The 121,896-nt window shown below is 40.4% G+C and overlaps 1 protein-coding gene across 1 annotated transcript; it reads left to right on the forward strand.

The window, feature by feature from the left end:
- The first annotated feature begins 56,933 nt into the window (after positions 1–56,933).
- LOC124711755 (28S ribosomal protein S15, mitochondrial) lies at positions 56,934–104,551 on the forward strand. The gene is made up of 4 exons (XM_047241968.1): positions 56,934–57,398; positions 66,627–66,760; positions 100,834–101,029; positions 104,148–104,551. The coding sequence occupies exons 1-4, from the start codon at positions 57,109–57,111 to the stop codon at positions 104,443–104,445; spliced, it is 918 nt and encodes a 305-aa protein (XP_047097924.1). The 5' UTR covers positions 56,934–57,108; the 3' UTR covers positions 104,446–104,551.
- Positions 104,552–121,896: the final 17,345 nt, after the last annotated feature.

Here is a 121,896-nt window from a genome sequence, read left to right on the forward strand (position 1 = left end):
CACAGAACTGCTGAAGCATCTTAACAAATCTCTGTTTGCAATGCGGATTGTGTCAGACATAGGGGATATAAAAATGAAAAAGCTGGCGTACTATGCTTAGTTTCATTCCATAACGTCATATGGGATTATTTTTTTGGGGCAATTCATCAAGCCAAGCTGAAGTTTCCCGTGCACAAAAACGTGCAGTAAGAGTTATAAGTGTGTGTGTGTGTGTGTGTGTGTGTGTGTGTAAGTACAATCTAACTTCTGCACCAATTCAGGGCAGTAATGTGTTCATTGTAAATAAGTATTTAGTAGTTGTATTACACGTTTATCACCTTATAAATAAATAAAAAACTTTTTTATTTTAAATTCAGTGCATTAGTATTTGTAAAATGATTCTTTTATATAGCGTTCATTAAAAAATGACGACCATGCCACTTGGGACCTGTGTAATGCTACATTAGCTTATTTGTTTGAGTTGTAAATATTTGTCATGTATTGTTGTTTTTCTGACATGTTCTACATTCTGGAGGACCTCCTGACTACGAATCAATTGGAATGAAATTAAATCTAATCTAATCTAATCACACGGCTGTCGGACTACAGATGTAGATTTGAAAGTTCCTTGTCCATATTTTTCATTACTAGCATTTCATTCAGTCAAAGACTCTGTTTACTCGTGCAACATATGGATACTGTTCGTGGACGGAAAAGAGAAAACGGGGTAACACTCGAAGTAGAGCTGTTACCAGCCAAACCGGAAGGACGTACGGTCTTTGCAAAGTTTCGACTCTCTTTCGCTTCGTCCGCTTCGGAAATTCCTTGTGCGTGTTATGATCAATTTGCCTCGTTTATATGAAGAAGTACCATCAAATCTTTATAATGTGATCATCTTACGTTTTTATCTGTTAGTTTCAGTCACTTTCTGTTTACCGTTTGTGGTCTATAGAAAAATATCGATAGCTCTGAAAATATTGCTTCGTGTGAAAACTGGTACACAACTTTTCAGTTCCTTCCAGCATCACGTGGTCGCCATTTGATGTTCTGCACACATTACAAGATACGCCTTATTGTTGTCTCAGGCACCATGCTCAAGAGTTAATAATCGAGCCTAATTTTTGAGCAGGAAATTTATAGATAAAGTTAATACAATATTCTGTGCTACAAGAAGATGCTACAGAGACACCATGATTCAATATCGAACAGTTGTGATTCATGTATTTCAGTGTTAACTGACACAAATGGTTCAAATGGCTCTGAACACTATGGGACTTAACATCTGAGGTCATCAGTCCCCTAGACTTAGAACTACTTAAACCTAACTAACCTAAGGACATAACACACATCCATGCCCGAGGCAGGATTCGAACCTGCGACCGTAGCAGCAGCGCGGTTCCGGACTGAAGCGCCTAGAACCGCTCGGTCACAAAGGCCGGCGTGACACATTTTCTTTCCGCATTCATCTAACATAAAGGCATATCTCTTTTCCAAAGACACTGAAGTCACTCAGTGACAGACTAGACCCTCTATAATACGTTAAAAACATGCATAATTCCTAAAAGTTACAGTTCCTCAACATGAACCATCAGACCCAGAAGAAGGCCGCTGAAATCGTGTCCGAAACGTTGGTTTTTCTCCAGCAGCAGTAGTTTTTACATTATGACGCGGTACCATACCCAGAAAACTTTTATGTCGGTGAACATTAATATGTAATATTAGCAAAATAAAATGGACTCAGTGTCGATGCCGAAAATTCACCGAAACACGCATGGGCATTGATGAAAAAAAAAACGTGTTTGCTCAATACAGAACCCTATTTCCAGATTTGCATTCCCGTAGTATTGCTTAAGGGACATTCGCCGGTGGGACAAGTAGAGTTTTCCACAGCAATTGTTGCGACGATTCAACTACTCCCTGAGGACTTGCTGGTACCCTCAGATCATCACTGTATAGGTTTATGATACCATCGCTATCGAAGATCACTGCACTGTTGAAGAGTACTGTGGATAAAAATTCCATAATGAAGGTGGTCTGTTGCAATATCCAGCATAAAAATATCTCTTTTGGTAAACATGTAATACTAAGTATTTACGGCTGGACGAATTGTTAGGCATAGCGATAGTTAAGTTAGATGCACAAATCTTCCTCGTGAACCAGTACATCTGCTACTAAAAACCGTACTGAAACCCCTACAGTAGTTCCCGAGATTAGCCTTCACACATAAACAAAAAGACGTGGCAGGAAACTTTAAATTAGGAACACATTTAGTACAGATGCGCTGTCAAAAATCCCTGCGCATATTCCAAGTGATAGAGATAGCTTTGTTATTCGTGCAGGATACAGAAACCAGTATGGTGTAGAAGCCATAATCTCAGAGCTGCTTACGGAAATTCCGCGACCACACGAGTTAATCAGCTCTCTGATAGGATCAAAGCTCACATAAACGCCGATAAATGGAAGGTGAAGGTTTCGTTTATTGCGTGGTACTGGCTATCATAGTAAGTGGTCTGTAATATCCATTCGCCCGGCTCGTCGTGTTTGACCCTTATACAGAAAACCTTGCGGAATTGTCCTGGTATAAATGATGGACCATAATGCTTAGAATTAGTTGGAATCACACAAACCCTGCACCCCTGAAAAAAAATTTTTTCTCAACGCTACGTTAGCCATATACTCAGTAATATACACTATATATAAAAATGTAAACGTTTGTTTGTACAAAATCATCAAAATCATAAATCTCCGAAAGTTTTTCATCGTTTGTTTTTTGAAATTTTTCAACACCGTCGATTTCTAATAAGCGCGTATTTTAGTGTTCTTATTTTTTAAAGTTAGGTGTACTATATAAATATGTATTATATAAAGGGGAATCGTTATTATAAAAAATCTCGAGAAGTTCTTGGCGGATTTACTTTAAATTTTTACATAATACTCTAAAGAACATTTGGACAGACGTAGAAATTCGCACACTTGGGCTTTGCAGCAAGACTCCTCACACGCTAGCGATAAAAAAATGTCTGTCACAAAATTTCGTCCGGCGTGTACATCCGGTAGAAAAAGGACGTTAAAGAGTGGCAATCTGGAAACACTGTAACTACATGTATCGTGACTACCTCTATCAGCACAACATCGTCGTGCTGCATAGTTGGTGCAGTGAATATTTTTGGGTTAGCATGCAGAAGGTCGTGTGTTCGATCCGCGGTTGGGTCGCATATTTGTATATGCTTATATCATTCTAACATTTACTGTAATATACATCGTTTCGTAAGCTAAATGTACACTAAATTTACAACAATTTGTAATGCTGAACGTAACAAATACGTGGTTAGACAAATGAGAAATAGACAGTTGAAACAAATGACCTGTCATAGGATAGAATAACTACAAAAACACTATCAGTTTCGAGATGCTAAAGATGATAGCACAGTACAATAACACAACATCTACTTGTCATTTACACTACATGTAATATGAGTGCTCAGATGTCGGACATTAGCAACCAGTGACAACAATAATGTCCATTTTAATGACTGCATGACCCTCACAACAAGATACGGTGTCCTCAGAACAAAAGACGTTCAAAGCGACCTCCCAGCACGTCCAAACATTGCGCAATCCGCAGGATCATACAGCTCTGTACCCTTCGCAGCAAAGCTGAGTCCACAGCAACAGGAGGAGCATGAACACGTGCTACCAGTCCTTCCGCATTCATCGACGGAGTAGAGTACACGTGCTTCTTCGAGTGTCCCCACAGGAAGAAATCCAGGGGATTTAGGTCAGGTGAACGCGGTGGCCATACGACTGGACCTTCACGTCCGAGTCATTTCCCTGGAAATGTTATGTCCAGATACTGTCGCACATTAATTCTAGAGTGTGGAGGTGCACCAAAATGTTGGAACCATTTCCTCCGCCGAACACGTAGTGAACATCTTCCAGAGCATCAGGCAAATAGTTTGAGAGGAATGCATGATACCTTCGTGCAGTCAACTGGTCAGGCAACATGTAGGGGCCCAAAGACCTGTCGCCCAATATTCTGGCCCAGCCGTTGATACCAAACCGAACGATATCGACGGTCGCGGGTGACGTACCGGTTAACCTCACACCAATGGTGCGCATTGTTCATATACAAGACACCTTCACGAGTGAATACTGCTTCATCCGATCATATTACGGTGTTCACGAAGTCATGGTTGGCTTCCTATTGTTGTTGGAACCATTCACAGAATTGCATCCGCTGGTGACGATCTTCAGGATGCAGCTGTTGCGTGAAAGCATAATGATAGGGTTGCCGCCCATGCTCGTGCAGCACGTTGACTACCGTGCGTTGCGAGACACGCTGCTGCCTTGCTACGCTACGTGTACTACGCTGAGGTTCTTGATGTATGACCTCCAGAATAGCATCCTCAGTAGCTGGAGTTCGGCCAGTCCGTGGACGACCTGTCACGCGATGGTGGAAGGAGAGAACTTGACTCCCGAAGACGACGAAACACATTTTTATCTGGATGGCGTCAACGAGGATATCTAGCAGCATACTCACGAGCGGCAACACCAGCCCGGTTATCAGAGGCACCAAGGACCAGAAGCATATCCACACATTCGTCGTTTGTGTATACCGTACGTCTGCCACACTGGTTTAGAGGTTTACAATGAGAAAATTCGATACGTGTACGCGTGGACATTGGATACTGTCACAGGCGATTTACTCCGCTCGCAACTAGTCCCTGTCTGATAGACAGCGCATACAGTATAAACACGCCGTCAGTCCTCCGCTCATTTCCACCTAACGCGCATTACCCGTCTGACAGATATTGTTCTGCATAATTCACCCCGACACCGCTAATTGTGAAATGTTCGGTTTCGAATTACACTCTTTCCCTAACGGTAATAGACGCGATGTTTCCACAACCCCACCGATAGACAAATAATAATAATGCTTTGAGATACGTTCTAAACAGCAATTTGAAAGGCATAATTAGTGGGACCATGATGTTAACACATACAAATAATAACCGAGTTTGGAAATTATTCGCAAGGTACGTTGCTAGTCCTACTGGTAACGTAAGTCCCTAACAAAATGTAATGGACCTGAACGAGGCAAGAATAATAGTTGGTACTAATCTATGGGACCTTTGGAGGAGGGTACAAAGAAAACAGGTTTCGCATCTAGTAGGTGAAGTGGTGCAAATAAATTCACGCTCAAGACGTGGAAATGGCTTCTTTCAAAACTGACCAATCTTCCATTTCTGCGATTGTAGTATGTAAGTGCAAATTTCTTCTAGAGGACCCGCTGCAATCGCTGTTGACGATTAAGATGCCTGATACAGTACCACCTGGACTGCATTTACCAAATAAAAAAAAAGTTTCAACACAGGATCGAACCATCGACCTCCTGAATGTTAACCCAAAACTCTATCGACTGCACCTACTGTACAGCAGAACTCCGATGTGCTGACAGATGTACTTACCATACATGTGGTTATAGTGTTGTCAGATTGCCACTCTTTAACGTCCTTTTTCTGATGGATGTACTCGCCGGACGAAGTTTTGTGAGAGATTTTTTTTATCACTCACATGTGAGGAGTATATATATATATATATATATATATATATATATATATATATATATATATATATATATATATTTTGTGGCTTATCGGGTTATGGTTAGAGTACTACTACAGAGACTGAATATGCAATAATAATAAACAAGGTTCAAGATCAAAGAGAGTGAGACAGAGGAGGAGACAGAAAGCAGAAAGGACGAAATGGACAGAGAGAGGGATCATATGAAGAGAGAGGGTGAGGAGAAGAGGGATATAAAAAGGGGGGATGACGCACAAAGAGTGAGGGAAGAAGATGGAGAGGCACAAAGAGAGGGGGGACAGGTGATGGACAGAAATGGGGAAGAAGGAGGAGGAGAGGAAGAAAGAAAGAAAGACAAAGACGGGGGAGGGGAAGAAGGTGATGAGAACATTATCCATTTTCCATATAGTTGTTTTCACGGTTAACAAGTCTGGAGATTTAATTCAAGTCGAGTATGTTGGATTGCGTTTGAATTAAGTTTTCTTTATACACACATCAAAATAAGTTTTGCATCACCTCGGTTCCGAGAGTCCCTTAAGGTGTACAGAAAATTGGAAGAGAGATCAACATAAACATCATTTCCACCCCTTTTATTGCTCATGAAAGCCACACACTGCATGTTGTACCACCATAGAGCGGGACCTTCAGAGGTCGTAGTCCAAATTGCTGTATACACCGGTACCTCTAATACCCAGTAGAACAACCTCTTGCATTGATGTATGCCCGTATTCGACGTAGCATACTATCCATAAGTTAATCAAGGCACTGTTGGTCCAGATTTTCCCACTCCTCAACGGCGATTCGGCTTAGATCCCTCAGAATGGTTGATGGGTCACGTCGTCCATGAACAGCCCTTTTCAATCCATCCCAGGAATGTTCGATAGTGTTCATGTTGGAGAACATGCTGGCCATTCTAGCGAGCGATGTTGTTTCCTAAAGGAAGTCATTCACAAGAAGTGCACGACAGGGGGCGCGAATTATCGTCCATGAAGACGAATGCCTGGCTAATTTACTGCCGATATGGTTGCACTATCGGTCGGAAGATGGCATTTACATATCACACAGCCGTTACGGCGTCTTCCATGATCACCCTCGGCTTACGTCGGCCCCACATAATGCCACCCCAAAACAGCAGGGAACCTCCACCTTGCTGCACTCGCTGTACAGCGTGTCTAAGGCGTTGAGCCTGACCGGGTTGCCTCCAAACACGTCTCCGACGATTGTCTGATTGAAGGCATATGCGACACTCATCGGTGAAGAGAACGTGATGCCTGTCCTGAGCGGTCCATTCGGCATGTTGTTGGGCCCATCTGTACCGCGCTGCATGGTGTCGTGGTTGCAAAGATGGACCTCGCCATGGACGTCAGGAGTGAAGTTGTTTCCTTTCTTTTCATTTAACGAGGTAGCCCCAGCAATGTGCAGATAATTAAATAATAAATACATACCATATACTGTGTAATGCAAAGTACTAGCACTAATTACATTATTGGAAATTCATCCACCATTTCTCTATTTATTTTCATTTATTTATTTAAATAAATCTGTATAAGAACTTTGTTGTCCCTTTTCCTGCCAGGGGCGATCTCCTGAAATTTGTCCCCTTATTTAATACACACCCTGTAACATGCATCTGAGCTGAGCCTGACTGTTGACAGTGTATTACTAGGCATGGTCCTCTTGGAGATGGTGTGCCGTTGCGTTAGCTCTAACTTTGAACGTATTTACTCAGCTAGTTGAGCTCGGACTCTGAAACACGACGCAACTCGGCATTTTTCACATTAACAATGATTGCTAGATATGAAGCAAGTGGCACATTATACGTCAAACATACGTTAAAAGATTAGGACTTAATGGGTATCGAACTCCATTCCTCTGGAGTCTAAAATATAGCCACCGAGTCATCGAATCACTCTACATAGTAAATAAATTTCACAACAAAATCACTGAACTTTTTAATGAAACATTCACTGAGGTGACAAAATTCGTGGGATAGTGATGTGCAGATATAGAGATGGCGATGGTATCGTGAACACAGGGTGTAAAAGGACAGTGCATTGGCGGAGCCGTCATTTGTACTCAGGTAACTCACGCGATTATGGCCGCATGACGGGAATTAACAGCCTTTGAACTCAGGTTGGTACTTGGAGATAGACGCATGGGACATTCCATTTCACAGATCATTAGGGAATTCAATTTTCCGAGATCCACCGTGTCAATTTCAGGAATCACCTCCCACCACGGGCAACGCGGTTGCCAGCGGCCTTCATTTAACGACCGAGAGCAATGGCGTTGTCAGTGCTAACATGTACGCACCACTGTGTGAATTAACCGCAGAAATCAACGAGGGACTGTAAGCTTTCTATAAAAAAAATTGTCTGCATGTGCGAGACTACTGAATACATTGATTTAGAAAACTTTCTCCTCGTGGTACGTGTACTTCTGTACCGTACTCTGTTGCTGAGCAAAACTGATTGTTGGTTGTAGAATGAGGAATATGAATTTAATTAAATGCCAAAAGACTCTAACAGTGTGCTTAGCGAAAACTCAGCACTGGCGTACATTATGGAAGTTGCAGGATATGGAGTGCAATGTTTGTCTTGGAATACCCACAAAAATAAATTATTCTTTACTGCTAAAAAATAGGGAACTGTTTGAAATTATCAACACTGCTCACTAAGAATTAATCTGCTTGCTACCACAACCCCTGGCAATCCCAATGACACACTATTTGCTCAAAAATGTAAGCTGAGACCAGCCTGTAATAAAAGTGACTTACCTCTTGCTCAGCATGCTGGTGTTTTTTTTTATGCCCAGAGTACTGACGTTCTTGAAAGAAAATACAAATCAACAGATTCTGCAGCTAAAGAAAATAATTTACACTAAATTTGTTTATTATAAACAACCTGTGACTTCGTGTGGCATAAGGTGTAATGCACACAAGACAAAACTTCACAACTTTACTATGAATCATAGAAATGGGTTTTACTCCAAGGAAAATCGTTTTTGAGGAATATAACTATGATTATTGGAAAAAGACAGCACAACATATGATGACACTAACAATTACAAAATTCTCTTATTATAAAAATTACAAACACACCTTTAAAATTCCTCCAAAATCTCCATCGATATAGAGAACAAGGCGGTATTATAAATGAGTTTTCATCTCAATAATAAAGTATTCCATATAGCTTCTCCTAGATTCCTAAATAATGGATCTCTTTCTGTGAAAAACTCAACTGCTAGTCACGAAGCCCCATATACGATTGCCCCAATGCTGTGCAACAGACTGACTAGCACGCCAACTACAGACAAACGTAAACACATGATCAAGCATCTTATTTACTACTAATGTAGAACGCTCATTCATCTTTGTCCCAATGTAATAAAGATAAATTATTTACAATAGCAGAAAACATATGAGAAGCTTACATTATCCCTAGCCCCCATGAGAAAATATCGTATGAGTTGTCTTAGGTGTGGTAAGGCAAGAAGAATGAAGTGATGTTTGAAACTTTCCCGGCGTGCTGATTGTTCCATAAAAACACGGGAGAACTGCCGTAAGTCAGTAACATCTTGCCACGATATTTCGGCACAAAGTCTTTTGGCCATCTTCAGGTGAGTACAGTTGTAGAAGTACTTCTACAGCTGTAGAAGTACTTCTACAGCTGTACTCACCTGAAGATGGCCAAAAGACTTTGTGCCGAAATATTGTTGTAAGATGTTACAGACATACGGCATTTCTCCCATGCTTTTATGGAGCAAGAAGAATGAAATTTTTAAAAATTATAGAGAAGTTAGTACAATAAGTTACAATTATAATAAAATTACAAGTGCTAGGACTAAGGGTTACAAAATGTACAAAAGAATGTTCTGATAAGTGTTTTACATATTAATAATGCCTTTGCACAGGGAGGAAGCACACACACTATTTGCCAAGTTCTGTAGATTGTAGGCGAATATTGCATCACTTATTACCATCAAAGATTTGCTTTAATGTCTTATATCATTAAGTTAGATATAGTGGGAATTACTGAAGTTCGGTGGCAGGAGGAACAAGATTTTTTGTCAGGTGAATACAGGGTTATAAACACAAAATCAAATAGGGGTAATGCAGGAGTAGGTTTAATAATGAATAGGAAAATAGGAATGCGGGTAAGCTACTACAAACAGCATAGTGAACGCATTATTGTGGCCAAGATAGATACGAAGCCCACACCTACCACAGTAGTACAAGTTTACATGCCAACAAGTTCTGCAGATGATGAAGAAATTGAAGAAATGTATGATGAAATAAAATAAATTATTCAGATAGTGAAGGGGGACGAAAATTTAATAGGTGACTGGAATTCGTCAGTAGGAAATGGGAGAGAAGGAAACATAGTAGGTGAATATGGATTGGGGGTAAGAAATGAAAGAGAAAGCCGTCTGGTAGAATTTTGCACAGAGCATATATAATGGTAAGACAGAGATTTAGAAACCAGGTTTTAAATTGTAAGACATTTCCAGGGGCAGATGTGGACTCTGACCACAATCTATTGGTTATGAACTGTAGATTAAAACTGAAGGAACTACAAAAGGTGGTAATTTAAGGAGATGGGACCTGGATAAACTGAAAGAACCAGAGGTTGTACAGAGTTTAAGGGAGAGCATAAGGGAACAACTGACAAGAATAGGAGAAAGAAATACAGTAGAAGAAGAATGGGTAGCTCTGAGGGATAAAGTAGTGAAGGCAGCAGAGGATCAAGTAGGCAAAAAGACGAGGGCCAGTAGAAATCCTTGGGTAACAGAAGAAATATTGAATTTAATTGATGAAAGGAGAAAATATAAAAATGCAGTAAATGAAGCAGGCAAGAAGGAATACAAACGTCTCAAAAATGAGATCGACAGGAAGTGCAAAATGGCTAAGCAGGGATGGCTAGAGGACAAATGTAAGGAAGTAGAGGCTTATCTCACTAGGGGTAATATAGATAGTGCCTACAGGAAAATTAAAGAGCTCAGATGGGAACACAGTTCTAAGCAAAGAGGGGAAAGCAGAAAGGTGGAAGGAGTATATAGAGGGTCTATACAAGGGCGATGTACTTGAGGACAATATTATGGTAATGGAAGAGGATGTAGATGAAGATGTAATGGGAGATATGATACTGCGTGAAGAGTTTGACAGAGTATTGAAAGACCTGAGTCGAAACAAGGCCCCGGGAGTAGACAACATTCCGTTAGAACTACTGACAGCCTTGGGAGAGCCAGTCATGACAAAACTCTACCATCTGGTGAGCAAGATGTATGAGACAGGCGAAATACCCTCAGACTTCAAAAAGAATATAATAGCTCCAATCCCAAAGAAAGCAGGTCTTAACAGACGTGAAAATGACCGAACAATCAGTTTCATAAGCCACGGCTGCAAAATACTAACACAAATTCTTTACAGACGTATGAAAAAACTGGTAGAAACCGACGTCGGGGAAGATCAGTTTGGATTCCGTAGAAATGTTGGAACACGTGAGGAAATACTGACCCTACGACTTATCTTAGAAAATAGATTAAGGAAAGATTAGCCTACGTTTCTAGCATTTGTGGACTTAGAGAAAGCTTTTGACAATGTTGACTGGAATACTCTCTTTCAAATTCTGAAGGTGGCAGAGGTAAAATGCAGGGACCGAAAGGCTATTTACAATTTGTACAGAAACCAGATGGCAGTTATAAGAGTGGAGGGGCATGAAAGGGAAGCAGTGGTTGGGAAGGGAGTGAGACAGGGTTGTAGCCTCTCCCCGATGTTATTCAATCTGTATATTGAGCAAGCAGTAAAGGAAACAAAAGAAAAATTCGGACTAGGAATTAAAATCCATGGAGAAGAAATAAAAACTTTTAGGTTCGCCAACGACATTGTAATTCTGTCAGAGACAGCAAACGACCTGGAAGAGCAGCTGAACGGAATGGACAGTGTCTTGATCGGAGGATATAAGATGAACATCAACGAAAGCAAAACAACGATAATGAAATGTAGCCGAATTAAATCAGATGATATTGTGGGAATTAGATTAGGAAATGAGACACTTAAAGTAGTAAAGGAGATTTGCTATTTGGGGAGCAAAATAACTGATGATGGTCGAAGTAGAGAGGATATAAAATGTAGACTGGCAATGGCAGGGAAAGCGTTTCTGAAGAAGAGAAATTTGTTAACATCGAGTATAGACTTAAGTGTCAGGAAGTCATTTCTGAAAGTCTTTGTATGGAGTGTAGCCATGTATGGAAGTGAAACATGGACAATTAGTAGTTTGGACAAGAAGAGAATAGAAGCTTTCGAAATGTGGTGCTACAGAAGACTACTGAAGATTAGATGGGTAGATCATATAACTAATGAGGAGGTGTTGAATAGGAATGGGGAGAAGAGAAGTTTGTGGCACAACTTGACTAGAAGAAGGGATCGGTTGGTAGGACATGTTCTGAGGCATCAAGGGATCACCAATTTAGTACTGGAGGGCAGCGTGGAGGGTAAAAATCGTAGAGAGAGACCAAGAGATTAATACACTAAACAAATACAGAAGGATGTAGGTTGCAGTAGGTACTGGGAGGTGAAGAAGCTTGCACAGGATAGAATAGCATGGAGAGCTGCATCAAACCAGTCTCAGGACTGAAGACCACAACAACAACATTAAGCTGGGAGCCAGTATGAGAATGCAACTGAAGGTAAAATGTTGCATCACTTAGCACCAACGAAGATACCATTGATATCTGTTGTCACGAATCTTGTGGTTAACAAAATGAATGCATCTAGCACAGTATTGACACATTTCTTCAGGTATAGCCATCGATGAAGACCTTGACCCTATAGTACTGAACCCACAGGTGAGCAAAGGCGACGAGTACGAAGAATGTTTCAAGTGTACAGGCAGCCAGTAAGGCAATTCAATGTGCATCACTGACAACACTCTGAAGATTCCTAGTAAATGTAGAGTCAAATATGAGCAGACCCAGGAAAGTAGTTATCAACTAACAACTCATATGTGTATTTGAAGTCTCCTAAATATGAGCAGACTCAGGGAAGTAGTTTCCCAAAGACTACTCATATGACCAATTGAAGTTTTGTAAATAAACGCATTACTACTATGTCCTTTAAGTGTGTACAAAACTTAGTTAAATCCTTGACAACATCATTGAATTTGTGATTTTTATATTACAAATATGTGAACTGCACATGCAGTATTGTCTCTCTAAGAAATGACCTTAATCCTGGCAAATATATGAAACAGAACAAGAGTGTTGCATAAAACTGTAGGATGAACATGTACAAATCATGAATATTTGTTGATTACAATAATGAGTGTGATCAGAGCACATCTATATATAGAAATAATTATGCAATTTTCTCTACCAGATATAAAGTAAGGTTAACAAGAGGAGCAACCGAAAAAACATCAATATGTTTTAATGGTGACAAATGGCCATGAAACTGCACAAGAAAATGTATTATGCACACAACAAAAGACCTTGTGTTACAGAAAATGTTCAGTTATTGACAGCTAACATTTGAAACATAGGAATAGTGATAGTAAAAATACATTCATGAAAAACACATACACAACGTAAGATAAGAAAGCATATAGACCAGGAATGAACAATTAATGAAGAAATGTATCATGGTTCATGGGAAGGAAAAGGAAAGGGATTTAAGTGCACTTCATTCTGAAGTCTCAGTCAGGCTGTGTGATATTTTATCCTTGTCTCACACACTACTCTAGTGTACTCACATAAGCTTTCTAACTTCTGTACTATATGCATACTACAATTTCTCCGAAATCTCATACTTTGAGCTCCCTTTACTTGTGAAAAACATCATGATCACATTATAATATCTTTCATGTCAATTAACCTGCCAAAAGCATCATGTTAATTTACATACCAAAAACATCATGCTGCATGGGGTAGCCAAGCAATCACAGTTCGCGTGGCTCCCCCCATCGGAGGTTCAAGTCCTCCCTCAGGCATGGCTGTGTGTGTTGTTCTTAGTGTAAGTTAGGCTGAGTTAGATTAATTAGTGTGTAAGCCTAGGGACCGATGAACTCAGCGGTTTGGTCCCTTAGTCCTTACCACAAATTTCCAACTTCCAAAATCATCATATTCAAATTTCCTTCAAATATTTCGTTACATCATCATGACCATGTGTTATAATCATTATTCAACTGCCCTATACTCATTTGTATTTCCTTATAACAATCAAGACCATCTTTCTTCAACTATGGCATATGTGCAGTTTTATTTGACCTGGCTACCCACACATTTTACTACCTCTATTTTTCATCATATCTTTCTTATTCCTTTGTGCACCTGCTGTATTCTTAAATTGTTTTCTTCCTGTACTCAAATTCGGTTGTGTCATGTCATTTACCTCGTTTATAGCCTCTAACAGTAAATGCTTAGCCTAAGTGAGCTCTTATATAACTATGGACACTGTGGTATACATACTTTCACAAAAATAGTTCGTCACAAAAGCAGTGCAGCCAAATTCATTATCATACAATATAAACATGTCAAATATTTCAACAGGATGCCAATGCCACAAAATGTCTTATCCTATACATATGCAGCAACAGTGTTTATGGTAAATCAGTAAAGAAAATGAAGAACACAGTCTTAGGCTAATATAAATCATACACAAAAGTTCTATCATAAAACCAGTGCAGTAACTAAAGCCAAATATGTCATCACAAAAATGCAAGATACCAGTGTCACCACAAAATGCCAATAAGGCATGTCGGTGCAGCAATAATTGTGCATTGGATGAGTCCACAAGAGGAAAGCTATGCTAAGCAATAGTCAGATTATGCAACAAAATTATATACATTTCACAACACTGTCCTAAGCCTTGGCAAGAAAATTAATTAATAAGTGCTAAAATACAAATAGGAAAAGAAAAGCATTATGGATTAGTAGTATATTGTTCAGTGAAATGTTCATTTGACCACAATATATATCTGCATGTTTATTAATAATCTGCTCATTCCCTCCATCTGTGCCTGGTGTTATCATAAAAATTAGTCATTCAACAGTGTGTCTTATGTGAAACTATTTCTCATAATATGGAGTATATGTATAATAACCAAGTTCATTTCAGTGTATATCTATATGATCGTGTCTGTCATAATCTGACCTAAAGAGAAAGAGATGTGTGGTTAGTTACAAAAGAAAATGGTATATACTTCAGAAGAATAACACTCTCATATGCCATATGCAGTAAATCAAAAACAATTATCACAAAACATCATAAAGAAAGTAAATATGTCAGAAATGTATGCCACACAAGTTGCACATGATGACAAAAAAAATTCACACAAAAAAGTGATATTTTTGTCTTTTATCATGTTGAAGTTACTGAGTTACTTACCATTTCATACTTCTGTTGTGCTACTAAATGTATAACCGTTCATCACATTCCCTTTACTTAATACAAACCAATAAAGTTTATTCATGCAAAGAAAAATGAATGTCAACAAAAAAAGCGTTCCTGACATATGTCCTAACCATTGCATCTCCTATCATATTATCATCATTATCCTCTTAATCATGATCATCAATAACCACTTATAGTTTCAGCATTTTTATTGTAATATATAACCATCATAATAACCTCAAATTTCATAATGTCCTCACGGTAAATCCTCTAGTAAATAATCAATAGCAAATATTCACTGTTCTGTCTCATTAACCAGTCCTTACATGAGAAATACTCCACAGTCACAGCTCATAGAAACACTACTGATCAAGCAAACCTTCTTTACTGTGCAACTAATCATGAAAAGTAAACCTCCACAAAAATACGTATTGCCACAGACACTGATAATTTCTGTCAGACATTCAATATCCTGTAATTATTCACTGAGCTCGTAGAAAATCCTTCACATACTTGTAATTCATCGGTACCATTACCATTTGCATAACTAACTTTCCATTATAACACAAACATAATCTCAATAATCTGTGTATCTCATCAGAATTGATACGAAATCTTCCATTTTATAAGTTAAGACTGATACTGCTGTATGTAAAAATTATGGTGTTCAAAGATATATACTTGTTTCGTGAAACTGAGTTCCACTTCCAAAATTTTCTTATTAGAAAATGTGTACTGAGAGTAAAATCCGCATTTCTATTTTTTCTCTTTTTTCTGGGGTGGGGTGGGGGTGAGTAGTTTAACGTCATGCGAGGGGCGACCAGCAATATGTCCCATACATTTCTTTAAGTGAACAGAGTTTAGTGTTGTAGCAGTGGTATATTCTGCATGATGCGTTTCATTGTTTACTGCCAGAATTGCTAATCACAGTTTCACAGTGTATTCCTGTCGCATATTGTTACATATGTGGTGTAGTCGAACTTCAGTGAAATTGCTCTTATTTTTCTTTACATCTTTTTCTAACGGTTCCAGGTATTCATGAAATGTGAGAATTTTTTCACTTTAACATTTTTTTCATGGGTTCATATTTTGTTACTGTCACAAAATGCAGGCAATCAAAGTTTTAAGTTAGTCAGTATCAGAATGTACATTGTAGAATATGTGACATATCCTAAATCATAGCTCACATTTCTCTAATATTACTTTCGGCATATTTGCACCAGGATAGCAGAAGAAAATTTCTTGTACTTATAGGCAAAAATAGATAGTAGAAGAAGGCGAGTGTACCAAGAAACAGAAAAATAGTCAACACCCAGCTTGATGACCTACTACTATGTGCAGTGGGCTCTAGTATGAACTAGCTGCCAGTTCAATGACGCCATGATGTAGCATATAGTGAATTTCAGCTTTCACTTGCTCTCTATGCAATGCAGCAGTAAGATATGGACTAACACAAAATTTATTCTCATCTTTGTCTTGAAATCTGTACTTTACCGAAAACCTTTTATATTTCATATATAGTGAGTAAAAAGGACTGAGTGGGAATGCAAAACGTCGAAAAGGTTCCTCCTATTTGTACTAGTGCAATAACTTATTTTGTCTATTTCTCTTGGATCAAATTTAGTATATCAGTTTTCAGATCAATGTCAGCACAAGATAATTCAGATGGAAAACGTGTTTCATGATATGACTGAAAGCATAGGAAATTCATTTCCACATTGTCTTGAGATCCAGTATTCAAATTTCAGTGTAACTCACTTACCTGTACCTTCTACGACACTCTCACAATCATTAAAGTTTAAAATTGCTTTGTGTTCATTTACAAAGTTGTAAGCTTGTTCAGTACAAATACATCTCTCCACTGTATATTTCTGTGTGAAATTTAGCGCAAATTTACCTCCCATTCTATAAACATTCGATGTATTACCAAACTATGTACCTACAAACTGTTCTCCAATTTGTACTTGTATGCTAACCTTTGACTAAACAGAATCTAATATGAACTGAACTGTAATTGTTCTGCATACAACTTGTCTTTATATTAAATGTGAAACTGGAGCATAACAATTATCCAGCCATAGTCAAAATTCTCACTGACCTTGTGTCTTGACAACATTGCTGCATATTTCTCGGCAGCACGACAGCAAATAGCAAGCTGGCAGCGGCTAAGCTAGATTTATATTTTTAGATATAATTTCCAAAAAATACTAAACTGTTGCATACCATATGGTGCAATGTCCTAATGCATAATGAAAAACCTTCTTAAACAGTGGAATGGGGAGAGTAACTATTCCTATGAAATGATATTCCAAGAAAACGATTTTAGAATGAAGTATGTATTCAAAAGGAGAGAATAAAACTTCGCATGATCTTCAAACATAAAACTGGCCTAAACATACTATGCTCAATAAACTGAACAATGATGTGAAAAGGGTGCAGTGTTAACAGAGAATTTCTATAAAAACCTAACAACTTAATGGATTGATATCTTAATGCATGACTCAGGGAATGGGGGGGTGGTCTTTCTCACTGTTCTGAGCAAGTTAATTTGCTGACAATAATGTTCCCGACAAACTAGCTGCACAGTGCTGCAGTCTTACCTAAGACTTCTTCTCGTCAAAAATAACAGCATTATTCAAAATTGATATTCTTTTCACCTTCCAGTATGTATATCATTTTTATTCTTGGTGTCCTTTACAATAAATCTTTCCCTATCTAACAGATACAATCACAAATCAACATAGCTCTACTGAATATGTCCATCACCTCTACACTTCATCTAAGAATGTATCAGACTGCATAGAGGCAAAGACTGTGCTGTGTAGGGAAATCAGTAAAGAGAAAGAAAGTGTTGTTGTTAGGTAGTTCCCATGGAAGAGGTGTTGGCCAACTCTTGCAGGATGAACTAGGATCAGAATACCAGGTCACCAATTTTGTTAAACCTAGTGCTGGTCTGGAGCAGGTGACAGAGGATTTAGGATCACTTTGCAAAGATTTCACTAAGGAAGACACCGTGGTTATAGTGGGTGGGGCAGGTAACAGTATTGACAGAGATCCTGGGTTCAGCATAGAGTGTGACCTGGCGAAGATTGCATCAGCATCGAGGCATACCAGTGTTGAGTTTGTATCTGTTCTTGGGCGCCATGACCGACCTCATTTGAACTCTTCTGTCAAGAGAGTTAATTTGGAGCTGGAACGGCTGCTCATGTCGGGTGCGGGGTCACACATTGGTGTGGTTCATGTTGATTCTGTCAGTAGGTGGGATTATACTAGGCATGGCCTTCACCTCAACAGGAAGGGGAAGGGTAAATTGGCTGGGGAAATAGCAGGAAAGTTAAAGGGGGGAGGCACTGTCATGAGTGGTAAAATACCAGTGGTTATAGGATTCAGAAAAGACCCTTTTTTAGGGTAGGGAGGACAGAAAGAAAACAAATTTTAAGAGAGGTTAGAACTGAGACAAACCTTCAGTTTGAGAAAGAAATCAAAAAACATAATTCCAGCTTATTACATCAACATAAACAGCCATTGGTTAAGAATTTTCAACTGTCAGCAGATATTTTAACTCCATCCAATTTTAAGTCAGTCAATGTGAAATGTCAGCTATCTTTATTGCATCAAAATATTCGAGGACTGAGAAATAAAATTAATGAATTAACTATCTGCATAGATGAATTAGAGTCTTCAAACCCAGCTGACATAATCTGCCTCTCTGAACATCATGTGACCACTGGTATAGAACTTTTAAGTGTTACAGGGTTTAGGTTAGCATCTCACTATTGTAGATCAGAAATGGAGAAAGGAGGAGTTGCCACATTCATCAGGAACTGTCATAAATTTAAGAACATAGACATTCATAAATTTTGCCTAGAACAGCATATGGAAGCATGTGCAACAGAATTAGATTTTCACAAAAAATCTTTCATAATATTAAGTGTATATCGAGCACCTGCAGGTAACTTTAATCTGTTTGTAAACCACCTTGAAGCTGTACTGGCCCATTTAACAACCAAAAACAAAGAAATAGTGGTTGCTGGTGATTTCAATGTAGATTTCCTTAAAGACTCTCCCAATAAGAACCTATTTGAGTTAGTAACACTATCATTCAACTTAATTCCCACAGTAAAGTTCCCCACTAGGATAACCACTTGCTCACAAACAGCCATTGATAATATCTTTATAGAAAAGTCAAATGAACAAAATTATATTACAAAACCAATAGTCAATGGCCTCTCAGACCATGACATGCAGTTCCTTCTGTTAAATGTTAATACTGAACAGGATATAAAATCTGTTAAATCTGAGCTCAAGAGGGTAATCAGTAAGCCAAAAATTGATTATTTTAGGACACTCCTCAGAGACATTCACTGGACTGATGTTTACAGTGCTCATGGCATGAATGAAAAATATAACATTTTTGCTAATAAAGTGCTTACCTTATTTGAACACTGCTTTCCCCCAAAACTTACCAAGGTTAGAGCAAAGTCTACAAAGAAGCCATGGATTACTCGAGGAATAGGGGTATCTTGTAAAACAAAAAGAAAACTGTATCTGTCAATCCGAAACATTTCCAATGTTGATGCTATAGCACATTATAAGAAATACTGCAAAATATTAAAGACTGTAATACGGATGTCAAAGCAAATATATTACAAGGAAAAGATAGTCATATCAGATAACAAAATAAAGACAATATGGGATATAGTGAAGGAGGAGACCGGTAGAACCAGACATGAAGAGGAACAAATAGCATTAAGAGTAAATGATGCATTGGTGACAGATGTGTATAGTGTTGCAGAACTTTTTAACAAACATTTTATAACTGTTACTGAAAAGATGGGGTTGTCAGGTTCGGTAGATGCTGCTATGGATTACCTTAGACCAGACATTTCAAGTAACTTCCATAATATGAATTTGACCCTCACTACCCCAACAGAAATAATGTCCATCATAAAATCTTTAAAATCAAAAACATCTAGTGGGTATGATGAAATATCAACAAAGTTAATTAAAGAATGTGATTCTGAGCTAAGTAACATATTAAGCTATCTGTGTAACCAGTCGTTTATCAGTGGAATATTTCCCGAATGGCTGAAATATGCTGAAGTTAAGCCACTGTTTAAGAAGGGAGATAAAGAAATAGCATCAAATTTCCGTCCAATTTCACTGTTGCCAGCATTCTCAAAAATTTTCGAAAAAGTAATATACAGTCGTCTTTATAACCATCTTATCTCAAATAACATACTGTCAAAGTCACAGTTTGGATTTCTAAAAGGTTCTGATATTGAGAAGGCTATCTACACTTACAGTGAAAATGTACTTAATTCATTAGACAAAAAATTGCAGGCAACTGGTATATTTTGTGATCTGTCAAAGGCATTTGACTGTGTAAATCACAATATCCTTTTAAGTAAACTAGAATATTATAGTGTAACAGGAAATGCTGCAAAATGGTTCAAATCTTATATCTCTGGCAGGAAACAAAGGGTGTTATTAGGAAAGAGACATGTATCAAGCTATCAGGCATCATCCAACTGGGAACTAATTACATGTGGGGTCCCACAAGGTTCCATTTTGGGGCCCTTACTTTTTCTTGTGTATATCAATGACCTTTCATCAGTAACATTACCAGATGCCAAGTTTGTTTTGTTTGCTGATGATACAAACATTGCAATAAATAGCAAATCAAGTGTAGTCTTAGAAAGATCAGCCAATAAAATATTTGTAGACATTAATCACTGGTTCCTAGCCAATTCTTTGTCACTAAACTTTGAAAAAACACACTACATGCAGTTCAGAACTTGTAAGGGGTGTCCCAAGAGTATATGTCTAACATATGATGACAAGAAGATAGAAGAAGTGGACGGTGTTAAATTCTTGGGATTACAGCTTGATAATAAATTCAACTGGGAGGAGCACACCACAGAACTGCTGAAGCGTCTTAACAAATCTCTGTTTGCAATGCGAATTTTGTCAGACATAGGGGATATAAAAATGAAAAAGCTGGCATACTATGCTTACTTTCATTCCATAATGTCATATGGGATTATTTTCTGGGGTAATTCATCAAGCCAAGCTAAAGTTTTCCGGGCACAAAAACGTGCAGTAAGAATTATATGTGGTGTGAACTCAAGAACATCCTGCAGAAGCCTGTTTAGGGAACTAGGGATACTAACTACAGCTTCCCAATATATTTATTCCTTAATGAAATTTGTCATTAAAAATATATCACTTTTTCAAACCAACAGCTCAATTCATGGAATCAATACTAGAAATAAGAATAATCTTCACAAGGATTTAAAGTCACTTAGTCTTGTACAAAAAGGTGTGCATTATTCAGGAACACACATTTTCAATAACTTGCCAGCAGCCATAAAAAGCTTAACAACCAATGAAATTCAGTTTAAGAGAAGCCTAAAGGATTTATTGGTGGCCAACTCCTTCTACTCCATTGATGAATTTCTGAGGAAAACCAACTGATTTGTATATAAGTACAACATAACTTCTGCACAATTTCAGTGCAGTAATGTGTTCACTGAAAATTTGTGTGTGTGTGTGTGTGTGTGTGTGTGTGTGTGTGTGTGTGTGTGTGTGTGTAAGTATAATCTAACTTCTGCACCATTTCAGTGCAGTAATGTGTTCATTGTAAATAAGTATTACAGTAGTTGTATTACATGTTTCTTACCTTATAAATAAATATAAAACTTTTTTATTTTAAATTCAGTGCAATAGTATTTGTAAAATGACTCTTAGTGTTCATTAAAAAATGACGATCATTCCACTTGGGACCTGTGGAATGGTACATTAGCTTATTTGTTTTAGTTTAAATATTTGTCATGTATTGTTGTTTTTCTGACATGTTCCACATCCTGGAGGACCTCCTCACTACGGATCAATTGGAATGAAAGTAAATCTAATCTAATCTAATCTACAAGAAGACCAAAAATTGTTTAACAGTAACATAACTCTCTCTCTCTCTCTCTCTCTCTCTCTCTCTCTCTCTCTTTCTCTCTCTCTCTCACTCACTCACTTTCTCACATGCACATCGATAACTTACGAAAGAAAAAAAGACATACCCACCTTACAAAGCCTACTCCCAGTATCATTTATGTCAACAAAGAAACTTGATTACAAATTTATGACCTTGACATGTGAAATACAAACAAGTTTGACGTTGTAGATCAACATTTTTGCCTGAAATAGCGCTTCGACATTTGATTTTGTGTAAAAGTAATATAGACCATGTGTGTGACTTATCCTACTTTACCTACATGGGTATATGTTTCATTTTTTTCTGTCTATTTTTGTCCATTCATTCGCCTAAGTAGTTTACGGCAAAGATTAAAACGCAGTATGGTCGCAACAATCAAGCCTTTGGAGATAGCAAGGATAGATGAAAAACATTAATTTTCTTACGTCTGTAAAAACTCCTATTGGATGTCTCATCGATGTTGTACTGTCTGTCTTTTCCCGTCCATGATAGAAGACGTGGATTTATGTTTAATTCAGTGATAATGTGAAATATATTAATTCCTATGGTACGAAGTCCACTTCTCTTAATAGTTACTTATTTCACTTGTTCTATCCATCTCCGCTACCGGTACCTGTAATACTTCGGAGAAGCAAGAAACTGAAGCAGAGCAAGATGGACGCCGTAACATTAAAAAAAGAAGTGAAGGTAAATAACTCCCGGGCTCGAACAACTATCAGCTTATAACATCTATATATATATAAATGAAAGTCGTGTTAGTTACACTATTTATAACTCAAGAGCGGCTGGACCGATTTGGTTGAAAATTGGTGGAGAGGTAGCTTAGAACCAGGAGACGGACATAGGATACTTTTTATCAAGTTCGACCGCTATAAAACGTGGTATAATAAAAACGCATCTGGCATGGAATAACAAAACGCAAATGTCAGCAAAACGTCACTATAAAACGTGGTATAACAAAAACGCATCTAACATGGAATAACAAAACGCAAATGACAGCTAAACGTCTATGGTTAAGTATCAGTATATATAATTAATTAAAAATTTAAAGAAATAATTTGTTTTTTCTTTGAATCATCATTAACAATGCCGCGACCAAGACGATCGAATATTTCTCGACAAAGCCGTAATGCAAGAAGGATACAAAACATTACGAAAGAAAGGACTGAAGAAGAACAACAAATTGCCCTTTAAGAGTGCCGCATTAGTATGGCTCGACTTTGTGCTTCTCAATCACAAGAGCAAAGTGAGGCAGCCCGTGAAACGGATCGGTTGGCAATGCGAAATATTCGAGCGAACAACAGAGATCAACATGTAGATAATTTTCGAAGCACAAGAAGAGATTTATTACGTGATGATTTGAATCGAGCAGCGTTTAGATACGATTGCAGCACTGATTACTGCTTGCATCCTTGCGTTTGCATTGGGCCGATGGACATGGTTTGCAAGTATTGTGGCGCATTGAAGTTTTCCAGAGGAACGCACAGATTGTGCTGCCGCCTTAGTGGGAAAGTGAAACCGCCATTATTGACTGTGCCACCTGAGCCATTGCATTCATTGCTTTGTGGCGAAACACCCGATCACGTCATTTTCTTGCAAACACCCAAAAATACAATAGTTGTTTCCAAATGATCTCGTTTGGGGCAGACAGTATCGAAGAACTGGTTTGGAATAATGAACCACTAGCTTTAATTCTGCAATTTTCGGCTAAAGGTACGTTGTCCAAGACGTGACGCACACTAGCGACTGCGACGGGTCGCTACGTGACGTCAGAAGTTGTCCGCTGGCGCATGCGCAGTTCGAGTTTGGGATGCGACGCGCGACTGTTGCGGCAGCTGTCGCAGCACTGCACCAGTGAGCAGTGTTGCGACGGAAGTCGCACGACACAAAGACGTACGGCTGCGAGAAAGATGTCGAGCCAGTCGAGGAAAACTGAAATGAGCCACTCACAGGATGTGATGCTCTGTGAGCTGGCCTCGCAACAGCCTTGCCTTTACGATTTGAAGAACCCTAAATATAGAGACACTATGTTCAGAGACAGAATTTGGGAAGAAATTGGTGCACAGTTGAAACTGGCAGGTGAGTGAAATATATAATATTTTCCCATTAATGCAAATTTTTCAGGCCTGTTATGAAAATCAGTATAATCCATGCAGATGTAGAATTAGAATGATGAAAATGAACTTGAAGGTCAATTTTCGCGTTACTCTTTTTTGTGACGATAAAAATTGAAAACGGCAAATACATTATAAAATGAACAATCTAAAGTACAACGAAAAGTTACATTTTACAATACCTTCACTTTGAAAGTAAACGGTAGATTGGTGTCTTGATGATACCTTCTAGTTGTGAAAAACCACCACCAGATTGTTGTACAGTTTTCTGTAATCAATAGATGTTCGTTTTTGAGGAAGGCGTTTCTCAACAGATTGCGCAAACAGTATGCTGCAATAAGTTATTTGTCACATTCACTTCAATTCATTGGTAGAAGATGGTGCTCAAAAAACTTGTGCCAAAAGTGCACTACTGTTTTCCAAGGCCCTTCTGGTCTGACACAGTTCACAATTGAAATTCGTCTTTTGTAAATCCTGGAGTCATCTTTTGAGTGCAGCTTGGCAAGATTAAATGTTGATGTCATCCATAACGATGTATGCTGTCAGAATACAAGAATATGGAAGTTCATTTCGATGGGAATAAAGATTCAGTCGGCTATGAAAGTTGCCTTAGCTTGTTCCAAAAGTTTCTGCATGGGAGAAACTGACAAGTATAATTTGGGGAAATTTTGTGAACAAGCATGGACATTATTTCTTCCACATTTCTGCCAGTGTATACTGTAGACGTTCAGAATCAAAATTCTAGAGATGATTAAGGTGTAACCCTATCTTGTTGTCAAGAACTTGAAACAATGCAATGAAGCTAGCGTGCGCTTATTGTTAATAAACTTATCTTTCATTGGAATTTTAGGTGAAATGTGCAAAAACAGATGGAGGAATATTCGGGACTCGTATCAGAGAAATAAACGAGAAAGAAAGCTTGGAACAGGTTCAGATGCCTCAGCAAAACCAAGAAAATGGGTTCTGCTTGATCACTTGGCTTTAAGAAACCTACGTTTCGTGGCATTTTAAATGAAATTGTCAAGAGCATATGGAGAAATATTAGTAACTCATACCGGAGGAATATGACATAAAATGGTTTCATTAGGTCCAAATGTGTCAGCGAAACAAAACAAATGCATTCTCTATCGTGTGATGACCACACGATTCTCGTCGCGCGTCGACAGAACTGGCGGCTAGTCGCGACGCTCCTGGAGATATATGAGCCCAAATCTCGGAAACGGAGATCGATATCAATCTGATCTCAACTTAAAAAATAATTTCGATATGTTAGCTTCTTTTCATCGGCAACGATGTATGACCTAACGTGAACCATACGTAAAGTAGCAAGCGACCACATTTTTCACTGTACACAATTCAAATTTTATGTAGTAGGTTACTTGTAAATTAAGTATCGGGATAACTGTGGCGAATATCGGAAAAATATACACCTCATTATCAAGCTGTGATGTGAAACTGTAAGATACGCAAACATCAATTTTTTGTGCCTTTTACTTTCTTCACAATTGATTGAGAAGTAATATACAGCGAAAAAAACACGCAAAACCGGAAGAGATACTTTTCAATTTTTTAAAGTAAAAGGAGAATCTGTATCGAAAAACTAACTCTGGGAGCCGATGTAACTTTGTTGCATTAACATACAGTATTTTTTACAGCAAGAAAATCGGAATTCTTATTTTTCTTATGTATTTCAATCCGCCGCCGCCGACCGGAGCTTGGGAAACGGCGACGACTCCAGTCGTATTGCGGTCGTGTCGCCGTCTGCCAGGGTGGGGAAAGAGGAGGGGGCAGCGTCGCAGTCGCAGCCAACTGTCGCATCTTGCACAACGTAACTTAAAAAAAATGGTTCAAATGGCTCTGAGCACTATGGGACAACTTCTCAGGTCATCAGTCCCCTAGAACTTAGAACTACTTAAACCTAACTAACCTAAGGACATCACACACATTCATGCAGGAGGCTGGATTCGAACCTGCTACCGAAACGGTCGCGCGGTTCCAGACTGTAGCGCCTAGAGCCGCTCGGCCACCTCGGCCGGCGCAATTTTTGGCTAAATGACGACTTTGCTGTTTAACAGTAGAATCGGCCTGGAACTGTTAGGTAGCAGGTAATAGACCTATTAGTCATTGAAGGCTATAAAGTGGACCACTCTTCCTAAAATGTACGTTGTTTCATCGATAGATCACTAGCGCGGTTGCGGTATCGTGATCCATATGCAATTTAAAAAAAAAAAAACTTTGCACGGTTTGAGCCAAAAGACAGAAAAACAACTCCTGAATATCTACAAGGCGGACGGTTTTAACATACAAAAAACAGTAATAATAATGATGTATTAGTAAAAGTTAGCCAAACCGCCTGCCACCTAAACAATATACTCTATCGGAACAATGTTTACGTGGCCACTGTATTGACCTACAGTCAATAAAAAGGCTATGCACGATCTTCGTCTAACGCCTATTTTTTACAGTATGAATATATTATGTTCAAATTATAGATTAACAACAATACAATTTCGGAAATTACCACAAAATTTAATACTTTTTAAATGTAATGCCAGGATTACAAGTTACTCATATGTAGGTGTATACTAAGCTTATGCACCAAAGTACCGCAAATAAAATTCTGGGACTGCAAGTCATATCCATATTAAGCTCACGTGCCTAAGTCTTGCGAAATTGCACTACTTAAAGCGATCATTGATAATTATGCTAAAAATTTACATACGAAATAATAAATCTACTGTTTTAATTTCAGGTGAATAAAGTACAAAGAAAGTTAGCTTGATTAATTATTACCCATATCGTTTGATGATTCGTCAAAATGCTGACAACTATTTTCTGCGGTTTCGTAGATTGTTTCAGCAGTATTGTGTCGACATGTACGTCAAAATAGAAATGGAGCGTTTAACTTTCATTAGGTTAAACCAAGCCAACCTGCGTTCTGAGGAATATATCCATTTACGTGATGCAATTGGTACTGAAGGAAATACAGCTAATATTGGTTGGTTAACTATTCTGCCAGCGACGTACATAGGTAGTCCATGTCATATGCATGAATATGCGCAAGATGCAATGACATATTTTCGTCATTACCGTCAGCCAGATCTCTTTATTACTTTCACCTGTAATCCAAAATGGATAGAAATTGTTCAATTGCTCCTGTTTTCTTCTTCTCTAAATGCCTCTTTAAAAGACACTTTAATACTCATCAAGTGAGGCCCCGACCACGTCACGCGCTCCGCTCATCCTATTACACAGTTGTTAGTTAGATTTAAAATACACTTTTTAGTACAGAGTCCAAATCTCTTTATTTGTTTAATTCACAGGTCATCTATGTCAGGAGCTTTGTTATTCTTCATACAGATTACAGGTCCTCTAGTTCTATTAAAGTGAAAGGGAAGCACATATCCAATGATCACAAAGCTTCTATGGGAAAGACTTTCTTCGATCATCAGCTCAGTGAACAGGATGTGACAATCAACCAGAACCTGAGGGTCTACCAGCACTGCCAAACACAGGACCATTAACAAGATTTAGATCCCAAGTGCAGCCGTCGGTTGCATAATTAGTGCCATAGGGAAGTTAAAGTATGAAAACCTGAAATGATGGTTGACAAAAGACACTTTGTTGCTAATAATACTGCACAAGCTAAAAGCACATATTAGCAATTCAATAGCCAAAGTCAGGCTTTCAGAAAGCAAAGAATATATGTGTTAACCCATTTCAGGTGGATGTCAGAGAGGTGACTTTGTCAGACAACGTACATTTGTCATGACGTCTGACAGTTTCACAGTCTGTAGTCCCCACAGAGCCATACCGCCCCCCACCCCACTTGTAGTATGGCGTACAGTTGAGGGTGCAGCGCATTGCCTTCATTCAGTCCAGAATGTAATCCTGTAAGTGTTGCAGTGGACAGCAAGGGCGACCAAAATAGGTGCACTGTTTATCATTCAGACGCATGAGTGTGGGTGTAGCTGGAAGTAATGTTTGTTCTTCGCTGCAGCATTTTCTCCACAGCATCTAGCATGTGTTTTAGCGGATCGTCGTTGAGGATCCAAGCTGGTTTCATACTATGAATAGAGACCATTGTAGGCTTCCTGTGCAGTAAAATGATAAAAGTGTTGTCTCCCATTTGGAGAACTTTATTTGGCCCTAATACAGGGGCTGCAGTGACACTCATATGGTATCATCTCTTTATAACACATACTCACTACGTATAAGAGCCTATTGAACGAAAATTTGTGGTACACTATGTGGTTGTGTTGAAATGCACGGATCTCTGTGACGGGTTTTCATGGCCTGCTGACTAGTTCCGGTACTCTGATATGTTTGGTAGTTCAAAAGACTCAAAAATTGTGACAGTAAAGATTCACTGTATAAGACTTTTGCTAATGATGCCTGCAAGTCCTCTTTGAAGGAAGGGTGTCTCACTATTGTCCCCCATTGCACAATGAAGCTGCCTTAAGAGTGTGCTGCCACTGCTTTACCACCCTATTACTTTGGGGGGGGGGAGAGGAACAGGTAGTGATGTGAAAGTGCCTGATGTTGCAAAGCATGCATAGTTGTGTGAACAGGAATGACTCAGATTGACAGCCATGGTCGATGGTAATCACACTCAGGCAAGCAAATCTAGAAATTCACAACTGTATGAATTCTTTAGTTGTTGATTTTGTGGTAACGTCTGCCAATGGTGCTGCCGCCACCCAGCATGTCATATGATCAATCACTGAGACACTATTCATAACCATTTGACTCCATAAGGGCCCGACCAATCTAAGTCAACGTATTATAGTCTGCCTGTAGGGATTTCGAAATGGCCTAGGGTCGGGGTGGCATGCCGTCCTGTTATGCTCTTTTGACAAGCTAGATATGCTTGTGTCCACTGTTTACAATTTTTTTCTACTTATGGCCACACAAAATGGTCTGCTACCAATTTCCCAGAGGGTCATGCCCCAGGTGAGGTTATCTGTGCAAGCAGTCAAAGACATGTTTCTGCATAGTTGAAAGAACCAATAGGCATGCGCTACCGTGTGCTTCTCCAAGCTGGGTAGCGAATGCCGTTGCAGCTTTAGGCTGGTGTTTACGTTGTGCAAAAGTTCTTGAGCTTGTGTGTCTCACTCCTGTACTGCTGCAAGCTTCTCGTAATCAGTGCTCAAGGACAATGCATTAATTCGCAACAGATAGTCAGTCACCACGTTTTCGGCTCCCCAGATGTGTTGCATGTCAGTTACAAACTGACTGATGCAGTCAAGATGTCGACATCGCCTGGACTTCTTACTGCTTTTGCTAGCAGATGGAAGTCTGTAAAGATAGTAAACTGTCTGTCTTCCACTTCAGCCTTAAAGTAGTGTACCACTTCATACACTGCTAACAACTCACAATGGAAAACTGACCATTTTTGTTGTGAAGACATAAGCTTCTGTGAAGACAATAATATTTTGGATGTTTCTCACTGTCTACGAATTGCTGCAGCATTGTGTTGATGGCAATACTACTTGTATCAGTTGTGTCAGAGACATGAGCATCAGGTATGGGGTGTGTTAATATGACTGGTTGTTGTAAGCATCTCTTGATGTCGTTCAACACACGTTGCATTGCTTGGGTCCACTCCCGCAGTTGTTTCCCCTGATTGTTGTTTCCTGTGAGGAAGTTAGTAGTAAATGGCTCCTGTAAAAGTTCACTGCCCCTAGGAATGTCCTCAGTTCCTGGTAATTGTAAGGTCCAGGTAGTGCATGGGGTGAACATCTGAATGGTCTGCTATATGGCCTAAGAAAATGGCTTCAGGCTGTCAAAGTTAGAACTTGTCTTCATTTATTACAACATTGTGCTGTCCTAAGGTATTATGAACCCTGTGGCGGTGTTCATCGTGTTCTTCTGGGCAAGCTGGTAAGACTAGAAAATCATCTAGGTAAGAAAATCAAAATGGAAATTATAGTAATAATTTGTCAGTTAAGTGCTGCCACATTTGTACAGCATTTCTTAACCTGTGCAGCACAAACAAAACCTCATGGAGTCCAGACTGGGTGATTACAGCTGTTTTTGGCACATCTTCACTTGCCATAGGAATATGCGAATATGCTTTCATGCAGTCTCTTATGCTAAAAATGGTGGCAGCTGCCAACACATAGAAAAGGTTTTTAACATTCAGCATTGTGTTCATATTTTGTGTATTTGTTCTGCATAAAAAATTGCCATAGGTAATAATTGATCATACATACAAACAGCATACAACTCAAACACATTGTCTGTTATACACTGATGATAGGACTCTAATGGCTTAACATATTGATGACATTGTGTTTGCAAGCATCTTTCTGTGTTCACAGCATTGTAACTCGTTTGTTACACAGTCTGTAGAAGTTCTATCTACATTTTGTTTAACAATGAGATTTTCTCTCTTCAAACTGAAATTTATGGCATTTCTTTTCCTTATGATCAGTGTCACTTTATTGCATTTTGACTTCCTTGAGGTTTTCAGTTATTTTCTCTGGAAGTAGTTCTCTTGTTTTTTCTGTTACTATAGATTTCACATTTTGATAGTAAATAACTAAACAATAAGAAACTAAACCTAAACCATCCCATCCCAATAAAATTCTAATCAAATTAGGACTAATAATTAAAAAACCTATAGAAAGAATAAATATTAAAACAATAATAATAAAACGATTTATATTTTTTTCTCCCGATATATAATCCTCTCTATAATAAATAACCAAAGAAGAAATATACATAACAAAAGACATAAGAATAAGAGACATTCAATCCAAAATTAAAGTCATAACAACCATAGAACCATTTAAATTAAAAAGTTCTCATTCAACAAAAACTCTATAATCAATTATTAAATAATAAATACCCAAAATAAAAATTATAGTTCTAGAAAAAAATAAAGAAAAAAAAACTCAAAGAACAAATAGAAAACAAATTCACGGCCTAAGATGAAAAATTCATATCATTGATTCCACAAAACAACATTTTTAATTAAAATACTTAAGCAAACTAAACAAAAAAATACTCTCCCTTTAAACAAAGAATATTTAAAGGCAATCAATGTAAAAGATGATATTCACGAAAATAAAGAAGAGAACAAGTATAAACACCAGAATAATAATTACCATGCTGAGAATAAGAATACATATATAAAGTATAAACAGCTCTAAAAAAAGACAAAAAAATTAAAGCAAAAAATCTAAAAGAAGATCAAGACATAATTCTATTTAATAATCTAAGTTCACCAACCAAATTCAAAGAAGGAGGAGCAACTATATTAGATGATCTCAAAAGGAATCATCATAAAGCCATTCTTGGTATCATATTAATTATACCCTTGTTAATCAATAATCTTCATCTACCTAAACGCTCATAAATAATATTAGATAAACAAAATAAACCAGAAGAACACAAACCATGACCAACCATTAAAGAAAGAGAACCTATACAACCTCATCAATTCATAGTTATCAATCCTCCAATAACCATTCTTATATGAGCAACAGAAGAATATGCAATTAAAGACTTTAAATCAACCTGACGAAAACAAATAAATCTAACAATAACCCCACCAGATAAACCTAAAGACAATCAAAAATAATTAAACTTTGAACCCAAATAAGAAATAACCTTCATAACACGGAAAATACCGTAACCACCTAACTTTAATAAAACACCAGCAAGAATCATTCTACCTGAAATAGGGGCCTCAACATGAGCCTTAGGAAGCCATAAATGAACCAAAAATATCGGCATCTTAACTAAAAAAGCAAGAATTATAAACACATAAAATATAAAATAATAAGAACCAAAATCAACCTATAAAGGAAAATATAAAGTATTAGAAAAATCATAAACCCTAAATAACACTAACAATAAAGGCAATCTAGCAACCAGAGTATAAAAAATTAAATAAACACCAGCCTGTAAACGTTCAGGTTGATAGCCTCAACCCAAAATTAAAAGTAAAGTAGGAACCAATCTAGCCTCAAAAAAAATATAGAAAGAAAGAAGACTCAATCTAGCAAACGAACAATAAAGCATAATCATTAAAATTAAGACTATAAAGACAAAAAAATTAGAATGATAAGAATTTAAATAAACTGAACCTCTAGCAGTAATTATTAAAGAACAAATTCAAAAACTAAGCAAAATCAAACTAAAAGAAAAATAATCAATACCAAAATAATATCTAATCATATTCAAATCTGCATATGAATAAACACAAATCATAAAAACAAAACTAGACAGAAACATTAAAGAATGAACCAACCATCAACAATTATTAACCATACAAAGAGGGATCAAAAAAATAGTTATAAATAAATACTTTAACATAAAGATAAACCAAAAGAATTAAAAAAATCATTCCCATGAGAACGAATTATTGAAACTAAAATAGAAAGGCCTAAAGCACCTTTACAAACAGAAAAAACCAAAAAAATAACAGGATAAAAGTAATCATAATCAAACTCAATAAGAAAAACAATAACCAATATAAAAAAGAAAGAACAATATATTCTAATCTCAAAAGAACCATTAATAAATGCTTACGTTTAGAAGAAAAAACATAAACACCAGCAAAATAAATCAATAAAGAAGTAAAGACAGAGAATATAAACATTAGTTTTAATAGTTTAAAAAAAACGCCGGTCTTGTAAACCGGAAATAAGTCCAGGCCCCACTTTTAAAACTTCAGATGTGAAAAAGCTTTCCATCATCGGTCCCCAAAACCGATATTTTAAATAAACTAACCCCTGAAATGATCAAAATAATAATTATATCACTATCTAACGTAATAAATATTAATTTTATTAAATTAAGACACCCAATATCAATAATGCTTTTCATTATCCTTCAAACTTTTCTAGTTGGACTAATAACAGGAACAATAATGGAAAGATATTGATTATCATATACTTTATTTTTAATGTTTCTTGGTGGTATATTAATTCTATTTTTTATATTACGAGAATTGCATGAAACGAAATATTTCAACCTAAATCAATTACGATAATTATTACCTTAACAATATGAATATTTATCATATCAACACTAATTATTTTAGATATAACAATATTTATAGACTTATTCAAAAATACTGAAACTATAAATATTGATAATTCAATCAATTATCAAGAAATAACAATATCTTTAGAAAAACTATATAATAGACCAACATTCATTATCACAATAATAATAATAATTTATTTATTTTTAGCACTATTAGCAGTTGTTAAAATCACCAATATTAACCAGGGACCTATTCGTAAAATAAGATAATTTACTAATGAATAAACCCTTACGATTGAGACATCCTTTAATTAAAATCATTAATAACTCTTTAGTTGATTTACCTGCACCAACAAATATTTCATTTTGATGGAATTTTGGGTCCCTACTAGGGTTATGTTTGGTAATTCAAATTGTAACTGGACTACTTTTAGCTATACATTATACATCAAATATTGAAATAGCATTTAGTAGTGTAGTACACATCTGCCAAGACGTAAATAATTGCTGAATTATTCGAACCTTACATGCAAATGGAGCTTCTATATTTTTTATTTGTATTTATTTACATGTCGGTCGAGGAATTTACTACGGATCTTACATACACATACACACCTGAATAATTGGTACAGTAATCCTATTCTTAGTTATAGCAACTGCATTTATAGGATATGTTTTACCTTGAGGTCAAATATCATTCTGAGGTGCGACAGTAATTACTAATTTATTATCAGCAATTCCATATTTAGGAACAGATTTAGTTCAATGAGTATGAGGAGGGTTTGCTGTTGATAATGCAACATTAAATCGATTCTTTACATTCCATTTTGTACTACCATTTATTATTGCTGCAATGGCAGCAATTCATTTATTCTTCCTCCACCAAACAGGGTCTAATAACCCCTTAGGCCTAAATGGAGATATTGAAAAAATCCCATTTCACCCATACTTTACTTTCAAGGACTCTATTACATTTGTATTAATAACATCATTATTAATTATACTGTGCTTGATTAATCCTTACCTCCTAGGAGATCCAGATAATTTTGTACCTGCTAACCCGTTAGTAACCCCCGTCCATATTCAACCAGAATGATATTTCTTATTTGCATACGCAATTTTACAATCAATTCCTAATAAGCTAGGAGGTGTTATTGCATTATTCTTATCAATTAGAATCTTAATAATTTTACCATTTTATAATAAAACACCATTCCGAGGTATTCAATTCTATCCTATTAATCAGATTTTATTCTGAATTATAGTAGTTGTTGTATGCTTATTAACATGAATTGGTAAACGATCTGTTGAAGAACCTTACATTATAACAGGACAAATCTTAACAATCATCTACTTTACATACTTCTTAATTAATGTTCATGTTGCAAACGCATGAGATAAGCTAATTAAGGAATAATAAGTTAATTAGCTTAGGAAAAGCATATGTTTTGAAAACATAAAACTAGAAGTTTAACTCTTCTATTAACTTTTCTTAAAAAATTTCACTAAATAAATGAAATAAATAAAATCTTTAAACCAACAAAGAAAATAAAAAAATTTAAAGATAAAGGCAAAAAACTTTTTTAAGCTAAGTACATTAACTTATCATAACGAAAACGTGGTAATGTCCCCCGAACTCAAATAAAACCAAAGGACATAACAGCAAGCTTAATAAAAAATATAAAAGAATAAAAGTCACCACCTAAAAAAAAATAAAGCTAATAACATTCTTATAAAAACAATTCTAGTATACTCAGCTAAAAAAATTAAAGTAAACCCACCTGCACCATATTCAATATTAAACCCCAAAACTAACTCAGATTCACCTTCGGCAAAGTCAAAAGGAGTACGATTAGTTTCACCTAAACAAGAAGCAAAACAAGCTAAAGCTAAAGGAAAAGAAATAATAATAAATCAACAATAAAGCTGATAATTTATAAAATCAAATATGTTAAAACTACCAATTAAAATAATTAAAGATAATAAAATTAAAGCCAAACTAACTTCGTATGAAATTGTTTGAGCAACAGAACGAAGAGAACCTAGTAAAGAATAATTTGAATTAGAAGACCAGCCAGTAATTATAACAGTATAAACACCTAATCTAGTACAACATAAAAAAACAAAAATCCATAAGAAAAAGAACACATATAAGTTAAGTAAGGGAAAATCACTCAAACAGCCAAGGAAATTATTAAATTAAAAACAGGAGAAAAATAATAAAGTAAATAATTAGATATGATAGGAATTGGCTGCTCCTTACAAATTAACTTGATAGCATCACTAAAGGGCTGAGGAATTCCTACAAAACCTACTTTATTTGGACCCTTTCGAATTTGGATGTAACCTAAAACCTTACGCTCTAATAAAGTTAAAAAAGCAACACTAATTAAAACACAAATAACTAATAAAAGAAAGTTCAAAATAAACATAAATAAATCATTAAGTACCAATACTATTTGTAGAAAAAATCTACATAAATGAATTCTAAATTCAACACATTAATCTGTCAAAATAGTAATTTAATTAGTATTAATCAATAAAATAAAAAATATTTCAACCATATGGTCCTTTCGTACTAATATGAATTAATAATCTTAGGATAGAAACCGACCTGGCTCACGCCGGTCTGAACTCAGATCATGTAAGAATTTAAAGGTCGAACAGACCTAATTACTGGGCTACTGCATCCAAAATTTTTCTTAATCCAACATCGAGGTCGCAATCTGCTTTGTCGATATGAGCTCTCAAAAACAATTACGCTGTTATCCCTAAGGTAACTTAATCTTATGATCATAAATTATGGATCAAAAAACAAACATAAATAAATGATATAATAATGAAGAGTTTATTTATTCTTCATGTCACCCCAACAAAACATCATCATTAAATATACACTCCTGGAAATTGAAATAAGAACACCGTGAATTCATTGTCCCAGGAAGGGGAAACTTTATTGACACATTCCTGGGGTCAGATACATCACATGATCACACTGACAGAACCACAGGCACATAGACACAGGCAACAGAGCATGCACAATGTCGGCACTAGTACAGTGTATATCCACCTTTCGCAGCAATGCAGGCTGCTATTCTCCCATGGAGACGATCGTAGAGATGCTGGATGTAGTCCTGTGGAACGGCTTGCCATGCCATTTCCACCTGGCGCCTCAGTTGGACCAGCGTTCGTGCTGGAAGTGCAGACCGCGTGAGACGACGCTTCATCCAGTCCCAAACATGCTCAATGGGGGACAGGTCCGGAGATCTTGCTGGCCAGGGTAGTTGACATACACCTTCTAGAGCACATTGGGTGGCACGGGATACATGCGGACGTGCATTGTCCTGTTGGAACAGCAAGTTCCCTTACCGGTCTAGGAATGGTAGAACGATGGGTTCGATGACGGTTTGGATGTACCGTGCACTATTCAGTGTCCCCTCGACGATCACCAGTGGTGTACGGCCAGTGTAGGAGATCACTCCCCGCACCATGATGCCGGGTGTTGGCCCTGTGTGCCTCGGTCGTATGCAGTCCTGATTGTGGCGCTCACCTGCACGGCGCCAAACACGCATACGACCATCATTGGCACCAAGGCAGAAGCGACTCTCATCGCTGAAGACGACACGTCTCCATTCGTCCCTCCATTCACGCCTGTCGCGACACCACTGGAGGCGGGCTGCACGATGTTGGGGCGTGAGCGGAAGACGGCCTAACGGTGTGCGGGACCGTAGCCCAGCTTCATGGAGACGGTTGCGAATGGTCCTCGCCGATACCCCAGGAGCAACAGTGTCCCTAATTTGCTGGGAAGTGGCGGTGCGGTCCCCTACGGCACTGCGTAGGATACTACGGTCTTGGCGTGCATCCGTGCGTCGCTGCGGTCCGGTCCCAGGTCGACGGGCACGTGCACCTTCCGCCGACCACTGGCGACAACATCGATGTACTGTGGAGACCTCACGCCCCACGTGTTGAGCAATTCGGCGGTACGTCCACCCGGCCTCCCGCATGCCCACTATACGCCCTCGCTCAAAGTCCGTCAACTGCACATACGGTTCACGTCCACGCTGTCACGGCATGCTACCAGTGTTAAAGACTGCGATGGAGCTCCGTATGCCACGGCAAACTGGCTGACACTGACGGCGGCGGTGCACAAATGCTGCGCAGCTAGCGCCATTCGACGGCCAACACCGCGGTTCCTGGTGTGTCCACTGTGCCGTGCATGTGATCATTGCTTGTACAGCCCTCTCGCAGTGTCCGGAGCAAGTATGGTGGGTCTGACACACCGGTGTCAATGTGTTCTTTTTTCCATTTCCAGGAGTGTAGAAAGACAAACAAAAAACTATATAAAAATAAAATGTTAAGCTCTATAGGGTCTTCTCGTCCTAGTAAAGTCAGCAAAGAGAATTTTTTCCCCATGACGAACACTACTGGGAAAGTCACTGATCAGGAAAAATATTTGCCCTTATATGCTACCTTGAGGGACCCTGATATTAAGTGAAGGTGTAGAGCCAAATGCATTCTTGTCCTTAAACATACATATCTCCAAAATGTTACAGCTAAAATAGTAAAACTTGAGACTTATGTATAACATAATGCTTGATATTCTGTGCAATTTTTGTTGAAAATGCGCGTCAACATACATTTTATAAGGATCTGAATTCTTAATTGCCATTGTTTCTATAATGTATCTTTTCTCATAAACTAATCAAGCAATAAAAATGGAATTTCAGAGTTTATATCTGCGCAAGAGACTAATAAAACGTGCGAAACAGATTTTTGTGTAAGGTCATGGTTGCTTTGAAATTAATTTTTCAGTTTTGTGTTACCCCAGATTGCTCTATTTCCTCAAAAGGAGAACTTTTCTATGAGAAAAGACAACGCAAATATGCTGCATAGGATTATTAAGCAAAAGGTTCTTACGAACTATGCCAGATTTCGGGATTTTAGCTTTTATAGTTTCTGAGAAAAGATACATTATAGCTCAAAAAATTAGTTTATGGCAATTCGCATTTAAAGTTTTTATTTCAATTTTCGACAGTATTGCTATACCTCTAGTGACTAATACTGTCTATATCCATAATATTCATTCTCTTTCTCGTCTTCCTGGAGTAATCTCATCCCCTGCCTCCTTTGCCTAGCCAGCTTCTGCATTTTACTTTGGGCAGGCGCACTTCACCAAAGTTTCTGAGGATTGTCGATGTGAATGCACCTGGATGACAGACTGGTCTCTGCAGGAACTTGATCCTACCTAGATTTCCACTACTGAACACTAGGCAGGCATCACATGCAACTATCTTCACAACAATTGAGATCACAAATAATGTTTTTGGACAACACATCCATATAAGGTGATTACAACTCTTAGTTGTATTCTGTGTTTTCCCATGTACACATTTTGGAGCACTTCAGGATTGGCTAGGTACCTGAAAGTTGGTTTTATAAAAGCTAAAACAGCAAGTGGCAACCCATGTTTGTGAGAGTATGCCTTTCTATTGGCTTCTGCCTGAGGACATTTGCACCACAATACGTCACAAATGGAATGTTGAGGATTATCATCTGTGGGAAGTCTGTGAAAGAATATAGCCCCCACAGCTCGCTGTATTATTTTCACACTATGTAAGTTATCTGATAGGTTTTCCATAATGCACATGTAAAGTGTGAATGTTTCCTTGTCTGTCAGTCTGTTAACACCTCCCAGATACTTTCCATCTTCTAATTTCTTGCCTTTCATTTCTTTCTTCAGTGTGAGAAATCTACCTCCCATTCGCATTTAACATGCTCCACACATTCCAGTTTTTCAGTTTCAGTTTGTGAGCTATAAGGATTACGCTCTAAAATAGTCTTAAAAGCACTGGAATATCCATCACCTAGATAGTTTACATACCTAACGCCATATTGTTGAACTGACATTTGGAATTTAGTTTCATCCCTGCTGCTTCCATCCCACCACTTGACCCCTGGCAATTCTTGCTGCTCTCTTTCTTATGTTCCTGGTGCCATATTTCTTCTTCAGTGCCATCATTTTTCTTTCTTATATCACACTGAGACCAACGTTTGCTTGTTACTTGGAAGTCTATAAGATTTTCCCTGTATCCACACTAATGACAGACGATACACTATGAAATGATGTATGGCCCCTCTTCATCCAGGTTCCATCACAAGAGACACACAGAGCTCTCTTCACTAAACAGTGTTGTTCTTCCCTTTCATTGTTAATATCTGCAGCTTCCTCAACAGCTGCTTTCATGTTCTCCTTGCACTCAACTTCAAGACCACTGAGAAGTGTTCTGTTGTAACCACTGACTCTAGTCACTGGTGCAGGTATGTTCATCAAGTGACAAAACACATTTGTGCCTCTTCTGTCTACACTTAAGCATCTCATGGCGTGACACAATCTTCTGTTTGTCTCATACATTTCCCCTTGGAGAGTAGGAGTCTTTAATTGAACATCATATTTACGAACTTTAGACAAGATATATATATTACTTACAATACCAATTCTGTCACTATCGTCATACAGTTTAAGGTCCTTTGATACACAGTTATCACATGCACATGACACACTAATCATATGGGCAAGCATTTCTAAGTCAGTTAGCCGAAATCCATTGGAAAATTGTACACAGCATCATCAATTCCCTCACTAGTTGATGATATCAGTGACTTTGTCGAAAATTGTTCTTCATACTTAGAGCAGCATCTCTAACTCTGTTATTTAAATTCCCTGTACCTCTTATAGATGAAATTCGACATTTCCTCACTTTTTTGAATATGCGTCCACTGTTATGAACCATTTTGAGCAAAACAGGTTGATATATGCAAAACTAAAAACTGAAATGAGTTTGTAGCATGTACTATTAAAAGAAACACGTTGTAACAAAGGAACAAGCGAAGATAATCTTTCTCACAGATCTCTAGACTCATCTGCAGTTCGCTTCGATTGTGCGAACGAAAATTTAAATCACAAAAAGGTGTGAATCACAGCATAGAAGGAGGGGACATCGCAGGTGCAGAGGCCCAAACGAATTTTCTTACAACATATTTCTAGCTATAATCTGATTATGAAGCTTTGCAATATTATTCTTAAGGAATAAATCTAATAAATTGCGCAATAAAGACAAACTCCAATTTTTCCGAAATTTTGCCCTGCATGTTCCCTTAAAGTATTTTGGTTCTGATATATTTTACTGCAATTTTAGATTTACTTGAGGTATGCATTATCTTTACTCTTTTTACCCCATTGGCTAAGTGTGATTTGCATAAATCATTAGCTATGCCACTTATTCCTTCTGGCTTATTTAGTAGAATATTATGTCAACAGTATCAAAAACCCTAAAAAATCTAGAAATATATCTGTGACCCACTCATCTTCGTCAATAAGATCAAATGCTGCTTTTGTGAATTCTACTATAACTGATTCCGTACATCTACTACCTTGGAAACCAAACTGTGATTCACTTAAAAGGTTGCATTATTCAAGTAATTTGTTAATTGATGTTCCATAAGTGATTTTACTTTTTTGGGAATGGTGACAGCAGAGAAATGGACCAGTAGTTTTTATTTCTTCTGCAATAACTCTTGCCTGTTTTAAGTACTCTGAAAATTTTCCTGGAGTAAATGAGTGATTTATTATGTTTGTTAAGAGAGCTTGTGTACTCCATATGCAATGTTTCAGCACACACGCTGGTACTTCTTTTAAGCCCATAGACATTATACTATTTATGTTTTGTACAGTTTTACTGACTTAAATGCTCTATGGCTAACAGTAACATCACTGTACGTAGTGCATAATTATTTACTGGTGTTATATTGGGTTTTCGGAATTTTTGTTGTAATTTCTCTACGATAATTGAAAAATGCCCACTGTGTCATTTGCTAGATATTTGTCAGTATCCTGTTATGCTTGTGGCAACCATAGAACACTAAAGCACTATCATTCATCTATTATGTTATTATCTTTAGCTCTGATGTCTTTATCTTTGTCTCCCCACAATTGTGAGTTGTTCAATTGTATTGAGCTTCTACGTTTCACTAAATTTATTGATAACAAACTGCTTGTTGGTGATTTTCATCCTCTACCATATGCTTTTACACTGAGGTGATAGAAGCCATGGCATTCTGATATATAAAATAATCAAATGTTGGCAGTGTCTCTTTTTAATGACATCTCACACTGTTTTGCGTTTATTCTCTGTGGCGTACATTGTTTTGTGTTTAAATTACTTATTTGCAGCAGTCAGTGCCTTTCTATAAATATTTTTGTGCTTATGATGGAAATTTAAGAACTCTGGGTTATTATGACTCCTTTTCTTGGAATTGAGGTATATAAGGATTTGGGAGAATTTTTTAATACCTGTTATAACCCTTTTTTGTAAGATATTGATAATTATATGTGGACTGTTGAAAATGACTTTTGAAAGCTCAATTTAAATAATGTTGAGAATTCAGAGAATTTTACATTTAAATTGGTTTCTCTGCCTACTTCATCCCAACTTTAGTTTACTAGTTATCTTGAAAAATCTTGTATTTTGATATCTGATAAATGTCTTTTGCAGGCTGCAGCTTAGTTACATCACATTTTCCCTTGTCCATATCAGCAGCCACATCATCATCTACGTCTACATCCACATGGATACTCTGCAAATCACATTTAAGTACCTGGCAGAGGGATCATCGAACCACCTTCATAATTCTCTATTATTCCAGTCTTGTATAGCATGCGGGAAGAATGAACACCTATGTCTTTCGGTACAAGCTCTGATTTCCCTTATTTTATCTTGGTGATCATTCCTCCCTATGTAAGTCGGTGTCAACAAAATATTTTCGCATCCGGAGGAGAAAGTTGGTAATTGGAATTTTGTGAGAAGATTCCGATGCAACGAAAAACACCTTTCTTTTAATGATGCCCATCAAAAAATCCTGTTTCATTTCTCTGGCACTCTCTCCAATATTTCGCGATAGTACAAAACGTGTTGCCTTTCTTTGAACTTTTTCGATGTGCTCTGTCAGTCCAATCTGGTAATGATCTCACACTGAGCAACACTATTCTAAAAGTGGACGGAAAAGCGTAGTGTAGGCAGTCTCCTTAGAAGGTCTGTTACATTTTCTAAGTGTCCTGCCAGTAAAACGCAGTCTTTGGTTAGCCTTCCCCACAACATTTTCTGTGTGTTCCTTCCAATTTAAATGGTTCGTAATTGTAATACCAAGGTATTTAGTTGAATTTACGGCTTTTAGATTAGACTCATTTATCGTGTAACCGAAATTTAACGCGTTCCTTTTAGCACTTCTGTGGATGACCTCACACTTTTCGTTATTTAAGGTCGACTGCCACTTTTCGCACTATTCAGTTATTTCTTCTAAATCGTTTTGCAGTTTGTTTTGATCTTCTGATGACTTTATTAGTCGATAAACGACAGCATTATCTGCAAACAACCCAAGATGGCTGCTCAGATTGTCTCCCAAATCGTTTATATAGATAAGGAGCAGCAAAGGGCCTATAACACCACCTTGGGGAACGCCAGAAATCACTTCTGTTTTACTCGATGACTTTCCATCAATTACAACGAACTGTGACCTCTCTGACAGGAAATCACAGATCCAGTCACGTAACTGAACGATATTCCATAAGCACGTAATTTCACTATGAGCCACTTGTTTGGTACAGTGTCAAAAGCCTTCTGGAAATCCAGAAATACGGAATCAATCTGAGATCCCTCGTCAATAGCACTCAGCTCTTCATGTGAATAAAGAGCAAGTTGTGTTTCACAGGAACGGTGTTTTCTAAACCCATTTTGACTGTGAGTCGATAGACCGTTTTCTTCAAGGTAATTCATTATGTTCGTACACAATACATGTTCTAAAATCCTGCTGCATATCGACGTTAACGAAATGGGCCTGTAATTTAGTGGATTACTCCTACTACCTTTCTTGAATATTGGTATGACCTGTGCAACTTTCCAGGCTTTAGGTACGGATCTTTCGTCCAGCGAACGGTTGTATATGATTGTTAAGTATGGAGCTAATGCATCAGCAAACTCTGAAAGGAACCTAGTTGGTATACAGTCTGGACCGGAAGACTTGCTTTTATTAAGTGATTTGAGTTGCTTTACTACTCCGAGGATATTTACGAGGGCCGTTCAGAAAGTAACCTCCGGTTGATTTAAAAAAATACACCAAGTTAAATAAAAATATTTTAATATATACATCTTACAACTACATCTTTGCACTATTTTTCTACATAGTCTCCATAGCGATTGAGGCACTTATCGTATCTCTTCACAAGCTTTGAATTTCCTTCTGCATAAAAATCACCCGCTTGTGCCTGGAGCCAGCCTGTGACCGCATCTTTGAGCTCTTCGTCGTCATCAAACCGCTGTGACCCGAGCCATTTCTTCCAATGCATGAAGAGGTGATAATCACTTGGCGCCAGGTCTGGGCTGTAAGGTGGATGGTTGATAACGTCCCACTTGAAGGACTCAAGAAGGGCCGTTGTTCTGCGAGCAGAGTGAGGATGGGCGTTATCGTGCAAAAAAACGATACCGGAAGTCAGCATACCACAGCGTTTGTTCTGTATAGCCCGTCGTAACTTTTTTATTGTTTCACAGTACACGTCTTGATTAATGGTCGTACCACGTTCCATGAATTCAACCAACAACACCCCTTTGGCATCCCAAAACACCGTTGCCATCAGTTTTCTAGCAGAAAAATCTTGCGAGGCTTTTCTTGGTTTGGTAGGCGAATTTGAATGTGCCCACATCTTTGATTGTTCTTTTGTCTCAGGGTTCACGTACTTAATCCAGGTTTCGTCACCGGTCACGATTTTGTTTAACAATGGTTCTCCTTCGTCCTCATAACGTGACAGAAAGTCTAATGCAGAGGCCATTCTTTGAGTTTTGTGGTGGTCAGTAAGAATTTTGGGCACCCATCGTGCACAGAACTTACGGTAACCCAATCTTGCTGTCACTATCTCGTACAAGAGAGTCTTAGAAATCTGTGGAAAACCAGTAGACAACTCTGACATTGAGAAACGTCGATTTTCACGAACTTTTGCATCAACTGTCTGAACGAGTTCGTCAGTCACCAATGATGGTCTACCACTCCTCTCTTCATCATGAACGTTTTCTCGTCCACTTTTAAATAAACGTACCCATTCACGGACAACTCCTTCACTCATAACTCTTGGTCCGTACACGGCACAAAGCTCACGATGAATAGCTGCTGCAGAATATCCTTTGGCTGTAAAAAACCTTATGACAGCACGCACTTCACATTTGGCGGGGTTTTCTATTGCAGCACACATTTCAAACTGCCACAAAAACTAAACTAGCGCAGGTACGACGTTCACTCGACCACGGCTTGATGCCGACTGACCTGTTGAGTGCGTGAACGCACAGATGGCGTCGCTACTCCCCCCCACAACCCGCACTGTGACCAATCGGAGGTTACTTTCTGAACCGCCCTCGTACTTCTATGTTACCCATGTTGGCAGCTGTTCTCGATTCGAATTCTGGAATATTTCCTTCGTCTTTTTTTGTGATGGCATTTCGGAACCCTGCGTTTAGTAACTCTGCTTTGGCAGCACTGTCTTCGATGGTATCTCCATAGCTATCATGCAGAGATGGCACTGATTGTTTCTCGTCGCTAACATACTTGACATACAACCAGAATCGCTTTGGATTTTCTGCCACGTTTCGAGACAAAGTTTCGTTGTGGAAACTTTTATCAGCATCTCGTAATGAAGTCGGCGCTAGATTTCGAGCTTCTTTAAAAGATCGCCAATCTTCGGGATTTTGCGTCTGTTTAAATTTGGCATGTTTGTTTCGTTGTTTCTGCAACAGTCTTCTAACCCGTTTCGTGTACCAAGGAGGATCAGCTCCGTCGTTTGTTAATTTATTTGGTATAAATCTCTCAATTGCTGCCGATACTATTTCTTTGAATTCAAGCCACATCTGGTCTACACTTATATTATTAATTTGGAATGAGTGGAGATTATCTCTTAGGAAGGCATCAAGTGAATTTTTATCTGCTTTTTTGAATAGGTATATTTTTCGCTTGTTTTTCGAGGATTTGGAGATTACAATATCCAATCTTGCTACGACAGCCCTATGTTCACTAATCTCTGAATTGGTTTTGATGCTCGTTATTAACTCAGGATTATTGGTGCTAAGAGGTCAAGAGTGTTTCCACTACCATTTACTCTTTGCATGGGCTCATGAACTAATTCCTCGAGATAATTTTCAGAGAATGGGTTTAGCACAATTTCGGATGATATTATATGTGTACCTCCAGAATTAAACATGTATTTTCCTCAACATATCGAGGGTAAATTAAAGTCACCACCAACTATTATCATATGAGTCGGGTACGTGTTTGAAATCAAACTCAAGTTTTCTTTGAGCCTTTCAGCAACTGTATCATCTGAATTGGGAGGTAGGTAAAAGGATCCAATTATTATTTTATTCCAGTTGCCAACAATGACCTCTGGCCATACTACCTCACAGTAAGTATCTACTTCAATTTCGTAACAAGTTAAACTACTTCTAACAGCAACAATCACGACTCGGGCAACTGTGCAATAGCCTATCCTTTCGGAACACCAATAGGTTCTTCGCCAAAATTTCCCCTGAGCTTATATCCGGCTTTAACCAGCTTTCAGTGCCTATAACGAATTGAGCATCAGTGCTTTCTATTAGCGCTTGGAGCTCTGGTACCTTCCCAACACAGCTACGGCAATTTACAACTGTTATACCAATGGTTCCTGTATCTACGTTTTCCCTGTGTTCAGCCTGCACCCTTTGTGACTGGAGCCCTTCTTGTGTTTTCCCGAGAACCTCTAAACTAAAAAAACCGCCCAGTCCATGCTACACAGCCCCTGCTAGCCATGTAGCCGCCTCCTGCATATAGTGGACACCTGACCTATTCAGCGGAACCCGAAACCCAACCACCCTTTGGCGCAAATCGAGGAATCTGCAGCCTACACGGTCGCAGAACTGTCTGAGCCTCTGATTCAGACCCTCCACTCGGCTCTGTACTAGAGGTTCGCAAACGGTCCTGTCGACTATGCTGCAAATGGTCAGCTCTGGTTTCATCTTGCAAGCAAGACTGGCAGCCTTTACCACTTCTGTTAGCCGCTCGAAACCAGAGTGAATCTCTTCTGATCCAAAGCGACACACATCATTGGTACTGACGTGAGCCACCACCTGCAGTTGGCTGCACCCTGTGCACCTCATGGCATCTGGGAGGACCCTTTCCACATCTGGAATGACGCCACCCGGTATGCACACGGAGTGCACATTGGTTTTCTTGCCATCCTTCTCAGCCAAGTCCCTAAGGGGCCCCATAACGCGCCTGACATTGTAGCTCCCAACTACCAATAATCCCACCCTCTGCGATTGCCCAGCTCTTGCAGGCTGAGTGGTTTCCTCTCATTCAGGACAGGCGACAGTATCTGATTCAGCGAGAGTGTCAGCCACAGACAGCACCTGGAACCTGTTTGTGAGACAAACCGGGGAGGCCTTATGTGCGGCCACCTGGGAAGTCTTTTGCCATGTGCTTTGTCCTGGGGTGACCTCCCACTCGACCACAGGTGAGGGTTCAGCCTCAGTGCGAGCAGTAACTGGGTTGGCCACTGGTGAGGACCGATCGGAGGACTCTTACTGGACGTCCATTGGATCCCCACGGCCAGCCCACAACAGTGGTGCCCATCCACTGCAGCCTCAAGCTGTGTAACCGAAACCATCACAGCCTGAAGCTGAGAGCGAAGTGTCACCAGTTTGGCTCGCATCCGCACACAACAATCGCAGTCCCTATCAATATTAAAGACTGTGGAAAACTAAACTATGCAGATAAATGGACTACCAGCATGTGCTGCGCAATTCTACTGTATAACCTGCTGAAGACGCACAAACTGTGTCTAGTAATACGCAGATATTCAAAAACCTAACTACCAAAGCACTCAGGTGAAACTAAATAATTTGACCCTGATTTGGAACTTGTATTATGTCACAAAATCGATTTACTTTCTGCTGCAAATGAAAACGCGAGAACTGTAGCTATTAGATGTTAAATTTACACGCAGAAACTCAAGAAACTAAGCTATTAAAGCACACAGATGATATAATAAAATTCGCTCCTAGTTAGGAACTCGTAAATGACAAATGCAGTTACTTATTGCTGCGTCTGTCACCGTCGGCTACTGCTACCTGACTGGTGCAATCAATTGTAGTAACCTTTGTTCCATGACTGAACAACAGGAACATGTCAAAATTTTGAAAGGATATTTATAAAGGTGTTACTAGTTTCATTTATGATATTTGTGTTTATGTTTACACCTCCACACAAAATTATATAGACTTTTGTACTTGAGACTTTATCTAGCACTGCTGTTAATTTATTGAAAAGAGTCCACATTTCCACTGGGTGAGCAACACACACAAAAATGATTGTCTGCTTGGTAACATCAAGCCCTGCTAATTCAGTACCTCTTATTTTAAAATGTTTGTCTCCATTTCCCATACTAAGGTTATATCATGATTTAAACTGTCTTCATTTTCTGACAGAAAAGCATGATTTTCCACCCTCTGAAGCAGTCCTGGAGTAAGAGCCTGTCATTTCATACATCGGTAATTTTACATGTTGGATTTCTGAGTCTCTACACCAGTGCTCAGTGACACAAACTACTGTGCAGCTCAAAGACTGGAACCCAACTTGTGTATTTTATTTCTTTCTTTTGATGAAGAATTATTAGGTCTGCGAAATGCCTCATGTTTCTTTGTCCAGTGATATAGTTTCCTTCGTGACTTGCACACTTGATGTGTTATAATCTACCTTTTGAGTGATTATTTCAGAAATTTTTAGACTGCTGGAGATACTCTTTAGGCAGGGGAATCTGTTATCTGAATTTGTACTAAAAAGACTTATTTCTTCTATCCATAACATCAGGTGTTTGACTATTTGTGGCCCAAGACTCACCAACTATTCTTTCATGAATCAGTTGCACCAGACTTTCCTTTACAGTTCTGTTTAGGTGTGTTCCATGCCTAACGAATACCCATCTAGTGGTAGTCCTGACTGGTACCCTTGACTGCATCCAGGATGGACTCCAAGAGGTAGGACAGGGGGGGCGGAATTTTCCAAGGACGTGAAGCTGTTGTGTATTGGGAAGATCGGTGTTTAATGTCCCACCAACAATGAGGTCGTTAGAGACGGAGTACAAGCTCAGATTATGGAAGGATGAGAAAGGAAAGCAGCCATGCCCTTTCACAAGAGCCATCCCAGCATTTACCTGAAGCGATGTATGGAAATCATGGCAAACCTAAATCAGAATGGCCAGATGAGGGTTTGAACCATCATCCTCCCAAATGTGAGTCTAGTGTGCTAACCACTTAGCTACCTCGCTCAGTGCTACTTCATTAAAATACATATGGTGCTTTTCATTGCCAATGACCGGATTTATAACATTTAGTGCTGATGTAAAAATGGAAAAAATACACCATTCTTAATCTGAGGGCATGTAGAATTGATAACTTTCTCGCAGAAGTGTCAAAGATTATGGAAACAGGGCAAAGAAGAAAACAGTCTCCCTCTGTAATGATATATACAACAAAGCTGACTTTCTTGCAGTAATAATGATACTAATTGACAAAGAGAGAGATATCAAAAAATGTGAAGATCGTACGACCATCAGCCTAATTTCTAATGCAGCTGAAGTACTGCTGAGAGTGCTAAGTAGAAGGCTATATGTCAAGTTGTATAGATGGATTGGGGAGGTACAGTTCAGATTTAGAAGAAGCAAAGGATCAAGAGATGCCCTTGGTCTGTTAAGAATCATAGTGGAATTATATATTCAGAAAAATAAATTTATGCTGTTTTTATTGATTTGGGAATAGCTTTAGAGAAAGTATAATGGAACAAGCTGGTATTTTGAAGAGGAAAGGAATAGACTGGTAGGAGAGACAGCTGGTACAGAATCGATATTTACAATAGAAAGAAAGAATAAGGATTAGAAATGAAATGTTGGAAGTAAGCGGCATTGGAAAGGGCATTAGACAAGATTGTTGTCTGTCACGTTTATTGTTTAATTTATTTCTGGAAGAGATTATTGCAAAAGGCTTAGATGGAAAAAGAAGAGTGAGTATGGGCAGAAAAACAATAAAATGTATTAAATTTGCTGTTGACATGGTATTATGACACAAACTGTTAATAAAATGCAAAAATATCTGAATGAGATTGAGTGGAATATGGGATGGGAATCAGTACAGCAAAAACGAAGAGTACGGTGATCAGCAGAGGAAGGAGACAGAAAAATATTAATATAGGATAAGTAATTTTTAGCCAAATAAGAGCATTTAGATATCAGGGAAGCACAATCACTGAAGATTTGAGATGCCATCGGGAGGTGGAAACGAGCCAAGGACTTATTCAATAGGCAGAGGAGATTATTATGTGGCTAAGTACATAAAGGTCTGAGGCAAAGACTTCGTGGATGTTTTGTCTGTAGTGTGGCAACTCTGTGGAGCAGAATCATGCACACTCACACAAAAGGGTGAAAAAAAAGCTAGAAGCATTTGAGATATGGATGAGGAGGAAAATGGAGAAGATACGCTGGAGAGAGAGTGAGTTATGAAAGAATGTTGGAAAGGGTTGGTGAGAGGAGAAGATTCCTGCAGTACATAAGACAAAGGAAAAAAACTGGATGGGAAAATTGTTGAGATAGGAGTGCTTGTATCAGATGCTTTGGAAGGTATAGTCTGTGGAAGGAGACTGAGAGGAAGGAAGTACACAAGATGACAAATGACATCAAGGGAAGTGGAAATTATGTGGACCTAAAGACGTTGGCAGAAGATAGCAGAGCATGGAGAGTTACTATGTGAAAATTTACCTATGGGCAGAACACTGATGATCATGATGAGTTTGAGTTATAAAGACCTGAGTTTTGTCAGCACTGGTCTCTTTGCTCCTGGAGGGTGGGGGGAAAGGGCCCTCTGAATCTGCCTAGGCCAATGTCAAAGCAACATGCACGAAGCCAGCCACTATTTGTGTCATCTCCAACCCCACAGCAATTCACCTCACTGCTCTATGAAAGTGTGGTCAATCATGACACCAGAGCAGCTCAACAAAGTTGGGAAGCTATCTTATGCAAATCACCATAAATGTCATATCCACCATCCTGTCCTCTTTCGAACAATCATTACATAAAGATATTAAGTCCTCTATCACTTAGGTCAGCCCTGCATTTGTTTTGAAAATGCTAGTGGCCTGGTATGCTGCTCCTAAGTTTGCCTGCAACTGAGGACTTCACCTATGACTATAGTCTAGCAACAGCACCTTTTCTTCTTAACATTTTGCACGTTTGTAGGCTTTCTAATGTCTCAGATGTTCTCTTGGTTGATATCTGCTTTATGTTCCCTATTCCTAATCCCATCCAAGACTCTTCTCCACTTAACTCTTGCAGTACTAGATATCTGTTTTTAGTGCTGATAATAAAACTATCACATTGCATTCTCCCATTTCCTACCTTCACACTGATTGCCAGTTCCCAACCACTCACTCCCCTCTATTTCTCTTGATCCTGATCAATTCCTTCCTTACTTTCGTCGAATGTGTGCTTCCTGCAACTCAGTTAAAATGTTTGTGCCGCATACTCTTTAGTTCCAGGAGAGAACCTCTTCTGTTTTCCCAATGATCTCCCCACTGTATCCACTCAGTGATAATGTTTCACGCAAAGTTGGTTATAAATCCCCCCAGTCATTACCTCATAATAGTTCCCACATTTCTCACTCATGGTCAGTTTCGAAAGAAGAATTAAATTTAAATTTAAAGAAGTTTTACTGTACGTAAACAAAAACAATACTTCAGTGTTTTGTGCTTTTCCCACTATTTTTGTACTGGTTCACAGATATCACAGCAAAAGAATAAATCATCATGGTTGTGGCTCTGCTTTTAGAGAATTTGTGTTACCAAGATTGTTTTGTTAGTTTTTTAAACGTTTATAACTCAGAAAATTTAGACTTAGATCACATCTATCCAGTTAATAAATAATACTAAACGGATATAGAAATAGAACTTTAAAAAGTTTAATTGCACTTTTATGCTGACTATAGACACTACTGAAACTAATAGCTGTCCTGTTTTGAATAAATTCACTATTACGAAAATTTAAATAAAATTTTCGATGTTTACATCATGCAAAATGTCAGCCTCTGTAACAGCTATCAGAATTTCAGATAATAAGTTGTTTTTAAGAAAAGTACGATGGTAAATCTAAATGTTAACTCGTATAACAATACTAGATATTGAAAAATATGCAAAACAAAGAAAAATCAGTTAAATACTTAAACTCCTAATAAGTACTGTTTGTGCTTGAAATATACTAGTGTATCTCACTTGGTGAACATCTTGCTGTCTTGATCATTTCTGAAACGTTCTCAAAATTTCTTATATTTGTAATGTTTGTATATTCTGGAATACTCTCTGTCTGTATAAATAGCAGTACTCTCCATCCAGAAGTTCATTTCTTTTCTGACCTTATGTCGGTTTTTGTAATAAATGTGCCTTCAGTTCTAAATGTTGGGCTTAACTGACAACCCTGCATTTGGATTTGGGCCTGAGTGTGATTATGATCTGAAACTCACAGTCATTACATTTACATGCAACATGACATATAAAAGATGAAAATGGGATTTTGGAAACCATTTTGTGCTGTAGTATTTACATGTTACTGTGTGAATCACTCCTGCTGTCGGAAATCGGTTTTCAGATCGTCACTTGTTTTAGACATATGGAGTGCAGCAATGAGCTGCTCTTTTTTTCCTGTATGGGGGGGGGGGGGGAGGCTGCAGCGTACAGGCAACCCTCTCTTCAGCCAATGGACAATAAATAAATAAACAGATAGCAGAGATATATACACTGAACTTAAACTTTTTGAAGGTGAAAAGTAAAATGGAAATTTTGAGGTATACAATGGGTGATTTTTTGCACTAGCAGTTAAAAACAGTGATAATAAAAGGTAAAATTAAATACAATAAGCGCACATTTAAAACACATTAATGAAACACTGATATGTAAAAGAAGCGCATCCCTGTCACGGGATAAAGAGTCAGTTGTTGAAGGGGAAAAGGTTGGCCATTGAAAATTGTAGGAATGCGGTATTATAAGAGGAGGCCTGGTGCACTGCAGCAGTGGGGTAGGAGTGACTATTGGGACAGAAGAGGGAGTGGAGTAGAGAGGAGAACTGGTGGCACTAACAGTTGTTAGGGACAGAGGGTGGGGAAAGAAAAGCAGAAGGGAGAAAAAGGTATAATGATATAAGGGTTGGGAGGGGAGGGGATGCCATGATAAGGTGGATTGGTTGGGGTTGACCTGTAGGTGGTAGGATGGGTAAATGTTGAGCAGATTTCATGATCTGGGACAGGAAGGTGGTTGAAGATTATTTGGGAGAGCATGTAGAAGATGTGTAAGTGGAAGCTTGATATAACATGTTCGGAAAGGTGCGACAGCATATGAGGAGTGAAAAGCAGAGGCTCGCTGCATACAGTGCAGTCAGCTGTTGCAGCTCCCACCTTCAGGTAGCACAATGGCAGTTTCAGCTTTGGTGTTTGCATGGGCTTCCAAAATCGGATTTTGTAAACCGATCTCCAAATACCAACTCTGATTGGTCATGTAAACACTCTAAAATCGTTCCGGAACTCCAGTTATAGTTGCTGGTTTTCCACTTAGACAATCAACTTTCGTTCCTATGTAAATGCATAACTGTTTTTGAAAGGTGATTGAGTTATCAGGTCCTATTTTGTTTTTAAAAATGTTCATCTAATATGGAAAAGTCTTACTTTTGTACAGTGAATGAGTAGAAGAAATATTATACATAGCATGCAGCTGTCTACCTCTAACATTTAACTGCAAGGAAATAGCTATTGTGCTGACTAAATCACAAACTGGAAAAGCTGTTTTAGAGATGCTTCGTTTTACTGGGCTAGTAAATTTGTTTCAGCCTTAACATGTATAAATGACAACAAAAAACAGTTTCGGAAATTTGATTTTCATCTTCTAGAAGATGTGCCACTTGTAAATATAATCACTTATTATTTTTACAGTTGTTTAAAAGTTAAATTATTTCTTCAATTTAATAGTTACATCTTTTATTATTCTATTTTGTTTTCTTTCCATGAAGTTCAGTTCTGTGGTTTGCCACACATTAACAACTGCATAAAAATTAAATATGTAAATGACTTTGTAATGACTAATAAATTGAAGTTGTATTCATGGTTAGCTTGGTTCAGACTCTAGTATGAACAGTCTAGTATGAACAGTCTAATTTATGCTTCCTAAGTTATACCACAATAGCTCTTTAATGGCACTGCCCTGATGGCTAAGTTGATAACAGTCACATTAATAAATCCTGAGGTTTGTGGTGCAATCTTCATTCATTATAAGATTTTGTACTGTTGTGTAAGGACAGAGGAAGTCAATGGCAATCACATCCACTAGGACCGTTCTTAGTGATACACTCTGATGTTCAAATGAACCCTCAGGGTTATATTGCCCATTATGCCTTGTCAACACTGTCTTAATATACCTAAAAATCAAATTTATCCCAATCAGGTATCAGATTTGGAGACAGTGTGTGAAATCTCTTTCTCTACATAACATCCCTAAAATCCAGATGTTCACCTTAAAAACATTGTGTGATATGGAAAATTCAGAGTTAAAGTGCACCAAGCCAATTTTTCGCTATTTTAACTAGAACCTACCACTGTATTGTAAAAACATGTCACTTTAGTAGTATTTAACCAAATATATAGTTAAATTTCATTTGCCATATGCCATAAAGCCTCTTTGCCTCAGAAATACAATCAGTTGTTACCAGAGGTACAGTGAACCAAGCCCACAATAGTATTGTTTTAGAACATTTCCATATTTATAGTGTATCTTTTTGGTTCAAGTATTTTGTGGAAACTCTTTTGTGTCTTAATAGTTCGATAAAGTCGGAAAAGACCAAAAAATTACAACAGCCTCTTGAATTGGCAAACATTTACAGAGGATGCACAAAACATCAATCATGTTGGACTCATTTCAGACTTGTACCCTGGACAAAATCGAAACGTCAATTGGATTGTAGCTGTATTAAACTGAATTCAAAAAGGTCCTTGCCCAAAAATATAAACTATAGAGTTGTCATTCATTCGTGCTTAAAGATGCTGATTTCAGTATATCGAAAGAATAAGTAAAAAGAAACAGTATATTTATATGCCAGAGGATTGGATCAAAATAGTGAATTCAAAAAAGAAGAATAAACCTAAAATCACCGATGTTTTAATGTTCATAAATAAATTTATAAGCACCAAACTTAGGGAATTTCCATAAATAGCAGAAAAGTGTGCTCACAAAATCATTCTGTCAATTAGATGAATATAACACAGCTGAAATTTGAAAAAGATTCATATAGGAAATAGCATGAGGATTTACTTTATTGCTCCAAAGACCAACGATGTGGATGAGAAAGATGATATGAAATCACTTCTGCCATCAACCTTCCAATACATCGTGTGTATTTTGAACCATTGCAGAAAATTTGAAGTAAGCTCCAGTAATGTAATTGTGCAGAATGAGGATGGACATTGTTTATGTCCAGAATGTTATAAAATTTTTCAAATATCCAATTATGACAAATGTAACAGAATTATGCACTTCTATGAAAACCTGATGTTGAAAAGGTCTGTATATTAATATAATAAGAAACATTTTTTTCCTATTTTGTGGCCTGCAACCAATTTCAAAATACATCTTAAGTCAAATACTTTTCTAAAATTTTCAGAGGGAAAGTGAGCGAAATGTATCTTTCTAAGCAGAAACTGTAATTAGTCAGTAAATTTAATGTCAAATAATAGTCCATTTAAACGCTTATTAAACATATCTGAGTCTTAAGAACGATCTAACCCTCATCGTTACTTAATTCAACTGCTTTAACTTATTAGTTTTTTCTCTGAAAATTAACTGTTAGACTTCGGTCACTTTAACTTTAAACCCCCCATGTATTGGCCAGCTGAGCTGCCCGTCACGTCGTGTTACGTCTCATCACATCAAAACATTCCACAGTCCATTTCAAATGGCAGGATTCACACAGTCCACCAAAGGACCATCCTGCCATGTAAAGATCTCAGGAATAAGCTAACCTATTTTCGCCATGCTCACTCATGTTATAGTAGTAGATTTCCATGCTTTTGTATCTTCTTATTTTATTACTGTGCTTTGTTTTCGTGGTAAACTGCAAGTGTTCCATAGCGAGTTGGATATTTTTCTCCACTCAGTGTTCTTCCAAGATCGGGGGTCACATACTAGATGTTACACTAACAGAATGGAGCTGATGCCCAGACTGTATAATACATAAGAAAATATGTTGGTGAAGCCTTTATCATTAAAAAAAATTTTAAGTGGAAAAGTCAGCTCCAATGAACAAGATAAATACACTTGTTTGCAAAGTTATTAGTTATGTTAGAAAAAACACGTATATGGTAAACAGAATCTACTTATTCCATTACAGATACTGTTAGACGTGTTTGTATGTATATGTTTTCGCAAGTAAATAAATGTAGATGTTTAGAAATATTTTACATCTTAAATCATTTTGTTACATAAAACTGTTGAAGAACGTAGTTATGTAGTTTACTTTAACCGTTAATAAACTTGATCGTTGTCAGTTCCTCAATTCCAGCAGTATGCTCCGAGTTTTTTTTTACCGCGAATTGCAGCTCATAGCCTCACTTTCCCCATTTGGCAAGGGCTAAAGCCGGGTTCACACAAGCAACAAAAGTGTCGCCACACCTAGTGGGACACTGCAGTTGCATGTGTGAACTCCTGGTTTTTAGTGGCGCAACTTCAGAGAGGCAACTTTTGTCATGCCGCAAAAAGTTCAACTTGGTTGTTCTTTGTTGCGCCACTTTCCTTCCAACACTGCTCCCTGGTGGCAGTATTTCGATATAAGAGTATTCTGTCGCTGTTATGGTGTAGTAATTGCTGCTGTACGCCATTTGATTTCAGTGTGTTTTCATTTTATTACTGAAAAAAGTGAAAACAGAGGTCGGCAGACACACTTCTGCAGCTTCTGGAACTTCTAGAACAGCACCTACGTTTGATTTTCTACAGCAGTGTGTGTGTGTGTGTGTGTGTGTGTGGAGGGGGGGGGGGATATTTGCAAACCAATGACATATACTAGAATCTTAAAAGATTTTTAGACGAATACATAAGTAAACTTCATATATGTAACCAAAACAGCGAGTCGTATAAATTTTGTGAGTTGTGAGACAAAGCATTGTATAAATTGTGGAAAATATGCAGAAAATAGCTTCCAAATGTGTTGTGCCAACTGTTACACCAACAATTAGTTATTCGAAATGCCTATATCAACGAATACGGTAACATTCTAAATCCTTGGAAGATTGGCTTGTCTGCAGATGATATTTACATGCCAGCCATTGGTTAGTTTGCCACTGCAGACAGCATTTTCGTCTTCGACTGTTTTTTCTTTTAAAAATTGTGTTTATCTCTGTGCGAAATTTATTTTCGGATACAGCGTTTGAGTTTCGGCTTCCTTTTATTTAACTATTGTCACAGCTCTAATGCTATAAACTGCACTAAACGTTCACACATTATTTCATTGGCCGCTGTATCAAAACTGTACAATTACGTAGAATTTGTGGTGTCCTGTGTGAACGGTAGCTCACGATGCGACTACAGAAAACCACATGTTGTAGCACCAACTGTGTCAACTCGGCTTAAGCGAATTGAGCTGATGTGACGCAGAGTGGGAATACATCCTGACGTGACGGTGCCGTGACGTAACGTGACGTCCAGGGTAGATAGGCCTTATGTCTTTGATGTAGTGCAATGATCACGGATTAAGCGTCGTGAAGGGAAATTTTGAGATATCTGCAACATTTCATGTTCCGCTTGTGGCAACATTGAGAGAATGAAAACAAATATGGAAGATACATAACAGATTTGCGTACAGCGCAAAATTATTTTGACATTGTTACGTGCATTATTGTGTGAACGTCAGAAGCATGTCAGTGATACTTAACAGCAGGCATCTGCCTGTAGTGAAACTCGTTCCCTGCATACAGAGAACTTTTTCGCATGCTGCTTCGTCCAGTAGTTTGTTTACTGAAACATTTTTTCCAAGTGTCCAGTGTTTGCAAGCAAGAACATTTAAGTCCAACCTCAAAATAAAATGGGTTCGCCCGCCGAAGATTCCCTGCATAGATCCAGTAAAGAGCGGCGACCTGGAGCCCGCTGCTGAAGTGGACACGAACCGGCTGCCTCCCGAATTTGAAAAAGTTGAAGCAAGTAAAGAGTAAGTCCTAACGTGAACATCTTATATCTGAGATATGTCTCTAACTATTAACTGAGCGTATGCTATTCCAACCGTAAACATTTGATTATAGTGGCGAGTCGTTTTTGATATTGTTGTGAGCGTTTCTGTAGGATACCAGTAATGTTATGTGAGAAACTCCTATCATTTTCCACGCAGCCCGTACTTTACAATCAACAGCTCTGTAGGACCTCACAATTCATACAGTGACAACAAAAGAACTTTACTTTTTCACCCAGTCTATATCTTACAGTCAACAGCTCTATCTATCCTCACAATTCATACAGTGACGGAAAAAGAACTTTACTATAGCGCAGTCGTTTCCAGAGGAGAAAAACATTTTACTGTTAGGGAAAACTGTAGATCTTTGCAGGAATGCTATTCGAATTACAATAAATTTAAATAGGTTTCAGGTAATCTGTAATTATTTAAAGAAGCAAAACACAGGAAAGATTGCAACACTCCAACAAGAAGACATTAAATTTATTCAGAATGGGGCTTCGTATTTCATTTTGAATAAATATCTGTGTTCAGGGGGCAGATGCATAAAAAGACTTTGTTGGTATTTTTCACTTATGAGCCACATTCTGAGGAAAAAAATTGGAATGCCTCAAAGGTATTGGTATTGGGTCAGGGTGTCATCATAGGTTTCTGTAAATTTAGTTTATTTATTCATCCAAGGATAATCTCGCAATGATATAGAATTTGTCACTTGGTAATACAACACAAATCAGTTGCCCAAAATATACAACACGCTACGTACAGAACATGCTTTATGAAGGTAGGACTGGTAGCCTATGGGAGGGAGATTCCGTAGTGACTCATGTTACATTTTGAAATCAGTGTTTTATTGTGTTGACTTGTTATTAGCCTATAAACCCATATTTTCTTTTGTAGATCATCATTGTAAACTGTGTTATTTAAGCAAAAGCTCTTGAAGTGTTGTTTAAGGAGGAGAGAGCATTAAAATTAAAGGACAAGAATGTAATTTATGTTGTGACTCATGTTACAAATTTGGGACATCCTATTCCTGATATGCATTTTAGGTCAAAAGTGTCCTCAAACTATTAGGAGTGTGGATCTGGTTTTTAATCAAAGAAAATGCATATTAGGTTGGCATTCAATTGACAGAGTTGCAAATTCCTAAAAATATTTGTGCCATGTGAAATATTGTAATATATTGAAAAAGGTGCATGACTCAATGTTACGTGACTCATGTTACTTGCCACTTCGTGTTGAGCAAACTTTTTTCCTGCAAGCAGAGAAATGAAAATACGACATTAATTGCCAAATAAGATATGCTTAACATTAACATTTCACTTTTCAATCACTATAAAAAAATTATAAGAGCATGACATCTCGGAAAATGAACTGTAAATTCAATTAAAAGTCAGAGAACTGAAAATATTGTCTTGCATTGAGAGCATCAAGTGGATTAATTTTCTATATAATTTCATCACATTTTACAGGCCATTTCCAATAGTGACCAACTCACACCAGTGCACTGATTAAGTAAGAATTTCCAAAAACTGTGTGTACTTCTCCAGCATTGAATTTACTGTCATATTGTACTTTGTACCAGTCTCCAACTTTCACACTTTGTATATAATTAACATTTTTATGCAGCGACAGCAACTGATATTGTTTATATAAGAATATACAGCCTACAGTTGCAGGTAAACTTTGTCGTTTACCTAGGTTTCAATGTTTGTAATAACGTCTTCTTCAGAACATAAAATATTATTTAAATGTTTGCCTAAAACAAGCCATGTCCTTTATAAAACTTGATGCATAACCATAAGATTTTGTCACTTCTATTAAACAGGTTGTAGCAAATTCTCTTTAAGCCTCGTCGAGGTGCATACAATGGACTTAAAGAGAATTTGCTACGACCTGTTTAATAGAAGTGACAAACCTTATGGTTATGCATCAAGTTTTATAAAGTTGATTTAGGACATGGCTTGTTTTAGGCAAACATTTAAATAATATTTTATGTTCTGAAGAAGACGTTATTACTAACGTTGAAACCTAGGTAAACGATAAAGTTAACCTACAACTGTAGGCTGTATATTCTTATATACACTTTCTATAGTTTCTTGAGTACAATGATCTGCAGCACCAAAATTCTTTGGAGACAGCAGATATGTTTGTATTGCTCCTTTCTTGTAGTGAAAGTAGTGAATGCTTTTTATGTATGATGCTGAAGAAAATATTTGAAAAAGATTAAGTTTCACATTGATTCCTTGAATTTCATCAGTAGACACATGAAAAACCTGTGTAGTTGTGGTACTTGCAGCTGCCTGAGCCAAAGTTGATGCATCAGCTACTAAGAATTTTCACTTCTTTTTCTGCATTCCCCACTAGCCGTTCCACAACTGCACCAATTTGAACGATTACACCCTATTCGGTTGGCATCCACATACGGTGCAGTTACATTACCATCGCCATCACAAGTACCTGTTGCACCACTCTTTGTGCCACGAACAGTGGGCCCTCTGGGCCTCCAGAATACATCCACCCCTTGGTGGGAGGAGGAAAATCTCCTTCCATTGCTCTCAAAGCACCTATTTTGGGAGCAAGGCCCCCCCAAATGCAGGGGGACATTGGTCCCCTCCCACCAGCCAGAGAAGCAACAGCCTCCTCCGGCTCCTCTCATGCAGAAGGGGTCCCTTGGGACCCTCTCTCCCAAAGTCTCCACTAATGCCACAGCGGATACTCACCAGTGGCTAAAGGAGCCAAAAACTGCTGGACAAAGAGCTTCACAGTCTTCCTCTGTGCTCGAAGCTACTTCGGGGAAGTCCTCCCAGCAAGCCCCTAAAGAGAAATGAGAGGGCAAGCAAACAAGGAAGTCTACTATGAAAAAGGCCCCTCCAGTGGCCCCAGCATCACCACTCCATACCAATTCTGCATCTGCGGATGAGGTGGAGATCTCAGTGTTCCCTGAGGACCTGGATCTCACACACGCCTCATCCGCAATAGGAATGGATAAAAATACTCAATCGGTGGCAGCAGGTGACCCTGAGGTGTAACCCGCCTCCTTGCGTGCTTCATGTCTTCCCAGCCTCAAGATAACGTCATCCTCCAGTGGAACTGCTGCGGTTTTTTCCACCACATGGCTGAGCTACAGCAACTGTTAAGATTTACACCTGCTTTCTGCATTGCCCTCCAGGAAACCTGATTCCTGGCAATGCGGACCCCTGTCCTTCGCGGCTGTAGCGGTATTACCAAAACCGTGGTGACTATAATAGAGTGTCAAGTAAAGTTTGTGTCTATATCCTGAACTCAGTATGCAATGAACCTGTGCTTCTTCTAACCCTCTTGAAGCTGTAGCTGTCAGGATAAGGACGACGCAGGAAATAATTGTCTGCAATGTGTATTTTCTTCCAGATGGTGCAGTACCTCTGAACGTGTTGGCTGCACTGATTCAACTCCCTAAACCTTTCTTACTTTTGGGAGATTTTAACACCCATAACCCCTTGTGGGGTGGCACTGTGCTTACTGGCCCACATAGAAATGTCAAAACTTTACTGTCTCAACTCGACCTCTGCCTCTCAAATACTGGGGCACCCACACATTTCACTGTGGCTCATGGCACTTACTCAGCCATTGATTTATCCCTCTGCAGCCCACGATGACTTGTGTGGTAGTGACCACTTTCCCATCTTCCTGTCACTCCCCCAGTGCCATCTCCCCCACAGGGTACAGTCGATGTGGTAGTTCAGCAGGTCACTATAACGATCGTTTCAGCAGCAGAAAACACGATCCCATGTTCTTTAGGGTGCCCCGGCAAGAGTCAGTGGCCTGGTTGTCACCGGAAATCATTGAGACCATTAAAGAGTGTCGGCAAGCTCTACAGTGACTTAAGCGGCACCCGTCCATAGAGCAGCTAATAGCTTTTAAACAGCTCCATGTCGCGTTCGCCAGCTTATAAAAAGACGAAAACAGGAGTGTTGGGAGTGGTGCGTGTCGACCAACGGGTGCCATACATCACCTTCCCAAGTCTGAAAAGATCAGACATGTTTGTGAGTGCCAGACCCCGACAGTTGTTACTGGCATTACCATCAGTGACGTGTTATCTACCGACACAAACGCAGTTGCTAAGCACTACGCCTAAGCTTCCGTGTCGGAGAATTATCCCCCAGCATTTCGCACCCTCAAACAGTGGATGGAAAAGAAAGCCCTCTTGTTCACTGAACGTAACAATGAACCCTACATTTTCAGAGTGGGAGCTCTTCAGCGTCCTTCCACATTGCCCCGACACAGCTCCTGGGCCAGATCGGATCCACAGTCAGATGATCAAACATCTCTCGTCCAACTACAAGTGACATCTCCTCGTCATCTTCAACCGGATCTGGGGTGATGGCGTCTTTCCATCGCAATGGCAGAAGAGCACCATCATTCCAGTGCTCAAACCCAGTAAAAACCCACTTGATGTGGAGAGCTACTGGCCCATCAGCCTCACCAACATTCTTTGTAAGCTGTTAGAACGTGTTGGGTCCTGGAGTCATTTGGCTTACCGGCTTCATGCCAGGGCTGTTTCTGCCAGGGTCACTCTACCATTTTTGATTTACGAAAAGCTTCTGACACTATCTGGCGACATCATCTCCTTGTCACATTATATGGGTGGGGTCTCTTTGGCCCGCTCCCAATTTTTATCAAAATTTCCTATTGCTTCATACTTTCCATGTCGAAGTGGAGTCCCCTATAGTTCCCCCCATACGCAGAGGAATGGGGTACCGCAGGGCTCTGTATTGATTGTATCTCTATTTGTAGTTGCCATTAACGGTCTAGCAGCAGCTGTCTGGCCATCGGTCTCACCTTCTCTGTATGCAGACGATTTCTGCATTTCGTACTGCTCCTCCGGTACTGGTGTTGTCAGTCGGCACCTACAGGGAGCCATCCACAAGACGCAGTCATGGGCTCTAACCCAAGGCTTCCAGTTTTTAGAACTGGTTTTCGATGCTCGATTGATGTGGCTCCCTCATCTTCATCAGCTGAAGGGGAAGTGCTGGCAGCACCTCAATGCCCTCCACAGCCTGAGAAACTCCAACTGGGGTGAAGATTACTCTACACTGCTGCAGCTCTACAGAGCCCTTGTTCAATCCTGCTAGACTACGGGAGTCTGGTTTATGGTTTGGTGCTGCCCTCAGCGTTGCGCGTTTACTTGACCCACTTGGCGTTCGACTGGCAACAGGAGCTTTTAGGACGAGTCCGGTGACTGGCATCCTGGTGGAGGCTAGAGTCCCTCCATTGAAGGTTAGGCGTGCACAACTGCTCGCCAGTTACATTGCACACATTAATAGTTCTTCTGAGCATCCGAATTACTGTCTCCTTTTCCCATCCACAGTGGTTCATCTCCCACATCAGAGGCTCATGTCAGGGTGTACGATTGCGGTTCGTGCCCGATCTCTTCTGTCTGAAGAGGAGTCATTGCCTTTACCATCTATACTCGAGGTCCATTCACGTACACCTCTATGTTGTACACCTAGGCCGAAGCTTTGCCTGGACCTTTCACATGATCCTAAGGACTCAGTTAACACCACAGCTCTCCGTTGTCACTTTCTCTTGATTCTTGACATGTACCGGGACCATCGTCTCTTGAGCGCAATCCGCTCGTGCCCTGGCGAGTCGTTTCTTCTCTGTACTGACTCCTTTAGCAGCCTACAAGCTATCGACCAGTGCTACCCCTGTCATCCTTTGATAGCGACCATACAGGGGTCCATCTATGCCCTGGAATGGTCTGGTCGTTCCTTGGTGTTTGTGTGGACCTCAGGCCACGTCAGAATCCCAGGAAATGAACTTGCCAACAGGCTACACGGAAACCATTTCTGGAGGTCGGCATCCCTGTAACTGACCTGCGATCATTATTACACTACAAGGTTTTTGGCTTTGGGAGACAGAATGGCATAATCTCAGTACGCACAACAAACTGTGTGCCCTTAAGGAGACTACAGATGTGCGGAAGACCTCCATGCGGGCCTGTCACAGGGACTCTGTGGTTCTCTTTCAGCTCCACATTGGCCATACATGGTGAACACATAGCTACCTCCTCCACCATGAGGACCCACCTCGGTATCACTGTGACTCACATATGACTGTCGTCCACATCTTGCTGGACTGCCCACTTTTAGCCACTCTGCGGCAGACTGTTAATCCTCCCAGTACCCTACTTTCGGTGTTGGGCAACAATGCCTCAACAGCAGATTTAGTTTTACGTTTTATTCATGAGGGGGGTTTTATCATAGCATCTAAGGGTGGGCATTTAGCCGTCTCTCTGAGGTTGCCATCCTCCCTCCATTTTAACTCTGTCGCACTTTCTTTGCATTTGTTTGTCTTGGTGGTCATCTTTTCCCTACATGTGTTCATCTCGCCTTGTCTTTTTGGGGTGGACATTTTAATGTGTTGCAGAGTGGCTGGCTCATCCTCTTACATTATTGTGATCAGCCAGCCCAGCCTGCTCTTTGGTTTTAATACCAACTTCTACTTTTCTTTGTGGTGTATGTTTTCCCTGTTTTTTGTTCGTTTCATTCATTTTCTTTTTAAGTGTGGTGTTGGGTGTTATTGTACCTTGAGCCTTGCTTGTGTCAGGAAAAAGGGACTGATGACCCTATAGTTTGGTCGCCACGTGGAAAGGGGACGGGGGCAAGGCAGTAAGGTTTTAGGCATGGGGGTATTGCTAGAGTACAGGATGTTCTGGAGAGAGAGTTCTCACCTTATTAGTTCAGAGAAAGCTGTAATCGATTATCGAAATGACAAGCAAAGTGAAGCAGCTATTGAAGTCATTAGTGTTGGGTGCGCAGCATATTCAGCAACTGTATGGTCAAGTTTGCAGTATGTCACAGTTTGGTGAGTGTCAATCACGCAAGTAGATAGTTTGTTACTTGTCGTGCCCACATAGAATGCTGTACAGGAATTGCAACAAGCTGATATATAACATGACTGTTTCACACATGCCTCTTTTACAGGGTAGGAGATGTCTGTGATTGGGCTGTGGTAGGGGGTGGTGTGTGTGTGTGTGTGTGTGTGTGTGTGTGTGTGTAATTTTACTGGAGAAGTAGCAAGAGCTCAACAGTTAGTGTGAATATCGTTTTCTGTTACATGTTTCTATGTGTCATGCATTGGTCCACTTATTTTATGTCTTTTTCCATCCAGGAGTTTCCAATATTGTTATCAATGACAAAGTAAGAAGTTAACGGTCTCTGATTCTTACTATAACAAAATACAGCAATTAGAACTCAATATGTAGGCTAACATGCTACAACTTTTAATGCCATAAAATACTTTTTTTATATGTAAATTGACTTATAAGTCTTATCCACCTCGATAGAGTTGGGTGGTAAATGTTGGTTAGTCTTTCAGTAGTTGGTGCCCCACAGCTTTCAGATGTTTATTGAAAATCATATTTTTTTATTGAAAGTATAACGTAATTAGATACATTAAAGTCCTACATTCAGCTCCTGGTTACATGAACAACCAGAACTTTATGAAAATGTGGGGCAAAAAAATTGGCCAATCTCACAAAATCTGCATATTTATACCCAACATTCCTTCTCACACTGCACCAAAAACATGAACTGGACAAAACAATTCAATAAATAGAATTTAAAGTGTGTTCAGAATAATATATCACATTACTGACATATTGAATCTTTTTAACACTGATATTTAATGTACAAAATAGTACATTACTGAGTACTGGAACAGATTTGTGACTGGATTCAGTACTTCCCAGCTGATACAACACAAAATTTCTTAATGGGATGAAAGCAACAGAAGTGAAAAGGTGATCTAGTGGATAACACCAAAATCTCGCTGAGGTCATTCTACATTCCCTACATGTAGATTTGGGAGTAGGCGTTGAGGTTACAGAGAAAAGAGCAAAGGCTACATCTGCCATGAGTCTATTTTGTGAAAATGTCATCAGTGAATCTGAACCAGACAATAAGTTTTAGTTGTTGACTGGATACAAAGTATTCCTCCAGATGGCCCTTAAATAAGTTGATGTAAGATGGTGCCATGCTAGTACCCATGGCAGCACCTCAGGTTTGTTTGTAGATTTGGCCTTTGAAAGTGAAATAATTTTGCGCCGCAATGTGACTGGCTAGACGAATTAGGAAAGAGGTGATGGATTTAGTATCAGAAGGACAATGGGAAAGACAGATTGCAGGGCCATGGGCATGGGGAGCACATCCTGTGCTCTTGCAGTATCCCTTGCCTAAAACTCTGATAACCAGTTTCCCACTGTTTAATCTTACTGCCATCTCCTCTGCAGCTTCCTCCTCTCTCCCCCCTCATAATGTGGGCATATTCTCTCTCTTCCCTCTCTCTCTCTCTCTCTCTCTCTCTCTCTCTCTCTCTCTCTCTCTCTCTCTCTCTCTCCCCCCCCCCCCCCCCCTCCTCTGCCTCTCTCTCTCTCACACACACACACACACACACACACACTTATATGCTCTACACTCTGAACTCCTTTCATCATAATGAGATTTTCACTCTGCAGCGGAGTGTGCGCTGATATGAAACTTCCTGGCAGATTAAAACTGTGTGCCCGACCGAGACTCGAACTCGGGAAGGTAGGAGACGAGGTACTGGCAGAAGTAAAGCTGTGAGTACCGGGCGTGAGTCGTGCTTCGGTAGCTCAGATGGTAGAGCGCTTGCCCGCGAAAGGCAAAGGTCCCGAGTTCGAGTCTCGGTCGGGCACACAGTTTTAATCTGCCAGGAAGTTTCCTTTCATCATGTTTTGCAACAGTCGAGTCATCTGTCGAAAGATCTACCTCACATTATCCTGCTGCCACCTCCTTGCCTCATGTGTCTTTCTCTACCTGCTCTCGACCTTAATCTGCCCAGGCAACTGTTCTCAAAAATTGAATATCAATAATCAGTCTTTCTGCGATCACAGGAGTATGCATTTGTGTGTGTGTGTGTGTGTGTGTGTGTGTGTAAATGGGTACTTTTACTAGAGAAAGAGCAAGAGCTCAAAAGCTAGTATGAATACAGTTTTGTGTTACATGTTTCTATGTGCCATACATCATCCCACTACAGTTGAGTGGTTGCCTTTCCCTTATTTTACATACTTTCTTTGTATTTTACTGTGGAAATCAGCATTATATGTTCTTATTACTGCATAAAAGCTTCTCTTTGTTACACAGGTAGTTTTTTTCAGGGTTGCATTTTAATTATTTACTGTCTCATTGAATATTTCCCTTGTTGCAGTATCAGTGATCTTGCAAAAAGAATTCTCTCGCTCGACTTCAGACATGCAAATGTTACTGCAAAAGTAGCAAGGGATGAAATGGTGGACTCTGTGAAAGTGCATAACCTGGACAAAACTTCAGATGAAGCTGTCAGTAAGTAAGGATGAAATTTGATATTTTGATAGGAATTGCCTCATTGCTTTCACTTGCTCCGGTAATTTTAAAAAAAAAAAAAAAACACTTTTAAAGATAATATATTTCAATAGGAGAAACATTTATTCACAAAACCAAGAAGGCACTGAATACTGGACAAACATGTATTTAAAAAAAGCTTTGTTTTTGGACAAAGCAGGGAATGCAAAAGTATAGTTGTCATATCACTATCTAACACTACACTGCCATTACCTAAGTACAATTAAAAGCCTATGTTACATAAACTGTTATTGATGCTTGCATTTCTTCAGCAAGATGATCGGTTATATAAATGCTTAGTTGTATAGAACAAGAAACAGCAGTGCAGAAAACTGGTTCTGAAATCATTGTTATAATGAGTAGAAAGATTTTTTAATACTCATCCTGTTTTATCAAAGTTTCACGTCGAAGATCTTAATTGTAAGTGAAGATACTTCTTCACATTTTCAAGGCATCATAGTTTATTTCCACTTCACATAAGGCAAACAATCAAATTCATGCCTCAGCTTTATGCATTTTGCTAAAGAGAATCTTCCATACATATATATGATAAACACTGTTTGCAATCTGACAAGATTATATTACATTTCAGATACCTTTTCAATTAAAAATCTCAACTTTGAATAAAAATTATGTACATGATGCACACGTAATTCACTGTGCCCGGTCCAAACATACTACTCATCTCTTAAACAAGGACTTTTCTACAAGTTTCAAACAAGGAGTGAAAAAAAAAGAAAAAAATTGAAACAAGCTACATTACAGCGTGGAGTTCTAGATTGTTCCAGAACCAGTACTTAATCAAAATAATTTTGGTATATATTTTTCTGCATACATGCAGTTGCAAACAAAATACAACCATTGAGATAAGCAAAAATTATAGAAATAAAATAATTATATAAATAATTATAAATTATTGAACATAAATTTTTGATATAGCTTTTGTAAAATTTATGAAGTATGCCACATTGCTAAAATAACAAATATCTTGTACTTCCTTCTATGTGACGGTTTTCGTGAAAGATTATGACAGTTCTTAATTCAGTGGAAAAGAAAATTTTACTAGAAAATATTGTAACCAAATACTGCATAGTGTGCAATATATGTTAATTACAGTCAAGTGAAACAAATGGAATTTATAGGTTAATTAAATTCCTTAAAATCAAAGACAGATATGTAGTTTCTAGAAAACAGAGGAAAGAATGAAATTTAAATAAGTGTTCCCATACAGTACATAGATCTCATAGGCTCCCATTTTTTGCAGTTTTAGATAAAACATAACTGAAAAAAGTGTGGAATCGTAATTTTCATCAATCAGGATAGATATCGTAATCTACTGTTGATGAAGGCCCCTGTAATACAGAATCATTGTAAGTAGTATATTCAAACTCATATTCGTGAATAATGTTCAATAATTTGGAACCCCCACCAATGTTGAATTAATGGAAAATAAATCTTCAACTAGTTGCTGTGAGAGGTCCTACAAGAATGTCATTACAAGGAAGCTTACTCTCAATATTCTCAGTGCCCATGTCCCAAAATAAATAACCATATTACTTCCATCAACATACTTGTTGCATATTCATCATGATAATAAAATTTATACAGTGGTGGGGGTCGGCAGATTTTGACCTGTACACTGTCCGCAAATGGAATAGGAAGAGGGTGGATAGAATGAATCTATCCTCTGCTACACATCATATAGTAACTTGAAAGTTAAAAAATCTAGAAATAGATGTGCAGAGTCCCACCAGGTACCTCAAAGGTTCTCTTATGTCTGCGTCCTTGGAAATGTCTGTTATGACAGTTGGCTTGGCTCCCATTCACTTGATTCTGGTCCTGACTGTGGGCAGCATTTTACGAGATATGACCTACACTTAAATAATTCTGTGAAAAGAAGGTGCTCATTCAGTACAGCATAATGGTTTGCTTGCCAGGTAGTTCCAGTGTGAAAGAAGATGCTGTTGGGTGATCAGGCGATTAGGCTTTGACATTAATGTTAGGCTCTGCCGAAATATAAAAAATTGAGACATACATAAATACACAAGAAATGTAAAAACACAAATCTACATTCTTCTTTTAAGCTTTTAAGGATCATCAGTATCAGGACCCGCTGCATTGCTGCTAAATGAAGTGTTTTCCTAAGGACATTTTATTACACATAAGAAAGCTCTTCTCCTTTAGGATATTGAAACATAATCCAAGTAGGGAAGGGCCCTGTATGGTTAATACTGTATATGGTATTTTTTGTGGCGGTGTTCGTAGCGACAAACACTTTTAATAGCGGGCCGACCGGTCCGCTGGAACAGTGAACAGAGAACAGAAAGATGAAAGCCCAAACACTCAGATTAAATAAAAGTCGGTACTTATCTTTATTCATGAAGATACAGAAACAAGGTCGGGAACTCCGTGTCTACGGAAATCTGTCTAGTTCAAGTCGGAGCGGCTAGGTCAGCGTCGGCTGACGACAAACAACAACTCTGCTGCGATGAACACCCAACTGACTAGCAAGTACACAATTCGGTGGCGAGTATACAACTGAGCGGCGAATACAGAACTGTCCTAGCGCTTGCGACTCCAGCGCTTAAGAAGCCAGAAGCCAGCGGTGGCGCGCGCAGACTTGCGGCGATTTCCTGTATCGCTGGCACTCCTTATACGGACGGCGTCCGGACTTTGATGCTGCCAACCTTTTGGCAGCGGGCTCGGTTGGCATTACTGGCTAGGACATAACACTCCTCCCCCCAAATCGCCGCACCGTCGTTGAATAGTGACGTGGCGAGCGTCGACGGCGGGGGAGGGGTCTGGCCGCAGGCGTAGCAGAAGAGACCGGGGCGGAGACTGTTGTCGGTGGCAGTCCCCGGTCCGCACCCCAGCATTGGCTGCGCGGGGCCTCGGGAAACACCGACTGAAAACCGAGGTCAGGGTGCACGCCTGTGACCACGGGCGCAGCTTCTGGTACTGGACGCGACGGGGCGTCGGGACCCACGAAGAGAGGCAGCGTCTCCTGACGCTGCGTCGACGGCTGCTGAGTGGGCGCCGGACAAGGCGCTGCGGTGTCAGACTCCTTGGGGGTGCCCAAGGAAAGCGGCTGCAGGACAGGCTGCACAGCCACCGCTTCGGAAGGCGGCCCGGCTGAGGGGTCGACGTCTATCAGCTCCGAAGGCGGTGGCGACTGAAGAGGGACCGCAGGCGCCGGAGCGACCACCTGGGGCGCTCCCGAATGAAGCTGCGCGGGAGGCATCAACGGGACGGGCTGTCGGCGTGGTAGCGGCGACGGCTGCTGCTGCTGCCCCGGGGGCGGCAGCGAAGTCGGAAGGCGCGGCTGGAACCCGCCGCGGACCAAATCTGTGGACAAAGAACGAGCGGCAGAATCCGGGCGGCCAGCACGGCGCAACTGGTTCTGATGCCTCCTGTGCACCCCAGTAGCACCTTGAACAGTATAAAAACCGCGACCCTGGACACGTATCACGGTACCACATTCCCAACGACGGCGACCGTGATAAACTCTGAAAAAAACGGCGTCGTTGCGCTGAAAACGCGTGCGATGCTCAGAAGAGGCGGGTCGATCCGGGGGGTGCAACAACCGTAGTAGGGTGCGATGACGACGGCCGTGGAGAAGCTCCGCAGGCGAAGGGCCGTCGCGTGGCGTCTCCGCAGGCGAAGGGCCGTCGCGTGGCGTGGTCCGGTACGACGACAGGAACGTGATGAGGGCCTGCTGACGAGAGTGCGTAGCACGAAGGCGGTCCATATGATCCTTGAATGTGCGTGCAAAACGTTCCGCTGCACCATTCAATTGAGGGTGGAACGGCGGAGTAAGAACATGGCGAATGCCATTGGCAGAACAAAACTTTCAAATTCAGCAGAGGTAAATTGTGGACCATTGTCAGACACTAAAACTTCTGGAAGACCCTCAATACAAAAAATTGAAGTCAACACCTGTATAGTTTGTGCAGACGTTGTAGACTGCATGGGCACAACAAACGGAAAATTACTAAATGCATCTATCACGATGAGCCAACGAGAATTCCAATATGGACCAGTGAAATCAATATGTACTCGCTGCCAGGGACCGGCAGGGCGTGCCCACTCAAAATAGCGTTGAGGCGGAGCAGCTTGGTGTTCGGCACACGTCGAACAATCTGTAGACATCTGCGTAATCTGCTTATCAATGCCGATCCATGTACAATGACGGCGGGCAAGCTGCTTGGTGCGGACCACTCCCCAATGACCTTGATGCAACAAGGCGAGGACCTTGGATTGGAGCACTTGGGGAACCACGACACGAAGCTGGTCATTCTCGGTGCGTAACAGCAAAACTCCGTGCGAAACAGACAACAGATGACGTTGCGGATAATAGCGACGAACCACAGGATCCGATATGTCCTTTGCCTTGGACGGCCAACCACGTTGAACAAAACGTAATAGTAAACTCAGATGAGGATCCGTAGCTGTCTCATGTGCCACCTGACGATAATCAATCGGAAAATCCCGGAGGGATTGATGCTCATCGGCGTCAATCTGATGGCAAGAGTCTTCGGAGGAATCAAAGACATCATCCGCAGCAATCGGCAATCTAGAAAGCGCGTCAGCGTTTGCATGCTGAGCTGTAGGGCGATACAGTATCTCATACTGGTATTGTGATAACAAAAGAGCCCAACGTTGTAGTCTTTGAGCTGTCCGCTGAGGAACTGGTTTAGACGGATGAAACAGTGACGTCAGGGGCTTGTGATCTGTGACTAAATAGAATGGTCTACCATAGAGGTAGTGATGGAATTTTATGACACCGAACACAATAGCCAACGCTTCCTTGTCCAATTGGCTATAATTACACTGAGCTTTGTTTAGCAATTTAGATGCGAACGCAATAGGACGTTCGGTGTTACCGACTCGGTGAGACAACACAGCACCGAGGCCGAAAGAAGAGGCATCACAAGCTAACACCAGAGGCTTGTTAGGGTCGTAATGGACCAGACAACGATCATTCAATAAAGCCTCTTTAAGCTGCTGAAAGGCTGATTGGCAATCAGCTGACTACACAAACGGAACATTCTTACGGCGGAGACGATGCAACGGTGCAGCAATCTGTGAGGCATTAGGTATAAACCTAATATAATACGTCAATTTGCCAAGAACTGCTTGCAATTCATGCAGATTGCGAGGGGCGGGCAAATCACGAATAGCTGCTAAATGTGACTGGGAGGGATGAATGCCTTGAGCATTAATAACATGTCCCAGATACTCCAGCTCCGTAAGGAAAAATGAACATTTATCGATGTTGCAACGTAGGCCTGCCTGAGACAACACTTTAAACAAACACTCCAAATTACGGAAATGTTCAGCAGGCGTCCGACCGGACACAACAATATCGTCTAAATAGTTGCAACACGATGGCACATTAGCCAGAAGTTGTGACAAAAAACGCTGAAAAACAGCTGGAGCTGACGCACAACCAAAAGGCAAACGCAGAAAACGGAACAACCCCAACGACGTGTTTATGACAAAATACTGTTGTGATTGCTCGTCGAGGGGCAATTGCAAATATGCTTCACGGAGATCAATTTTGGAAAAGAAACGAGCTTCCCCTAACTTATCCATCAGCTCGTCCGGTCTAGGCAAAGGAAAAGAATCAATGACAGTCTGAGGATTAACTGTCGACTTAAAATCAGCACACAAACGTAACTTGCCAGACGGTTTCTTTATAATAACTAAGGGAGAAGCCCACTGGCTCGCTGAAACGGGTTGAATAACACCGTTGTTTTGCCAACGACGAAGTTCATCTTCTACAGGTGCCCGGAGGGCGTGAGGCAGTGGACGAGCACGACAAAATCGAGGCTGAGCATTATCTTTTAACGTAATATGAGCGGCAAAGTTCGCAGCACAACCCAGTTCGTCTTTAAATATGTCACTGTATCGTTTACACAACTCGGTTATGCTGTCTTGAGGAACAACAACAGAATCAATTTGCAACACATTGTCTTGGATAGACAGGCCAAACAAGTCAAAACAGTCTAATCCGAAAATGTTTACACTGTCTGTAGCGCGGAATGTGGCTGGCACGCTACATACACCTAACACAGGAATTCGTTCTCCACTATAAGTAGCCAAAGAATGTTTTGCCGCTGAAAGTTTAGGGCGGCCGATAGCCGCATACGTAGCACTATTTATGAGAGTCACAGACGCACCAGTGTGTAATTGAAAACTGAAGGTCTTATCCTGGATGCGTAGCTTCACAAATAGTTTATTACACTGTCTCTGGATCGGTGCAGTGGAGGCGGAAGACACCAAATCAGCGCGTTTAGCGCGTGTTCGCTGCTTACGACATCTCGTGGGTTGGGCGGGTGGAACAACAACTCCCGCTTCACTTGCAGTCTGTACATTACTTTTTACAGCGTTTGAATTACGCTTGGGTCGCATAGCAGAGGGCTGGGTGGGTGGCTTGTTGCGAACAAGTTTATTACCCACACGAACCGTGGAAGAGTCTTTAAACGCGACCTTCTGGGCGGGCTGGCTTTGAAGAACATGAATATCCATGGGCTGGGCAGCACTAGAATTGTTCTTGCGTTTACGCAAACAAACAGTCTGGATGTGTCCTTGCCTTTGACAAAAGTGACAAACCGCGGTTCTCAACGGGCAACGTTCACGAGGATGAGCAAGAACACACTTAGGGCAAGACTTAACTTTATCAATTTGCACACGCGGCTGACGAATGTGTTTAACATGACGCGGCCGGCTAGTGTGTACAGTCTGACTCTGCCGGTGGGGCCGCGGGCGTGACCTAACTTGCTTAGCACAGGCAATTTGAGAAATACATGGCTGATCTAACTCACACTCAGCATAGTCAAAAGTATCTTGGGCTTCAATGATGTTCATCACAGTCTCTAAGGACGGGTCAGGCAACTTTAAGATAGCAGCACGAATACGAGAATCTGCAATGTTTTGAGTAATAGCGTCTCGTAACATGACATCACTGTAGGAAGCTCCACACACACAATTAAATCGGCACTGACGGGTGAGGCCCCGTAAATCTGTTAACCACTGTTTATTAGATTGATGTGGCAGTTTCTTTAATCTGAAGAACTTGAATCTGGCTGCTGCCACATGAACTCGTGACTCGAAATACTCAGCAAGCTTGCTAACAACAACGTCATAGTCTAAAGCTTCTGGCTGGGATTCCGGGAACAACGTACAAAGTAGTCGATAGACTTCCACGCCTGCAGTGGAAATTAAATAAAGCTGCCGCTCAGTACCTGTGATTTTGTAGACTGACATGTGCGCCTGCAACTGCGCGAAATATTCTCGCCATTCTTCTCTGGATTCATTAAAAGCCCGGAACTGTGGTGCTGCCTGTGCTTGTTCCTTTTGTGTTGGAGGATTAGCCGCTTGTTTGGCGATTGCTTCCACCAGACTTTGTATTTGCTGACTCTGTAACAAGATCAACTGTTGTAATTCGGCAGACATAGTGAACACAAAGTAAACCAGCCCCCAAAATTTTATTGCTATAATTAGTATAACAAGAACAAGTTGAACCAGCCCTGCACACGAGTTCGGAAGGCCTCGTCGCCAGTTTTGTGGCGGTGTTCGTAGCGACAAACACTTGGCTGTAGAAATGGCTTACGAAGTCACCGCCACACTTTTAATAGCGGGCCGACCGGTCCGCTGGAACAGTGAACAGAAAGATGAAAGCCCAAACACTCAGATTAAATAAAAGTCGGTACTTATCTTTATTCATGAAGATACAGAAACAAGGTCGGGAACTCCGTGTCTACGGAAATCTGTCTAGTTCAAGTCGGAGCGGCTAGGTCAGCGTCGGCTGACGACAAACAACAACTCTGCTGCGATGAACACCCAACTGACTAGCAAGTACACAATTCGGTGGCGAGTATACAACTGAGCGGCGAATACAGAACTGTCCTAGCACTCGCGACTCCAGCGCTTAAGAAGCCAGAAGCCAGCGGTGGCGCGCGCAGACTTGCGGCGATTTCCTGTATCGCTGGCGCTCCTTATACGGACGGCGTCCGGACTTTGATGCTGCCAACCTTTTGGCAGCGGGCTCGGTTGGCATTACTGGCTAGGACATAACAGTATTGGTCTCTCAGGGATGGGGGACAGGAATTGTATAAACACTTCAATTCATGTAAGTGAGAGGTTAAAGATGTTACTGACATTAATGAGATATCAAAAATATTCCATGATTATTTATTGTGCATAACAATTTCAACAGATTCACAGTTTGATTTTAGGATTTGTTCAACACTGACTTGTAAATACTAGATGCCATTGATGCATTTAATGAAGAGTTTACATAACTAATCATCTGTAACACGATTGCTGTTAGTATTTGTGAACATTCAGAATATTTAACTGTTTGAAATGGGTAAAGATAAAACATGCTTAACATCAAGTTTGTAACACATTAACTCATTTGTAAAGTAATCATATGTGTGAAGCTCTTTCATGCAAACTTCAGTTCTTTAAAGAATTAGGAGCTTCCTAGTAACCATGTAAATGAGAACATTGTGGAATTAGGAATAATATGTTCAGTCCATTTATCTTATGTGATCAGTAGAAAGCAGAAGTGTTACATACCATTAACAAACTAACATGTGGCTAAGGTATTGTAATGTGAATAACGGAAGGAGTAATGATACCAACTCATTGAATGGTCAGTGAGCACACGGGCAAGACTGAAAACACTGCTAATGTTTTGGAGAATATATTTCAGACTTAACTAATATGGGAAACACACACACACACATGCACACACACAAACAAATTACATTTTACCAATTTTCAGTGCTGACTAGTTGTATTGCTATAATCTTTGTTGATCCTTTATTATCGAATCCAATGCTCTACATCTACCTCTAGCTCATCCTCTCTCAACCTTCATGTCTTTATTTCATTACATTCCTGGAAGCTATTGCACAGTCTGCTGTTCTTAATTTGTTCTCTCTCCCTATTGCTTGTATTATGGGACATTTCCAGTAAAACCTCATTGGCTCCATTCTCTCTATTGCATCAAGCAAGGTGGCACTAGTTAACACACTGGATTTGAATTTGGGAGGGGGGATTCAGCAGTGGTTTATGTCCCTATCTGCCCATTTGTATTTTGGTTTTCTGTGGTCTCCATAAATCACTTATGACAAATTCTGTGATGTTTCCTTTAAAAAGGACGCAGCAGATTTGCTTCCCCTAATTTGAAAGGAAGGAAGATGACGGCTTAATGTTCTGTCAACGGTGAGGTCATTAGAGACACAACATAGCATTGGTTGGGGAAGGAAAATTGGCAATGTCCATTTAAAAAAAAAACCATCCCAACATTTGCCTTAAGCAGTTTAGGGAACCCTTTGGATGGCCATTCAGAGATTTGACCTGGTGCCCTTCCAAATCCGAGTCCAATGTCATGTGCCACCTCCCTTGGTCCTTAAGCCAAGCTTGTGTTCCATCTCTAACACCCCCAGAGGGCTCACATCTCTTTTGTGAGTACCTGCTTGGCCACCTGGGCCCCCAGCCTTTGCAGCTATTGTGCTTGGATCTGGTTTGTGATTTTGGACATTTGTTTTCTTCCCTTCCAGCATTCTACAACTTTTCATTCTTACCTTTATGGTCCCCTTGTTGTGTTTGACTACTCCTTTTCCAAATTTACAGAAGTGTGGTTAGTGCGGGAAGGTCACCCAGGGTGGCATATATTCCAGCTCTTGTGCCTTCTTTCTTTGCACCCTTCTTTTCTTGCAAAGAGGCTATGCCCAAAACCCAACACAGTAGCCATTCCATAGTGGGAGGTTCATCAAGAACCTGCACACTGGTAGCCCCCAGATTGCTCAGGGATCACTCTGTTGATGCCTGAACTGGAAACTCCCCCACTCAAGCCAAAGAGTATGTGCCATCATAGCTCAAGCACAAGGACTCTGGGCAATGGTTTGCTGGCCAGATAACTGTCACTGTAGCTGGGTGGCATCCATGGGGAGAGGCCCTATTGGGAGTGGGTGACACCTTGGTGGAAGATTTGCACATGAAGCAAATTAAACTTTCTTCTGCTTGGAGCCGCGAAGCCCCAGAAGCCTCTTTAAATGGAAGAGATTATTATATTGCAGAGAGATACAATTCCATGATGTTTTCTTCCATAGCTACGCCATGGGAAGAGGGGCAAGCCGGATGTCTGGGAGCAAAATACTTCACCCAGTACTTGGTCTGATGTGACTATGTTTATTGCAATGGAGCTGCTATTTTTTGTCGAAACATTGAAGATAAATTTTGGGAAGTTGGATCTCTAAGGAAAACGCAAAATTGTTCATAATTAAATAAAACTTCATCTGCTGCCCAATCTACAGCTGTTCAGCCACGTGGTTGTCTAGGTAATATACCTGTGACCATTGCCCCACACGAAACTTTGAACATTGTCTGAGGGATCTCCTCCACAGAGATCTTACACTCCAAGCAGATGAGGAGCCCTCCAGCGATGCGGTGTACATTTTATCAGACATACAAAAACAGTTCCAAGGATAATCGTATGGATACAGGCATCATTATTTTAGCATTTGAAGAGAATTTTCCCCTGGAGAAGATTAAGGTCATGATGTAGATTTGTGATGTGAAACTGTATGTCTCACTACCTATAAGGTTTGTCGGATATTAACACTTAGGGCATATGTCATCCTGCTGTGGCAGCTGTGGACGATCACTCCATGAAGGTAGTCACTGTGAACATCCACCATTGTGTATCAGCTGCACGGATCATCATCCTCCGCGTTTACCAGTTGCCCGGTTTTCAAGAAAGAACAGAAGATCTAGGAGTACAGATCCAGTGAGTACGGAAGAAATATGACTTCCTATGTACTGTGGATATGATGATCAGTTATGTTACCATTATGGTCATTGAGCCCCCCCCCCCCCCCCCACACACACACACACACACACACACACACACACAAAACCTCCCCCCAGCGGGTCCACAACTCTTTTATGGATACGTGCGTAGCGAGCACGGGACCCAGAGCTAATGTGGCCCTCGTTCGTTTCCGGGCTGCATACCTTCCTTTTCCGCATCCTTCCCTATCCCCCATCTTCGCACCCCCTCCCCTCACCTCCTCTTTCCTTCCCTTTCTCCCCCTCTGGAGTATGGTTTGTGCCTACGTCCGGAGACGGACGCTCGAAAATGTAACACATTCTTCGCTTTCTCTGCTTGCATGTCTTCATCCTTCCCTTGCCCTTCTCTTTTCCTTACCTCTTCTCTTTACCCTTTTCTCCTCTGCGGCGTTTGAGACCTCTCTTCTTTCCTTTCCCTTTGTTTGTTTTTCCCTTTCTCTTTCTTCCTCCCTGTGCGTGTCTGAAGGCCGACCCACGCATTTTCATGCGTAGCCGGTGACAGGGTAACGCATAATTCCCCCGCCCCGGGTAGACAGGTAGGACACGTACGTACCCCCTGGTAACGGCCAGGCCCAGGGAGGGGTGATTACCCAAGCTGATACCTTCCGAAAGTGCCGATTGGTCCCTCTGTCCGTTTCTTGGGAGGTGTGACCTGAGGTGTGAACAATCACCTAAGGCGGGAGTGCCCTCAGAGAGGTCCCCCACAAGGGAGGAGCACACCATCGGAGACGCCGGTAATCATGGGGGATTCTTCTGCAATGGTTTCCTCATCTTCCACTATGTCTGCTCACAAGCGTAAGTTCACTGAGTCTCAGCCACAGACAGTTCTTCCATCATTGCCACAGTTCCTTGTTGTTTCTTGGTCTGACGAAGGTCACGACTTCTCCACGGTCAACCCTTTCATTATTCAGAAAGGTGTCGACGCAATTGCAGGTCCTGTAAAGTCTTGTTCCAGATTACGGAATGGCACCTTGTTGTTAGAAACAGTCAGTGCCCTCCAGGCACAAAAATTGCTGCGTACTTCACTGCTCCACAGCTTCCCTGTCCGGGTGGAAGTGCACCGCACATTAGATTCCTCGCGTGGAGTCGTTTATACACGCTCCCTCGACGGAATGTCTGACGAGGAAATTCAACATTACCTGTCTGACCAGGGCATAACAGCTGCTCATAGAGTTATGAAAAGGGTTGACACGAACATTGTTCCAACCCGTACTGTCTTCTTGACATTTGACAGAGTTCAACTCCCATCAAAAATAAAAGCTGGCTATGATATAATTTCCGTTCGCCCCTACGTCCCAAACCCTACGCGTTGCTATCGGTGCCAGTGGTTCAGTCATACCAGCCAGTCGTGTTCCAACCCAGCCAAATGTGTTACGTGTGGCAAGGATGCCCATGAGGGTGCTCGTCCACCTCCATCCCCTCGTTGCGTCAACTGTATGGGTAACCACGCTGCTTCCTCTCGAGATCGCCCCATTTTTAAAGACGAAAAGCTCATTCAGGAAATCGGAGTGAAGGAAAAGGTGTCGACCTTTGCTGCTCGAAAATTATTCGCCAGTCGAATGCCCACTGTGCCTCAGACAGGAAAATACAGCACTGTCCTTGCCTCTCCTCAGCCAACAAAGGAGGTGGCCACGCAGACTTGTGATCTCACCTTTAGTGACACGGTCGTCAGATCGGCCAGCGCAAAGATCGCCCGTTCAACCTCCCCACTTTCGCGTGCTCACTCTATGGCTCACCCTTCATTGGGTTCTGCTAAATCTCGATCCCAAAAGTCAGACACCCGGACTTCCAAAAAAGAGCATACTCGTGAAGATTTTTTACGTACCCCAACTTCTCAACCATCGGTTCCTCCTTCATCTAAACATCATGTTTCCAAGAAGGCTAATAAGAAACCCAGTTCCTCTCCTTCTTCGCCACGGCGTGTCTCATCTACAGCACCACCTGGCAGTAGCCGCCCTCGGCCGTCTTCTGTGTCGCCGAGGTGCACTGCTGGCGGCCGATTAACCGGCTGATCGCTGGTGGCAGGAGCTGCTCCTGAACAACCTATGGATCAGGATCTTCTGCCTTCGGCTGAGTGCCGTTCCACGCTGTCGGTCGCAAGCTCTGAGCAGTCGTTAAGTTGACGGCAACCTTGGTCATATTCTTCCATTTTCTGTCCACCCTATGTCCATTATCCATTGGAATATCCGCGGCATTCAAGCCAATCGGGATGAATTGACGATCCTACTCGCCGGTCAGCTTCTGTCTTCAGGAAACAAAGCTGCGTCCCCACGACCGCTTTGTTTACCCCCATTTTCAGTCAGTTCGATTTGATCTCCCCTCTGTTGAAGCCACTCCAGCACATGGAGGACTCATGATTCTTCTCCATAATACTCTCCATTATCACCCAATCCCCTTAAACACTTCCTTCCAAGCAGTCGCTGTCCGTCTTTCCCTTTCTGGATACACCTTCTCTCTTTGTACTGTATACATTCCATCGTCCACATCAATGGCACAAGCTGATCTCCTTCATCTTCTTGGTCAGCTTCCACCCCCCTATTTGCTGGTTGGGGACTTCAATGCCCACCACCCGCTTTGGGGATCTCCACATCCTTGTCCGCGTGGCTCACTATTGCTAGACGTCTTCCACCAAGCGGATCTTGTTTGCCTCAACACTGGGGACCCTACATTTTTGTCTGCCTCCACGACAAATTTCTTTCATTTGGACCTTTCAGTTGGTACTGTTCCGCTAGCTCGGCGCTTCGAATGGTTCGCCCTTGCTGATACACACTCAAGTGACCACTTTTCATGTGTCCTTCGATTGCAGCCACAACTACCATATATGCGCCCGAGACGCTGGAAGTTTGCCCAAGCCGATTGGACACTTTTTTTGTCTCTAGCGACATTCGATGACCGTCACTTTCCTAGCGTCGACGATGAGGTCAAACACATTACTGACGTTATTCTTACAGCTGCGGAACGTTCAATACCTCGCACCTCCGAATTGCCCCAGCGCCCCCCAGTTCCTTGGTGGAACGAGGCATGCCGTGATGCAATACGTGAGCGGCGAAGTGTTCTTCGCGTTTTCAGACACCATCCTACATTGGCCAACTGTATCCGCTATAAGCAGTTCCGTGCGCGGTGCTGTTGCGTCATCCGCGATAGCAAGAAGGCAAGCTGGGACTTCTTTACTAGCTCATTTAACACCTTCACTCCTTCCTCGGAAGTTTGGAGTCAGATTCGACGGTTATCACGCGCGCCTAGTTTCTCCCCGGTCTCTGGGCTCACTGTCGCGCATGATACATTAGTAGACCCCGCCGCAATTTCTAACTCATTGGGTCAACACTTTGCTGAGATTTCAAGCTCTTCAAATTACCCACCAGCGTTCCTCCCGAAGAAACGTGCAGCGGAAGTGCGACCTCTTGTTTTTTCCTCTCAAAATCGTGGAAGCTACAATACTGTTTTCTCCATGCGGGAACTCCAACATGCACTCTCTTCTTGTCGCTCCTCCGCCGCAGGACCGAATGGTATCCACATCCAAATGTTGCTGCATTTATCATACAATAGTCTGCGTTACCTCCTTCGCCTTTATAATCGAATTTGGTCCGATAGTACTTTTCCCAGACGATGGCGGGAAGCTATCGTCGTTCCTGTTCTGAGACCTGGAAAGGACAAACATCTCCCCTCTAGCTATCGCCCCATTTCTCTCACGAGTAGTGAATGTAAGGTTTTGGAGCGTATGGTGAATTGCCGTTTAGCTTGGTGGCTGGAATCCCGCAGTCTTTTAACACCTGTCCAATGCGGTTTCCGAAAGCATCGTTCTGCAGTTGACCATCTTGTTGCTCTCTCCACTTATATCATGAACAATTTTCTCCGGAAAGGCCAAACAGTAGCAATATTTTTTTATCTGGAGAGAGCATACGATACCTGTTGGAGGACAGGCATCCTCTGCACAATGTTCTCTTGGGGCTTTCAAGGTCGGCTGCCCCTTTTTCTTCATGAATTTACAGTAGATCGCACATTTAGAGTGCGGGTGAACACTACTCTCTCCTGTACTTTCTCCCAAGAAAATGGGGTACCCCAGGGCTCTGTGCTAAGTGTTGTACTGTTTGCCATTGCCATAAATCCAATTATGGATTGTCTCCTTCCTGATGTCTCGGGCTCCCTCTTTGTGGACGATTTTGCTATCTACTACAGCCCTCAATGGACCAGCCTACTTGAATGACGTCTTCAAGGCTGTCTCGATCGCCTCCACTCTTGGAGCATTGAAACAGGCTTCCGCTTTTCTCCCAGTAAGACCGTTTGTGTTAATTTTTTGCGTCGTACGGAGTTTCTTCCGCCTTCCTTACATCTAGGACCTGTCAACCTTCCGTTTTCGGACGTTGCTAAATTCTTGGGTCTTATGTTTGACAGAAAACTGTGCTGGTCCTCCCACGCTTCCTATCTTTCGGCTTGCTGCCTGCGATCCCTCAACACCCTTCGTGTCCTGAATGGTACCTCCTGGGGAGTGGATCGAGTGGTCCTTCTCCGCCTCTATCGTGCCTTAGTGCGCTCGAAATTGGACTATGGAAGCATAGTTTACTCTTCTGCTCGGCCATCTATTCTTCGGCATCTCGACTCTATCCACCAACGTGGATTACGTTTAGTGTCTGGAGCTTTTTACACCAGCCCTGTGGACAGCCTTTATGCTGAGACTGCTGAACCTCCGCTGTCCAATCGGCGAGCTGTCCTAAGTCGTTATGCTAGCCATTTGTCTCCCATGCCTGCTTATCCAGCCCATGACATTTTTTTCAACGGCTCCTTGGATTTAGGGTATGCAGGCCGCCCTTCCTCCCTACTACCACCAGGAGTCCGCTTCCGTCAACTGCTCCATTCTCTTTCCTTCCACTTTCTTGACAACTTGGGGTACAGCACCGCTTTGGCTTTGTCCCCGGACCTGCCTGCTCCGTGATCTTTGTCAGTTTCCCAAGGATGGTACCCCTTCACTTGTTTATCATCGGGCATTTTCTGCTCTGTGTGCACAAATGAAGGATGCCACATTTATTTACACTGATGGCCCAAAAACATCGTTTGGTGTAGGGAGTGCCTATATTGTTGGCGACACCCCAAATCGATTTCAGCTTCCCGACCAGTGTTCGGTTTATATTGCGGAGCTTTACACTGTTCTCCAGGCTGTCGAATACATCCGTCGCCATCAGCGGATACAGTATGTTATCTGTTCAGCTTCTCTCAGCTCTCCCCTCAGTCTCCAAGCCCTCTACCCTGTCCACCCTCTGGTCCACTGGATTCAGGACTGCCTACGCTTGCTCCACTTGGGGGGCGTCTTGGTGGCATTCCTCTGGATCCCAGGACATGTTGGTATCTGTGGAAATGAGGCGGCCGATATAGCGGCTAAGGCTGCAGTCTCTCTTCTTCAGCCAGCTATTCGCACGATTCCCTTCCCCGATCTACGGAGTGTTTTATATCGTCGTGTTGTTCTTTTATGGCATGCACATTGGTCGACACTTCCCCATAATAAATTGTGGGACGTGAAAGCTCTTCCCTGTGCTTGGACCTCTTCCTCCCGAACGCGTCGTCGGGAGGAGGTAATTTTAACTAGACTCCAGATAGGGCACTGTCTTTTCAGCCATCGACATCTTTTAAGCGGCGATCCTCTCCCACTCTGTCCCCACTGCTCTCAGCTGTGGACGGTAAGACACCTTTTACTTGAGTGCCCCTATTTTACTCCGTTACGCGCCCGTCTACAGCCGTCACCTGAAATATCGTCCATTTTAGCAGATGACACACGCTCAGCCGATCGCGTTCTCGAGTTTATTAGTGCCAGTGAGATGACGTCAGTCATTTGTAGCTCTTTTTGGGGACAACCAACCCCTTTCTGTAGTGGTTTTTTAAGCTTTCCTTCTGCTTTTAGTTTCTCCAATTTTTTGAGTTTCGTTCCCATTGCTGCTGGTTTCCATTTTCGTTTTTTACCTTTTCCTAAGTCACAGACCGGGCGCTAATGACCATAGCAGTTTTTCGCCCTAAAACAAAAAAACACAAAAACCTCAACCTTTCCCAAAACAGATCTCCCATAACCCTCCTCACCCGTGGTTCCCACTGCATCTCCTTCAGGAACCACTTCCTACACCCAGTCAGAGAAGTATTCTCTTTATTTGGCATCTAGCAGTGACAGAGCGCCTTTTCAGGAATCCTCTTCCCAGCAACTCTCACATTCGAGGCATGATGCCAAACAGTGGTGTGGCCGAAGGAGCCACAGCCTGTGGGTCCCGGGGCTGTTTGTGAGTCATCTGTCCCTGTGCCCAATGGGGATGGCACCTTGAACGAACCTTGGCCAACAAAGGTTATGATGGAAAAGAAGAATCAGGCAAGGATCCTCCTGTGCCCCTGGTGGCACCAGATTCCCCAAGCATTCAGATTCTGAGCCGATGTTTGTGGATGTGGTTCCATCCTCACTGGTGACAGGCAGTGACGCAGTGGCATGATGGTCCCTCCTGGCCTCTTGATGCCTACTCTGACCACCCACTGCATCGTTCACTGGAGTTGTAATGGGTACTACTGTCACCAGCTAGAAATGCTCCACCTTATTTTCTCTTTTCTGCAACTTGCATTACTCACCAAGAAATACAGTTCATGGGTGACCATTCTCCAATGCTCCGTGGTTATCATGTGTTCTGCTGGAACTGCACTGGTCCTTAGAGGGCATCTGGAGGGGTCTGTACTTTGGTTCATACAGGTGTTGTCATTGTTGAATGGATTCCCTTTGAACCTCGTTGGAGGCAATAGTGGTACTGGTGCAAACAGCCTCAGCTATTATCATTTGCAACATTTACCTACCTGCAAGCAGGTCACTTACATATGTTGAATTGACCATACTAATCCAACAACCAGTCCCCCCCCCCCTTCCCTTTCTCCTCCCTGGTGACTTACGTGCATCCCTCACATTTAAGTCCCATAGTGCTTAGAGCCATTTGAGCATTCCCCACCCCCACCCCCTGTGGGGGAGTACCACTTCATCTGGGAGCTCCTTAATGATGGTTCTCCTATTCACTTCAGTGCCACCCATGGCACCTCTTCAGTTATCAATCTACGAATCTCTTCCTGTAATCTGGTTAGATTCACTACATTTGTCACTTCACAACAGCCCTTGTGACAGTGACCACTTTCCAGTGATCCTGTCACTCCGTAGCCGCATCCAGACAGAGTGACTGCTATGTTGTAGACTTCACAGAGCCAATTGGCCTTTGGATACTCTGCTGTCAGATTATATTGATGAGGCTGTGTCAGGTGTCTCAAAAACAATTATCCACGCCACTGGAACTGCTATTCCCATTTCCACAGGACGCCCACCGACAAACCTTGAAACAGTTCGAACGGCATCCTTTGCAGACCAACCTTTTAAGCGACTTCATGTTAAGGCTCACTATTTAGTCAAACACAATAAGAGGAAGTGTTCAGATCGCTATGTTTCCTCTCTGAGGATGTATGCCTCTTCTTCATGGGTATGGGTCAAGCTCTGTGGTTTTATGGCCTGCCAACATTCAACAGTTGTTCTGGGTATTGTCCAACTGGGTGATCTTGGTACCGATTCACCAGTTCTTGTCGAATGTCTTGCAACCCACTTTGCGGCAGCTTTGGCATCCTCTTCCTATCCAACTATTTTTCTGCTGCAGAAGTGACAAATTGAAGACATTCCCTCATGTTTCACACACCACCAAGCTGAATCCTAATGAAACCATCACTCACTGGGAACTATTTAAGGTTCTTATCTCAAATCAGGAACAGCCCTATGCCCTGAGTCAATTCACCATCACATGATTCAAGACCAGTATGTTCCCCAAAGGTTACATCTCGTCAGGTTCTTCAAGCGTCTTTGACCCCAAGTTGCCTTCCACTTGCAATGGCTGGGCAAGAACCTGACATCTCTCAACACTTATAGGCCGATTAGCCTGACAAATATACTCTGTAAGCTGCTTGATAGCATGGTTGCCCGTAGATTATGCTGGGTTCTACGTATTAGGGCCTTTTGTCCCCGATCACCTATCAGTTTGGTTTCCGGGTGGGCTGATCCACTACCACAACCGACCACCTGCTTAGCTTGGAAACAGCAATATGACAGGCTTTTTCTAAACGTCAGTATATGGCACCCCTTGGCTTCATCACATTTTACTCAGCCTCCATGACTGGAACTTTAAAGGCCCCCTACAGATTTTTTTATTTATCAGTTTTCATCCCACCAGTTTTTCTGGGTTAGAGTCAGCACTTCTCTGAACTCCCCATGGGTCCGAGAGAATAGCATCCCACAGGGCTCTGTGCTGAGTGTCATTCTTTTCCTCATTGCAGTTAATGGGTCAGTGACCTCTGTTGGGCTGCTGGTCTTCCCTGCTGCTGAATGCCAGCTCCAAGGTGATATCCAGCAGGCCTTTGTGTGGGCTCTTTCCCTTGTTTTCCAGTTCTTGCCTACAAAAATGTGGGTCATGTGTTTCTCCCATCGTACGTCAGTCCACCCTGACCCAGAACTCTGCTTAGATACCCAGCATCTGCACATTGTAGCACAGTCCCCAGCTCTGTTAATTGGGCCTCCTTTTTGATAAAAAGCTGATCTGGCTGCCCCATATTCATCACCTGAAGATTATCTGCATTCTGAAGCTTAATGCTCTCTGCTTCCTTGGCCACACGTGTTGGTGTGCAGATCATATTTACCAGGCACTGGTTCCATCCCGACTGGACTATGGTTGCCAGATTTATGACTCGGCAGCTCCATCAGCTCTAAAAGTGATAGACCCAGTCCACTATCATGGCATGTGTCTTTCGGACTAGTCCCATAGACAATCTCCTTGCTTAAGTGGGGATCTTGCCCCCTTCAGATTCAATGGTACCAGCTCTTGTTCCACGCAATCGCCATTTGACGATTTCCTGATCATCCCACATGTACCATTCTCTTCACATATGAGGGGTGTCATCCTGCTGTTATCCTCCTTCAGGTAGGACTACAGATTGGAATACTCCTCACTTTCCATTGATCAGATCTTCATCTCCCCTCCCTAGATTGTGCTCCCTGTGTTTTCTTATGCACTCTCCCTTGGATGGTGCCCAGGTCACGGATGAGGACCAGTCTTTCAATCTCTACCAAGGTCCTGACACCATTGTTCCTCCATAACCTTTCAGCGTCTGTTATATGCAGTCCTTCAAGAGTTCCAGGATGCTACCGTCTTTTACACAGAAGGGTTTAAAATTGTGACTCATACACGATATGCTTTTACATCTCCTGCCAGTATGAAATGCCATTCGCTCCCAGAAACACGTCTTGTGTTTACACCAGAGCTGATAGCCGTTGGTAGAGTCCTCAGTTTTATTAAATGGACCCTGTTTGACCATTTTTTAATATGTACTGATTCAATGAGCAGTCTTTAGACTATTGACTAACATTGTTATTGTCACACTTTGGTCTCCACTATTCATGATCTTCGTCGTGCTGCCTGCTCAATTTTGATCCTCTGGGTCCCATATGATATGGGGTGCTGATAACCTCACACCATAAGTGCCTCCCCCCCCCCCCCCCCCCCCCGCACACACACACACACACACACACACCATGTGGGTGTCCCATTTGGCTAGATGAGCACTTACTTACTCCCTGTTCATTTTGCCAATCCCAGGTGCAGATTTGCGGGTGCACATGAGATCTCTGCCCTGTCTAATAAACTCTACACAATCAAGGAGACTACTGCAGCACGGTGCTCTTCCTTCCTCTACTCTCAGAAGAATGTAATTCCATCTTCTGGTAGAGTATGGGACTACAGCTGCTCAATGTTCAATAAAAATAATACCAGTCGCCGTTGTATAGGGGTCCAATAAAAATTAAGTTGGTTGCTTGACCATTTTAAAATATTTTATTTTTTATGTGATTAGCCTGTAATTAAGAAGTTCAAAGCAGGTTTTTTTTTTTAATTTACCTTTCACCTATACTGAGTGGCGGCCATTTTGTTTGTAAGTGGGCGACGATGTATCAGTTTAGAGACGTTAGCAAAAATATGAATATCTCTGCACTGGGTTAAGTTACAACATTGCAATTGACATGATTGTTTTTAGAAAAGTGTCCTCTACATCATTGTCTATTACACAAAATACCCTAAATTCAAAAATAACCAGTCAAAATTACCTCCAAAGTTTGGTATCCAAATTTTCAAAAATCAACTTTTTAGGCCCAAAAATAGCAAACAAGGAGTTATTTATGAGAGTCTATTTTTTCTTATAGTTAGATATCATAAAGTAGTAGCCTCATATAGAGTAAGAACATGTACATTAATTTTTTATGCATTTTTGAAATTTAAAAATTTTAATTTTTGTAAAGGTTGGGGTTAGTTATCTCAGCTGGGGCTGAATGTAAAAATATGATTTTTGCACAGTTTGTACACCTATGTGATAGCAACGTACTGTAAAATTTCAGCATTGATATCTGACTGTGAACAAAGATATTAATTTTTGAAAATTAGGAGATAATTCACATTACTCTACAACTGACCTTATGGCTGTTGCCTATTCGTGTGTGATATTGGCGGGATATAATCAATTATTATTGAAGTAAGGTACTGAATTATATACAAAAAGTGGATACAACACTGAAATTAACATTTATGTTATTTTGACATACTTGAAATAAATATTTTCAATTAACTGTTCCTAAACGTGGTGGTGAGTTAAGAACACTTATTTCTTCAGAGAGCACCAGTGATATAGAATAAGACCTCCCAGTTGCTGTGGTAAGTTCAAGCACTGAAAGTAACATTTTTCACTGGTATCCAAACTTTGGCACTAGTAGATTTCTTGAATGAGGTTCTTGGGCCAGCAGGATGGTAAAATGCACAAAAATATAATTGTTTTCCAAACTTATTCTTTCAACCTCTGCAAGCCACCACTTTCCATCATACACACATGCCACTATGTCATTCAACATTAAAGACAGAGATGTAGTTTTACTGATACAGTGATCCTCATAAATTTCAGTTTCTGATGTTACATAGCATCGAACTAAGTTTTCTGCAATGCCAAGGAATTTGTGGAAATGCCTTGTTCCTTTTATTGCTTCACAGTTTTCAAATCTGGTTTGAAGTTTTGTTTTCATATGCAGAACCACTTTTTTCTTGATGAGAAATTAGGTAATGCCCTTAATATTAGCCTTGCAAAAGACATACATGTCCTGTACTGTGAGAATTTGGTCTATGGTTGGTCTTTGTAGGCTGGCTTTTCTTACTTTACATTTTGTTGTACCTCCTACTCCATCACATGCATTTTTACCATGGCAAGATGCAAAAAAGTGCCATTTAGCCTCCAACCCAAAGTCTGCTTTGTCATTGCACAGATTTGAAGAATTATTTTTGTTCTTATACTGACTACCACTTCCATCTGCAAAGTATATCAGCTTCTCAACCTTGGGAAAATTTTCTTTTATGTAATTTATTACATACTTTTGAAACATATGTACAGCCAAAGTGTTGTGCTCCAAGTAGTCGCTTAGAATACAAATTGAAGAACTTCAAACTTCATGTTTCTCATTTTTAAAGTAGAGAATAAATGGATGTACTGTTGCCTGGTCATTGACCCAGTGGTACCCTTGATCCTGGATCACAAATGTAAAATTTTCTGCAAAATCAGCTAGCACTATGCATTCAGTTTCATTAAGTTGTGCTTTTTTGTCCTTCAAAAACTTACTTTGGTGGTGACTGTTGAGTTTTTGTAAGTTATCAATTAAAGATTCCAAGTACTCATCCTGAGATTTAACTACTGTTATCATTTCTGACCTGTCAGTTGTGACCCACTGTGTGAAGGTAATAACTGTCTGGCATTTCCTCATCATATTTGTGATACAATTCAATAACAGTTTCCTTACCAGGGCATTTATTACACAAACTCATCATGCAGTCATAACTGTTAGTGTCACAGACCATTAAATCTAGTAACTCTTTGTAGGTAAGATCACTGAGTTTTGCACCCGCAATCATCAGTTTGACATTTTAGTGATATAAATAAACACATATGGAGTGTGACCCTGAGGATCCAGCCAAAATACACCACTTATGGTGGAGGTCACAAAATTTTGACCTTCCAGTTTTGCATTCAGGATGAGAATTTTTGTAAGCTTCATAAAGTTCATTTAAATTTGACAGCACTAGTCATTTCTGCTTTGTTACTTTAACTCCATTTATAACAACTCTTTTGCTATCTTTGCAACCTGAGCACATTCTACTGTTTTCATCATCTTCAAAAAACTGCTGGATTTTTTTAGTTGTTTCTTCACTTAACCTACTCTTTTCTTCTTTCCAAAAACTGGAAGAATGCCTTGCTCTTTCACTAATTTTCGGGTTTAACCAAACGATAAGAAACATTGAATTCGTGAACTATTTTTTCTCTTGACCATGAGTCAGGGAGCAAACTTAAAATTTTAACTTTTTCCCCTTTAGATGTCACTGAACATTTAATTTTTAATTTCTCTATTAAGCTCAAATATTGTCAGATGATGCTGGTGGTAGGTTTTCTTCTTCTTTAGAAATAATGTTGGTATCTGTATTATTAAAGCATGATTCCAAGTCTTTTCTAATTTTGTCTGAAATTTGTTGTACCTTATTTTCAATAGCTGCTTTTCTTTTTCTGCTACTTAATTTTATTATTTTCGAAGCAGGAAATATGTCTAACTTAGAACGAGCAAAATCCAATATGCTAACAGCTTCCTCATTAGGAATATAAATGTGATTAACAAGGTTACATACTTCTAGTTTTGGATTCACAACAAATATTGTTGAGTAACAATTTGGGCACACGGAATTTCCAGGAATCACATTATGTTTCACTTGGGAAGCTGTTTTACTCTGACAACAAGGACAAATGTTCAAGTTTTATTTCCCTCAAACCTTTAGTAATAGTCTTTTTATGAACTTTAAGTGGATCACAGCACTTTGTACTTCAGAATATATTTCTTCTCACACTGATGTTACAGAAGAACGTACTTGAAATTTAAACAAAGTTTGTCTAAACTTCATCAAAGTCATTGACATTTTTCAAGTTTTTCGAAACTGAACCATAAACTGTTTTGTGACACACCTCATTTGCTATCTGTCCAACAGAGCACTGTTCATCCATGTTATTGCATTCCACTTAATTTCTCAAAATTAATTACAAATTACACACAGAACAAAGTACATAACATATTCTACACTCTTGATGAAGTATGTACATCCACTCTAACAGGGATTTCAGAACAGACTGACTTCTACACCCACTAATAATGTACTTTTTTTACTGACAATAAACCTAAATGTAAATGGGCATTTTTATTGTCATATAACAAAAGTGAAAGCTCCTGTTGTTATTGCATTATTAAAAATAAATAAATTAAATGAATATTGGGTGATAGTGTTAACTAGATATATGTCACAATTAAATTTTATTACAATGAAACACTAAACCATTTAAATAGGCAATAGCCATAAGGTCAGTTGTAGAGTAATGTGAATTATCTCCTAATTTTCAAAAATTCATATTTGTTCACAGTCAGATATCAATGTTGAAATTTTTACGGTACGTTGCTATCACATAGGTGTACAAACTGTGCAAAAATCATATTTTTATATTCAGTCCGAGCTGAGATAAGTAACCTCAAACTTTACAAAAAATGAAAATTTTCAAATTTCAAAAATTTCTAAAAAATTAAGGAAACATTTGTAAGTGTTCTTGCTCTATACAAGGCTAGTAGTGTATGATATCTAAAAGAATTGACTCTCATAAATCACTCCTTGTTTGTTATTTTTGGGCCTAAAAAGTGGATTTTTGAAAATTTGTATACCAAACCTTGGAGGTCATTTTGACTGGTTATTTTTGAATTTAGGGTATTTTGTGTAATAGACAATGTTGTAGAGGACACTTTTCTAAAAACAATCATGTCAATTTCAATGTTGTAACTTAACCCAGTGCAGAGATATTCATATTTTTGCTAACGTCTCTAAACTGATACATCGTCGCCCACTTACAAACAAAAATTGCCACCATTCAGTAAAGGTGAAAGGTAAATTTTTTTTAAAAAAACTGTTTTGAACTTCTCTATGGGAGAACACACATAAAAAATTAAAATATTTAAAAATGGTCAAGCAACCATCACTGGACCACTTCATACGGATTGACCCATAGGTTTATTTCTAGGCAACCAGTTTCAATGTTAATCTACGTCATCTTCAGGCCAAAACTGCTCCAAACCAGTAACCTTCGTGATACAAGTATAGCAGTGCCTTTAACTGGTCTCGTAATAGCTATTACGGTCATCTGTGCTCGTTGGACAACAGTCAGTATGGTAGTCACTTTTGGCTTTTACTATAGACAGTGCAAAAGATGACCATTATGTTTTTAGACTTCTCAGTTTTACTGTTATGAATCCCCAAACTAGATCAGAAACCATTCTCGGTGGATGTCTCCATGTCTGGGTGCTCTTCTCTTGGATTGAGAGCTGATGTTCTCATTGTAAGAAAAAAAAGTAAAATCAACCAACCAACCATCTCAGAGAACCTAGTCGTCATTGAGACCTTAAATCCTAATCATCCAGTGTGGCAATTCTTCAGGAAAACTGGGAGTTCTCAGGGAGTTACATTTTACCTGGAAAATCAAGAAAACCCCAGGGAATTCAGAGTTTTCAACCGAGCAGTGTAATTTAATTTTATTGAGCTTCATCAACCACAGATTTTAAAATACCAATATTTCAAAGCGTACTATTTATATGAATTTGGCCCCAATCATGGAACAACTCCAATTTTTGTCGGTATTCCAAACAAACATCAAAGGGCTTTGTAGTCAGCAGATAAGGTTACCACACTTTGCCACAAACATAGTTTTGTTTCTCGTTTCAAAACTCGAGGCAGGCTGGTTGTTGTGTATTTGCGTATGATTTTATACCTTATTTAAAATTTACTAATTTCAAAATATGTGTAGTCTTATAGCCCACCAACTTGTTTTGTATATTCCTTTTTGTTTTGCAGTGACAAAGTATAATTAATTCACGCTCAGAACTGCAAATGCACCAGCCGCAATCCCTGCATCATATATGTTTACATCTGCTGCATGCAACTTAAACTGAAAGTTGTCTTGAATGTGTATGCATCATATTGTAAATATTGGCCAGTGTTGGCACCTGTGAGTGGTCAAAAGGAACAGAGACTTGCAGTGTAAACAAGTTTATTGTTAAATAATGGATTACTTGAAGTTAATATGCTTAGTGATTAAATTTTATTATCTCATTAAATTGTTACAAGAAAGGTGAAATAAAAATATTGTTTTCAGTGTAACATTTATCATGTGTTCATCAGATGTTTTCACAGCCAAATTTAGCAAGTATGCATTTTGAACATATGATCTGAAGTCAACATAAAAATGCACTACACATCTCGTGTAAACTAAAATAGATAAAGCAGGTTACTGTACATAAACACCAAACTAGCTAGATCCGCGTTCATGCTGATTTGAACTAACCTTACTTTTTTCCTTATAAATGTTTAAAGTTTGTTATCCCGTAGTATGTTCTCTGCTTGTGGTTAAGTGTTTTTGCAAAAGTTTGTTCAAATTGTTGATATTAAAAGATCTTTATATGGTTCCATGTTAATGAAAGAGAGGCAGACAGGTTTCAAGGTTGTTATGGTTCTGCGGCTGTGTATACATTGAGCTTGAAATGTGTTTTCAAAGTATATTTTCGGCTGCTGCTTGTAGACACCGTTTTGAAATACGGTAACAAATATCCGTAGCAATGACGGTAGCTCACGCAGGATACAGTGGCCGATGTGCAGTGACCAATTTTCTTCCAAAGCGCAGGGCGAATTCATTCGTTTGTCTGGAAGGGCAGGCTGACAGTGTCTGAAACCTTTTGGCTGGTCGGCGATGACAGAATCGGGGCGCACGCCCTGCAATCTTTCTCAAAACGATTTTACAGGAACTGTTCAGTAAAAAAAATTGTTTCCACTTTTTTTATACCTTTATATATCAGGTTCATGTTGGCGTCCCATTTTGTGAATGATCATAATTATTGCGATGTTTACGTGGAAGTAAGACACTGCGCAAAATTCAAAAAGGTTTGTAATGGAAAATAGAGGTCGCTATGATTTTGCGTATTATATATGATATTGCAGTGTGTGAAATTTAGCCAATGTACTGAATTTTTCTTTAGACTTGGCTTGAGGTCTCTATCTGTTATCAAGCTCGGGAAAATTTATCTGACGTAGCAGACTCATTTGCGATCACGCCGCGCCAGTGATATAAAGCCAGAGTGAAATATTCACAACATTCCTCATATTTCGTAAACAGTTTGAAATATCGAAATGAGGTTTTGGTAAATATAGCACACAAAGAAGAAAGTTTTTTTGTGACATGGTTATTATGCGAAACCTCATTATCTATAGTGTTATTCCATCAACTACAGACATTTGCAATGAAAGAACGCAATTTTTTAAGGGTGAAATGAGAAATGCTATGGGTTTTGGAACAACATAAGTGAAGACATTAGATGTTTATTTTGTACCAAAAATATGTTTCTTCATAAGCTACTCATCTTCATTTTCCATAGTTACTCACTTAATAAACCACTTTGTCAGAATTCTTTTGCAACTGCATTTGCAGACGTTAGTGAAATGAGACTGTGTAAACTCCACTGTGTTTTGGTAAAAAGAAGCAAATTTTAACTTGGCAGCCACTCGTACTTCTCTGAAAGTTACAAATGGTTAATGTTGTTGTTGTAGTCTTCAGTCCTGAGACTGGTTTGATGCAGCTGTCCATGCTACTCTATCCTGTGCAAGCTTCTTCATCTCCCAGTACTTACTGCAACCTACGTCCTTCTGAATCTGCTTGGTGTATTCATCTCTTGGTCTCCCTCTACGATTTTTACCCTCCACGCTGCCCTCCAATGCTAAATTGGTGATCCCTTGATGCCTCAGAACATGTCCTACCAATCGATCCCTTCTTCTAGTCATGTTGTGCCACAAACTTCTCTTCTCCCCAATCCTATTCAACACCTCCTCATTAGTTACGTGATCTACCCATCTAATCTTCAGCATTCTTCTGTAGCACCACATTTCGAAAGCTTCTATTCTCTTCTTGTCTAAACTATTTATCGTCCATGTTTCACTGCCATACATGGCTACACTCCATACAAATACTTTCAGAAACGACTTCCTAACACTTAAATCAATACTCAATGTTAACAAATTTCTCTTCTTCAGAAACGCTTTCCTTCCCATTACCAGTCTACATTTTATATCCTCTCTACTTCGACCATCATCAGTTATTTTGCTCCCCAAAGAGCAAAACTCCTTTACTACTTTAAGTGTCTCATTTCCAAATCTAATACCCTCAACATCACCCGACGTAATTCAACTACATTCCATTATCCTCATTTTGCTTTTGTTGATGTTCATCTTATATCCTCCTTTCAAGACACTGTCCATTCCGTTCAACTGCTCTTCCAAGTCCTTTGCTGTCTCTGACAGAATTACAATGTCATCGGCGAACCTCAAAGTTTTTATTTCTTCTCCATGGATTTTAATACCTACTCCGAATTTTTCTTTTGTTTCCTTCACTGCTTGCTCAATATACAGATTGAATAACATCGGGGAGAGGCTACAACTCTGGCACTCCCTTCCCAACCACTGCTTCCCTTTCATGCCCCTCAACTCTTATAACTGCCATTTGGTTTCTATACAAATTGTAAATAGCCTTTCGCTCCCTATATTTTACCCCTGCCACCTTCAGAATTTGAAAGAGAGTATTCCAGTCAACATTGTCAAAAGCTTTCTCTAAGTCTACAAATGCTAGAAACGTAGGTTTGCCTTTCCTTAATCTAGTTTCTAAGATAAGCCGTAGGGTCAGTATTGCCTCACATGTTCCAATATTTCTACGGAATCCAAACTGATCTTCCCCAACGTCGGCTTCTACTAGTTTTTCCACTCGTCTGTAAAGAATTCGCGTTAGTATTGTGCAGCCGTGACTTATTAAACTGATAGTTCGGTAAATGGTTAATAAGCAAGGCGAAAATAAATCGCTGCATTTTTGGCGAAATTTTTTTGCGACTAACCAAAACAGAAGTGACAATAGATATTTTTGAATGGCCACCAAGCAGGTGTGGGCATGGAGGACTCTCACTTAATATTTACAGAAGATGTGAGTGTAGGCTTCAGTTTATAACGGCACTTCCCCTCAAGCCTGCGGCATTTCCTCAACAGCGCATGCCCGTAACCCCCACCACTACCGCTCACCCCACACGTTCCTTGTCACCTGCTTATCTAACTGCCACGGCATTATGCAAGCCCTATACGAATCGAAGGAAACAAATTTTCAGGGGGCTAATACGTGTCACCGGCTGCACGACACTAATGCGTGTTTGTATATCGCATTGCGTCTGGGGTGTACAGTTGATCCATGTTGTTTTTTCACTTGTTTTAGCGAGTTTATCTAAAAAAAATGGAGTGATCAATGCAGAAGATTCTCGAGTTACCATTCACCAGTCACATTCATAAGCAACCCGGAACATAATGGCTCTTGAAGATTTATGCAGAATCATACCAACTGAATAGAAATTTGATAATAAGCATACATAATGTTTTCTTCATTTAGTTACCATTAAACAAACCTTCAGGACTTCCACCAATGCTCCCCTAGTTTTAGATACTATTTGGAATTCAAAGGCAGTGGATGGCATCCAAGTGAAGTTACGAAAAATTAGAGCCGTCTTCCATATTCAGCTCCTGTAGCAAGTTATTACTGCTAGTTCTTCTCTAGTACATTTTTGCCCACCACCAACAACAAGGCCTTTTAGTTTGTTTGCGTGAACTTTCTTAGGTTATTAATTGTTCAGCGCCAAGTATCATTACAGTTTCCTCATCAATAGACGTAAAAGTAGCAGACGATACAAAAACTACACAACAAACATCATTACAGACTTTGTGAATACACAGCAAGAAATCATTGCCACCAGTGTGGAAAGAATTCAGAAACAAAGTGGAAACACTTCATGAAATGCCACAGGGAAACATGTTTCAAGAACTAATATGTTTCCAGGCACTTTTTAGCCACACGAAGGGGAATAAACATATACAACGTGCTAAAGTGCATATCAACTGGAGTGTTTTTTCAGCCAAAAATGGCAGCTGCTACTCTGTCACCTAGTACTTCAGAACAACACACTTCAGTTTTCCATCTTCAGAATTTTAAGTGTCTCCCTTAGCTTTAATAGCAAATCGTCCCTGTAGACTTGCAGAATTTGTATTAAAAGATGATGTAATGATGGTAGAAATTTTCTGGTGTGTTGGAACAGTTATGACATAAGTCATTTCAGAAAGCTGAAAAAGTTGTTGCTGTAATCTCAAGAATGTGTAAAGGTAGTGTTGTAGCTAACAAGATGCAGCTCAAGTGAAATACTATAGGATATGTTCTTAAGTTTAGAATTGCACCTTACTTTAATCAACAGTTGCTGGGGCTGCTGATGAAAGCCAGTTATATTATCCTTGGTCTTGACGAATCGCTGAATAAAATTGTGTGATGCACACAAATTGATGTGAATACAAGATTAAGGCTGAAGGTAAAAAGAGAGATAACAAGATACCATATTCCCTACTTTCTTGGTTGTTCCAGAGCTACTGGACTTTTATCTTGTTTCACTAATGTGACAAAAGACATACCAAAGGGGAAGACTCTCCATATTTCAATGACTGGACCAAATGTAAATTAGCTGTTTCTAAAAGAAGATGAAGGACTTTCAGCAGAGTAGAAACTACTAGATATTCATAGCTGTGGGCTTCACTACATGCTCAATGCTTTCAAATATGCAACCAGGGCAACACATTGGGACATTGCATTATTTTTGATATTCTTGTATAATTTATTCAAGAATATCCCAATCAGGAGAGCATTGTGTACTCAGTGTTCAGGCCTCACTGTTTTGGAAAAAAAAAAGAAATTTTGTATCAGATGACTGAAGAATTCCTCAGTTGCTCAAAGATCAATCTTTATAACACCAAACATGGAGAAGTATCTCAAGGGTGTGAAGATGGATAAGAATGAACCAAAGAGTAAAGCTTCATGTTGCTTTATATTAATGAGCCATTTCTGTGTGCTAAATTTGGTTTTTTCAAGTCGTTAGCCTGCGACATTGAGCCTTTCCAAACATAATTCCAGATAGATGCTCTGTTAACTCCATTTATCCACACAGTTTTGATACTTAAGTAAAAACAGTATTAGGACCTTTTATGAAGCCAGATATATTAAATAAAAAGCACATCAATCAAGTTAGCTGTTGCCAAGGAAGGAAAAAAAAACCTGTTACCTTAAAAAAATTGGGCTTTGGTACCCATAAAGAATTAAAGAAAACCAATTCGGATGTAAAAACTGTTGATATTCTTAAGTTTCAACATGAACATAAGACGAGTCTTCAAACATTTCTCATGAAACTTAATAACAGGTCACCCTTAAACTGCCCGTTGACATTTGCCATTACATTTCTTGACCCACGTTTGATTGTGTAAAACATCAGTTTGGCAAAATCACGTTTTGATAAGCTGCTTTGTATTCTCTCAGAAAGAAATCACCTAAGAGGATCTGCAGCACATAATGTAATGCGTGAATTCAAGGATCTGACTTCTCTACCATATATTATCAATTCTTTTAAAGAATACAGGTGTTCTTAAAAAAGGTTGATCATTTCAGGTTGACTATTCCTAGTGACAAATATCAAAATTTGATGGCTGTCATGAAATTAGTTTGCAGTCTTTTCCCATGGAAATGCTAACGTTGAAAGGAACTCTTGGAAAACATGGGGGAGTAATCAGTTGTTATGCGTAGGCAAACATACGATGCTGTGTCCAATAGAAAAGGCATTGGCGACCTGGATATTCCAAAATCCCTTAGTCACCGCACAAGGAATGCGCGCGCACACACACACACACACACACACACACACACACACACACACACACATCTCAAAGGACAACATCTTGCAGAAGAACAGAGCATTTTAGAAAGACGGAAAAAAAGTACTTGGAAATGAAAGGGTTGGAAACAAAGTGTTTGAAAATAAGAACAAACAAAGGCTTTAAAAAATTTGGTAATTGCATTGTGACATTGTATTTGTTTCGTAAATAGTGAAATTATCTGAAAAAACTCAATTTTGTTCCTCTACCAAATTTCTAAATAGACATTTTGTGGGTTTCGAGTTGGGACTTGAATCTTTCAAGAAAGCCTTGGGACCAGCATAAATGAAACATTTAAATTATAAGTACTGTCTGAGTACACATTATTTGTTATTGAACATACTATTTAGTTTTTATCAAACCGTATAAGCCTGCTTAATTTTATATAGATTTTTATCAATTTAATAGTTTTGGTTTTGTTGTGAGTGGCCTTTTATCAGCAATTTTTAACCACTTAATTGTAAACCACCTATAATAGTATTGTTTTTCCCTAAACTGTAGGTATCGCAACACTTCAAACACTTTTTTAATGCTGTTAAGTTCCATTCCCTTGTAGGCAATAACCATTGCTTATTAATTTCTGTAGTGGTCATTTATTAGAAAGAAATGAATATATTCACCTGGAAATTTGTAATATGAGGGCATTTCGAAAAGTAAAGATACAATAGCTCGCAGTCCTTAAATAGAAAATTTATCTAGAAAACGTCAGTTACATCTTATTAACTGGATTATTTGTTATTTTTCGACATAATCACCCCCGTTATCCAAACATTCATTAAGTCGGTGCACAAGCTTTCGTATCCCACAGTCATAGAAGGTTGCCGCCTGTTGTCGGAACCACATTTCAACTTCATATTTGATCTCTTCATCGTTGTTGAATGATGTGACTTCAGGTAACGGAAGACATGGAAGTCGGTGGGCGCAAGGTCTGGGCTGTATGGTGGATGGTCCAATATGTCCCATTTGAATTGTTTGAGTAGTGCTTTGGTTACAAGTGCTGTGTGAGGCCAAGCGTTGTCATGAAGCAAGCAGACTCCACTTGTCAGCATTCCCCTGCGTTTGCTTTTAACTGCCCTTCGAAGACGTTTCAAGGTCTGGCAATATGCAGCAGCATTAATTGTCGTTCCAGGAGGCATAAATTCCAACAGAAGAATGCCTTGTATGTCCCAAAAATCAGAAGCCATGATTTTCTTTGCTGAAATCGAATGGCGCCATTGCATTGATTGTTGCTTGGATTCGGTTGTATGGTGATAAACCCACGTCTCGTCACCTGTCACAATGTGTTCAAGGAACTCATCACCTGCTTCAGCATAGTGTGTGAGGAAGTTGAGTGCAAAGCCCATCCTTTTCTTTTTGTGTTCTTTCGTTAACAGTTTTGGAACCCTGCACGCACACAATTTCCTGTACCCTAACTTGACAGTCACAACGTCATAGAGAGTTGTCACTGACACGTCCGGTATGATCAGAAGCAATTCTTTGAATGTGAGACTTCTATTCGCACGAATTGTTTCCTCTGTTCTCTGAAGAAGGGTATCAGAGGTCACAGATGGCCGACTTGTTCTTTGTTCGTCACGAACATTGGTCCTACCTTCAGAGAAATGACGACGCCATTTCGTTACATTTTGTCGATTCATAATGTCCCCATAAACAGAAACAATTTCTTTGTGAATATCCGCTGGTCACTGACCTTTTGCATGAAGAAAACGTATGACAGTGCGCACTTCGCATTTGGCGGGATTCTGAATCGGCGCAGCCATTTTCAACACGACCTACTCCGACCAGAAGCAACGTTCAACTGCCGAACGACAGCGAGGAGAAAGCTAACGGTTCAAGGTTAACACCAGTGTTGCCAACTTGCTTGCCAAAACTCTTCTGTTCCTCTAGCGTACGGTGTATCTTTACTTTCCGAAATACCCTCGTACTTGCCTGGAATTCTCACGGCTGTTTCCCCCTCCCCAAGTTCAAGTAGCCACTCTGTTTCCCTCCTTTTTGTTGAATAATAATGTTTTGCCTGTACAAAGAACTTAATAACTGGAAGTCTTTTTCATGTTCTATAATGACTATTACATTTTCCATGTATCATGTTCAATTAAAATTAAATTAACATCAAAACAGACATCATACTGCTAGGGGATATCACTTTAACTAGAACTAGCATTAACTAAAAATATTCTGCACTATTATTGACACACTATTCTTTTTTAGTTGCAGAGATGACTGCAAGGATACGTTCATTGCAGAGACACATGGAGCAGTTTCCTCGTGACAAAAAGAATAAAGTTGTGCTCAAAGAGATGATAGACAGGAGGAAGAAACGGTTAAAGTTTTTGCGAGCCAAGGATTACAAGCGGTTTGAATGGTTGCTAGAAAAGCTCCAGCTTGAATACAGGCCACCTCCAGAGTGAGTAATGTTTTGTATATTGAGTCTAAATATTTCTTTATACATTGAAGAGCCAAAGAAACTGGTACACCTGCGTAATATTGTGTAGGGCCCTCATGAGCACGCAGAAGTGCCGCAACACAATTTGGCATGGACTTGACTAATGTCTGAAGTAGTGCTGGAGGGTATTGACACTATGAATCCTACAGAGCTGTCCATAAAACTGTAAGAGTACAAGGGGGTTGAGATATCTTCCGAAAACAGGCAAACATCACAAGGCATCCCAGATATGCTCAATAATGTTCATGTCTGGGGGGAGTTTGGTGGCTGGCGGAAGTGTTTAAACTCAGAAGAGTGCTCCTGGACCCACTCTTTAGCAATTCTGGATGTGTGGAGTGTTGTACTGTCCTGCTGGAATTGTCCAAGTCCTTTGGAATGCACACTGTACATGAATAGATGCAGGTGATCAGACAGTATGCTCAAGTATGTGTCACCTGTCAGAGTCATATCTGTATCAGGGATCTCATATCACTCCAACTGCACATGCCCCACACCATTACAGAGCCTCCACCAGCTTGAAAAGTCCCTTGTTGACATGCAGGGTCCATGGATTCATGAAGTTCTCTCTATACCCGTACATGTCTGTGTTCATTTGCTCAATACAATTTGAAATGAGACACATCTGACCAGCAACATGTTTCCAGTTATCAACAGTCCAATGTCAGTGTTGATGGGCCCAGGCGAGGTGTAAAGCTTTGTGTTGTGCAGTCATAAAGGGTACACAAGTGGCCCTTCGGCTCCGAAAGTCCATATCAGTTTGTTTCGTTGAATGGTTCACACACTGACACTTTCTGATGGCCCAGCATTGAAATCTGCAGCAATTTGTGGAAGGGTTGCATTTCTGTCATGTTAAATGATTCTCTTTATTCGTCGTTGGTCCCATTCTTGCAGGATCTTTCTGTGGCTACAGCGATGTCGGAGATTTGATGTTGTACCAGATTCCTGATATTTACAGTACACTCGTGAAATGGTTGTATGGAAAAATCCTCACTTCATCGCTACCTCAGAGACCGTATGCCACCGCTCATGCACCGACTAACACCACAATCAAACTGACTTAAATTCGATAACCTTCCATTGTAGCAGCTGTAAGCGAGCTAACAACTGCGCCAGACACTTGATGTCTTATATAGACTTTGTCAACTGCAGTGCCGTATTATGCCTATTTACATATCTCTGTATTTGAAGACGCATACATATATGAGTTTCTTTGGCACTTCAGCATAGAAGCCTGGCATATTTGCAGAACTACCTGCTTAAAAATACCACTTCATTAGTACAAGTAAATTGTTTAATCAACAACTTGTTTCAACATCATAAATCTTATATGGAATGATACATACTGTTTTTGCTGCTGTGACGTGTGACACTATATACACTGTTGGCAAAACAATTATCAAATATTTAATTACCATTCAACATACAAACAATGATCATTGTTATCCCTCGTCATCAAAACGGGTAGGGTTTGTGATGTGTCCCTCCTTTCTAATCTTTCCAACATATCTCTCTCTCTCTCTCTCTCTCTCTCTCTCTCTCTCTGATCCTTGTCAAAGAAACTAGTAATAATTCAGAAAGCTAGGAGTAGTATTTTTCCCCCCTTTCAAATGTGCCCCTTGGCAGCACTGAGTTTTTACAACCTGGAGGTAGGTATTAGTCAGGTATTGTTTCATCCTCATTTTATAGTTATCCAAATTGAAGTTTCATTTTGGTATCTCAGAATGTGTCCTATCAATTGATCCTTTCTTTTAGTCAAGTTATGCCACGAATTTATTCTCTCCCCAGTTCTGTTTAGTACCTTCTCAGTAGGTATGAGATCTACCCATCTAATCTTCAGCATTTTTCAGTGGCACGACATTTCAAAAAGCCTCTATTCTATCTTACTGTCTAAACTCTTTGTCATCCATTTTTCATTTCCATACATGGCTATATTACAGACAGATACCTTCAGAAAAGATTACCTAACATCTAAATCTATATTCAATGTTAGCAAATTTCTAGTCTTCAGAATGCTTTTCTTACCATTGCCAGGCTACATTTTATATCCTCTTTATTTTGCGCATCAGTTATTCTGATGTCCAAACAGTAAAACTTGTCTATCAATATTAGTGTCTCCTATCCTAATCTAATTCCCTCAGTATGTCCTGATTTACTTCGACTTCATTCTATTACCCTTGTTTTGCTTTTGTTGATGTTTATCTTGTATCCTCTTTTCAAAATTCCGTCCATTCTATTCAACTGTTCTTCCAAGTCATTTGCTGTCTCTTGATAGAATTACAGTTTCATCAGTATACCTCAAAGTTCTTATTTCTTCTCCCTAAACTTTAATTCCTACTCCACATTTTTGTTTTCTTTTACTGGTTGCTCAATGCACAAAATGAATGACATTGGGGTTAGGCCACAACCCTGTGTCAATCCCTTCTCAAGCAGTGCTTCACCTTTGCATCCTTCAACTCTTACAAATGCTGTCTGGTTTCTGTACAAATTTTAAATAGCTTGTTGCCCCTTATATTTTGTGCCTGCTACCTCCAGAATTTCAAAGAGTATTCCAGTTCTAGCAGCCAGTATTTGGTGGGAAAAGCAGGAAACAGCTGCTCCAACTCTGACCAGAATATATACATAATTTATTTATTCATCTGTATGTGAAGACTAATCTCAGGAGCAGCTGTAAGGATTTTGATATGGTTGTCACTGATATAATGATTCATAATGAATGTTGGAGTGTATAATCTATTATCACTATACCAGAAAAGTCATCTAGCCATAGGTACTTAGTGCTACCTGTGTGAAACCAGCTTGAGTCATTAGTCATTTTATAATTTTAAAGTAATTAATGTCAATCAGCAGTGACAACTTTCTACCCCAGTTTGGTTAAAATTATCAAAGTCAAACATCTAAGTTATATTTAGAGTGCAACTTTTGGTCTGCCATTGAGATTTGAATATTGTTTATATCAAAGAAGACCAGATGTATATCAATAAAATTTTTTGAAAATACATGTTATTGTGGAAGTCAGTGAGAAAAGAATCCTTATGGTATATTTGTGCTCCATTTAAGTAATGATCATTTCACCTTACAGCTTCTTCTATCGAGTAACACGTAAGGATTCATTACGTAAGCTGACAGCACAACACTGCACCCACATACGGAGGCAACGCCTGTACGAGCTGCGCCGGAGTTTTGAGGAGCAAAAGCCCATATTCCTACAAGAAAAAGCAGAAAAGTTGTCCTGGATTCGACAACAAGAACTGGAATGTGGTGTGGAGCCTTCTGTATCAGAAGAAGATATTCTGAAGGTTCAGCAGCAACTGAAGGAGCTTGAGGCAGCTAGAGCAGTGAAAGCTGCCCAACAACAAAAAACAGACAAAGCTACATAAGGCACCCTGCTGTTGGTTGTCTGTAAACATGTTACATGTACTCCAGATGTTGTTTGCATGGTTTGTGTGTACACAACAAAAAATAAAATAGAATTCATTAACCAAAGACTGTGTTTTATTGGCAAGACACTTAGAAAATGTAACAGACCTACTAAGGAGACTGCCTACACTACACTTGTCCGTCCTCTTTTAGAATACTGCTGCGTGTGGGATCCTTACCAGATAGGACTGATGGAGTACATCCAAAAAGTTCAAAGAAGGGCAGCGCGTTTTGTATTATTGCGAATTGTGGCAGAGAGTGTCAAAGAAATCATACAGGATTTGGGCTGGAAATCGTTAAAAGAAAGGCATTTTTCGTTGCATTTTCTCGAAATTCCAATCACCAACTTTCTCATCTGAACGCGAAAATATTTTGTCGACACCGACCTACATAGGGAGGAATGATCACCACGATAAAATAAGGGAAATCGGAGCTCATATGGAAAGATATAGGTGTTCCTTCTTTCCGCGCGCTATACAAGATTGGAATTAAAGAGAATTGTGAAGGTGGTTCAATGAACCCTCTGCCAGGCACTTAAATGTGATTTGCAAAGTATCCGTGTAGATGTAGATTACCTTTGCTATTAGTGTTATTTTTATAATGTATGCCATATTTATTTATTAAATACTTATTATTTGTGATATGGGAAGGGCCAAACCAGGGTGTATACGTGGAAAAGGAAAAAAAAAATCCCGGATTTCCCGGTTAAAAGTACACTTTCTCCCAGGTGAAAATACACTTTTTCTATGTTAAGTGGCAGTATATTCTTCCTCGGCACTGTAAAACTCATCAATTCTTTGAATGTTTATGGTTTTATATACTGTCGTAGAATTTCCTGGCACTTTAGAAAACAAACGCAGGGGGGAAAAACACAGTTTGAAAGACCATTGATGTGCAGCAACATGTACGCTGCATATTTCCGTATTATGAAGGTATAAATTTGAATTCTACCATACACCGCATGTCACTTTCCGAAGCATTGAAATCGAGATTGCGATGCGCTTTTGTAAGCCAGTCATAGCTCATGTCACGTGATCTCGCCAGCTGATGGCAGCATAGGACACGTCATGTAGTCAGCCAATAGCAAGATCACTCGTAAGTAGCACAAACACACAAATAAGAAAAGTTAATGGTTTAAATTAATATACGTAGCATTCACATATAATATTGGTCTCGAAGATTAATAGGCTGGAAGAGAAGCTAAGCTTCCACATATAATGTTGATCTTTTTTGCGCATGTTACACTTCAAGATAAATCACACAAATTTGCCAGTAAAACTTTAATAGCATCGTAAATGTCTGATCTTATGGCTCGAAATTCATCTAAGTGGTTGTTCTGAAAGAGTTGATTTTTTTAAATGAGAGTCAAACGCTTTGTGATTTAAGAAATTCATCGTACATTCTCGCACATAGTTCATCTTGCGTAAACTGAAATTTGGTTTGAATGTATGTGTTCAAACCACCATTTGCAATATTTTCCTGCGACCTGTTTGAAATAGGTTCGTTTCAGCAGTTCAGAGAGAGCGCCAGATAAGAGGCGTCACCATGCTTACGCAGCTACGATGACGCAGGAAGCCCATATGTTCGTATGTGTAAAACATTAAAAGATCTTACATTATGTCATAAAAGAAAGAAGACAACAGAGGATACTTCAAGAGCATCGGAATTTCGTGAACCATACTAAGATGCATAATTCGGCTTAAAATACACTTTCATATGTCCAGATTCGTATGTAAATTTTCTTGGATTACCAGTACTGTGTTATCTCGTGTTTGGTTCTTTATTATGGCATAATAACATACGTGCACTTGAAATGCAGCGATCAGTTGAAACTAGCCAATAGTGTGAAATTAAACACTTCGTTTCAAATAAAGCAGAAAAGACTAATGGAAGCCAAATCTCTTTAGCAAACCGACAAAAATAACTGGATTGTTCTGCAAGGCGATTAATGCTTGACTGTCAGGAAGCTGGAAATAAAATGTAAAACTAATAACATATTTTAGCCTTCCGTAATTATGCGAACGTATTTTAATTCATTTGATAACTCCCGGCCCCAAAAATCTATTTGTTATCATTTAACGTGAGAACAATAAACAAAGAGGAAACAACAAAATCACTGAACTTAAACACAGTTCACGTGGATACGATCCATCTTACCACCACAACTCAGACTGCTCTGGGCATCAGCGCCAGATTTACTATATTTCCGAACCGGTGCAATATTAAGTAGTGGCGCCCAGCCATTACTTCCGTAACCAGAAGCGAAAGTACTACTCATACGAGACTCAACTGCGCATGCGCAAGAGCCCGCCCGCAACTGCTCAAACGAATCTAATTTAAACAGTTGTCACGTCACGCTCATCGGAGGCAATTTGTTGTTATGAAGCATTGCACAGTCTTCCTAAAGCCTTTGACACACTTTGCTGTTGGCAGACGCTTGTATGAGCACTGTGTATATGGCACATTTCCTTTGCAACTTGAGTTTTATTTTCGTCCCCCCCCCCCCCCCCCCCTCTCGTTCATGTTTTGTTGCTGCAGTATTATTCTGCAATAGCGGGATACAGAAATATCCTTTGTTAGAGTATTGGTTCGTGCCAGTCAAAATCACAAAAATTTAACTGAATAATTCCTGGGTTTTTCCTGGATCTCCCAGTTGTCCCGGGTCGTATACACCCTGCAAACTAACATTAAAAGACTTTTCCAAACATGAGCTAGAGTAAGATAGTTTATTATTAAATGTTTAGATAATTTTGTTTTCAGGCATTGTTAACAAGATAGTTTGGACATGTTACATCCTAAAAACGAGACACAGTTGCCTAATTTAATGTTTTATTTTGTATCCATCAAATTTTTGTTTTAGAGCAAAATTGACCACAAGCCAATCTCTCTTTTCTTTCATTATGACAAACTATTTACACAATAATAGCTTGGATACAGTTAATGTTCCTGTACATGGTCCATTATAAACTTAAATTATAATTATGCCCCTGAAGGCGTGACCTGTAAAAATCTATACTGTATGATTGTCATCAATTTACACGTCATTTTGTGGTTTGCAGTGGATTGTGAAGTATGTAGATTGCTCAGCCACATTGTTTCATCGCTAAAGGATCAACATGAACAAAACCCACACACTTCAGGGACACATTCCTGATTGGAAATGTCCCCCAGTGGGTTCGGAGGGTAGACTAGGTCAGAGGTATTCCTGCCTATCATAAAGAGTGGACTAAAAGGAGTCTCACAAGTTTCGGCGTGTACGTGATGATCCCCCGTCGGGTTTGACCTCCATCTTTCTAAATTCCCCGAAGAGCAAGCCAATTGGGGAAGGGCCCCTTACATGGTGCCTTACATGGTGCATCATGTCCATCGTGCATTGAGATCTTTAGTCCACTTTCTCGTTGGCTGGTCCGCTGCCAGCACTCTCTAAGCAGGCAATGTCTAACTTCGATGCTAAGAAATATGAACCCAAAATGTGCCCCCCCCCCCCCCCCCTCGGCCACTCCATGGGAGGAATGCCAGGCTAAGGATGGCAGTCCAGCTTATTCGCCCCAGTACATCATATGTAAGAGAGTTGATAGGGAATCTTTCATGTCCATAAAGCCTCAGTTTTTTGTGGAGCATTTGGAGAACAGGTTTGCACTCTGGGTCAGTCTTGATAAAAACAGCATCCTCTGCCCAGTCATGGGCATTACTCGCTTGTGACAAGTTGGGGGATGTTTCTGTTACTATCACGCCCCATAAGAGCTTAAATATGGTCCAGGGTATTATATTCCACAGGGACATTCTTTTGCAGTCTGACGACGATCTGTGTGCCAATTTAGAGTGGTGAGGTGTTCATTTCCTCCGGCGTGGCCATTGGGGTCGAAGGATAATCAAGTTGCCACTTTGTCTTCATCTTGGCCTTTGACGGTAACTCATTGCCCGAGAATGTCAAGGTGATGGTCTACTGCTGTGGCGTCACACCATATATCCCTCCTCCCATGCAGTGCTGAAGTTCGGCCATATGTCTTCCCGCTGTACTTCCAGCGTTACATGTCGAGATTGTGGACGTCCATCACATCCCAATACTCCATGTGCCCCGCCTCCCATCTGTGTCAACTGCAGAGAGCATCATTCACCTTGCTTGCCAGACTGCAGGATTTTAGAGGAAGAGGGATAGAGCGTCTGCCATGTAAGCAGGAGATCCCGGGTTTGAGTCCCGGTCGGGGCACACATTTTCAGCTGTCCACATCGAGGTATATCAACAACACCTGTCGGCAGCTGAGGGTTTCAGATAGTCATCAATAATATAAGTGTAGACCAGATGTGGCTTAAACTCAAAGAAATACTATCGGCAGCAATTGAGAGGTTTATACCAAATAAACCAACAAACGACGGAGCTGATCCTCCTCGGTACACAAAACGGGTTAGAACACTGTTGCAGAAACACTGAAACAAACCTGCCAAATTTAAACAGATGCAAAATCCCCAAGATTGACGATCCTTTACAGAAGCTGGAACTTAGTGCGGAGTTCCATGCGAGATGCCTATAACAGTTTCCACAACGAACCTTTGTCTCGAAACCTGGCAGAAAATCCACAGAGATGTGAAGTATGTTAGCAGCAAGAAACAATCAATGCCTTCTCTGTGCGATAACAATGGAGATACTATCGAAGACAGTGCTGCCAAAGTAGATTTACTAAACACAGCCTTCCGAAATGCCTTCACAAAAGAAGACGAAGTAAATATTCCAGAATTCGAATCGAGAACAGCTGCCAACATGAGTAACATAGAAGTAAATATCCTCGGAGTAGTGAAGCAACTTAAATCACTTCATAAAAGCAATTCTTCTGGTCCAGACTGTATACCAATTAGGTTCCTTTCGAAGTATGCTGATGAATTAGCTCCATACTTAACAATCATATACAACCGTTCGCTCGATGAAAGATCCGTACCCAAAGACTGGAAAGTTGCACAGGTCACACCAATATTCAAGAAAGGTAGTAGGAGTAATCCACTAAATTACAGGCCCATATCATTAACGTCGGTATGCAGCAGGATTTTAGAACATATATTGTGTTCGAACATTATGAATTGCCTCGAAGGAAATGGTCTATTGACACAGTCAAAATGGGTTTAAAAAACATCGTTCCTGTGAAACACAACTAGCTCTTTATTCACATGAAGTGCTGAGTGCTATTGTCAAGGGATTTCAGATCGATTCCATATTCCTGGATTTCCAAAAGGCTTGAATGTACCACACAAGCAGCTTGTAGTAAAATTGCGTGATTATGGAATATCGTCTCAGTTATGTGACTGGATTTGTGATTTCCTGTCAGAGAGGTCACAGTTCGTAGTAATTGACGGAAAGTCATTGAGTAAAACAGAAGTGATTTCAGGTGTTCTCCAAGGTAGTGTTATAAGGCTCTTTGCTGTTCCTTATCTATATAAATGATTTGGGAGACAATCTGAGCACCCATCTTCAGTTGTTTGCAGATGACACTGTGGTTTATCGACTAATAAAGTCATCAAAATATCAAAACAAACTGCAAAACAATTTAGAAAAAATATCTGGATGGTACAAAAAGTGTGAGGTGATCCACATGAGTGCTAAAAGGAACTCAAACTTCGGTTACACGATAAATCAGTCTAATCTAAAAGCCGTAAATTCAACTAAATACCTAGGTATTACAATTACAAACAACTTAAATTGGAAAGAACAAACAGAAAATGTTGTGGGGAAGGCTAACCAAAGGCTGCGTTTTATTAGCAGGACACTTAGAAAATGTAACAGACCTACTAAGGAGACTGCTTACACTACGCTTGTCCGTCCTCTTTTAGAATACTGCTGCGCGGTGTGGGATCCTTACTAGGTAGGACTGACGGAGTACATCGAAAAAGTTCAAAGAAAGGCAGCACAATTTGTATTATCATGAAATATGGGAGAGAGTGTCACAGAAATGATACAGGATTTGGGCTGGAAATCATTAAAAGAAAGGCGTTTTTCGTTGTGACGGAATCTTCTCACTAAATTCCAGTCACCAAATTTCTCCTCCGAATGTGAAAATATTTTGTTGACACTAACCTACAACATAGGATGGAACGATCACCATGATAAAATAAGGGAAATCAGAGGCCGTACCAAAAGATATAGGTGTTCATTCTTTCCGCACCCTATATGAGATTGGAATAATAGAGAATTGCGAAGGTGGTTCGATGAACCCTGTGCCAGGCACTTAAATGTGGTTTGCAGAGTATCCATGTATATGTAGATGTAGACATAGACATGAAATACGATGGCACAAAGGTGTTACAGCAATCGAACACCTTCTGGGATTCCATCCTCAAACAGGCAGTGGAGATTCGGCTGCATGACGAACAAAGAAAGACAGCGGTTCCCAGTTAAGCAAAGCCTGGGATCCAGCTTTGAGTATGATTGAAACACAAGGACAGTCTACACAGAAATCTGCTCCGGTCAGGACATTTGAAGAAGAAGGAGGAGAAGAAGAAGAAGGAGAAGAAGCGTTGTCATCATGATGGCAGAGTTCCGCAAGTGACGTAGCCGCAGAAGGACTGTGACCCATGATCTGTCGTGGGGTGCCGCGCTTCTCCCACCACCCAGCACCTTCCGCCACCACTGGCCGCGGACCACTCGGAAGTGCCCAGACGGAGGCTGCGGGAGAGGGGTCGAGATTATATAAAGTCGACATCCATCAGTGATCAATCAGACTCCAAGAACACCTGAAGATGGCAAGAAGTCGGCTTGCCTAAATATCGCAGATTTTGGACGACGATACCCGGCTGAATACCCGTTAAATTTTCAAGCAGATTGGGAAACTTTCACCCCTGCTGTCACCATTGAATCTCCCCCACTTGACAACATCGATGTGATGGTTGAGAAGGTGACTACAATCATTTCTGTAGTCTGGGCAAAGATGAAATGTGTTTTTGGGTACCAGACCCAAACAGGTGCTCTCAGTGTTAACGTAAATGGCGTGTTATTTACTGACGCAAATGCAATTGCCGACCACTTTGCTGAGCATTATGCTCATGCCTCAGCATCGAAGAATCAGCCTTTCGCACTCTCAAACAGCAGCTGGAAGGGAAAGTCTTCTCACTGACTACACGCCACAGTGAATCCACTAATGCCCCATTTACAGAGTGGGAGCTCCTCAGTGCCCTTGCACATGCCCCAACACAGCTCCTGGGCCAGACTGGATCCACAGTCAGATGATTAAACATCTATCACATGACTACAAGCAACATCTCATCTTCAACCAGATTTCGTGCTATGGCGTCTTTTCATCGCAATGATGGGAGAGCACCATCACTCCGGGGCTCAAACCCAGTAAAAACCCCCTTGATGTGGATAGCTATCGGCCCATCAGCCTCGCCAATGTTCTTTGTAAGCTGCTGCAGCGTATGGTGTGTCGGTGGCTGGGTTGGGTCCTGGGATCGTGTGGCCTTCTGGCTCCATGTCAGGGCAGCTTCCGCCAGGGTCGCTCTACCACTGATAATCTTGCGTCCCTCGAGTCTGCCATCCGAACAGCCTTTTCCAGATGCCAACATCTGGTGGCCGTCTTTTTTGATTTACGAAAAGCATATGACACCAGCTGGTGACATCATATCCTTGCCCGCTCCAGATTTCTATCCAAAATTTCCTGTCACTTCATACTTTCCGTCTCCAAGTTGGTGGCTCCCATAGTTGCCCCCATATCCAGGAGAATGGGGTCCCGCAAGGCTCTTTATGGAGTGTGTCTATCTTTTTAGTGGCCATTAATGGCCTAGCAGCAGCAGCAGCAGGGCCGTCTGTCTCACTTCTCTGTATGCAGACGACATCTGCAATTCGTACTGCTCAACCAACTGGTGTTGCTGAGCAGCACCTACAGGGAGCCATACACAAGGCGCAGTCATGGGCTCTAGCCCACGGTTCCCAGTTTTCGGCCACAAAGTCATGTGTTATGCACTGCTGTAGGTGTCGTACCGTTCATCCAGAATGTTATGTTAATGATGATCCACTCACTCGAGTGGAGACATATCGATTCTTAGGACTGGTTTTCAATGCCTGATTGACTTGGCTTCCTCACCTTCGTCAGCTTAAGCGGAAGTGCTGGCAGCACTTCAATGCCCTCCACTGCCTGAGCAACACCAACTGGGGTGCAGATTGCTCTACGATGCTTCAGTTTTAAAGAGTCCTTGTTCAATCCCACCTTGACTACGGGAGTCTGGTTTATGGTTCAGCAGCGCCCTCAGCATTGCGTTTACGCAACCCACTGCACCACTGTGGCGTTCGCCTAGCAACAGGAGCTTTTAGGACAAGCTCGGTGACCAGTCTCTTGGTGGAGGACAGAGTCCCTCCATTGCAGGTTAGGCGTGCACAACTGCTGGCCAGTTACATTGCACATGTTCGTAGTTCTCCTGCGCGTCTGAATCACCATCTCCTTTTCCCACCCATGGCAGTTCATCTGCCTCAAAAATCAGTGGCCCAGGTCAGGGCTTCCAATTGCAGTTCGTGTTCGATCCCTTCTTTCCGAACTGGAGTCCTTACCTTTACCACCTATACCTGAGATCCATTTCACGTATATCTCCATGGTGTACACCTAATCTGTGGCTTCACCTGAACCTTTCACATGACCCTAAGAACTCAGTTAACCCCGCGGCTCTCTGCTGCCACTTCCTCTCGATTCTTGACATGTACCAAGGCCACGAAGTGGTTTACACCAATGGCTGATGGCCACGTCGGCTTTGCATATGTCCATGGAGGACATAATGAACAGCTTTCCTTGCCCGATGGCTGCAGTGTTTTCACTGCCGAGCTGGTGGCTATATCTTGTGCTCTTGAGCATATCCGTTCATGCCCTGGGGAGTTATTTCTTCTGCATACTGATTCCTTGAGCAGGCTACAAGCTATCGACCAATGCTTCCCTCGTCATCCTTTGGTAGCGACCATCCTGGAGTCCGTCTATGACCTGGAACGGTCCGGTCGTTCAGTGGTGTTTGTCTGGACCCCAGGTCACATCGGAATCCCAGGCAATGAACTTGCTGACAGGTTACGCAGATACTGCTTATGGAGATTGGTTTCTCTGCAACTGACCTGCTTGCAGTACTACGCTGCAAGGTTTTGCGGCTTTGGGAGATAAAATGGCATAACCTCAGCATGCACAACAAACTGTGAGCCATTAAGGAGACTACGAATGTGTGGCAGTCCTCCATGCGGGCCTTTCGCAGGGACTCTGCGTTTCTCTGCCGGCTCCACATTGGCCTCACTTGGGTGACATGGCTACCTCCTGCGCCGTGATGATCCAACTCATTGTTGGTGCAGCACCCGGCTGACAGTGGCTCATATCTTGGTGAGCTGTCCTCCTTTGGCTGCCCTGCAACGGACTCTTCAGTTACCGGACTCATTGCCATTATAATTTTAGCTGACAACTCTTCATCGACTAATTTAGTTTTACGTTTTATACATGATGGTAGGTTTTAACATTCTTTATATATCCTTCGTCCCTTTGTGTTCTTCACTCTAATGCTATTAGAGTGGATGTTTTAATGTGTCACAGAGTTGCTGGCTTTTCCTTTTTATTCTCATGGTCAGCCAGCCACAGTCATCTACTCTCATTATTACCCCTACCTGTTTCTTGCTTCTCTCTGTGGTTTTCATTTCCTGTTTTGTCCATAGTAGTATTGGTTTTCCTTCTGTCATTCTTCTTGTTCTTCCTTTCTCCTGTTATTGTGTTGTAGGTCTCCTTCCTTTTCTTCTTTCCTTTGTGTAATTATTTTACCAGAAACAGGGGACCAATGACCTCACAGTTTGGCCCCTTGGTCTTGCAGTGGATGTCTATGGTTTGCCTGGATTCACCCACAATTTTCAACACTTATGATTCTCAAAATATACTCATTTCTCATCACTTGTCACTATTTGATGGAGAAATGTCTTTCTTTTGCATCTGGCGAGCAGCATTTCACAAGTGGTCTTCCGATTTGCTTGCTTTCTTTCATTTGGTTCATGCAGAACTCACTTTCTGCATCACATTCAACTCTTCCACATGTTCTGGTTGAGCTCAAGTATCAGCATCCTATAAGGCCTGCAATTCGTTGTCTTCAAATTTTTTTTGGTGGTTTCCTGCGCTCGTCATTTCTCACATCAAAATCACCACTCTTAATTTTTTGAACCACTTGAAACATTTTTGTCCCAAGAGCATGTTTGCCAAAAGCTTCAAAAAGCATTCTGTGTGATTCTGCAGCAGTTTTCTTCAAATGATAACAGAAAAGCAATGCTGTCTGCAAATCATAGTATGTATGCACAAAACTCGACATGTTTACGGGTTTGAAATAGATTCCAATGTATGGAACTTGGGTTACTGTGTGTTGACATTCGCAATCAAACATTACAGGAAGCAGATGGCACACAGGCCCTACACTGACAGCTAGCACCATCTATAGGGAAATTCTGGTTTCAGACTTCTGCACCTGGTATATTGCAATGATGAAGAAATCATTGCTTTTTTTATATGTTCTACATATATTAAGTGTCTGCTCCATTTGTATGTATCTAATTTCAATAAAATACAAAACAGTTTACAGGCATATTAATGCATGCCGTGTGCATTACCTAGTGAGAAAATATTTTGATGTATCAAATCTAAGCCCCCACAGCATTGGCCCTTGTCGAAAACACTATAAATGGTAAAGATCTAACAGAGGCAGAAGACATTAAGGAAAGATGGGCAGAATACGTATAACTGCATACTGGTGGTGATCGAGTTAATGTGATCTTAGAACCAAAACCAAATATTTTAGAAAAGTCATATGGATGCTCAAAAATGTTGCTAAAAATGAGGCTACGGTAATGGACATGGTGGAATAACAGCAAAATTGTTCAAAGTCATTGGTGAGAATGTGATGGAAGTGCTGTATTCAATATATCAGCAAATATGGAGAGCCCAATAGTGGCTGAAAGGCTGGCAAAGGTCAGTATTCATCGTGATTCCAAAGAAGACAATTCCAAACTAGTGTTCAAATCATGAAACACGCTTATTTCACATGCTTTCAAAGCAATGCATAAAATCTTACAAAAGAAACTTCACCAGTATACGGGCAAAGAGATACCCGAAGAACAAACAAGTTGGATTTCATGAAGTAAGAGGAACCACTGGCCAAACTGCCGACATTCGACGTATTATGGAGAAAGCAAGGGAATTCCAGAAAGGTGTGTATCTCTGCTTTATTGATTATGCTAAAGCCTGCATCTGGGTTGACCACAATAAAGTACAGGAAGTACATGGGAGTACCAGACTGTCTCATTTATCTCATACAGAATTTATACTCTGAGCTTTCATGGAGCAACTAAAGGAGGGCAAGATTCAGTATGGAGTACAGCAAGACTGTATTGCCAACTTATTTATTCTATCTGTATGCACAGCACACTTTGAGGAATGCTGGGTTGCGTGAAGAAGAAACTGGAATTAAAATAGGTGGAATAAATATGTGTAGGTATGCGGAAGATACCATCCTGATGACAGAAAATGAAGAAAAGTATACCTATCACTTCACGACATGTAGGAGGAGAAACAGTGGATGTAATTCCTATGTTAAACTGTCTTGGCTCACAGATTTCTGCTGATGGTGACTGCAGCCAAGAACTCAAGAGACGTTTGTTACTAGGAAGACAGGCGATGTCCAGCCTTGACATTGTTTTAAGGAGTTGAGTCATAACTAATGACAGTTATCCATATAGTAAAAGACTATGGCCTTTCTAGTTGTGATGGGATGCCCATGTGACCTGGACCATAAGAAAGACAATGTCATAGAATACACTCCCTTTGAACTGTGGTGTCTGAGGAAGTCCTTTAGTGTTCCATGGCCTACAAAGAGAGTGACAAGATCGGTATTACTTCAAATAACCAGATTGCTCTTTGGAAGGTTTGAAGCTGAAGAAAACACTAACCTATTTTGGGCACATCATGAGATGGTATGATTTGCTGGCATAAGGAGCAGAAGGCAGCAAAGGATAAGATTGGTGGCATCACAAAAGCAATGAACTCCAATCTGGAAAGTGTTTGGAACTTTGTGCAGGACAGAAGAAACCGGCATACTTTAGTCCAAGGGATTATGGAGGGTCAGAATCGACTAACAGGTAGGCACTACTAAAAGACTGTCAAACAAGTAAGCTTTCGGCAGCCAAAGACTGGAGTCTTGACTGCGAAATTGTGTGTGTGTGTGTGTGTGTGTGTGTGTGTGTGTGTGTGTAATTCCAATGAAGGCCTGGAAAAATGTCACAGAAAGATAGTAGTTAATATAATATGGATAGATGAAAAAATTCAATTCACCAAGTGCTGGAACGAGGAAATACGCAAAAGATATAGAAATGTGAGCTTTCAGAGCCAGTAGCTCCTTCTTCAAAGAGACAGGTTGAAGGTAAAGGAAGAGGAGTGAAGTAAAAGGACTGGTAAGGTTTAAGAAATGGGAAGAGTTACAGAAAAGTCACCCAGAACCCCAGGCCAGGGGAGACTTACTGGAGAGGATGAGATACTTGTTGGTGCCTGCACCAGACTAGATAGATTTGAAAATCCAATATATAGAGCTGAAAGATAGAGTAATAAGCAAGACAGAGATTACTGAAGGGGAAAAAAAAAAAACAATAAGATGGGAAGTGAAAAGAAATGCTGATACCATAGAACACAGAAATGAACACAATTTTAGGACATGTGGGTAGCAAGAACTAAAGCACATTGAAAACCAGTTACCATCTGTGGAGTTCTGAGAAACTAGTGTCAGAAAGGAGAATCCAGACTGCTCGAGTGGCGAAATGGACACTGAGACTGTGACTGTTGTGTTACAGAGCGTGCTCTGAAAGATGATATTTTGTGGTGCCAGTATACATCCTCTACGCCCATTCATACCAACTCATAACTGGATTTTTGCTCTTATCTAGCCATGAATTTGTCAAACAGGCCATATATGTACCAACAAAGTTTGTACTGTAGGTTGCAAGTGTTGACCAAGGCAGAGATACATTCAGTTGGTGCTTTGAATCCAGCAACTGTGGTATGACCAGGATGACCAGAACTATGGGATGGCTAGAATGACATGATTTGTACGAGGGCAGTTCAATAAGTAATGCAACACATTTTTTTTCTGAAACAGGGGGTGTTTTATTCAGCATTGAAATACACCAAGTTATTCCCCAATCTTTTAGCTACACAACACTATTTTTCAACGTAATCTCCATTCTATGCTACGGCCTTACGCCACCTTGAAATGAGGGCCTGTATGCCTGCACGGTACCATTCCGCTGGTCGATGTCGGAGCCAACGTCGTACTGCATCAATAACTTCTTCATCATCCGCGTAGTGCCTCCCACGGATTGCGTCCTTCATTGGGCCAAACATATGGAAATCCGACGGTGTGAGATCGGGGCTGTAGGGTGCATGAGGAAGAACAGTCCACTGAAGTTTTGTGAGCTCCTCTCGGGTGCGAAGACTTGTGTGAGATCTTGCGTTGTCATGAAGAAGGAGAAGTTCGTTCAGATTTTTGTGCCTACGAACACGCTGAAGTCGTTTCTTCAATTTCTGAAGAGTAGCACAATACACTTCAGAGTTGATCGTTTGACCATGGGGAAGGACATCGAACAGAATAACCCCTTCAGCGTCCCAGAAGACTGTAACCATGACTTTACCGGCTGAGGGTATGGCTTTAAACTTTTTCTTGGTAGGGGAGTGGGTGTGGCGCCACTCCATTGATTGCCGTTTTGTTTCAGGTTCAAAGTGATGAACCCATGTTTCATCGCCTGTAACAATCTTTGACAAGAAATTGTCACCCTCAGCCACATGACGAGCAAGCAATTCCGCACAGATGGTTCTCCTTTGCTCTTTATGGCGTTCGGTTAGACAACGAGGGATCCAGCGGGAACAAACCTTTGAATATCCCAACTGGTGAACAATTGTGACAGCACTACCAACAGAGATGTCAAGTTGAGCACTGAGTTGTTTGATGGTGATCCGTCGATCATCTCGAACGAGTGTGTTCGCACGCTCCGCCATTGCAGGAGTCACAGCTGTGCACGGCCGGCCCGCACGCGGGAGATCAGACAGTCTTGCTTGACCTTGTGGCGATGATGACACACGCTTTGCCCAACGACTCACCGTGCTTTTGTCCACTGCCAGATCACCGTAGACATTCTGCAAGCGCCTATGAATATCTGAGATGCCCTGGTTTTCCGCCAAAAGAAACTCGATCACTGCCCGTTGTTTGCAACGCACATCCGTTACAGACACCATTTTAACAGCTCCGTACAGCGCTGCCACCTGTCGGAAGTCAATGAAACTATACGAGACGAAGCGGGAATGTTTGAAAATATTCCACAAGAAATTTCCGGTTTTTTCAACCAAAATTGGCCGAGAAAAAAAATGTGTTGCATTACTTATTGAACTGCCCTCGTACATTTTATGAAGAAGGTGAGAATGCACAGTTTGGGTGGGGTAAGTTTTATGGATCGAGGTATTAGTGCTTCTGGGGGGCCTGAGATTTTATGCAGGGATTGTGGGTCAGTTTGTACCACAGGCATGGGATCTCGATGGCAGATGCTATATGCAGAAGTGCCAGAAAGCTAGCTTCGACACTCATTTACATACTACTGTTGGTCAACTACCACTGGTAGATCCTTGTGTTCTGGGAGGATAATGTTGGAGCCATCAGTTTTTAGAGAATAAAGTGCTTGGAATTCTGCTGAAGACGGGTTAGGGTCATGTTGCATAGACCTGAGGAAGGGTGATGAAACAACGTTGCGTGTTAATATTTCTTGGAAAGCTTGTAAGTATTGATTTTGAGGTAGTGGTGGTGGAAACTTCAAGCCAGGGTGCAGCTTCCGCTTTTCTGCTGCAAAAATTTTAAGATTAGTTTGCAAGATGATGATTCCAATTGACATTACATGTGAAGGAAAATAGGTCCTTAACCAAAGCAGCATTATTAATTGCAGGCCTGCGGCTGAATGTGAGACCCTTGGTAATACCGATAAAAGGAGGGAAGAGACCCTTAGATAAGATGTTGAGAATGCTGTACTGTTGTGAGTGGTTCTTATGATTCCCGAGTTGCCTCTTTTTGGGAGGAAACAGTGAAGGCTCAAGGATGTGAATGAGGATGGCCAAGCTCAGTTTGTAGGAGAGGAGTGGTAGTTGATAGTGTGGCTATTGGACAGCGATGTAGGTGATGATCGTTTTACTGAAGAAGAAATTGTTTCTCAGCTGAAATCAGCTTACGAAAGTGGGGTATCATTCCTGATAGGGACTGACAGCGGTAAGAAAATTGTTTTATTATTCACCTTTGAATGTTATTAGCACCGCAACTGTCTTATTGTGATATAAATCAGAATGCCGCCACTTCACTCGTTCTGTGCTTTATTCATCTCTGCCAAAGATTTCTAGACTGTCCACTTTCTTGTAGGGTTTCCCGTAAATGCAGAACAAACAACAGCCAAGAAAAGTCATAATGTTGAAGTTACATTTACTGAAGAAGAAATGATGTCATACATGAGGTTCTCGGTTACTGTTCCTGCAACATCTAATAACGCAGGTAAATTTTCTTGGGATTATTGTTAACAGTATTAATGATGCCATCATTCTCATAAATACACGAATTTGAGCATCTTTGTCTGATTAAATTAATTTATACATATTTTTCCAACCAAAAACTTCAGTGGCTGTATTCAACAATGCTCAAAATGAAACCACAGTCACAGTTTCCACTAGAGACGACCGTACCTCACATTCATTGCTATGCTATGGTGCTCATTGTTTGCCAAAGACTCTGGATAAATTATTGGAAGATCATGGGAGCAGTAATGATGCAGACAGTGAAGGCCAAGAATTTTATGGTGGCATAAGCAGTGACAGGAAAAGGAAGTCTAAACCACATCCTGAAGATTGGAAGAAAAATGCCAATAAGATTCTGAGTATGCGTGGACAGGCATATATTGGATACAAAAGAAGTCGAATTGGTAAAATCACTCATGATACTCCAAGAGAGGCACGAAAATTAGGTCCAACATGTACTTCGAAGATGTGCCAGAAATCTGTTCAAAGGAAGCGTCATCAGTTGTCTGCTGATAATAGGCAGGCAGCATTTAACACATTTTGGGAAACGATGTCATAGAATCAGAGGAAGGTTTACGTTATCAACCTTGTGGATGTAATTCCAACCAAACGTCCAGGGAAGAACACTGGCGAATCCAAGAGAAAAGGGACGCTCATTTATCATTTGAAAAATGAGTCCTGATACAGAATCGTCATGACCTCGAATCAAACAGACGAAGAAGAAAGATGAGAGAACCTTCATGAAATAATTCCTGGACTCTCTTCTGAAGCTTCCATCGCATTACTGCAATAAATCGTCCTCGAAGTTGTACCTTGAGCCTATTCTACAATCCAAACAACAGCTGTATGGACTCTATGTGGAAAAATGTCATGCGGAGAAGGTTTCACCATTAAGTGATTTTAGAAGATGGTAATATTAGCTTTTTTCCCCCCCAAGAAAGACCAGTGCGACTTGTGTTGTAGTTACAGGCTTGGTAACTTGAGTGAAGACGTGTGGAAGCAACGCACAGAACAGAAAGAGCAAGCAAGGATGCAAAAAGATGCTGACAAGAAAGACGCCCAGCAGAAGCTCTGCTCAGTGTACACCATGGACTTACAGGCCGTGAAAGTAGCTCCATATTTAAGTGTAAGTGTACTTTAAAAAAAGTTGGCTGTTCACAACATTACACTGTATAATTTAGAAAGTCATGATGCAGTATGTTACAGGTGATTTGGCTGCATCATGTTTTGCCCCATGCATTGTAGACACCCCATCCAGAACAATTAAGGAAAATCCTGTTCAAGTCATTCTGTATTCTGACAGCTGCACATATCAGAACAGAAATGTAATATTATCAAATGCTCTTTTAAGATTAGCAATTGATACTGGAGTATTGATTACATAAAAGTTTTTGGAGAAAGGCCATACTCAGATGGAATGTGACTCAGTTCACAGTTACATTGAGTGCAAACTAAAAGGACGTGAAGTTTCACTTCCTAGCCAATACACTTTTATACCTAAAGAAGCGAGGAAAAAGCCACAGACATACGAAGTCCATTACCTAGATTATTACTTTTTCATCAACTACGCAGAGGAAAGTTTGTGTCTGTAAGACTCAATTAGGCCTGGAAGAGCTGTAAAAAATGAGCCTACAGTTACCTATCTGAGGGCACTACAGTACCACCCAAAGGATATTATTTACTACAAGAGCTCTTTCAGCGAGGGTGTGGCAAGAATTACCAAGGCATTAGAGAAAAATTTTTGGAGATGTTTGCTTCCCGAAAATATACAAGGAAAGAGTGAAAATCAAGAAATCCAAATGGGATCATTTACAACTTAAATCTGTTCTTCCTAAAGATTGTCAT

Source organism: Schistocerca piceifrons, chromosome 8 (genome assembly GCF_021461385.2).
Source record: "Schistocerca piceifrons isolate TAMUIC-IGC-003096 chromosome 8, iqSchPice1.1, whole genome shotgun sequence".
In the NCBI taxonomy this organism is placed as follows: domain Eukaryota; kingdom Metazoa; phylum Arthropoda; class Insecta; order Orthoptera; family Acrididae; genus Schistocerca; species Schistocerca piceifrons.

What these genes read in the sequence shown, in the direction of transcription:
- LOC124711755 (XM_047241968.1), top strand. Translation starts at nt 57,109, where the DNA reads ATGTCAGTGATACTTAACAGCAGGCATCTGCCTGTAGTGAAACTCGTT. An exon ending in AAAGTTGAAGCAAGTAAAGA is followed by an intron (nt 57,399 to 66,626) that starts GTAAGTCCTAAC and finishes CCCTTGTTGCAG; the next exon opens with TATCAGTGATCTTGCAAAAA. An exon ending in GAATACAGGCCACCTCCAGA is followed by an intron (nt 101,030 to 104,147) that starts GTGAGTAATGTT and finishes TTCACCTTACAG; the next exon opens with CTTCTTCTATCGAGTAACAC.